General features: G+C 41.9%; 5 protein-coding genes and 1 non-coding gene across 6 annotated transcripts in view; 5 read left to right on the top strand and 1 right to left on the bottom strand.

Moving 5' to 3' along the window:
* Positions 1–17,006: 17,006 nt before the first annotated feature.
* On the top strand, positions 17,007–22,272 carry LOC120935672 (MAM domain-containing protein 2-like). Its single transcript, XM_040347725.1, has 6 exons — positions 17,007–17,164; positions 17,275–17,531; positions 17,699–17,783; positions 18,213–18,257; positions 20,259–20,297; positions 22,178–22,272. The coding sequence occupies exons 1-6, from the start codon at positions 17,092–17,094 to the stop codon at positions 22,270–22,272; spliced, it is 594 nt and encodes a 197-aa protein (XP_040203659.1). The 5' UTR covers positions 17,007–17,091.
* A 1,316-nt stretch (positions 22,273–23,588) lies between these two features.
* Positions 23,589–28,685, top strand: LOC120935671 (MAM and LDL-receptor class A domain-containing protein 1-like). Its single transcript, XM_040347724.1, has 6 exons — positions 23,589–23,775; positions 23,886–24,142; positions 24,310–24,394; positions 24,833–24,877; positions 26,674–26,712; positions 28,591–28,685. The coding sequence occupies exons 1-6, from the start codon at positions 23,610–23,612 to the stop codon at positions 28,683–28,685; spliced, it is 687 nt and encodes a 228-aa protein (XP_040203658.1). The 5' UTR covers positions 23,589–23,609.
* An 8,173-nt stretch (positions 28,686–36,858) lies between these two features.
* On the top strand, positions 36,859–42,187 carry LOC120935670 (MAM and LDL-receptor class A domain-containing protein 1-like). Its single transcript, XM_040347723.1, has 6 exons — positions 36,859–37,016; positions 37,127–37,383; positions 37,551–37,635; positions 38,057–38,101; positions 39,879–39,917; positions 42,183–42,187. The coding sequence occupies exons 1-6, from the start codon at positions 36,944–36,946 to the stop codon at positions 42,185–42,187; spliced, it is 504 nt and encodes a 167-aa protein (XP_040203657.1). The 5' UTR covers positions 36,859–36,943.
* A 27,020-nt stretch (positions 42,188–69,207) lies between these two features.
* On the top strand, positions 69,208–70,558 carry LOC120935344 (MAM domain-containing protein 2-like). Its single transcript, XM_040347462.1, has 3 exons — positions 69,208–69,345; positions 69,456–69,712; positions 69,880–70,558. Exons 1-3 carry the CDS (start codon positions 69,273–69,275, stop codon positions 69,973–69,975), a joined length of 426 nt encoding a protein of 141 aa, XP_040203396.1. The 5' UTR covers positions 69,208–69,272; the 3' UTR covers positions 69,976–70,558.
* Positions 70,559–83,915: 13,357 nt separating this feature from the next.
* Positions 83,916–130,159, bottom strand: part of LOC120936840 (probable cation-transporting ATPase 13A4) — a 299,354-nt gene continuing 253,110 nt past the window's right edge. Inside the window, exons 17-30 of the mRNA XM_040349544.1 lie at positions 122,635–122,752; positions 119,398–119,522; positions 117,961–118,130; positions 115,611–115,736; positions 114,670–114,749; positions 109,880–109,922; positions 108,245–108,354; positions 96,154–96,250; positions 93,896–93,968; positions 93,640–93,814; positions 87,997–88,166; positions 87,491–87,579; positions 85,824–85,904; positions 83,916–84,201 (exon numbers count right to left, since the gene is read on the bottom strand). Of these exons, the coding sequence (XP_040205478.1) occupies positions 83,947–84,201; positions 85,824–85,904; positions 87,491–87,579; positions 87,997–88,166; positions 93,640–93,814; positions 93,896–93,968; positions 96,154–96,250; positions 108,245–108,354; positions 109,880–109,922; positions 114,670–114,749; positions 115,611–115,736; positions 117,961–118,130; positions 119,398–119,522; positions 122,635–122,752 (1,712 nt within the window). The 3' untranslated portion in view covers positions 83,916–83,946. The remainder of the gene's footprint in view (positions 84,202–85,823; positions 85,905–87,490; positions 87,580–87,996; positions 88,167–93,639; positions 93,815–93,895; positions 93,969–96,153; positions 96,251–108,244; positions 108,355–109,879; positions 109,923–114,669; positions 114,750–115,610; positions 115,737–117,960; positions 118,131–119,397; positions 119,523–122,634; positions 122,753–130,159) is intronic.
* Positions 95,931–96,057, top strand: LOC120938445. The gene has a single exon (XR_005749061.1). It is a non-coding gene; the product is annotated as a U6atac minor spliceosomal RNA (small nuclear RNA).

Genomic DNA, 130,159 nt, shown 5'->3' with positions numbered 1-130,159 from the left:
AGCATACTGCTGCAACCTCTCATGGGCTAGTACAGAGGTATTAATAAAGAGACCAAACAACAATTTGACACAACATTTTTTTATTTAGCTTTGGTAAAATTGGCCACGGTGTCATCCATAAAATGTGGGGGTGGGGTTACAAAAAATTCTCAATAAATAAATTAAATTACAAAAGGCCATCTTGGCTAAACTTAAAACTTTAAAATCAAATTAATTGCTGTCCATCCAGCAAAAGCTGGACGACTACTCCCCACCGGCCGAGGCCAACCGCGAAGCTGTTGGCCGAGGCCCCCCCACCACCGTGGCTGATTCGACCATGTTCTGGATACCCATATTAAAAATGTCCAGGCCTATGCCTGACAGATGAATCTGGTCTTCCCGAAACAACCCGGGCAAAAAACCCTCTAACTCGAAATGGCGAAAGGAAGAGCCACCAATTGAAGGCATAAAACCATGGATTGTCCTATTAAGGCGTCTACGGATCCTATCTATGTAAAAAAGGGTGCCATGCGGCGACCATAACAGCCTGGGAACCATCTCGGAATATGCTAACACAGTCCCCGGGAACATTAGGGCTATGGAATGGAGATCCCTTTTCATCGCACATAACAAGTCCCATGTGTTAAACTTACCCAAGTCATTCGCCCCTGCGTGGATAACTATCACTTGGGGTTGGGGCCAGATAGAGGACAAATAAACTAGGTGGTCTTTCACATTGCGCCACCGCATACCTCTAACACCTGACCATAAAATTTGAAATAAATCGGGATCCAGTCCCAAGTTTGCAGAGTATGATCTGGATCCGGAGTGCTTGTAAGCCCAGAAGAACACGTAGGAGTGACCTATGACCCAAGCGATTTTCCTGGACAAATCTGAAAAGAAAATCATAGAGTTAGAAGACTGGGACGGACATATAACTTATATCTATTGCTGCCCCACCTTCCCACCTTCTTAACCCTACTCTCCGAAAAACCTAGGGAATCAGCTGTGGTGGCCGCCCCAATTCTGAAAGAATGGGAAGAAAAATGATACCCAGCTAAGTTCAAACGCTTCAAACAGGAGGCCAGCACAGCTGAAAACTGATACCTTGTTAACGATGACAAGTCTTCGTGGATGAAAAAGGAATCAATACCAAATGGTCTGACCGAAAGATAATTGCGAACATGAAACACAGGACAAATAGCCTCATTAGGAGATCTAGATAGGGAAAACCACTGACCAACCTGAGAGGACTTGGACCTGGACAAAAAAAGACGAATCGAACCGTCGTCAAACTGGACATGAGAAAAACGGAGAAATGAAAAAGAGTTTCTGTTTGCTGCTGTGAACTCGCCTAACCTGAGGGCTCCAAAGAATGCGATAGAAAAAGCGGCCTTGAAAAGAAAAGACTCGAAACTAGATGAGCAGACATCTTGGAGAATCCCCAGAAGGTCGATCAAAAGGGGAATAGATATGGGACGCCTATTATCCGTTGAGGGCCTAGACCTCTTAAGGCCTTTCAGAACTTGGGTGACCTGAAAGAAAGAAGTAAGAGGAGGAAGGCCTGCAAACTTAAGGAAAAACGAAACTCCCGCCAATATTTTACCTATGGAAGCCGGAGAAAGATTAGCTTGAATGAGAAAGGACAAAAAAGACAAAGCCACGTAAGAAGATACAGATAATGGATCCAAACCCAATGGTTGACAGAACGAGCACCATTTGTGCCATGAAAGCCTATAATCCCTCCAGGTGTTTTCTGCTACTGAAGCCTTGAGATTCCGGAATATTATTCCCAAATTAAGCCCCAGAGGAAGTCTGGGCAAGGGGTGCCACGTTGATCCGCTGATGGCGCCAACTCTCGGAATCTCTTGAACTGTGAACGAGATAAAGAATTTGCTATGTTATTTTCTTTACCTGCAATATGCTCAGCTCTCAACCATATGTTACAGTTCATACAATGTAGTACAAGGAAACGTAATAACTTCAGAACGGGATCAGACTTAGAGGACAGAGTATTGATGGCAAAAAAGACACCTTTATTATCTGTATGAACTAAAATTCTACGATTCCTAAAGATGTCTTCCCAAACAACCACCGACACTATCACTGGAAAAAGTTCTAACAAAACTAGATTTTGAAGTATATCCTTCTGGAGCCAATCAGGGTGCCAGGACTGGGCGCACCAGCGCCCATTCAAGAAAGCCCCGAACCCAGAAGAGCCAGCTGCATCAGTGAAGAACTCCATCTGTGAACTATTAATAAAGTCTATTTGCCAGGCCGAGGAGCCATTGAACTCACTTAAAAAAGCATCCCATATTTTTAGATCATCCTTGATGCTTTTTGAAATCCGGAAATGAGCGTAAGGGTTCACCATACCCTTTATGGCTAAAGAGAACCTGCGCGAAAAAACCCTCGCCATAGGGATGACTCTGGCCGCAAAAGCAAAAAGCCCCAGCAAAGACTGTGCCTCCTTTAAGCACACCTTCTTTCTTACAAGAAAGGTTGCAATCATTGACTTCATCTTTTGTATCTTCTGCTGTGGCAACCTGAATTCCATTCGTTCAGAGTCAACAGTAATACCCAAAAATTCGATAACCGTAGTGGGAAAAACTGTCTTCTCATGTGCCAATGGCACTCCAAAGTCATGACAAACGTCAAAGAAAACCTGTAAAGATTCCATACACACTGATGACCCCCGGGGACCTAAAAACAAGAAGTCATCTAGATAATGTAGGATGAGGCCCTGAGGGATAATGACCGACATGACCCAGTGTAAAAAGGAGGAAAAGGCCTCGAAATAAAAGCATGACAGTGAAAACCTCATTGGCATACATTTGTCGAAATAATATTGATTCAAAAATTGAAACCCCAATGAATTGAAACCTTGTGGGTGCACGGGAAGAAGGCGGAAAGCCGACTTAATATCGGTCTTCGCTAGCACAGCCCCTTGTCCTGCCTGTCTCAAAAGACACAGAGCCTCATCAAATGAGGCGTAGCAGACCGGGGCCTCCACAGAGGCAACTTCGTCATTGAGTGACGAATGCGGAGGATAAGATAGGTGGTGGATCAGTCTGAACGCCCCTTCCTCTTTTTTGGGTACAATGCCTAACGGGGACAACCGAAAATTAGAGAATGGCGGGTCATTAAAGGGACCAGCAACCCTACCCTCAGACAATTCTTTGAAAAAAATTTCAATTACTATGTTAGAGTGCATGGATACGGATACTAAATTCTTTACTGGTACACACCCTGGGCCCTTAAAGGATGGCACTAAGAAACCATTCGCAAAACCTTCAGTTAGAAGAGCCGCCATCCTGAGGTCTGGATAGCGCTCGAGCCAGGGGCGCATTTTTGCCAGGCTCACCGGAGTCGGGGCCTTTCCCATGTGTGTCCTTTTGTCCTGTATGAGAGGAACTTGCGGCAGCTTTACGAAAACATCTGCTCGCCGCGTGAGTACCACCACAATAAGAACACTCATGTCTGTATCTACAATTTAATAAGAATTTACATTGACCCTCATTAAATGCAAAGCATACACCCTTCCGAACCGGACTCTGAGCATTAGGCGAGGGACGAGGGGTGAACTGGGGCCTTGGTGGCAGCATAAGGTTCAACCATAAACCCACGTCTTTAGCCCCCCAGTGCAACGAGGGGTGAACAGCCAATTTTTGACGAAAATTCTCGTCATAGGAGAACCAAAGTGGCAAAAGGCCTCCGCAATGATATCCAGGTGTTGGAATAAACCTGAACACTTCCCAGGGAAGCGCTCGCCCATAACTGCTGCATAAATACAGAATGCCTGCAGCCAGTTTTGGAAGGTCTTGGGTACCGCTCTCCTTCTATCCTCCTCCGTTCTTTCGCTGGACTGTCTGTCAGACTTAGCCAAGAATTCCTTGGAAGACGGCAATAATGATAACATGTCCAGATATTCACCCCTCCAAATTTTTTCTTTGACTGATTTTGACAGATGAAAACCCAGCGGTGATAAACTGCAAGGGAGGGGTTCCTTAAAGGATGACTCGCTGACCATAGCAGCAGAAGCTCTGAGGGGTAACGTATTATGTATAGAGGGACATCTCACATTTGATTTGACAGTAGCATCTTTATCCAGCAGAGAGGGATTACCAGCCTCATGCCACACCACACCAATCTCCTCCATGTCAAGAACATTATCACTATTTCCAGCACCAGCCTCCTGTGCACTCTGACTTGCTGTGCATGTCTGAGTACTCAGACTCTCACCTGGTTGTAAATACATATTGACATTTTGTGAAACAAAATCCGCACCATGACTATGTGCCCCCTTGAACTGCTGCACAATGACAGATAAAGACTCAATCAGACTGGAAAATGTAGACAACTGGTTAACATTTCTGTACACAACTTCAGGTAAAACATGCTCACCCAAGTCCCCAGGAGGGGGGGAAGAGGCAGCGCTGCTCCCTTGCTGGCAAGAAGCACTTCTTGTTGCTGCTCCCTCAGCTTGAGGAGCTAAATTGTTGGTTTTAAATTTCTTCTTTCTCCCAGGCTGTTTCCTGGGGGCGCCCTCGTTCGTTGCTGGTACTGCAGCTGGGCTGGGAACGGACGAGGCAGAGCCACCCTCCTCTGACAGGCATCGCCTCAACCACTCCTCCCCTCCCCTGCTCTCAGCCTTCTCAAGGAGTCTGCATAGAAGCTCCTCACGGCTGTCCGGAATCCCGCGCTTCATCCTGAGAGTGAGAGGGAGAGGCGGGCGTCGCTGCTCGTCAGGAGACGTGACTGAGCGAATCGCCTCAGCCGCTCCCCTATATAGGCTCGCTCAGCGCGGGCAATGCCTCACGCGAACGGACCTATCAGGGAAGGGGGCTGCCGCAACTCACCAATCAGATGCTGTTACTACCCCCGGAGCGCGGCAGCCCACTTCTCCCTCTGCGCTATCCCATGCAGGTTCAGCATACTGCTGTAACCTCTCAATATAACAATATAAAAAGAAAAAAAAAATGAAAAATAATGTAAACATATTCTGTATGAGACATGTTTATACGGTTGCCTGGCATTTAATTCAGGAATTGTTTTATAAAATGTTGGGCTTTACTTGAATATAATATTATTTAAATTTTGTTTCTGCATGAGTTCAAAAAAGCATTCATAATGTCCATAATTAAAATAATGTATGATTTTCTCTCCTGCATGTTGTCAATTTTGTTTAGAAAAATAATTGTCATTAATTAATGATTGTTATTGTCATTAACTAATAACTATAATTTGAATACATAGAATGGTCACTGGTAGACACTTTTGTATGTGTAGCTAATGTGAACTGATGGAATAAATCACAAAAATACTATATGTAGTGATCTCATAAACGTGTCCAATAAATGTAGTGATACAGATGTATAGTGTCCAGTAGTCCGGTTAGACCAGCAGACCAAAATCTCCCCCATGCGCCGAATGGATTTGACGCATGCATGAAAGCATTTTCCTTCCTGGTTTGCGGACGTGGCGGCGTCAACGTCACCGCCACGTCACCGCGCTGTCTGTCCGCGGGGATTTTGGTTTGATAGTGTCCAACCATCAGACCAAAATCTCCGAGCGGACATGTCCGATGAAAACGGTCCGCGGACCGTTTTCATCGGACATGTTCGCTCGTCTGTACAAGGCCTAAGGGTCTTCAGCTGTTCCTTTGATCTGTGTTTGACCACTAACCCTTTTGGTCAGCAAACACCTTTTGATGTGTAACCTTGAATGCCTGTATGCAACACAGATATACCATGCCATACACATAACACACTATTTTAAATGCCTACACATCTATATTAATATTACAACACTATACTTTTGATGATCTACAATATTATTCATATTGAAACATATTTATTTTTCACAAACAATTCCTGTTAGCAACATCACAGTAACATAATATTAACGTAATATTTACATAACAATAACACTATTCTTACCATTCCAATTTAAAGTGCATGTATAGACAATTGTATTAATTTATTTTAATTGCATTTAATCTAATTTATTTAATTGTTTTGGATAGAATAGACAATGGTTAAGACCGCTGGCAGGTTATTTTTAGATGCCTGTGTCTCATTGGGAAGACTCCTCTGATCTCCTGTCCTGGATAAGAAGGCAATCTTAAAAGGGGAATTCTCATTACAGACCCTCACCTTTTGCTCTGGTGACAACTGTAAAATTAATTTGGTGACAATGTTGACTATGGTCACAATGACAAATAGAGGGGTGATTCATCCTAACAGGGACACAGAGATAAAGAAAAAAAAAACGGACACAAATTCCAACCCTTCCCCAATCTATCCAAAACTAGAAAAAGTTTTAGATTTACAAACACTTTTTTTTTTGTGTACAGACACTCCATATATTACTGATTCTCTCATGTTAAGACTGGCAACAGACACTCATTTACCAAGCACCCAACTTTTTCTTTGCAGTCCACTATTACTGATATTCATTCATTCTATCAAGGTACAATACATGTTGTTTTCAGCTATGCTTGTTAATTATCAATATGCCTGAATCATATGGAATAATCATGTTTTTATTTATAAATACCTTTTTTTTTCTTTAAGCGATCACATGACCTCTTTTCTCAGCTGCATAAGATGCTTTGAGAGGTGGGGTGGAGACTGCAGAGGGATGTGTCAACAGGACACTGAGAAAGAGCAGTACACTGATGTTCTGAGTGAGATGTTAGCTGTGCATTGGGGGCAGTTCAGCACAAGTCTGCCCATTGGAGTACAGGCAGACTGTGCTCCTGAGTACAATGCAAAAAGAAAACGAACCACGTTGCAGGGAATGTGCTTCAATGCCCAGTGTGATCAGTTTGAAATTGGAAAGCAAGGGACTTTGAGGATCACCATGTATTTCTTACAAATGAAGCGATGCAAAGAGAGCTGGATACTTTTAAATATAATACATGGTATCACAGACATACTGTATATCGGGATTTGAAATATTGGAGTAACACACTTTATTTACATCTATCAGAGCTAAATAAACCATTTAAATGCTTATACTGTATGTAAATATTTATAATCCTGTTCAGTTTGTTTTGTTATTCGCATACCTCTGCACAATGTACTGCTAAGGCCGTGTACACACCAGCAAACATGTACGATGAAACCGCTCCGCCGGACCGTTTTCACCGTACATGTCTGCCCGGGGCTTTCTGTACGATGGCTGTACTAACCATCGTATAGAAAGCCGCGCGTAAACAATACGCGGGGCGTGTCCTCGATGACACGGTGTCGCCGCGACAATGACGCAGCGACGTGGGCGGGCCTACCAGTTAATTGCTTCCACGCATGCCTCAAAGTCATTCGACGCATGCGAGGGATGGCGGGTGCTTGGACATGTACGGTAGGTCTGTACAGACGACCGAACATGTCCGCATGGGCAGGATTCCAGTGGACTGTTTTAAAACAAGTCCAGGAATATTTGTCCGCTGGGAAAAGGCCCGGCGGGCAAATGTTTGCTGGAATCCTGCGCGCTCGGGCCTACACACGACCGAACATGTCTGCTGAAACTGGCCCGCAGACCAGTTTCAGCAGACATGTTTGGTCGTCTGTACGGGGTCTAAGGCCTCGTACTCACGACCAAACATGTCTGCTGAAACTGGTCCGCGGACCAGTTTCAGCGGACATGTTCGTTCGTGTGTAGGCAGTAACGTACAGAATTCCAGCAAACAATCGTCGGCCAGACCGTTTTCCAACGAACAACTGTTTCCTGGTCTTGCTTTAAAACAGTCTGCTGGAATCGTGTCCGTCAGACATGTTCGGTCGTCTGTACACAAAAGCAGCGTACAAAAACCCCGCGCATGCTCAGTCCAAATGAGGAGACGGGAGCGCTCGTTCAGGTAAAACTCGCGTTTCTTTGGGATATGGCACATTCGTCATTAGAAACCTTTTATTCTAGCAAGAGAACAATGTCTTAAAAAGGCGCACTAAACCACATTTTAAAGCCTCGTTTTCTTAATTCTTCTCTTGCTAGAATAACCCCGTTCTCTTGCTGATGCAATTTCAATAGAGTTGTCCCATACTGAAATGTCACATTTCTTGCTTGTGATGTAATCCTTTAATAATGTTTTCTATGCCAGACGTGTGTTTTGGTTGGTGGTCCTCCATAATTTAGAGTAGTCATTTTTGTAAAGGAATGTTCATTTTTTAATTTTTTTTTTTTGTTTCTAGTTATGTCACCATTTAAACTATTTTTTTTTTACATGTTTTTTAATTTTTTTTTTTTTTTTTTGGTGTTTCATTAGAGAATATTAAACCATGTTGGCACACCAAATGTACCCACCCCCCAAGGAGTGTGTCCTTTGTAAATTACCCATTGTATATTTATTAAAGGTTTGCTGCCTAATAATCCCCACAGTATATCAAACAATAGACATGTTTTCAAATGAAAGCAAAAGGCCTTTTATTCAGGCAAATGTCATCACAAAAAATAAAAAGAACGGCAGCACTAGAATAGATAGCAAACTATATGCAAACTTGCATTTCCAACATGGTGAAGGATAAACTTCCAAGCCTCAGGAGCCAAACACAAAAATATGAAGCAGCAGCACACAAACAAAGGAACCCAAACTGTGGTAGTACAAACAAGATGTCCTTTATGTGGAAGGAAATGGAAGGCAGAAAATCAACGTTTCCTCCTCTTTCCAGCCTTCCCTCCAGGCAGCCTTCCAGCGGATCGAACACGGGGTCTTGCAGGTGGGGTTGATGTGGCAGCAGGAGGATGGTGTTCCGCAAGCCGGGCCGGGTCACATAGCCCAGTGTCTGGGGTCAGCAGGCCCCTCTGCATCCACCAAAGGACCTGGTTCATCAGGGCCTTTGCCAGTCTTCTCTGGTCCTCCTCCCCTTCATTTAAATCATGGGCCAATGAGGCACTGAAGGCCTCTGTGGGGTTGAGGGGGGCCCTCATGATGGCGCTTGCCTCCTGGATCATGCGGAGGCTTGCCTCCTCCACAGGCCTCAACTGCCTCCTTCGGCCTGATGGCCTCACCTGGGGGGGAGAAGACTGGCTGGTGGTGGTTCTCCTGGCCGGGTGGACCTGCTGCAGGCCACTGGGCCCAGCCTCCTCCTGGCTGCCACTGACCCCGGCCTCCTCCTGGCTGCCACTGACCCCGGCCTCCTCCTGGCTGACACTGACCCCGGCCTCCTCCTGGCTGCCACTGACCCCGGCCTCCTCCTGGCTGACAGACACCTGAGGATCTGCCACCTCCTGGCTGATCTCTTCTTCCTGTGTGGAAAAAAAAAGAATTTTTTTACAATTTCGCTAAATAAAACCACACTCATTTTCATGTTTTTCGTTCAGTATTTTCTGTTCATTATTACTTGAATACACTCTACTTCTGACCCCTGCAGTTGTCATCCCTGACACCTATTTGTCTGTACACCTTTTTGTTTGCTTTTTTCCAGCTTGGTTTTTTTTTTACAATATCTAATCATTAATCCACCAAGAATTATTTACGCCATAAATATAGAGGAAACTACTATACCTCCTCATCGAAGGGTGGCAGATCTGCATCTCTGTCAGCCAGGCCCTCTTCCTCCGACTCTGCAGGGCTGTGGTCATCTGGGGAAGGTCCGCTGGAAGGTAGCATGGAGGAAAGGTTGGAAGAAAGACTGGACATCGTTTTCCTGCCTTCCATTTCGTCCCGCAAAAAAGCCATCTGTTTATAATACCACAGTTTGGGTTCCTTTGCTTGTCTTGCTGCTGCTCCAGATTTTTTGATTTTATTAGCTTTGTATGCTCTCCTGTATGTGCTTCTGAGGTTGGCAAGTTTATCCTTCACCATGTTGGCAGTGCATCCTGGCACCCAAGTTTGCATATAATTTGCTAGCTCTTCTAGTGCTGCCGCTCGTACCTCTTTATTGCAATATAACGAGTGTTTTGAATTCCACAGGATGGGCGTGTCCTGGTATTTTTGAAGTAAGGCCTCTATAGATTCCTTGCTTTGTAGGAGGTCCATTGCAATTTTAGCAAAATTATATTTCTTTTTGAGTCTAGATTACAAAAACATAAACCACAGAAACATAAATATTCCAAAGGATCAGCGTTGACCTTGATCTAATATGTGTCTTCAAATTTATTACCTATATCTAATTCCAAACACAGTCTCTCTTGTTTAAACAATGATTGGCAGCTCGGCCGCATTGCTTGTACCAAACATTGATTTGCTAGATGCAGAGCCATTGTTCACATTGCAGTAAATATTTTTAATATATTAAATTAAACAATGCTTACAAATGACAGTTTTCATCTAGGCACTCTTTCATGTGTAAATCTCATGCCCCTGACAATGGATGACATAAAAGACACTTCCTAATGACCTCTGTACAACCAACACTTGAACAATACTTTGCCTGATCTGAATACACCATTCAAAAACTTGTCAATGAGGTACAGCATTGTTCACATCTCTATTTTGTGAGGTGTCCAAAAGCATTTGGATACCAAAATAACATTGTGGTACCCCATAGACAGAATAGCTTAAAAAGGGTGCAACCAACAGCCCAAACCCCCATCCCATGTGTCTACATTTTCAAGGCCTCTGCTGATCACATTTTTAATTTCCTTACCTTCCTGTCTCTCGCTCCTCGTTTCTCACGCTCGCCTAATTACCGCGTAAGATGCGTAATCACGGCGTAAACCTTTTAAACACTCCGCGTATTTATGAAACCCCGCCCTCGTCACCTTTGCGAGGCCCCTAATCAATGAGTTTAGGAAATATGGCGTTAACTGTGTATGTTCTGGATGCGCTCGAAGATTCTCCGCGTAACGGACGTAAACACGTTGTTTGCATTCTCTACACTCCGCGTATGTATTAAACGCCGCCCTCTTCTCCGCCCATGGCGTAAGAATTCATCTTTTCCACGCCCATAATCTCTGTGGGAAAGGAAAGATGGCGATGTCACACGAGCGGGCACGATGCTCTCATGCCACAAGTGAAGGGACAGAGGCAGGGACGTCCCGATCAAGGAAAAGAAGATATAAAGCCACTAATATGCGGTTCCAGGAAATGGTGGAGTTAGTTTACATCATGCGAAAAAAGGACTATGATGGTGAATTAGGGCCATACAAGACCCCTAACCGCCGAAAGGCACATATTATGGACAAGGTGGCGAGGAGAATGCAGAGGATGTTTGGGATCACCAGGTCCAAGGAACAGCTGAGGAAACGCTGGTCAGACTTAAAATTGAGGGAGCCACATCAGATGAAGAAAATACTTAAAATTCTGCGTAAAAGTAAGTAAATATATATTGGGGTTGGGGGGGGGGGGGGTGGTGATTGTCTGCAATAATGTGTTGCCATGTATATTTCACCATCTGCCTCCTTGGCCAGCTTGTAATTTTAAAGACATGTTGTTATTTATTTTTTAGAACATAACTAACTACATATTTACAAACAGTGTTCTTAGTAAACAACGTAACATCACATAGTTTATCAGAAAGCCTCGGTTATTCCAGGAACAACACACCTGGACATGGCTCACTGGCCAAAAACTTTGTTTGTAAACATTGTGTAAAAGCTAGTTCTAGAAAAAAAAAGTATGAGAATGGGAAAGGCAAACAGGATTCATTCTAAAAATAGTGGTAAGAAAGCAGATGTTTTCACATCTGCAATGCAGAGCACCTGTGTCTCCCCAAATCAAAAATGGGTTTTGGTAGGGTCTCCCAGAAATACAGTTTAGGGGGGACATCCATGTGTGTCACTTTGCTAAAAAGGGGCAGGATCAGAGCTTGCCATATAGAAGTAATAGCAAAATGTAGGTTTGGTGAAAGATAAAAGTAACTAAATGAAAGCATCTTCTAAGCAATGTGTGCGATTTATGCTCTCCAATATCTGTGTGCTGATGAGTCTACATTTTTTTGGGTTTATTTCAGGGGAAAGAAGTCGCCAGCATTTGGAGGAGGCAGAGAGGGCCAGACAAGGCCAAAATCTGCCATCTCAACATGTGGAGGAGGAGGAGGATGTGGAAGGAGAAGAGGATGTGGAAGGAGAGGAGAATGTGGAAGGAGAGGAGGATGTGGAAGGAGAGGAGGATGTGGAAGGAGAGGAGGATGTGGAAGGAGAGGAGGAAGGAAGAAAGGAGGAAGGAAGAGAGGAGGAAGAAGTAATTTTGGACTTAGAAGTCATAGCAGATGAAGGGCAAGTGGCGGAAGAACAATTTGGCGAATTGAAAGAAGGTGGATTGATGGATGAAGGAGGAGTCCAAGATGATGGGGAAGTGGTGGAAGAAGGAGGAGTGATTGAAGATGATGGGGAGGTGGTGGAAGAAGGAGGAGTGATAGAAGATGTCGAAGAGGTGGAAAGGAGAAGCCCATCAGGTCAGTGTCACCCTAGCTTGATTGAAAAAAACATATGTAGATAGGCCTCATAGAAAAATAATATTGTAAATGCCTTTTTTTTTTTTTTGTTTTAGGGGAGGAGGATGGTGTGCCAATATTTTCACGTGCAAGTGCTGCTATAATTATTCAGCAGGTAATGGAGTGCAGCACTGAAATGCACAATATGCGTGAAAGGATGTTTCTCATGGAACAGAATGTAACAAATGTCCTTTTGGAATGCAGCACGGAAATGGACAATATGCGGCAAAGAATGATGGTGATCGAATCTAATTTTAAGAACATTATTGACATGATGGGCCGTGTCAAAGACTGAAACACCCCCCGCCCATCCCCCGCCCCCACAAACATTTTTACAGTTTGAATAATGAATACGCCAAAATTTGAAGATACACACACAGTGTGCCAACATGTGCTATCTGCCATCACAGAATATCTAATGTCTGTGCTTTGTGGGTCCAACCCCCTCCTCCATCCTCAAGTAGTTGAGAGGAAGGGTTTGCTCCCACAAAACACAGACATTGATCACCCATGATGTCAGATAGCACATGTGGCCATTTGTCTGTTGAACCAATGACATTTGGCGAGTTTGCACTGAATGTGTGTATCTTCCAATTTTGGCGTGTTCCAGTGTGAAAGCACACCATGACTGACTGCTGTTGTGAGTTTTTATATATTTGGAATTTGATTTTGTTACTTTTTGACCATGTTGAACATTTTGGGATACTATAAAGTTTAGACCATAAAGAATAAACAACGCCAAAAATTTTTAAAAATATATATATAGAATTATAAATCTCTCTAATCACTGAATTTAGTGAAGTAGAGATTTGACTCCAAATTCTCACCTAAAAATTTTCTTTTAGAAAAAAACACCAAAAAAAAAAAAAAAGGTTAAAAAATTATTGTTTTTTGTGCCTAAAAAATATGGGCCCAAAAAAATTTAAGGCGGTAAACACCCCACCAAATATAATCTATATATATATATATATGTAAACAATAAATCTAACTATATTTGAGGAAAAAAAAAGTGAACTTGTTAATAAATGTATAATCTGCAAAATATTTTTGGTTGAATTACCTGAAAAAAAAAAAAATAATTTTAAAAAATTTTGACGACTCCTAAGTACAAAAGCAGGGAGTAATGAAAAAAATATAAAATTATTTTTGGGGTCATGAACAAGCAAAAATTAAAAAAAATTGACCTCAACATTTACAAATGGAGTTGCTTCTTATTTCTAGACTCAATACCCTGTTTGTAGATGAGTGAATACTGTGCAAAATGTGGTTAGTTACTAAAAGTGGAGAAATCAATTATGCATTACAATTGAAGAAGTTAGTTAGAGAACCAGGAAGACAGAAAAAGAGAAAAAGCATTAATGACAAACAACTGTATAAAGTCCAATGGTCTAATTATTTATTATTTTTTAGAATATTCCTTTCTTTGGGGGCCGAATTAGAAAGAAATATGATCTGGCATAGCAATGGCCCCCCGACCCATGAAGTACTCAACATATTTGTCGCGTACCTCACGAGCTGATTGGGGGGCCAAGCCAGCGCGACCAGTGTCCAGCCCGGGAAGGGGATCTGAGGGTAGTCTTGCCTCAGAACCGATGTCGGGTAGGTACGTCTGGGAGTGCCTGCGTAAAAAGTTGTGCAAAATGCAGCAGGCAAATACAACGGTGTCCAATTTATATTCCGCCAGATGTATCGATGTCCTGAACAGGCGGAACCGGTTGGTGAGTATCCCAAAGGCATTCTCGACTACCCTCCGAGCCCTGGCCAACCGAAAATTAAACACACTCCTCTCTGAGGTGAGGGTCCTCTGGGGAAAAGGCCGCATGAGGTGAGGACCAAGCCCGAAAGCCTCGTCCGCTAGGAACACAAACGGAAGTCCTTCCACATTATCTTCATCTGGTGGCAATGCCAGACCACCAGCTTGGAGACGATCATAGAAATCAGTCCGTGCGAACACTCCCCCATCAGACATCCGGCCATTCTTCCCCACGTCCACATATAGAAACTCATACTGTGCCGACACCACCGCCATCAACACAATACTATGATAACCCTTGTAATTATAATAGTACGACCCCGAGCGGGGTGGGGGCACAATGCGGACGTGTTTCCCATCTATTGCTCCACCGCAGTTTGGAAAATCACACCGCTGGGCAAATTGGGAAGCCACAGACTGCCATTCCTGTGGTGTGGAGGGTAGCTGTGGTGACAAACAAAATTAGAGATTTAGTACTTTGTAACAAATACATCCTACAAGCATCCTTGTGACAGTTCACAGTATTAAAATTGCATTAGAAAAATGTGCATGGAGAATTTGGGAAATGAAATATATAGGGCCACTTCATTAAGAGACTCCACAGCCCTCTGATGGGGACAATAAAAGTTTGAAGGGGGGGGGGCACAAAAACCAAAAAGTCCTGTTAGAAAAATTGGCAAGGTGGGTTTGTCCCTAGGATAGCATGCTGGACAGGTTAATATTGGGTAATGGACAAATATGCAGGTAGGCCAAGAATAAAACATGTAAAGCTGATATCAACATGCATAGGGAGAAAAGGTAACGTTAGTTAACCCCCCTGACGGTAAACCCGAGCGCGACTCGGGGTTGGTTTTACATGTTAGGATCGGCAAACCCGAGTCGCGCTCGGGCTGGACGGGCTTACCTTTCGCTGGATCCACAGGCTTGGTTTACTCACCTTGTCCCTGGATCCAGCGATGCCACCCGCTGTGTGAGCGAGCGGGACCTCCTCGCTCGATTCACAGTCCCCGTGTGACGCCGATCTCCGTTCCCTGCGACGTTACGACGCACGGGGGCGAAGAACGGCGCCAAATTCAAAAAAGTAAACAAACACATTACATACAGTATACTGTAATCTTATAGATTACAGTACTGTATGTAAAAAATACACACACCCCTTGTCCCTAGTGGTCTGCCCAGTGTCCTGCATGTACTTTTATATAATAAAAAATGTCATTTCTGCCTGCAAACTGTAGATTGTCCAAAAGTGTCCCTTTATGTCAAAAATGGTTTTAGATCAGCTAGAAAACAGCGATAATAAATTATAATCACTTGCAGAATTGTGCGATAGCGATTTGCGGGGAAATTCGTCATAAAAAAAATAAAATAATGACAGCGACAATTCTGCAACTGCAAATTTCAGTGATTTTGAGTTGATTACATTATTAAATAATTTTTATTATAATTATATTATTATTTGTTATAATTATTTATAATTATTTATTATATTATAATTTATAATTTTGTTTTAAAAAAAAAAAATCATACCCGGGATGCCTACAAGACTCTTGCTTGGTCAGATTTAAGTGAGTTATTTCTAAAAATTACAGGCCTACAGTATAAAACACCAATTTCCTTGCAAAATAAATGTACCGCTTTTGGTACGTAATTCCAGACAGAATCATACCGCCAGGGAGGTTAAACACACAGCATATCTGGGAAATTAAAAATAAAGTTAGTTGGACACATTATTAGAGCCAGGAAACTTACCTTAATATACTCCTCATGCATAACTTTGATGATGGCAGCACACGTGTCCGGTATGATGACCCCAAGCGCCTGCGGAGAGATGCCTGTCGAGAACTTGAGGTCCTGCAGGCTCCTCCCAGTCGCCAGGTACCGCAACGTGGCAATAAGCCTCTGCTCGGCCGTGATGGCTTGGCGCATCACAGTGTCCTGCCTCGTGATATAGGGGGACAGAAGATCCAGCAGACGGTTGAATACAGGGTCCGTCATGCGGAGAAAATTCCTAAAGTCATTAGGATTATTCTCCTGGAGTTCCCTAAGCAGAGGCATATGTGAGAACTGGTCACGCTGGCGCAACCAATTCTTGGTCCAGAAACGCCTCCGCCCCCTGTTTCTGGCCAAAGTACTGGACAAATGAACATATCCAGCAGCCATCCCATAAACAGCACCAACTCGCGAAAATTGACGCTGCTGCTCCATCATGGCTTCAAACCGGCCGGCTGGTCAGTCAAGAACACACTGAAACAGAAAGCACTCGCAAATCCAGCACTACCTGCGACAAACGCGTGACAAACAGATACGAGCGCACAGGATGCAACTGCTAAAGCAGAAACAACCTGCTTGCCTATAGCCGAATGACAACTACGTTACCGCAAGCACACGCACTGAACCCGTGAATACACGCTGTCAAAGCCTGGAGACCGAGAAGCGCGAATCAGCTCTAACCAAACCTTCACTAACACGAGCAAACACGTAACTAGCAAAAGAGGAACAGAGGGCGGCGCCATTAACTTTGGTCTTCCCCTTTATAGTGACGTCGTACGTAGTTTACGTGCACGCGTTCCGGTACGACGGGAATTTGGTCCGCTGGTGTGTACACGCCAGCGGAACAAAACACAAATCAGCCTTGTACGCCGGAAACTGTCGGGCAGACAGTTTCCAGCGCACAGATCCGGTCGTGAGTACAAGGCCTCAGAGGGAAACAAAACGTTCTCAGTTACAGCTATGAAATATAGAATTGTGACCTCCGTATCCCAGCCTACTGACAATAATGGGTCAGCAGCCGACTCGGTCACCTCTATAAATATTCCTACAGTAATCATGTTCAAGTTCAGCTTTAACGCTTGCACATGCATTATACAGTATGCACAATATAACTCATAAATGTTATCTGTGTTTCCTAAAACAGATGTATGCCATATAGATTGTTCTTTTGATGTGAACTTGTGTAACTGGAAACAATCAACGAGTGATAACATGGACTGGATACACTGGAATGGCTCAACCCCTTCCGATTTTACTGGACCATCATTTGACCACACAACAGGATGTAAGTCATTTATTTACTTACTTTCTCTGTTTGTAATAGTTTATATAACTCCCAAAATAATGGTTCATAACAGAAAAGGTACTTCAGCATTAATATTTTAATTTAAACAGATGGCTACTATCTATACATTAATGGACAGGATTCAGAAGAGGGAGACTTTGCAAGATTGGAGAGTCCTGCAAATTGTTTCACTGGAACTCATTGCTTACAGTTTTGGTATCACATGTATGGAGCAGCAAAATACATGATGCTGAGGGTGTCAGTACTAAGAGATTATGGTTTGGAAGATGTCTTCACTATAGAAGGAGATCATGGGGACATGTGGTATTTAGAGAAGATTTTCCTGCCTGAAAGTGATATTATCCAGGTATGCAATGTATTTCTTTTGCCAAATGAATTGTTATTAAATCTATTACAAATAGTTTGATCTCTTTTTGTATGTTATTGTGCTTTTTAGTCATTGTGCTCTTTGCACTGGCATATTATAAACCCAGTTCTGGCTATTAGCTATAACCTCATGAATTTTGTCAACAGATTTTCATTGATGGTGTCAGAGGTGAAGATTTCCGCAGTGATGTTGCTATAGATGATATTTCTTTTTACCCAGGATATTGTACTGGTAAGCTGTGATCCATTCATGACAGACTATTTGCTTGGTTATTTCCTAGTCTTAAAATAATATCTAATAAAGTCTGAGAATTTCAGTTTAATATGATTAAATGACTGCCACAAAGGAAGATTGGGGCTTGTAGTTTATTTTTTCATTCACAGATCTCTGTGAATGAATAATGTGGCTGTGCGAGTGGAGCACCATACAGCTGCATTGATTTCAAAAGTGACAGTGGCTGCGAGGATAAAAAAAACATCTGCACACTGTCAGGAGTGGGATGGTTTGGGGGGAGGGTTTGTCAGCTTGCAACCATGTGACATGATACAACCTAAATATGGGTGTAACATGGTTGGAGCTAGGCTTTAAACATTTCTTTAGGATGTCTGGCTTGTGTATTCTAAGACTGCATTGATAAAAAATGAACTTTTGTCTTTTTAGCAGCAACAACTACCACCACCACCACTGTAACTACAAAACCGACAGGTAAATAGTTTGAGTAGTTTTATTAGTCCATATCTGGCAATACACTAGTAGAATTGTGTTAGACGAATTTCATTTTGGGAATGTTCATTTGAATTAGTAATTGTTATTGGGGCAAATTGACATCCACAGTGGAAAGAAAATTCGAAGGAGCAGGATGGAATTTCTTTCTTGAATAAATTAATTTGTAAGAGTGACTGTGGTCCAGCATATCATCAAACGTACTGATGAGAATTTTCATGCAAATTTTCATACGAATGATTTTCATGCAAATATTCATACGAATGATTTGAAAATCGACTAATGTATGGCCAGCTTTACACACCAAATAAAATCATCACTGCACAGCTTTTTGTTTACAATGAGAACATGGAATAACATAAATATTTTTCAACAAGCTTTTTTTCAACAAGCTGTTCCACCCTCAATGGTTAAGAAATGTAAATGATGAATCTAAATTTGTATGAGCCAGACTGGGTCTGGATTTGTATGAACCAGTTCAGAACAGACCTTTCTACGTGCAATGACTTCAGATGTAGGCTTATGTAGCATATGAATGACTCTGTATAAAGCTAAAATTGACAGAAAAGTAAAGTTTGTGAAATATTTAAACGTTTAATTCTGACAAACATTCAGATTGCTTTACATTTTCCTTATACAGCTGGCCTATTAGGGACATTTTCCACTTTCTGTGAAATCTACCCAGCCTAGCTTGGCCAATAAGCGATGTGCTAATAAACTATCTGGCTAAATATCTATGTCTGCTAAAATGTGTTAGCTGGTGTACTTGTAACCCACCTTCTGGGCATTACTATGGTATTTGGATGTGGGTCAAAACATCTAGGAAATTCTGCTCATTCCCATGGAGAATTCTGAGCAGGGAATCTATGCCTTCTGCATTTGGTTAGGGCTGTACACTCTGGTGATTACAGATGGTAGCTGAGTAACTCGAGATGGCACATCTTATGCTACTGAGACCTGAAGGGTTTTTCTGACCCTTTTTTGGATATGGTGTCTTAGATGTGTTAGATATACACTCCCCTGTATACTTACCTGAGTGCTATCTTGATCCAGTGCTGTGCCCATTTGCAGCAGCTCTCTTATTTCTCTCTGCTCACAGAGCAGCAGTAAAAGCCGTAAAAGCAGTAAAAGCTGTTCCACCCTCAATGGTTAAGAAATGTAAATGATTAATCTAAATTTGTATGAGCCAGACTGGGTCTGGATTTGTATGAACCAGTTCAGAACAGACCTTTCTACGTGCAATGACTTTAGATGTAGGCATATGTAGCATATGAATGACTCGGTATAAAGCTAAAATTGACAGAAAAGTAAAGTTTGTGAAATATTTAAACGTGAGCAGAGAACAGGGGTTGGGGTTGGGCTGTGTATGTCAATAGATACACACAGCACAGCTGGGTCCCCCCACATAGCAAGCAGCTTGCTATAGAGTTTATATGGATGCACACCAATAATAGGAGGAGCCAAGAGTACTGGTGGGGTACCCCAGAAAAGGGGGTTCAGGGTTGCTCTGTGCAAGACCATTGCACAGAGCAGGTAAGTAGAGCATGTTTGCTATTTTAGAAAAAAAAGCCTTTACAACTGCTTTAGCTGCTTTGAGTATTCAGGAATCACTTAAAGGTGCATATAGTAGGACATAGCCAGACAAATAGAGGTAGAGAGCTCCAGAAGATTGGAGAGGCTCTGGAGAGGTCCTGAAGGTGAGCATTGGAGGAACAAAAACAAGAGAGTTAGAGAGCAGTCTAAACTGGGTAAGCCCATGTGCTAATACATAAGCTGGCTGCTTAATCTGCTCTGTGAAATGTTCTTGCTAGTGAACCTGTCATCAATATATCTGGGCCACATCGCTTTTTCTTGTGGACAAATCTGTGCAGACAGTTTTACTTTTTTCATTTGGATAAGGTGTGCTCTGTGATCATAAAATATGCGATTTGTTAAATTTGTAGTTATAAATAGTTATTAGACAATTTGTCTTTGTATCTGTAGGTTCTACTGTGTCATCAACTAAAACCACATCATCACCAGGTAAATATATTGCTCATTTTAAAGAGTTGAGTATTATTTATAATAAATCTATTTATTTTGTTATTATACATTGTAAGACCTTGATAATAAATTGGAAGTCATGCATACTTACATGACAGTTTGACATAAATAAAAGTCATGCAAATCTGACTTACACTTAAAATGTATAATTTGAATTATAGATTGCAGCCCTTACACAGAACAGTTTTAGATTTACAATAGTACTAGTTATTTGTATGACTGCTGTGCAGGGTGCACATTTTCATATACTAAAATGTATCGGTGATACAGTGAGTGTAAGTCCACCCAGCTATCATACTGTAAATACATTTATTAAATGCATTGAACATTAACATACACATATACAGTAAGTGCACACAGGTTGTAAATGTGCATAATTTTTCTTATAATTTTACTAGATTTTATTTTTCTCTATACAACATTTGAATTTGAAAATATTTTGTTATCTATAATAATAGTACTAACAATATAACAATATAAAAAGAAAAAAAAAATGAAAAATAATGTAATCATATTCTGTATGAGACATGTTTATACGGTTGCCTGGCATTTAATTCAGGAATTGTTTTATAAAATGTTGGGCTTTACTTGAATGTAATATTATTTAAATTTTGTTTCTGCATGAGTTCAAAAAAGCATTCATAATGTCCATAATTAAAATAATGTATGATTTTCTCTCCTGCATGTTGTCAATTTTGTTTAGAAAAATAATTGTCATTAATTAATGATTGTTATTGTCATTAACTAATAACTATAATTTGAATACATAGAATGGTCACTGGTAGACACTTTTGTATGTGTAGCTAATGTGAACTGATGGAATAAATCACATAAATACTATATGTAGTGATCTCATAAACGTGTCCAATAAATGTAGTGATACAGATGTATAGTGTCCAGTAGTCCAGTTAGACCAGCAGACCAAAATCTCCCCCAATGCGCCGAATGGATTTGACGCATGCATGAAAGCATTTTCCTTCCTGGTTTGCGGACGTGGCGGCGTCAACGTCACCGCCACGTCACCGCGCTGTCTGTCCGCGGGGATTTTGGTTTGATGGTGTGTACAACCATCAGACCAAAATCTCCGAGCGGACATGTCCGATGAAAACGGTCCGCGGACCGTTTTCATCGGACATGTTCGCTCATCTGTACAAGGCCTAAGGGTCTTTAGCTGTTCCTTTGATCTGTGTTTGACCACTAACCCTTTTGGTCAGCAAACACCTTTTGATGTGTAACCTTGAATGCCTGTATGTAACACAGATATACCATGCCATACACATAACACACTATTTTAAATGCCTACACATCTATATTAATATTACAACACTATACTTTTGATGATCTACAATATTATTCATATTGAAACATATTTATTTTTCACAAACAATTCCTGTTAGCAACATCACAGTAACATTATTTACATAACAATAACACTATTCTTACCATTCCAATTTAAAGTGCATGTATAGACAATTGTATTAATTTATTTTAATTGCGTTTAATCTAATTTATTTAATTGTTTTGGATAGAATAGACAATGGTTAAGACCGCTGGCAGGTTATTTTTTGATGCCTGTGGCTCATTGGGAAGACTCCTCTGATCTCCTGTCCTGGATAAGAAGGCAATCTTAAAAGGGGAATTCTCATTACAGACCCTCACCTTTTGCTCTGGTGACAACTGTAAAATTAATTTGGTGACAATGTTGACTATGGTCACAATGACAAATAGAGGGGTGATTCATCCTAACAGGGACACAGAGATAAAGAAAAAAAAACGGACACAAATTCCAACCCTTCCCCAATCTATCCAAAACTAGAAAAAGTTTTAGATTTACAAACACTTTTTTTTTTTGTGTACAGACACTCCATATATTACTGATTTTCTCATGTTAAGACTGGCAACAGACACTCATTTACCAAGCACCCAACTTTTTCTTGCAGTCCACTATTACTGATATTCATTCATTCTATCAAGGTACAATACATGTTGTTTTCAGCTATGCTTGTTAATTATCAATATGCCTGAATCATATGGCATAATCATGTTTTTATTTATAAATACCTTTTTTTTTCTTTAAGCGATCACATGACCTCTTTTCTCAGCTGCATAAGATGCTTTGAGAGGTGGGGTGGAGACTGCAGAGGGATGTGTCAACAGGACACTGAGAAAGAGCAGTACACTGATGTTCTGAGTGAGATGTTAGCTGTGCATTGGGGGCAGTTCAGCACAAGTCTGCCCATTGGAGTACAGGCAGACTGTGCTCCTGAGTACAATGCAAAAAGAAAACTAACCACGTTGCAGGGAATGTGCTTCCATGCCCAGTGTGATCAGTTTGAAATTGGAAAGCAAGGGACTTTGAGGATCACCATGTATTTCTTACAAATGAAGCGATGCAAAGAGAGCTGGATACTTTTAAATATAATACATGGTATCACAGACATACTGTATATCGGGATTTGAAATATTGGAGTAACACACTTTATTTACATCTATCAGAGCTAAATAAACCATTTAAATGCTTATACTGTATGTAAATATTTATAATCCTGTTCAGTTTGTTTTGTTATTCGCATACCTCTGCACAATGTACTGCTAAGGCCGTGTACACACCAGCAAACATGTACGATGAAACTGCTCCGACGGACCGTTTTCACCGTACATGTCTGCCCGGGGCTTTCTGTACGATGGCTGTACTAACCATCGTATAGAAAGCCGCGCGTAAACAATACGCGGGGCGTGTCCGCGGTGTCGCCGCGGCGATGACGCGGTGTCGCCGCGACAATGACGCGGCGACGTGGGCGGGCCTGCCAGTTAATTGCTTCCACGCATGCCTCAAAGTCATTCGACGCATGCGAGGGATGGCGGGTGCTCGGACATGTACGGTAGGTCTGTACAGACGACCGAACATGTCCGAGCGGGCAGGATTCCAGTGGACTGTTTTAAAACAAGTCCAGGAATATTTGTCCGCTGGGAAAAGGCCCGGCGGGCAAATGTTTGCTGGAATCCTGCACGCTCGGGCCTACACACGACCAAACATGTCTGATGAAACTGGCCCGCAGACCAGTTTCAGCAGACATGTTTGGTCGTCTGTACGGGGCCTAAGAGGGAAACAAAACGTTCTCAGTTACAGCTATGAAATATAGAAGTGTGACCTCCGTATCCCAGCCTACTGACAATAATGGGTCAGCAGCCGACTCGGTCACCTCTATAAATATTCCTACAGTAAACATGTTCAAGTTCAGCTTTAACGCTTGCACATGCATTATACAATATGCACAATATAACTCATAAATGTTATCTGTGTTTCCTAAAACAGATGTATGCCATATAGATTGTTCTTTTGATGTGAACTTGTGTAACTGGAAACAATCAACGAGTGATAACATGGACTGGATACACTGGAATGGCTCAACCCCTTCCGATTTTACTGGACCATCATTTGACCACACAACAGGATGTAAGTCATTTATTTACTTACTTTCTCTGTTTGTAATAGTTTATATAACTCCCAAAATAATGATTCATAACAGAAAAGGTACTTCAGCATTAATATTTTAATTTAAACAGATGGCTACTATCTATACATTAATGGACAGGATTCAGAAGAGGGAGACTTTGCAAGATTGGAGAGTCCTGCAAATTGTTTCACTGGAACTCATTGCTTACAGTTTTGGTATCACATGTATGGAGCAGCAAAATACATGATGCTGAGGGTGTCAGTACTAAGAGATTATGGTTTGGAAGATGTCTTCACTATAGAAGGAGATCATGGGGACATGTGGTATTTAGAGAAGATTTTCCTGCCTGAAAGTGATATTATCCAGGTATGCAATGTATTTCTTTTGCCAAATGAATTGTTATTAAATCTATTACAAATAGTTTGATCTCTTTTTGTATGTTATTGTGCTTTTTAGTCATTGTGCTCTTTGCACTGGCATATTATAAACCCAGTTCTGGCTATTAGCTATAACCTCATGAATTTTGTCAACAGATTTTCATTGATGGTGTCAGAGGTGAAGATTTCCGCAGTGATGTTGCTATAGATGATATTTCTTTTTACCCAGGATATTGTACTGGTAAGCTGTGATCCATTCATGACAGACTATTTGCTTGGTTATTTCCTAGTCTTAAAATAATATCTAATAAAGTCTGAGAATTTCAGTTTAATATGATTAAATGACTGCCACAAAGGAAGATGGGGCTTGTAGTTTATTTATTAATTCACAGATCTCTGTGAATGAATAATGTGACTGTGCGAGTGGAGCACCATACAGCTGCATCGATTTCAAAAGTGACAGTGGCTGCGAGGATAAAAAAAAAAACATCTGCACACTGTCAGGAGTGGGGTGGTTTGGAGGGGGGGGGGGGGGGGGGTCAGCTTGCAACCATGCGACACGATACAACCTAAATATGGGTGTAACATGGTTGGAGCTAGGCTTTAAACATTTCTTTAGGATGTCTGGCTTGTGTATTCTAAGACTGCATTGATAAAAAATGAACTTTTGTCTTTTTAGCAGCAACAACTACCACCACCACCACTGTAACTACAAAACCGACAGGTAAATAGTTTGAGTAGTTTTATTAGTCCATATCTGGCAATACACTAGTAGAATTGTGTTAGAAGAATTTCATTTTGGGAATGTTCATTTGAATTAGTAATTGTTATTGGGGCAAATTGACATCCACAGTGGAAAGAAAATTCGAAGGAGCAGGATGGAATTTCTTTCTTGAATAAATTAATTTCTAAGAGTGACTGTGGTCCAGCATATCATCAAACGTACTGATGAGAATTTTCATGCAAATTTTCATACGAATGATTTTCATGCAAATATTCATACGAATGATTTGAAAATCGACTAATGTATGGCCAGCTTTACACACCAAATAAAATCATCACTGCACAGCTTTTTGTTTACAATGAGAACATGGAATAACATAAATATTTTTCAACAAGCTTATTTTCAACAAGCTGTTCCACCCTCAATGGTTAAGAAATGTAAATGATGAATCTAAATTTGTATGAGCCAGAGTGGGTCTGGGTTTGTATGAACCAGTTCAGAACAGACCTTTCTACGTGCAATGACTTTAGATGTAGGCATATGTAGCATATGAATGACTCTGTATAAAGCTAAAATTTACAGAAAAGTAAAGTTTGTGAAATATTTAAACGTTTAATTCTGACAAACATTCAGATTGCTTTACATTTTCCTTATACAGCTGGCCTATTAGGGACATTTTCCACGTTCTGTGAAATCTACCCAGCCTAGCTTGGCCAATAAGCGATGTGCTAATAAACTATCTGGCTAAATATCTATGTCTGCTAAAATGTGTTAGCTGGTGTACTTGTAACCCACCTTCTGGGCATTACTATGGTATTTGGATGTGGGTCAAAACATCTAGGAAATTCTGCTCATTCCCATGGAGAATTCTGAGCAGGGAATCTATGCCTTCTGCATTTGGTTAGGGCTGTACACTCTGGTGATTACAGATGGTAGCTGAGTATCTCGAGATGACACATCTTATGCTACTGAGACCTGAAGGGTTTTTCTGACCTTTTTTTGGATATGGTGTCTTAGATGTGTTAGATATACACTCCTCTGTATACTTACCTGAGTGCTATCTTGATCCAGTGCTGTGCCCATTTGCAGCAGCTCTCTTATTTCTCTCTGCTCACAGAGCAGCAGTAAAAGCCATTGGCTTCTGTGAGCAGAGAACAGGGGTTGGGGTTGGGCTGTGTATGTCAATAGACACACACAGCACAGCTGGGTCCCCCCCCCCATAGCAAGCAGCTTGCTATAGAGTTTATATGGATGCACACCAATAATAGGAGGAGCCAAGAGTACTGGTGGGGTACCCCAGAAAAGAGGGTTCAGGGTTGCTCTGTGCAAGACCATTGCACAGAGCAGGTAAGTAGAGCATGTTTGCTATTTTAGAAAAAAAAGCCTTTACAACTGCTTTAGCTGCTTTGAGTATTCAGGAATCACTTAAAGGTGCATATAGTAGGACATAGCCAGACAAATAGAGGTAGAGAGCTCCAGAAGATTGGAGAGGCTCTGGAGAGGTCCTGAAGGTGAGCATTGGAGGAACAAAAACAAGAGAGTTAGAGAGCAGTCTAAACTGGGTAAGCCCATGTGCTAATACATAAGCTGGCTGCTTAATCTGCTCTGTGAAATGTTCTTGCTAGTGAACATGTCATCAATATATCTGGGCCACATAGCTCTTTCCTGTGGACAAATCTGTGCAGACAGTTTTACTTTTGCATTTGGATAAGGTGTGCTCTGTGATCATAAAATATGCGGTTTGTTAAATTTGTAGTTATAAATAGTTATTAGACAATTTGTCTTTGTATCTGTAGGTTCTACTGTGTCATCAACTAAAACCACATCATCACCAGGTAAATATATTGCTCATTTTAAAGAGTTGAGTATTATTTATAATAAATCTATTTATTTTGTTATTATACATTGTAAGACCTTGATAATAAATTGGAAGTCATGGATACTTACATGACAGTTTGACATAAATAAAAGTCATGCAAATCTGACTTACACTTAAAATGTATAATTTTAATTATAGATTGCAGCCCTTACACAGAACAGTTTTAGATTTACAATAGTACTAGTTATTTGTATGACTGCTGTGCAGGGTGCACATTTTCATATACTAAAATGTATCGGTGATACAGTGAGTGTAAGTCCACCCAGCTATCATACTGTAAATACATTTATTAAATGCATTGAACATTAACATACACATATACAGTAAGTGCACACAGGTTGTAAATGTGCATAACTTTTCTTATAATTTTACTAGATTTTATTTTTCTCTATACAACATTTGAATTTGAAAATATTTTGTTATCTATAATAATAGTAATAACAATATAACAATATAAAAAGAAAAAAAAATGAAAAATAATGTAAACATATTCTGTATGAGACATGTTTATACGGTTGCCTGGCATTTAATTCAGGAATTGTTTTATAAAATGTTGGGCTTTACTTGAATATAATATTATTTAAATTTTGTTTCTGCATGAGTTCAAAAAAGCATTCATAATGTCCATAATTAAAATAATGTATGATTTTCTCTCCTGCATGTTGTCAATTTTGTTTAGAAAAATAATTGTCATTAATTAATGATTGTTATTGTCATTAACTAATAACTATAATTTGAATACATAGAATTGTCACTGGTAGACACTTTTGTATGTGTAGCTAATGTGAACTGATGGAATAAATCACATAAATACTATATGTAGTGATCTCATAAACGTGTCCAATAAATGTAGTGATACAGATGTATAGTGTCCAGTAGTCCGGTTAGACCAGCAGACCAAAATCTCCCCCATGCGCCAAATGGATTTGACGCATGCATGAAAGCATTTTCCTTCCTGGTTTGCGGACGTGGCGGCGTCAACGTCACCGCCACGTCACCGCGCTGTCTGTCCGCGGGGATTTTGGTTTGATGGTGTGTACAACCATCAGACCAAAATCTCCGAGCGGACATGTCCGATGAAAACGGTCCGCGGACCGTTTTCATCGGACATGTTCGCTCATCTGTACAAGGCCTAAGGGTCTTCAGCTGTTCCTTTGATCTGTGTTTGACCACTAACCCTTTTGGTCAGCAAACACCTTTTGATGTGTAACCTTGAATGCCTGTATGTAACACAGATATACCATGCCATACACATAACACACTATTTTAAATGCCTACACATCTATATTAATATTACAACACTATACTTTTGATGATCTACAATATTATTCATATTGAAACATATTTATTTTTCACAAACAATTCCTGTTAGCAACATCACAGTAACATTATTTACATAACAATAACACTATTCTTACCATTCCAATTTTAAGTGCATGTATAGACAATTGTATTAATTTATTTTAATTGCATTTAATCTAATTTATTTAATTGTTTTGGATAGAATAGACAATGGTTAAGACCGCTGGCAGGTTATTTTTTGATGCCTGTGTCTCATTGGGAAGACTCCTCTGATCTCCTGTCCTGGATTAGAAGGCAATCTTAAAAGGGGAATTCTCATTACAGACCCTCACCTTTTGCTCTGGTGACAACTGTAAAATTAATTTGGTGACAATGTTGACTATGGTCACAATGACAAATAGAGGGGTGATTCATCCTAACAGGGACACAGAGATAAAGAAAAAAAAACGGACACAAATTCCAACCCTTCCCCAATCTATCCAAAACTAGAAAAAGTTTTAGATTTACAAACACTTTTTTTTTTTGTGTACAGACACTCCATATATTACTGATTCTCTCATGTTAAGACTGGCAACAGACACTCATTTACCAAGCACCCAACTTTTTCTTGCAGTCCACTATTACTGATATTCATTCATTCTATCAAGATACAATACATGTTGTTTTCAGCTATGCTTGTTAATTATCAATATGCCTGAATCATATGGCATAATCATGTTTTTATTTATAAATACCTTTTTTTTTCTTTAAGCGATCACATGACCTCTTTTCTCAGCTGCATAAGATGCTTTGAGAGGTGAGGTGGAGACTGCAGAGGGATGTGTCAACAGGACACTGAGAAAGAGCAGTACACTGATGTTCTGAGTGAGATGTTAGCTGTGCATTGGGGGCAGTTCAGCACAAGTCTGCCCATTGGAGTACAGGCAGACTGTGCTCCTGAGTACAATGCAAAAAGAAAACTAACCACGTTGCAGGGAATGTGCTTCCATGCCCAGTGTGATCAGTTTGAAATTGGAAAGCAAGGGACTTTGAGGATCACCATGTATTTCTTACAAATGAAGCGATGCAAAGAGAGCTGGATACTTTTAAATATAATACATGGTATCACAGACATACTGTATATCGGGATTTGAAATATTGGAGTAACACACTTTATTTACATCTATCAGAGCTAAATAAACCATTTAAATGCTTATACTGTATGTAAATATTTATAATCCTGTTCAGTTTGTTTTGTTATTCACATACCTCTGCACAATGTACTGCTAAGGCCGTGTACACACCAGCAAACATGTACGATGAAACCGCTCCGCCGGACCGTTTTCACCGTACATGTCTGCCCGGGGCTTTCTGTACGATGGCTGTACTAACCATCGTATAGAAAGCCGCGCGTAAACAATACACGGGGCGTGTTCGCGGTGTCGCCGCGTCGATGACGCGGTGTCGCCGCGACAATGACGCGGCGACGTGGGCGGGCCTGCCAGTTAATTGCTTCCACGCATGCCTCAAAGTCATTCGACGCATGCGAGGGATGGCGGGTGCTCGGACATGTACGGTAGGTCTGTACAGACGACCGAACATGTCCGAGCGGGCAGGATTCCAGCGGACTGTTTTAAAACAAGTCCAGGAATATTTGTCCGCTGGGAAAAGGCCCGGCGGGCAAATGTTTGCTGGAATCCTGCACGCTCGGGCCTACACACGACCGAACATGTCTGCTGAAACTGGCCCGCAGACCAGTTTCAGCAGACATGTTTGGTCGTCTGTACGGGGCCTAAGAGGGAAACAAAACGTTCTCAGTTACAGCTATGAAATATAGAAGTGTGACCTCCGTATCCCAGCCTACTGACAATAATGGGTCAGCAGCCGACTCAGTCACCTCTATAAATATTCCTACAGTAAACATGTTCAAGTTCAGCTTTAACGCTTGCACATGCATTATACAATATGCACAATATAACTCATAAATGTTATCTGTGTTTCCTAAAACAGATGTATGCCATATAGATTGTTCTTTTGATGTGAACTTGTGTAACTGGAAACAATCAACGAGTGATAACATGGACTGGATACACTGGAATGGCTCAACCCCTTCCGATTTTACTGGACCATCATTTGACCACACAACAGGATGTAAGTCATTTATTTACTTACTTTCTCTGTTTGTAATAGTTTTTTATAACTCCCAAAATAATGGTTCATAACAGAAAAGGTACTTCAGCATTAATATTTTAATTTAAACAGATGGCTACTATTTATACATTAATGGACAGGATTCAGAAGAGGGAGACTTTGCAAGATTGGAGAGTCCTGCAAATTGTTTCACTGGAACTCATTGCTTACAGTTTTGGTATCACATGTATGGAGCAGCAAAATACATGATGCTGAGGGTGTCAGTACTAAGAGATTATGGTTTGGAAGATGTCTTCACTATAGAAGGAGATCATGGGGACATGTGGTATTTAGAGAAGATTTTCCTGCCTGAAAGTGATATTATCCAGGTATGCAATGTATTTCTTTTGCCAAATGAATTGTTATTAAATCTATTACAAATAGTTTGATCTCTTTTTGTATGTTATTGTGCTTTTTAGTCATTGTGCTCTTTGCACTGGCATATTATAAACCCAGTTCTGGCTATTAACTATAACCTCATGAATTTTGTCAACAGATTTTCATTGATGGTGTCAGAGGTGAAGATTTCCGCAGTGATGTTGCTATAGATTATATTTCTTTTTACCCAGGATATTGTACTGGTAAGCTGTGATCCATTCATGACAGACTATTTGCTTGGTTATTTCCTAGTCTTAAAATAATATCTAATAAAGTCTGAGAATTTCAGTTTAATATGATTAAATGACTGCCACAAAGGAAGATGGGGCTTGTAGTTTATTTATTCATTCACAGATCTCTGTGAATGAATAATGTGGCTGTGCGAGTGGAGCACCATACAGCTGCATCGATTTCAAAAGTGACAGTGGCTGAGAGGATAAAAAAAAACATCTGCACACTGTCAGGAGTGGGATGGTTTGGGGGGGGGGGGGTCAGCTTGCAACCATGTGACATGATACAACCTAAATATGGGTGTAACATGGTTGGAGCTAGGCTTTAAACATTTCTTTAGGATGTCTGGCTTGTGTATTCTAAGACTGCATTGATAAAAAATTAACTTTTGTCTTTTTAGCAGCAACAACTACCACCACCACCACCACTGTAACTACAAAACCGACAGGTAAATAGTTTGAGTAGTTTTATTAGTCCATATCTGGCAATACACTAGTATAATTGTTAGAAGAATTTCATTTTGGGAATGTTCATTTGAATTAGTAATTGTTATTGGGGCAAATTGACATCCACAGTGGAAAGAACATTCGAAGGAGCAGGATGGAATTTCTTTCTTGAATAAATTAATTTGTAAGAGTGACTGTGGTCCAGCATATCATCAAACGTACTGATGAGAATTTTCATGCAAATTTTCATACGAATGATTTTCATGCAAATATTCATACGAATGATTTGAAAATCGACTAATGTATGGCCAGCTTTACACACCAAATAAAATCATCACTGCACAGCTTTTTGTTTACAATGAGAACATGGAATAACATAAATATTTTTCAACAAGCTTATTTTCAACAAGCTGTTCCACCCTTAATGGTTAAGAAATGTAAATGATGAATCTAAATTTGTATGAGCCAGACTGGGTCTGGATTTGTATGAACCAGTTCAGAACAGACCTTTCTACGTGCAATGACTTTAGATGTAGGCATATGTAGCATATGAATGACTCTGTATAAAGCTAAAATTGACAGAAAAGTAAAGTTTGTGAAATATTTAAACGTTTAATTCTGACAAACATTCAGATTGCTTTACATTTTCCTTATATAGCTGGCCTATTAGGGACATTTTCCACTTTCTGTGAAATCTACCCAGCCTAGCTTGGCCAATAAGCGATGTGCTAATAATCTATCTGGCTAAATATCTATGTCTGCTAAAATGTGTTAGCTGGTGTACTTGTAACCCACCTTCTGGGCATTACTATGGTATTTGGATGTGGGTCAAAACATCTAGGAAATTCTGCTCATTCCCATGGAGAATTCTGAGCAGGGAATCTATGCCTTCTGCATTTGGTTAGGGCTGTACACTCTGGTGATTACAGATGGTAGCTGAGTAACTCGAGATGGCACATCTTAGGCCCCATACACACGATAGAATTTATCCGCGAATACGGTCCAGCGGACCGTTTCCGCGGATAAATCCTCTCGTGGATTTCGGCGGATTTTCATGCGATGGTGTGTACTCACCATCGCATTGAAATCCACGCCGAAATCCTCTTGCGATGACGTGTCGCGCCGTCGCCGCGATTATGACGCGGCGACGCTGTCATATAAGGAATTCCACGCATGCGTCAAATCATTACGACGCATGCGGGGGATCCCTTCGGACGGATGGATTCGGTGAGTCTGTACAGACCAGCGGATCCATCCGTTGGGATGGATTCCAGCAGATGGATTTGTTCTGCATGTCAGCGAATATCCGATCTGCTGGAATCCATCCCAGGGGAGATATATCCGCGGATAAAGATCCGCTGGCGTGTACACACCATAGGATCTATCCGCTGAAACCCATTTGCTGGGATTTATCTGCGGATGGATTCTATGGTGTGTATGGGGCCTTATGCTACTGAGACCTGAAAGGTTTTTCTGACCCTTTTTTGGATATGGTGTCTTAGATGTGTTAGATATACACTCCCCTGTATACTTACCTGAGTGCTATCTTGATCCAGTGCTGTGCCCATTTGCAGCAGCTCTCTTATTTCTCTCTGCTCACAGAGCAGCAGTAAAAGCCATTGGCTTCTGTGAGCAGAGAACAGGGGTTGGGGTTGGGCTGTGTATGTCAATAGACACACACAGCACAGCTGGGTCCCCCCCCCCCATAGCAAGCAGCTTGCTATAGAGTTTATATGGATGCACACCAATAATAGGAGGAGCCAAGAGTACTGGTGGGGTACCCCAGAAAAGGGGGTTCAGGGTTGCTCTGTGCAAGACAGGTAAGTAGAGCATGTTTGCTATTTTAGAAAAAAAAGCCTTTACAACTGCTTTAGCTGCTTTGAGTATTCAGGAATCACTTAAAGGTGCATATAGTAGGACATAGCCAGACAAATAGAGGTAGAGAGCTCCAGAAGATTGGAGAGGCTCTGGAGAGGTCCTGAAGGTGAGCATTGGAGGAACAAAAACAAGAGAGTTAGAGAGCAGTCTAAACTGGGTAAGCCCATGTGCTAATACATAAGCTGGCTGCTTAATCTGCTCTGTGAAATGTTCTTGCTAGTGAACATGTCATCAATATATCTGGGCCACATAGCTCTTTCCTGTGGACAAATCTGTGCAGACAGTTTTACTTTTGCATTTGGATAAGGTGTGCTCTGTGATCATAAAATATGCGGTTTGTTAAATTTGTAGTTATAAATAGTTATTAGACAATTTGTCTTTGTATCTGTAGGTTCTACTGTGTCATCAACTAAAACCACATCATCACCAGGTAAATATATTGCTCATTTTAAAGAGTTGAGTATTATTTATAATAAATCTATTTATGTTGTTATTATACATTGTAAGACCTTGATAATAAATTGGAAGTCATGCATACTTACATGACAGTTTGACATAAATAAAAGTCATGCAAATCTGACTTACACTTAAAATTTATAATTTTAATTATAGATTGCAGCCCTTACACAGAACAGTTTTAGATTTACAATAGTACTAGTTATTTGTATGACTGCTGTGCAGGGTGCACATTTTCATATACTAAAATGTATAGGTGATACAGTGAGTGTAAGTCCACCCAGCTATCATACTGTAAATACATTTATTAAATGCATTGAACATTAACATACACATATACAGTAAGTGCACACAGGTTGTAAATGTGCATAACTTTTCATATAATTTTACTAGATTTTATTTTTCTCTATACAACATTTGAATTTGAAAATATTTTGTTATCTATAATAATAGTAATAACAATATAAGATATTAAAAAGAAAAAAAAATGAAAAATAATGTAAACATATTCTGTATGAGACATGTTTATACGGTTGCCTGGCATTTAATTCAGGAATTGTTTTATAAAATGTTGGGCTTTACTTGAATATAATATTATTTAAATGTTGTTTCTGCATGAGTTCAAAAAAGCATTCATAATGTCCATAATTAAAATAATGTATGATTTTCTCTCCTGCATGTAGTCAATTTTGTTTAGAAAAATAATTGTCATTAATTAATTATTGTTATTGTCATTAACTAATAACTATAATTTGAATACATAGAATGGTCACTGGTAGACACTTTTGTATGTGTAGCTAATGTGAACTGATGGAATAAATCACATAAATACTATATGTAGTGATCTCATAAACGTGTCCATTAAATGTAGTGATACAGATGTATAGTGTCCAGTAGTCCGGTTAGACCAGCAGACCAAAATCTCCCCCATGCGCCGAATGGATTTGACGCATGCATGAAAGCATTTTCCTTCCTGGTTTGCGGACGTGGCGGCGTTAACGTCACCGCCACGTCACCGCGCTGTCTCCGAGCGGATATGTCCGATGAAAACGGTCCGCGGACCGTTTTCATCGGACATGTTCGCTCGTCTGTACAAGGCCTAAGGGTCTTCAGCTGTTCCTTTGATCTGTGTTTGACCACTAACCCTTTTGGTCAGCAAACACCTTTTGATGTGTAACCTTGAATGCCTGTATGTAACACAGATATACCATGCCATACACATAACACACTATTTTAAATGCCTACACATCTATATTAATATTACAACACTATACTTTTGATGATCTACAATATTATTCATATTGAAACATATTTATTTTTCACAAACAATTCCTGTTAGCAACATCACAGTAACATTATTTACATAACAATAACACTATTCTTACCATTCCAATTTAAAGTGCATGTATAGACAATTGTATTAATTTATTTTAATTGCATTTAATCTAATTTATTTAATTGTTTTGGATAGAATAGACAATGGTTAAGACTGCTGGCAGGTTATTTTTTGATGCCTGTGTCTCATTGGGAAGACTCCTCTGATCTCCTGTCCTGGATAAGAAGGCAATCTTAAAAGGGGAATTCTCATTACAGACCCTCACCTTTTGCTCTGGTGACAACTGTAAAATTAATTTGGTGACAATGTTGACTATGGTCACAATGACAAATAGAGGGGTGATTCATCCTAACAGGGACACAGAGATAAAGAAAAAAAAACGGACACAAATTCCAACCCTTCCCCAATCTATCCAAAACTAGAAAAAGTTTTAGATTTACAAACACTTTTTTTTTTTGTGTACAGACACTCCATATATTACTGATTCTCTCATGTTAAGACTGGCAACAGACACTCATTTACCAAGCACCCAACTTTTTCTTTGCAGTCCACTATTACTGATATTTATTCATTCTATCAAGGTACAATACATGTTGTTTTCAGCTATGCTTGTTAATTATCAATATGCCTGAATCATATGGCATAATCATGTTTTTATTTATAAATACCTTTTTTTTTCTTTAAGCGATCACATGACCTCTTTTCTCAGCTGCATAAGATGCTTTGAGAGGTGGGGTGGAGACTGCAGAGGGATGTGTCAACAGGACACTGAGAAAGAGCAGTACACTGATGTTCTGAGTGAGATGTTAGCTGTGCATTGGGGGCAGTTCAGCACAAGTCTGCCCATTGGAGTACAGGCAGACTGTGCTCCTGAGTACAATGCAAAAAGAAAACTAACCACGTTGCAGGGAATGTGCTTCCATGCCCAGTGTGATCAGTTTGAAATTGGAAAGCAAGGGACTTTGAGGATCACCATGTATTTCTTACAAATGAAGAGATGCAAAGAGAGCTGGATACTTTTAAATATAATACATGGTATCACAGACATACTGTATATCGGGATTTGAAATATTGGAGTAACACACTTTATTTACATCTATCAGAGCTAAATAAACCATTTAAATGCTTATACTGTATGTAAATATTTATAATCCTGTTCAGTTTGTTTTGTTATTCGCATACCTCTGCACAATGTACTGCTAAGGCCGTGTACACACCAGCAAACATGTACGATGAAACCGCTCCGCCGGACTGTTTTCACCGTACATGTCTGCCCGGGGCTTTCTGTACGATGGCTGTACTAACCATCGTATAGAAAGCCGCGCGTAAACAATACGCGGGGCGTGTCCACGGTGTCGCCGCGTCGATGACGCGGTGTCGCCGCAACAATGACGCGGCGACGTGGGCGGGCCTGCCAGTTAATTGCTTCCACGCATGCCTCAAAGTCATTCGACGCATGCGAGGGATAGCGGGCGCTCGGACATGTACGGTAGGTCTGTACAGACGACCGAACATGTCCGAGCGGGCAGGATTCCAGCGGACTGTTTTAAAACAAGTCCAGGAATATTTGTCCGCTGGGAAAAGGCCCGGCGGGCAAATGTTTGCTGGAATCCTGCACGCTCGGGCCTACACACGACCGAACATGTCTGCTGAAACTGGCCCGCAGACCAGTTTCAGCAGACATGTTTGGTCGTCTGTACGGGGCGGAAGAGGGAAAAAAAACGTTCTCAGTTACAGCTATGAAATATAGAAGTGTGACCTCCGTATCCCAGCCTACTGACAATAATGGGTCAGCAGCCGACTCGGTCACCTCTATAAATATTCCTACAGTAAACATGTTCAAGTTCAGCTTTAACGCTTGCACATGCATTATACATTATGCACAATATAACTCATAAATGTTATCTGTGTTTCCTAAAACAGATGTATGCCATATAGATTGTTCTTTTGATGTGAACTTGTGTAACTGGAAACAATCAACGAGTGATAACATGGACTGGATACACTGGAATGGCTCAACCCCTTCCGATTTTACTGGACCATCATTTGACCACACAACAGGATGTAAGTCATTTATTTACTTACTTTCTCTGTTTGTAATAGTTTATATAACTCCCAAAATAATGGTTCATAACAGAAAAAGTACTTCAGCATTAATATTTTAATTTAAACAGATGGCTACTATCTATACATTAATGGACAGGATTCAGAAGAGGGAGACTTTGCAAGATTGGAGAGTCCTGCAAATTGTTTCACTGGAACTCATTGCTTACAGTTTTGGTATCACATGTATGGAGCAGCAAAATACATGATGCTGAGGGTGTCAGTACTAAGAGATTATGGTTTGGAAGATGTCTTCACTATAGAAGGAGATCATGGGGACATGTGGTATTTAGAGAAGATTTTCCTGCCTGAAAGTGATATTATCCAGGTATGCAATGTATTTCTTTTGCCAAATGAATTGTTATTAAATCTATTACAAATAGTTTGATCTCTTTTTGTATGTTATTGTGCTTTTTAGTCATTGTGCTCTTTGCACTGGCATATTATAAACCCAGTTCTGGCTATTAGCTATAACCTCATGAATTTTGTCAACAGATTTTCATTGATGGTGTCAGAGGTGAAGATTTCCGCAGTGATGTTGCTATAGATGATATTTCTTTTTACCCAGGATATTGTACTGGTAAGCTGTGATCCATTCATGACAGACTATTTGCTTGGTTATTTCCTAGTCTTAAAATAATATCTAATAAAGTCTGAGAATTTCAGTTTAATATGATTAAATGACTGCCACAAAGGAAGATGGGGCTTGTAGTTTATTTATTCATTCACAGATCTCTGTGAATGAATAATGTGGCTGTGCGAGTGGAGCGCCATACAGCTGCATCGATTTCAAAAGTGACAGTGGCTGCGAGGATAAAAAAACATCTGCACACTGTCAGGAGTGGGATGGTTTGGGGGGGGTCAGCTTGCAACCATGTGACATGATACAACCTAAATATGGGTGTAACATGGTTGGAGCTAGGCGTTAAACATTTCTTTAGGATTCCTGGCTTGTGTATTCTAAGACTGCATTGATAAAAAATTAACTTTTGTCTTTTTAGCAGCAACAACTACCACCACCACCACTGTAACTACAAAACTGACAGGTAAATAGTTTGAGTAGTTTTATTAGTCCATATCTGGCAATACACTAGTAGAATTGTGTTAGAAGATCTTCATTTTGGGAATGTTCATTTGAATTAGTAATTGTTATTGGGGCAAATTGACATCCACAGTGGAAAGAAAATTCGAAGGAGCAGGATGGAATTTCTTTCTTGAATAAATTAATTTGTAAGAGTGACTGTGGTCCAGCATATCATCAAACGTACTGATGAGAATTTTCATGCAAATTTTCATACGAATGATTTTCATGCAAATATTCATACGAATGATTTGAAAATCGACTAATGTATGGCCAGCTTTACACACCAAATACAATCATCACTGCACAGCTATTTGTTTACAATGAGAATATGGAATAACATAAATATTTTTCAACAAGCTTATTTTCAACAAGCTGTTCCACCCTCAATGGTTAAGCAATGTAAATGATGAATCTAAATTTGTATGAGCCAGACTGGGTCTGAATTTGTCTGAACCAGTTTAGAACAGACCTTTCTACGTGCAATGACTTTAGATGTAGGCTTATGTAGCATATGAATGACTCTGTATGAAGCTAAAATTGACAGAAAAGTAAAGTTTGTGAAATATTTAAACGTTTAATTCTGCAAACATTCAGATTGCTTTACATTTTCCTTATACAGCTGGCCTATTAGGGACATTTTCCACTTTCTGTGGCCTAGCTTGGCCAATAAGCGATGTGCTAATAAACTATCTAGCTAAATATCTATGTCTGCTAAAGTGTTAGCTGTTGTACTTGTAACCCACCTCCTGGGCATTACTATGGTATTTGGATGTGGGTCAAAACATCTAGGAAATTCTGCTCATTTCCATGGAGATTTGTGAGCAGAGAATCTATGCCTTCTGCATTTCGTTAGGACTGTACACCCTGGTGATTACAGACGGTAGATGAGTAACTCGAGATGACACATCTTATGCTACTGAGACCTGAAGGGTTTTTCTGACCCGTTTTTGGATATGGTGTCTTAGATGTGTTAGATATACACCCCCCTGTATACTTACCTGAGTGCTATCTTGATCCAGTGCTGTGCCCATTTGCAGCAGCTCTCTTATTTCTCTCTGCTCACAGAGCAGCAGTGAAAGCCATTGGCTTCTGTGAGCAGAGAACAGGGGTTGGGGCTGGGCTGTGTATGTAAATAGACACACACAGCACAGCTGGGTATCCCCCATAGCAAGCAGCTTGCTATAGAGTTTATATGGATGCTCCCAAATAATAGGAGGAGCCAAGAGTACTGGTGGGGTACCCCAGAAAAGGGGGTTCAGGGTTGCTCTGTGCATGACCATTGCACAGAGCAGGTAAGTAGAGCATGTTTGCTATTTTAGAAAAAAAAGCCTTTACAACTGCTTTACCTGCTTTGAGTATTCAGAAATCGCTTAACGGTGCATATAGAAGGACATAGCCAGACAGATTGAGGTAGAGAGCTTCAGAGGATTGGAGAGGCTCTGGAGAGGTCCTGAAAGTGAGCATTGGAGGAACAAACAAGAGAGTTAGAGAGCAGTCTAAACTGGGTAAGCCCATGTGCTAATACATAAGCTGGCTGCTTAATCTGCTCTGTGAAATGTTCTTGCTAGTGAACCTGTCATCAATATATCTGGGCCACATAGCTCTTTCCTGTGGACAAATCTGTGCAGTCAGTTTTACTTTTGTATTTGGATAAGGTGTGCTCTGTGATCATAAAATATGCGGTTTGTTAAATTTGTAGTTATAAATAGTTATTAGACAATTTGTCTTTGTATCTGTAGGTTCTACTGTGTCATCAACTAAAACCACATTATCACCAGGTAAATATATTGCTCATTTTAAAAAGTTGGGTATTATTTATAATAAATCTATTTATTTTATTATTATACATTGTACGACCTTGATAATAAATTGAAAGTCATGCATACTTACATGACAGTTTGACATAATAAAAGTCATGCAAATCTGACTTACACTTAAAAAGTATAATTTTAATTATAGATTGCAGCCCTTACACAGAACAGTTTTAGATTTACAATAGTACTAGTTATTTGTATGACTGCTGTGCAGTGTGCACATTTTCATATACTAAAATGTATAGGTGATACAGTGAGTGTAAGTCCACCCAGCTATCATACTGTAAATACATTTATTAAATGCATTGAACATTAACATACACATATACAGTAAGTGCACACAGGTTGTAAATGTGCATAACTTTTCTTATAATTTTACTAGATTTTACTTTTCTCTATACAACTGTAGCGCTACCCCCTCAGGAGCCGCTGGTTGATTTGAGATCAGCGTATTAAGTTACCTCTTATTGTTGTCTAGGGGTGATGGTAGTGAGTAGAGCAGTAAACGAATGTCCAATCAGCAAAATAGGTTTTCTGAATGCTTTATTTCTCGGCCCAACCCGACCAACATCAACATGAGGTAGGATAAGAAAGGTTGATGAAGTAAAAGAACCTTGCAGTATCAGGCCTGGATAGAAGAAGAGCAATCCTGCTCTCAGTAGTAGTACACACACAGTTCGTCGCCACTCCAGCCGAAGCGGGTGAAGTGCCCCCAGACAGACTCCTGCCACAAGCCTGGCAGCCGAAGTGTCACTTAAGGTTGCTGGGGAGAACAAGTCACAGCCACTGACTTGGCTCTGATTTTAGATAAGATGCCAGACGAGGTCTCTGCCACAGGCTCAATACTGACAATGGTGAACAGCAGAGCAAATCCCCCCAGTCTTTCTCTTTGGGGCCACCGACTGACAGTGCCAAGGTTATCTGTCAGTCTTCGGTTACCCAGATCCCCGATGGTTCGTTCAAGCCTCTCGGATAACCTGCCTCCCGGTTCTCCTAGAGCCGATCCCCCACCGCACAGCACGTAGCTTGGGATCTCTTCAGTGGAGTTGGGGACCCAGTAAGTCACTGGGGCCCCTGGTAGCATCAGTTGCTCCAGGCCATGAGGGCCCAGAGTCAGGAACTCCGCGTTGCGCGTGACCCCAGGCCAGATAGGCCATAGTGGTGGGGCCCGCGATGTGCGCACACCCTAAAGGTGCGTGCCGCACCTGGAACCAGGAACCCGCGAAGAACCAAGAACAACGGTCTCCGCCACAGAAATACTCTCCCCCAGCATGCCCCGTGAGGGAAAACTCCTCTAATTGGCTGCTGAGGAAAAACAGCTCCACCTGGACCTCTCTGGCGCCACCTGCCGCCCAGGGATGGTACGGCATCCCTAGAACGTAGTCTAGCACACAGAACAATCCAGATTTGGCGACAGCCAAATTTGACATAATTCAGAATGAGAGCAAATTATGTCTCTCATTCCCCCACTAATTTAGCGTAGTGCCCTTACTAAAAATAAAAGGGGCGCTACATAACATGATTAGAATTTGAAAATATTTTGTTATCTATAATAATAGTAATAACAATATAACAATATAAAAAGAAAAAAAAATGAAAAATATTGTAAACATATTCTGTATGAGACATGTTTATACGGTTGCCTGGCATTTAATTCAGGAATAGTTTTATAAAATGTTGGGCTTTACTTGAATATAATGTATAGCGCCTAATAAATAAGGTACACATAACCTTTCTAAAGGCAGGGACCTAAGAAGTCCGCCCTAGTGACTTTACTGTTATGTCAGGTTTATTTTAATTTTGTTTCTGCATGAGTTCAAAAAAGCATTCATAATGTCCATATTTATAATAATGTATGATTTTCTCTCCTGCATGTTGTCAATTTTTTTTAGAAAAATAATTGTCATTAGTTAATTATTGTTATTGTCATTAACTAATAACTATAATTTGAATACATAGAATGGTCACTGGTAGACACTTTTGTATGTGTAGCTAATGTGAACTGACGGAATAAATCACAGAAATACTATACTTTTGATGATCTACAATATTATTCATATTGAAACATATTTATTTGTCACAAACAATTCCTGTTAGCAACATCACAGTAACATTATTTAGATAACAATAACACTATTCTTACCATTCCAATTTAAAGTGCATGTATAGACATTTGTATTAATTTATTTTAATTACATTTAATCTAATTTATTTAATTGTTTTTGATAGAATAGACAAGGGTTAAGACCCCTGGCAGTTTATTTTTTGATGCCTGTTTCTCATTAGGAAGACTCCTCTGATCTCCTGCCCTGGATAAGAAGGCAATCTTAAAAGGGGAATTCTCATTACAGACCCTCCCCTTTTGCTCTGGTAACAACTGTAAAATTAATTTGGTGACAATGTTGACTATGGTCACCCTGACAAATAGAGGGGTGATTGATCCTAACAGGGACACAGAGATAAAAAAAAAAACCTGACACAAATTCCAACCCTTCCCCAATCTATCCAAAACTAGAAAAAGTTTTAGATTTACAAACACTTTATTTTTGTGTACAGACACTCCATATATTACTGAGTCTCTCATGTTAAGACTGACAACTGACACTCATTTACCAAGCACCCAACTTTTTCTTTGCAGTCCACTATTACTGATATTATTCATTCTATCAAGATACAATACATGTTGTTTTCAGCTATGCTTGTTAATTATCAATATGCCTGAATCATATGGCAGAATCATGTTTTTATTTATAAATACCTTTTTTTTCTTTAAGCGATCACATGACCTCTTTTCTCAGCTGCATAAGATGCTTTGAGAGGTGGGGTGGAGACTGCAGGGGGATGTGTCAACAGGACACTGAGAAAGAGCAGTACACTGATGTTCTGTGTGAGATGTCAGCTGTGCATTGCGGGCAGTTCAGCACAAGTCTGCCCATTGGAGTACAGGCAGACTGTGCTCCTGGGTACAATGCAAAAAGAAAACGAACCACGTTGCAGTGAATGTGCTTCCATGCCTAGTGTGATCAGTTTGAAATTAGAAAGCAAGGGACTGGCAGGATCACCATGTATTTCATACAAATGAAGCGATGCAAAGAGAGCTGGATACTTTTAAATATAATACATGGTATCACAGACATACTGTATATCAGGATTTGAAATATTGGAGCAACACACTTTATTTGCATCTATCCGAGCTAAATAAACCATTTAAATACTTATAGCCGGATTCTCGTAGTGCGGCACATCTTTTTGCCGGCGTGGCACATCTCATATGCGCTACGCCGACGTAACATAGAGAGGCAAGACCAGTATTCACAAAGCACTTGCTCCGTAAGTTGCGGCGGCGTAGTGTAAATTGGCCGGCGTAAGCCCGCCTAATTCAAAGTAGCAAGGAAGTGGGCGTGATGTATGAAAAAGAAGCGTGACCCCATGTAAATGAAGGGCCAAACGAACGGCGCATGCGTGCGCATTCTCAGAATCACGTTGCATATACTCCCTAAGATAAGACGGCTCATTGCCTACGACGTGAACGTAACCTACGCCCAGCCCCATTCACGTACGACTTACGTAAACGGCGTAAAATACGACAGCTGTTCCGACGTCCATACCCTAACATGACTTACACCTGCTATTGTGTGGAATAACTTTACGCCAGACGTACGCCTTACGTAAACGGCATAGATTACTGCGACGAGCGTAAGTACGTTCGTGAATCGGCGTATTTACATATTTAAATTAGATGTATATTCAGGGGAAATTGGCGCTGCTAAGTTGGTACTGTAGTAGGTATTCAATGTACTCTGATTAGGTAAATGTAAGAACTATATATGGTGTCGGGTCCCTTCCTGTGACAGGCTCATGAAGGGAGCTTCCACTGGTGTTTGGGTACCCCTTTTATTAGTTTGCAGTATCTGACCACATGTGTCCCAATTGCAATCACCACGTGTGTCCTCTAAATATCAATGTATTGGTTAAGCAAAAAATAAACAAGAAAAAGGAAAAAAAAAAAGAAGAATGGAAGTGCTTTGCTTCCTATATTCCTATATATAAAGCAACAAAAAGTGTGTCACATTCAATTTGTCCACTAGGTGTCACTCCTGTGCCTAGTTAATGAATAATTATCCGACAGGTGTATCAAGTTAGTTTCCTATTGGTTTCCTATTGGTGTGAAGTGTTTCTAAGGAGAAAGATTTTCTTTTATATATATATTACCAGATCCCTGGTATTGAAATCAAAAATGTGTATCAGAAAACCATAAAAGAAATTATTAATTACATGGGCTAGTATCAAAAATTAGACATTAGTGAGTCGTGCTCTAAAGTGGCCCCACAAACCAAACTAAATGCTAATAGAAATCCAGAATGTTGCTATAGCGTAAATAAAAATAATGTTAAGAGCAGTACAGTCCTCAATCAATATATGGCAGTATATTCAATGCCCTCCAGAAGGTAAATATATTTTCATTAATCCCTTGCAGCCGTTTCTGCCATCTGATCAATCAAGCGTGGTTCACGTTCCCCCCTGCTGCGTCCCCACTCACCGGATAGATGTCCCCTCTGGGGGGTGTAGAGCCTTACTGAATAAGCTTCAGTGTGCTACCTGGTGGTGAATGGTGTCCTCTCCACGTCTGTACAATCTGGTAGTAGATGGTATCCTTCCAATACACCGTATCCTTATCTCAGTGGGTGATGGACGTGTAGAAAAACAAAAAGAGGGATCCACATAGGGTAGTATTGTAGGTACTTGTTAAAATATTTATTTGCAAAATTCGTACCATGTACAATGTAAAATATTCTCCACAATGGTTAATAAAAAACCAGGAGAAAATAATAAAAAATAATAAAAAATAAAAACCGTTATGCTGCTAAAAGTAAGCACCAAGTATTGTCCAGTCATCCGCCTCAGTGTACACTTCCCGGGCATGTATTAGTAAAATAGTCCCAAAAATAGAGCGCAGCACGTGTGGCTTGTTTGCGCTCCACGACTTGTAGATCCCTTCCCGGAAGTGCCTGCGGCGTGACGTGCGTGTGACGTGATTGCGGCTGGGTCACCTGACGCGTTTCGTCGAATAGGACGTTTTCAAAGGCGATACCCGCCCTTCACCTCACACTAGCATTTATATGGTAAACGGCAGCCAAGTCCCTCCCTTTAGGGAGTGACTATGCTCCTTAGGACGAATCAGATTGCAGGCATGAATGCCAAATTTGTTTAAGGGATTTAACAAGATATGTGGTGGGCGCACTCTGTTCACTATGAGGACGCCCAGCATCAATATGTTTAACCCATTGGGAATGTTTTCTTCGGGAGCCGATTTCATAAGGAAGCAAAATGGCTTTAGAACACACTTTTGATATAATATATATTTATGTCTATCAGGACAGGTGCTTGGATGCCGATTGCTTAACACATAATAATAATATATAAAAACTATATGTTCATTGTAGACAATGTATTTGCACTATAAAGGAGTGCCTTTGTGATAACCTTGCTGTAACACTATACCACACAGAAAATTATGTGTTCATATGTCCCCATGGGGGCAGTGTATCCACCCTGGTCCCCCTTTGTGTACTGCTTAAATGGACCCTAAATAATTTATTTTTAGATGAGCAGTACTACTTAAGGTCAAATGTCAATATATGAATGGGTGTGTGCCCAGTGACAAAATAAAAACAAAAACTGGATATTTAGAAAGGCAATCAAGCATAATACATGCTCGATGTTAGTATTCTGGGTCTCAATTGAAATGTATTTGTTAGTGCATGTTGTGCCTCAGAAAGAAGAAGGAATAGAAGATTAATTAATTTGATCTGTAGATCTCCAATGTTTGATATGCAAAAAAATGGGTGAATCTTTATACTTTGTCTATGAACTATTATTTTCTGTTTTACTTATATCACAACCAGTTTATGCCCAGTTTTCAAGCTACCCAATGTATTCTATGTATAGGCAGTTTACCACTGGGGATCACCTGGTGTGCGGAAAAGTAAGAGGACAATCCTAATATATGTGTGAAACAAGAGTTTCCCTTGCATACTGTAATTAAATTCAGTGTCCAAGTATCTTAAAGGACACATTTATGCTATCATTGTATCCCAGATGCATAAATGTTGGTGCTCAAAAATTGTTGAAGGAACTCCTTAAGTTGTAAGGTAGGGGGAAATTAGGTAGAAGCTTACTACTTAGGCGCTGTATCTAGTTTGGTGGATTGTTATGTACATATCTCCAATTTGTGAGTTCTTATCAGGAGTTTTACAGTAACTGCCAGGATCCTTACTGTGGTTGACGTCCTGTGACATTTTTGTCCACCCTCTGTGGTTTGCAGCCTAAGCTGGGACTCCACGGAGAAACAGTAACATATGTCAATAGAAACTACTGATTGCATTGTAGTCTATTTTTAATTGAGGTGGGGCTTTAATAGTTGGATATATAACAATTGAGATCGATGTCAAGGTTCATTCCCCTCGGTGCCAGCGATCCCAATCTGTATATCCATTCAGTTTCATTCTGAGAGATTTTTATTTTTCTGTTTCCCCCTCTCCAGTGGTCTTGTATTGTATCTATACCGTAAAATATCATTTGAGATGGATCACTAAAGTGCTTGGATAAGCTGTGGTATGGGAACCCTTTACGAATATTTCTTATATGTTCCCTAATCCGGATTTTTAGAGGTCTAGTAGTCCGTCCCACATACTGCAATTGACAGGGGCACTCTACAACATATGTGACGTGCTTGCTGTTACAAGTGATCAGTTTCTTAATTTGGAATTCTTTGTGGTAGGTGTTTGATGAAAAAGTAAGGCGTCTTCAGATTTGTTTTTTGCTCTTCTTACAAGGGAGGCACCTCTGGTATCTGTAAAATCCTTTAATTCAGGACACAGTTCCATGTTTTTTGGTGGATTCACCACGTTATGTACCAGTTGGTTCCTCAATGTTGGTGCCTTGCGATAAATGAAATGAGGTTTGTTTGGCAAAATTTTCGCCAATGTTCTGTCCTCCTTTAGAATGGGCTAGTATTTTTTCATGATTTTTTCCAGTTGGCGATGTTGGTTACTGTACCCTGTGTAAACTTTGGGGGGCTTTAAGCTCCGCGAGACAAGTGCGTAAAACCGTGTCAGTAAAGCAAAGGGTCTTTATTGGTGACCAAACAAAACAAAATAAAGCTTTTCTTCAGCATCCAAAACGTCACAACAAAAGTCCTGCTTGTTTCCAGCATAAATTAGGAAAAAGTCTTTCTTCAGAAAAACAACCAAAGGAAAGGCACATACGTTTTTAGTAAGAAGTCCTCCAGACCTTCCCTGCAGACGCAGCTTCACTTCCAAACTACTCAAAGGTCCTTTCTGAGCAGCTAGCAGACTTCCATCTTGTCCTCACAGGTGCACTCTCCCAACTCACTCACTCCCTCCAGCATCACTTCCTGCTTTAATGGGTGGTTGTCTGTGAGATTTTAACCCCTTGTGCGCTGGCTTCCAGGGTTTAGGAGTGGAGGCTCCATCCCACCCAAATAACACTTTGGAGCCTCCAAAATTCCAGGCCCCAAACTACTTTATTAAGATAGAGAAGACTGCGAGCCAGTCCTCTCTGAATTAGCGCCTGCCTGGAACTTTTCACCCACTTTTGGGTGACCCCCTGAACCTTCTACCTCTATTTAAATGGACCATAGTCCAAACAGTGGTGCCGTATAGCACCCGTCCAGGACCCACCCCCGGTGTCCTGTACATATCCCCCCCCTCTGCCTCAACGCGGAGGTTTTGGAGGCAACAGTAGACACCATACAATGGACTCGGGAGAGGGCATCGGCATTCTGATGCTGTCTCCCGGGTCTGTGCTCTACCATGAAATTGAACTCCTGGAGAGAAAGGAACCACCTTGTTACCCTGGCATTGGTGTGTTTATTCTGTCTCATCCAGGTAAGCGGAGCATGGTCTGACACCAAGCGGAACTTTCTGCCCAGGAGGAAATATCGCAGGGAGTCTAGAGCCCACTTGATGGCCAGACACTCCCGCTCCACCACCGCATAGTTTCTTTCAGCTGCCGTCAGCTTCCTACTAAGAAAGACCACAGGGTGCTCCTCCCCATTGATTTCCTGAGACAGGACCGCTCCCAACCCTTCGCTTGAAGCATCTGTCTGTACTACAAAATCGTTTGTAAAATCTGGAGCTACAAGCACCGGATCTTGGCACAAAGCTGTCTTAAGCTTTTGAAAAGCCGTCTCGGCCTCGGCGTTCCACTTTATCATCACTGACTTTCTGCCTCTGGTCAGGTCGGTCAGTGGTGCAGCAACAGTGGCAAAGTTGGGGACAAACCTCCTATAATAGCCAACTATGCCCAAAAACGCTCTGACCTGCTTCTTGGTTAGGGGACGGGGCCAGTCCTGTATGGCCTCCACCTTACTCATTTGGGGCTTCACCAGCCCTCTACCCACAATATACCCTAGGTATTTTACTTCCTCCATCCCAATGGCACACTTCTCGGGGTTGATGGTGAACCCTGCTCTTCTTAAGGAGTCTACGACTGCCTGAACCCGGGGAAGGTGGGACTCCCAATCAGTGCTGAAGATGACTATGTCATCTAGGTAGACAGAAGCGTACCGTTGGTGTGGATGCAGAGTTTTGTCCATGGCCCTTTGGAACGTGGCCGGAGCTGAGTGTAGACCAAATGGCATCCTCTTATATTGGAAGTGGCCTTCTGGGGTAGAGAAGGCTGTCTTCTCCCTGGCTTCCTTAGTCAGGGGAATCTGCCAGTACCCTTTTGTGAGGTCTAGCGTGGTAATGTACCTGGCAGGCCCCAACCTTTCAATTAGCTCATCTACTCGTGGCATGGGATATGCGTCGAATTTGGAGACTTCATTAAGCTTTCTGAAGTCGTTGCAGAAGCGGAGGGTGCCGTTGGGCTTGGGTACCAACACAATTGGACTTGACCATTCGCTCTGCGACTCTTCAATGACTCCAAGCTTGAACATTCTTTTAACCTCTTCGGACACTGCCACCCTATGAGCTTCTGGGATACGGTAAGGCTTTAACCTGACTTTTACATTGGGCTCGGTCACAATGTCATGCTCGATGACGTTGGTGCGACCGGGCAACTCTGAAAACATATCTCTATTTTTTTGTAGAAACTCTTTTGTTTGCTGGGTTTGAGGTCTAGTCAGGGTAGCAGCAACCTGCACCAAGTCGATCCCTGCATGGTCCCCTGACTGTACCCCTACTACCGCGCACACTTGTTCTCTGTCTCTCCAGGGTTTCAACAAATTGATGTGGTAGATCTGGTAGGGTTTTCTTTTCCCCGGCTGGTGTACCTTGTAATCTACGTCACTGACTTTCTCTACTACCTCAAATGGGCCCTGCCATTTGGCCAAGAATTTGCTCTCTACCGTGGGTATTAGAACAGCCACCCGGTCTCCTACTTGGAACTGTCTAATTTTAGCCGACCTGTTATATACTCTCCTTTGGGCATCCGGGGCCTTCGACCATACACTAACTCAAATGGCGAAAAACCTGTGGATGCTTGCGGGACCTCCCGGATAGCAAATAACAGGGCAGGGAGTAACATATCCCAATCCTTCCCATCTTTCTGGACTACTCTTTTCAACATGGATTTTAGGGTTTTATTAAATCTTTCGACTAGGCCATCGGTCTGTGGGTGGTAGACAGACGTCCGCAACTGCTTAATTTGAAACAATTTGCACAAGTCCGCCATCACCTTTGACATTAAAGGGGTACCCTGGTCTGTCAGGATCTCTTTGGGGAACCCAGTTCGTGGCGATGGCCTTAGAGGAGATTTTCCTCAAAGGGACAGCTTCGGGATACCTAGTTGCGTAATCTAGGATGACCAATATGTATTGGTGGCCCCGTGCCGACTTTACCAGGGGTCCCACCAGATCCATAGCGATCCGTTCAAACGGGACTTCGATAATCGGCAAGGGCACCAGAGGGTTTCTATAGTGTGGCACTGGGGCGGTTAACTGGCAAATGGGACAAGACGCACAGTATCTTTTAACCTCGGCCTTCAACCCTGGCCAGTAAAACCGGTTGTTTATCCTGGCCTCTGTTTTCTCCGCCCCCAGGTGTCCTCCCAGTGCATCGTTGTGGGCTAGATCGAGGAGCATCCGCCTATACGGTTGGGGAACCAGCAACTGCTCTATAGTTTCCCCTCGGCTCTCAGCCACTCGATACAGTAAGTCCCCCTTCAACGCAAAGTGAGGGAACCTCTGGTCTGCGTCTGGCATTTGTGGGACCCCATCAACAACAGAAACCTGCTCTCGAGTATTGACCAAGGCAGGGTCCCGTAATTGGGCGGTACCAAATGCACCCCTGGACACATCTAGATCTGGATGTACTGGCCTTGAGGATGTTTCCCCTTCATCCTCCTCAACCGGGGAGAGCTCCTCATCATCCTCCCCCAGCATAACTTGTAATGGGAAGACCTCCCCCCCCTCAGAGATCAACCCGGGTTTAAGACCTGGGTCAGGGGCATTATCCTCCACATTAGCATTCCCTGCGACTTCATTACCAATGGTAGGTATTTCTATATCAGAGGGGTGTATTTTTAGCTCCGGACCCCTCGGACCCTGTCCCTTCCAGGCCCAGTGCCCCCAGTTCCCCTGGTGGTGCCATTTGCACCTCGTTCCATAGTTCCAGAAATAGTGGACAGTCCCGCCCCACTATGATGTCATGAATTAAACTGTTTACCACCCCGACCTCCTGTGTAACTGAGGCATGGCCATAAGAGACAGTCACCGGAACCAAGGGGTACTCCTTGGTATCCCCATGAATGCATACCACCCGAAGAGTTTTAGTCACTGGTCTAAGCCTCCCAAGTACCCTGGCATGTACTAATGTTACCATGCTACCGGAGTCCAGTAGGGCCCTGGCAGGAAGGTGGTTCACCCACACTTCACACTCAAACTGTCCTGCAGCCAGGTCAAGATGAGTGGTACACACACTTCGCACATAGAAGGAGCTTCTCCGACCAGTTCCGCACTCCATAGGCTCCTCTTGCAGTGGGCATTGTGCCCGGGTATGCCCCCAGGACCGACATCGCCAACATTGTATGTCTCTCATCTTTGGTACAGGAACCGACCTCCGTGGTTCTAGGGCAGATGGTGTAAACCTGCGGACGCCAACATCTGGCAAGGCTTCTCTCCTCAGGTTGGTGGCTGGTCTGGGTGTCCTTGGCGTGGGTTCTCGATGCTTGGCAGGCCCAATCAGGTCCTCCACCACGGTATACCGTTCAACCAGCTCGATCAGCTGGTCAGCATTGGTAGGGTTTCCGTGGCTTACCCAGTGCTGTAGGTCATCTGGCAGGGACCGTAGGTACCAGTCCATCACCACTCGTTCCACCATTTGTGGGCCTGACAATTTTTCTGGCTGCAGCCATTTTTTGACTAACTGGATTAGTTCATGCATCTGGGACCTGGGTGGTTGGTCCGATTTGTACCACCAGCGATGCACCCTCTGAGCCCGGACAGCTGTGGTCACTCCCAGGCGGGCCAGGATTTCAGCTTTTAGACGTTCATAGTCTTTGATGTGCTCAGCTGGGAGGTCAAAATAGGCCTTTTGCGGGTCACCAGTGAGAAAGGGCGATATAATGCCGGCCCATTGGTCCCGGGGCCACGCTTCTCTCTCTGCTATCCTTTCAAAGGTGGTAAGAAAGGCTTCCACGTCATCGCTGGGTGTTAGTTTCTGCAAGAAATGGCTGGCTCTAACAGACACTGGGTTGCTAACGGCAACGGCCGATTGCTCTTGTCCCTGAGCCAGCCGCTGTACTGCCTCCTGCAAGGCAGTCACCTGCTCTTGAGTGGACTCCTGCTGGGCTGTAAACTGGGCGGCTAGCAGCCGTGTGTTTTCCTGCTGCTGAGCCATCGCTTCCTCATGGCGACGGTTGGCGTCTGCTGACGCTTGCTACTGGGCCACGGTGGCTTGCTGCTGGGTCACGGTGGCTTGTGCCAAAGCCCTAGTGATGACCTCTTCCATGTCGTTGCGTGCTGTTTGTAATGTCTGGGCTGGCTTCACCCAAGACATGCCATAGGTACACTGTCTCTTTAAATGTCAGTTTTTAAACGTTTTTTTTTGCGCCTGCAAATGCACTTTGCCCGCATTCTCCACTAATTGTAAACTTTGGGGGGCTTTAAGCTCCGCGAGACAAGTGCGTAAAACCGTGTCAGTAAAGCAAAGGGTCTTTATTGGTGACCAAACAAAACAAAATAAAGCTTTTCTTCAGCATCCAAAACGTCACAACAAAAGTCCTGCTTGTTTCCAGCATAAATTAGGAAAACGTCTTTCTTCAGAAAAACAACCAAAGGAAAGGCACATACGTTTTTAGTAAGAAGTCCTCCAGACCTTCCCTGCAGACGCAGCTTCACTTCCAAACTACTCAAACTACTTTCTGAGCAGCTAGCAGACTTCCATCTTGTCCTCACAGGTGCACTCTCCCAACTCACTTACTCCCTCCAGCATCACTTCCTGCTTTAATGGGTGGTTGTCTGTGAGATTTTAACCCCTTGTGCGCTGGCTTCCAGGGTTTAGGAGTGGAATTTTGGAGGCTCCAAAGTGTTATTTGGGTGGGATGGAGCCTCCAAAATTCCAGGCCCCAAACTACTTTATTAAGATAGAGAAGACTGCGAGCCAGTCCTCTCTGAATTAGCGCCTGCCTGGAACTTTTCACCCACTTTTGGGTGACCCCCTGAACCTTCTACCTCTATTTAAATGGACCATAGTCCAAACAGTGGTGCCGTATAGCACCCGTCCAGGACCCACCCCCGGTGTCCTGTACACCTGTTATGAAGGCCAAGTCATAAGAGTTCCTTTTGGATATTGGGTTCGGATTTAGTAATGTTGCTCTATCCAAGTTCCGTATATTTCCTTTCAATTTCAACAGTTGTGATAGGTGATATCCTTTTTCTTCGAACCTTTTGAGCAAAACATCTGCTTGTTTATCATAATCTTCAACTCTATGGCAGTTCCTTCTTATTCTAAGGAGTTGCCCCTTCGGGATATTAGATATCCACTTTGGGTGGTGACAGCTAGATGTAGGTATGTACCCATTCCTGTCTACGTTTTGGTACATAATGCTCCCTCATTCTTGAAAATCTCCAAGTCCAAATACTCTATGGTTTCTCTGTGCCATTTACCCGTAAATCTGATGCCGAATCGGTTCTGGTTGAGTTGTTGCATAAAGGATTCTAGTGTCTCTGGTGTTCCTTCCCATATAATGATGATATCATCTATGTAACGCCTGTACAATTTCATTTGTGTAATACGATGATTGTAAATGTACTGTTCTTCCCACATGTCCATGAATATATTTGCCGCGCTGGGGGCATATCGAGCCCCCATGGCTACTCCCCTTGTTTGCACGTAATATTCTTTGTTGTACCAGAAATGGTTGTTCTGCATCGCTAGTTGGAGTCCTTCTAGAATATAAGAGATTTGTTCCTGTCTCATGTCAGATTTTTCATGTAAATCTTTTTCTACACCCTTTAGGCCATCCACTTGATTTATACTTGTATACAACGATTCTACATCTATAGTAGCAAGTAGAAGGTTTCCTGTGTTATTGGTGTTTTGAAGTTCTTTAATCAGTTGGGTGCTATCTTTAAGGTGGGACTTCCCCTGGGACACTAGAGGTTTTAGGAACTGATCAAGGTATTCCCCTAATCTTGAAAAGACTGAGTTTATGCCGCTGATAATAGGCCTACCAGGCTTGTCAACTTGTCGTTTGTGAATTTTGGGGACCGGGTACATCACAGGTGTTTTTGTGGCTTCAGTCACCAGGTACCCAGCTTCCTTTTTAGTCAGAATATTCATATCTCGGCCCTTCTTGACATATGTCCTGAGTAGTTTATCATACTGAGTTTTTGGATTACCTTTGAGTTTCTTATATGTTCCTTCCACCTTCAGTAGATTTTCCATTTCCTTTTCATAATCTTTAATGTTTAAAATAACGAGCCCCCCCCCCTTGTCGGCTGGTCTAAAAACCACTCCCTTTTTCTTGGAGATTTCTTTAATAGTTTTCCATGTGTTCCGTGTATGTTTTTTACCTTTGTTAGTGATCTGTTTGATGTCTTGTTCCACCATTTTTTTAAAGGCCATCACACATTGATTTCCTTTTGTTTGTGGGTTATAGACCGAGTGGTTTTTAAGTTTTGTTTGTTTGTAAGTAGATTCTTCATGTTGCGTTTCATTAGGATTGAGGGCAAAGTGTTTCTTCAAATACATTTTCCTGAGAAATTTTTGGAGGTCTATGTACGTGTTGAAGTGGTCCATGTTTTTCTCCGGGGCATATTTGAGTCCCAAATCAAGTACCTTAAGTTCCTCCTCAGAGAAAGTGGCGTCACTTAAATTGTAAATGCCTTGGCCTAGTATTCTCTCTGCCTTTTTCTTCTTGCCCCCTCTCTTCCCTCTTGGCCTTCGTTTCTTTCTGTGTTCCAGTCTTCCGTAGTTGTATTTCTCTCCCATTCCTGCATTCTTCCTTGCCTCCCTTGGGGATCTTGGGTGTGTTGGCGTGGCTGGTATCCGGCTGCTTCCTGTCCTCTCTGGATATCTCGTGGGGTACCGTACTCCCCAGTTTGTCCTCGTTGTTTCCACGCGTGTCCTTTCCAGTTGGGATTCTTGTAAGAGAGTCTGGTTTGCCAGCGACCCGGTGGTCTGTCTTGGAAATTGGCCCTCTGAAAACCCCTATTGTCCCTTTGGTTGGTTCTATAGCGTGTTCCTGCATTCAGTCTGCCTTCTTGTTCTCTTTCATAGGGACTTCTATGTCGTCTAGGAGTATTGTTTCGTTGGTAATTGGGATTTCTGGAATATCTTGGTGTGGTATGTCCCGATTCCCTATATGGAATTCTTTGTTCTCATATTGTGTCTAATATGATGGTTAGGTGGATTTGGGGACCGTTGTTCCCTTTCTGGAGGTGTTTGAAATCTTAGTCTAGGACGACTGAATTCTTCCTCGTTATTTAGTTCATCGCTATCAGTTTCAGAGCTTTCTTCTGTGTATAATTCATCTATGTCTATAAGTTGTTCATCTTCAGTTTGCCACTTAATCAGTAACGTCCCGTTTGAATTTTTTCTGTTTCTTGGTTTGAATTTCTATATCATATTTTTTGATGGACTCTTGTAACTGTAATTCTTTTTCCTTATAATCAGGTTTTCCCACAAAGGGTAGTAGTGAGTTTTTTAGTTCCACTATATGAGCTTCTATCCCCTTCAATTTGAACTGTCTTCTTTTAATGATGACTTGTAGGAGGTCTCCTTCATTTTTGTTAAAAAACTGGTACCATTTTTCAGTAAGGGCCGGTTCGGTCAGGTGGTCATTTGGGTGAATGTCCCACCTTAATCTTCTTGGGGTGATTTTTTCTCGGACATAAGTTTCCAGGGTAGCTATGTCCCACCACACTCTTAGTTGTTTCTCTAGTGTATGCTTGAGCTGTCTAAACAGCCCACCCATATCTTGCTTAGTGGTGACTTGTTCCTGGTTGAAAATCCCACCTACGTCTATGTTCCTGTTGTTCATGTACCTGAAAATGTCCATGTCTGCAGAATAGGTACACACTAATGTGTGTGATGGAAAAAAAAATTGTGGTATATCCGCGCTAGGACTAAATGATTAAGCTGCTGCCCCCCTGCTTGTACCCTCCAATGAGGGTCAGTGAACTTAAAGCGGTTCTCCACCCTAAAGTGGAGTCCCGCTGATCGGAACCCTCCCCCCCCTCCGGTGTCACATTTGACACCTTTCAGGGGGGAGGGGGGTGCAGATACCTGTCTAAAGACAGGTATTTGCACCCACTTCCGGCCACACGCTACGGGCAAAAGACGGGTTTTTCTGACTTCCCGTCTGTCGCCCGTTGTGTGCTGGGAACACTCGGCTCCCAGCACACAGCGTGTGAGCCAATCGGCGGGCACAGCGCGACTCGCGCATGCGCCGTAGGGAACCGGGCAGTGAAGCCGCAGCGCTTCACTTCCTGGTTCCCTCAGCGTGGATGGCGGGGGGAGCAGCAGAGAGACGAGCGATCGCTCGTGCTCTGCTGCGATCAGCGCTGGACTCCAGGACAGGTAAGTATCCTAATATTAAAAGTCAGCAGCTGCAGTATTTGTAGCTGCTGGCTTTTAATATTTTTTCCCCATGGCACATCCGCTTTAAATTAGATGTATATTCAGGGGAAATTGGCGCTGCTAAGTTGGGATCTGGTAATATATATATAAAAGAAAATCTTTCTCCTTAGAAACACTTCACACCAATAGGAAACTAACTTGATACACCTGTCGGATAATTATTCATTAACTAGGCACAGGAGTGACACCTAGTGGACAAATTGAATGTGACACACTTTTTGTTGCTTTATATATAGGAATATAGGAAGCAAAGCACTTCTATTCTTCTCTTTTTTTCCCTTTTTCTTGTTTATTTTTTGCTTAACCAATACATTGATATTTAGAGGACACACGGGGTGTAACACTCCTGTTATGTTAGTTAATTGATTGAATTGGATCTCAGCTGCGGGGGTTTCTCAGAAACAAACCACTACCACACTCTTTTATATGGTCAAAGAGTTTAGGGTTAAATTCATCACAACCTCAATTTAGAGAAGCAAGATAATCAAGGAGCCTTTAAGTTCATAGCGTAGCATATACATATGAAACCAATAGAATGAATCTTCTATTAAATACAGACTGAACTTCCTTAGTATATGTTTAAATGGATAGATTGGTTAAAGACATGGACCGGTGCATGAATATGGTAACAGTCTCTGATATGTGATAATATAATGAGGCAGCTGTAAATACAATGCGGTTCTCAATGCATGAATATAGGAGTCATATCAAGCAGCATTAGGGTTAATAAGCAAGAGTCCTAAAGGTGAGTGCTATAGCAAGTCAGGTTAGTACTGTTATGATCATGCACTGAATACTTGTGGTTCTGTAGTAAGTTTTAGCTAGGAATGGATGTCCTAGGAAGACTGTAGTTTGAAGGTAGTGAGAGGAGCCTGGCTGAGAAGATGTCCTGGAGCATGGAGCAGTCCCTGGAGAGCTGAAGGCGGATGGGAGGTGAAGGAGTTGTTTCCTCAGAAGGAGGCAGAGGTCCGGGTGCAGCAAGTCCAGGCGTGATGGCTGTGAGTCCGAGGTGACGGCAGGGGTCCAACAAAATAACGGAACACCCTGCCGTCCGTGTTGCCAGTTTAAATAGCCTGCACAGCGCGGGAATGAAGCCGACACGCTGGACGCACTTCCGCATTCCAGCATGGAACGCAAGCAGGGCGCATCGGAAGTGACGTCGACCAAATCGAGAGAGGAGCGCAGCTGTGGGGTTTAAGCAAGGCTGCGCTCGTCTCGCAGAGAATAACGCCAGTGGCGTTACATACTCCCCTCCTCAAGGGGGCTACACCAGTGCCCCTATTAGGAGATGGACGGTTAGGATACCTGTGATGAAATTGCCTGATCAGGCGAGGAGCATGTAGGTGTGAAGAGTCTTCCCAAGAGTCTTCAAGTTGAGTGTAGCCTTTCCATTGTATTAAATATTGAATTACAGAACCTCTCTTTCTAGAATCTAGAATTTTTCCAATTTCGTACTCGGTTTCGCCCATGACTTCAACCGGAGGAGGGGGCCGTGAGATTCTGTTGGGGAATGGGTTAGGTATGAATGGTTTAACCACTTGACAACTGGGCACTTAAACACCCTTAATAACCAGACCAATTTTCAGCTTTTGGTGCTCTCACGTTTTGAATGACAATAACTCAGTCATACAACACTGTAACCAAATGAAATTTTTGTCCTTTTTTTCCCACAAATAGAGCTTTCTTTTGGTGGTATTTGATCACCTCTGCGTTTTTTTTTTTTTCGCTATTAATGAAAAAAGAACGAAAATTTTGTAAAAAAATGCATTTTTCTTCATTTCTATCATATCATTTTGTAAAAAATGAATTTTTCCTCATACATTTGGCCTAAAATGCATACTGCTACATATTTTTGGTAAAAAAAAAAAAAAAATGTGGATATTATTTAGTCTGGGTGAAAGTTATAGGGTCTACAAGCTATGGTACCAATTTCTGAAAATTGAACAATTTGATCACACCTGAAGTACTGACAGCTTCTCTCATTTCTTGAGACCCTAACAAGCCAATAAAGTACAAATACCCCCCAAATGACCCCTTTTTGGAAAGTAGACATTCCAAGGTAGTTAGTAAGAGTCATAGTTAGTTTTTTGAAGTTGTCATTTGTTCCCACAATTCTTTTTTTCATACCAATATTGTCATTATAACAGGTTATTTCTCTCACATGGCATGTATATTCCACAAATGGCACCCCAAAATATATTCTGCTGCTCCTCCTGAGTATGGCAATACCACATGTGTGAGACTTTTACACAGCGTGGCCACATACAGAGGCCCAACACCGAAGTAGCAACTTCAAGCATTCTAGGAGCATAAATTACACATCTAATCTCTCAACCACCTATTACACTTTTGAAGGCCCCGGAGCACCAGGACAATGGAAACGCCCACAAAGTGACCCCATTTTGGAAAACTAACACCCCAACGTATAATCTATGAGGCATAATGAGTCTTTTGAACAGTTCATTTTTTTCCAGATGTTTTTGGAAAATGTGGAAAAAAATAAAAACGCATTTTTTTTTACAGAAAGTTGTCCATTTATAGGATATTTCCAACACATAGCATGTACATAGAAAAAATTACACCCCAAAATATATTCTGCTGCTCCTCCTGAGTATGGCGATACCACATGTGTGAGACTTTTACACAGCGTGGCCACATACAGAGGCCAAACACCGAAGTAGCAACTTCAAGCATTCTAGGAGCATAAATTACACATCTAATCTCTCAACCACCTATTACATTTTTGAAGGCCCTGGAGCACCAGGACAATGGAAACGCCCACAAAGTGACCCCATTTTGGAAAGCTAACACCCCAACGTATAATCTATGAGGCATAATGAGTCTTTTGAACAGTTCATTTTTTTCCAGATGTTTTTGGAAAATGTGGAAAAAAATAAAAACGCATTTTTTTTTACAGAAAGTTGTCCATTTATAGGATATTTCCAACACATAGCATGTACATAGAAAAAATTACACCCCAAAATATATTCTGCTGCTCCTCCTGAGTATGGCGATACCACATGTGTGAGACTTTTACACAGCGTGGCCACATACAGAGGCCCAACACCAAAGTAGCAACTTCAAGCATTCTAGGAGCATAAATTACACATCTAATCTCTCAACCACCTATTACACTTTTGAAGGCCCTGGAGCACCAGGACAATGGAAACGCCCACAAAGTGACCCCATTTTGGAAAGCTAACACCCCAACGTATAATCTATGAGGCATAATGAGTCTTTTGAACAGTTCATTTTTTTCCAGATGTTTTTGGAAAATGTGGAAAAAAATAAAAACGCATTTTTTTTTACAGAAAGTTGTCCATTTATAGGATATTTCCAACACATAGCATGTACATAGAAAAAATTACACCCCAAAATATATTCTGCTGCTCCTCCTGAGTATGGCGATACCACATGTGTGAGACTTTTACACAGCGTGGCCACATACAGAGGCCCAACATCCAAGAAGCACCATCAGGTGTTCTAGGGACATAAATTACACATCCAGTTTCCTTACAATCTATCACATTTTTGAAGGGCCTTCATATTTCTAACACAGCATGTACATACCAAGAATTACACCCTAAAATACATTCTGCTGAGTAATGGGTAAAAAAAAAGAAGATTACCTGTGGTTTTAGTAGTGCAATTGTCCACAGAAGGAGAGCCCCGATCCAGGCAGCAGGCAGGGACGTGGTCACTGGTCAGCGACAGTGAATGGAATTGTCCAGGCAGCAGGCAGCAGGCAGGAATATTGTCCATAGTCAGTACAGTGCCAGCAGTGGCAAAATATTTGTCCTGGTAGGAACATGGTCCAAGTAGCGGGCCATGGGTAGGGGAATGGGGACAGGGGTAGAGGCTTCTCCCACCCAAATCTCTTTGAAGCCTCCGGGCAACCAGACCCTAATCCGGGAATGAGAAAACTAAAAAATTAGTTTTTTCATCCAGAAAAACAATTCTGGAGCCCCTCACATATGTGAGACCCCTGTGTTCCCACTAGTTTAGCAGGGTAAAAGATCAATCCAAGGGGCAGGCAAAAAACGTGGTCAAACAGTCCAGGGTCAGTTCCAGAGCAGGCAGAGGTAGGTACAGTTTAGGGTTAGGCAAAAGAGTGGTCGTATAACAAGCCAGGGTCAGTTCCAGAGAAGGCAGAGGTATGTTTAGGGTTAGGCAAAAGAGTGGTCGTATAACAGGCCATGGTCGGTTCCGGAGAAGGCAGAAGTATGTTTAGGGTTAGGCAAAAGAGTGGTCGTATAACAGGCCATGGTCGGTTCCAGAGAAGGCAGAGGTATGAGTGCAGTGGCATAAGGGGTGTGGGGGGGGGAATTAGAATTGCGTTTACCATACGTCCCTAATAATGAAGAAACGTATGGTAACAGCGGAAACATGTTCCAATACAGAGGCCTGGTTGGGAAGGACAATCGGGACAGTAATACGTGGTGTCTTTTCGAATTCCTCTTCTGGCGCACACCCGGCACCTCTTCTGATTTCTGTTGCCTGTTTCACGGGAGGGGGTTTGCTCAGGAAAGTGACGCTCATGCAGTCTGCTCACAGAATCAGAGCGAATATTTTCCGGTGGGTTTTCAGGGTACAAAAGGGCGGTGATGACTTCTTCTTGATAGTCCAGATATGATACGGGGTTCTCGGATGATTTTTTGTAAATTACATAGGAATTGTAGAAGGCCAAACTAAAAAAATAAATGGACACTTTCTTATACCAGTGGCGGGATTTTCTTGTGGGCAGGTAGGGTTCTAACATCTGGTCATTGAAGTCCACTCCCCCCATGAACAAATTATAGTCATAGATGCATTTTGGTTTTTGGATTGGGCTGGTTCTTTTGGGGACTTCCACGTGGGTGTCATTGTGGATTGATGAGAGCATGTGGACGTTCCGTTTGTCCCTCCACCTGACAGCCAATATCTCCTGGTTCCTCAATGCTGCAGACTCCCCTCGTCTGAGCTTTTGATCCACCAGTTTTTGCGGGAAGCCTTTCCTGTTGGGTCTTATTGTGCCACATGCTGGGGTATTCTGAAGGTAAAGACAGCGAAACAGGGGCAAGCTGGTGTAGAAATTATCCACATAAAGGTGGTATCCCTTTCCAAAGAGTGGATACATCAGATCCCAGACCACTTTTCCGCTGACTCCCATATACTCTGGACATTCAGGGGGATGCAGTTGGGAGTCCTTCCCTTCATACACCATGAATGAGTAGAGGTACCCTGTGGCTCTGTCGCAAAGCTTGTACATTTTGACCCCATATCGGGCCCTTTTGCTGGGGATGAACTGCTTGATGCCCAGCCTGCCTGAGAATTTGACAAGGGACTCGTCCACAGATATGTTCTGGTCAGGGGTATATAATTGGGGAAATTGTTGAGCGAAAAAATTTAAAAGTGGCAGAATTTTATATAGCTTGTCAAAAGCAGGGTCATTTCGGGGAGGGCACTGGGCGTTGTCGTTAAAGTGGAGGAACCGCATAATTATTAAATATCGGGATCTTGGCATAAGGGAGGAGAAGAGTGGCATGTGGTGAATGGGTTTGGTGGACCAGTAGGAGTACAATTGTTTTTTTTTTTAAAGTGCCATAGTAAAGGTTAGGCCTAAGAACATTTTAAATTCGTCCACGGTTAGTTCTCTCCACTCAAAGGGCGGGCATATCTGGAACCAGGGTTACTTCTTACGTACTGTTGTGCGTAGAGATTGCACTGGGCCACAATGAAGGATAGGAAATCTTCGGTGAAAACTAAATTAAAAAAATTAATCATAGAAAAGTTTTCTGTGTTCACCTGGACACCTGGCTGGGCAGTGAAGGGGGGGATATTTGCTGCTCCGGAATTAGGGGGAAGCCACAGGGGGTTTTGAAGGCCATAGGGAAGGCTGGCATGGCCCCTATCCCTTTGGGGCTGAGATGACACCCTACTGGTGCCTGGGCTTTGTTGCAGTGGCACATCGCTTGAGGTGGACGGCACAGCTCTTGAGGTGGATGGCACAGCTCTTGAGGTGGACGGCACAGCTCTTGAGGTGGACGGCACAGCTCTTGGGGTGGACGGCACATCGCTTGGGGTGGACGGCACAGCGCTTGGGGTGGACGGCACAGCGCTTGGGGTGGACGGCACAGCGCTTGGGGTGGACGGCACATCGCTTGAGGTGGACGGCACATCGCTTGAGGTGGACGGCCCTGCGCGTCTGGGAGTAGGCCGCTTCTCCACGCCAGCACTCCTTTTTTTCCTGGGCACATGTTCTTCTTCAGATTCTGAATCGGACCCACTGTCTATAACGGGTTCATAGGCCGAATCAGAATCGGACAGAGACTCCTCGCTGCTCTCATCGCTCATGGCAAGTAGAAGATGTACGGCCTGCTCGCCGGTAAAGAATTTTTTTGCCATACTGGTGGCTGGTGAGGCTGTACTGCAGAGTACTGTGGTGGCACTGGTGGACACAGGTGGGCACAGGCGGCACTTATGTGCACTGTAGTGGCACGGGTGTGGCTCTGGTGGGCACAGGCGGCACTGGTGGGCACAGGCGGCACAGGTGGCTCTGGTGGGCACAGGTGGCTCTGGTGTGCACCGATTAGCACCGATTAGCACCGATTAGCAGCACTGGTGGACACAGGCAGCACTGGTGGGCACAGGCAGCACTGGAGGGCACAGGCGGCACTGGTGGGCACAGGTGGCCGTGGTGGCACAGGCGGCACTGGTGGCACAGGCGGCACTGGTGGGCGCAGGCGGCACTGGCGGGCGCAGGCGGCACTGGTGGGCGCAGGCGGCACTGGTGGGCACAGGCGGCACTGGTACGGCACTGCTGTGGCAATATTATAGGACTGGTGCGGCTCTGGTGACTGGTGCGGCTCTGGTGACACTGGTGCGGCTCTGGTGACACTGATGCGGCACAGATGTGGCACTATGGGCACTATAAACTCACAGTTTATCTCCTCTTCTCTCCCGCTGATACTGTGTGAGGAGAGGAGAGGAGGTAAACTTTCCCTGACCTCCTTTGTTTACATTGTGATCGCGCCGTCATTGGACGGCGCGATCACATGGTAAATGACCGTTGTTGCTGGTCATTTACCTAGATCTGTGTAGCGCCGGGTCTCATAGACCCGGCGCGCACAAAATTTTCTGTGTGCGCGCCCGAGGCGGCGCGCATTGCTGCTTCTTCGGGGCGCCGTTTCAGAACGGCGACCCCCAGTTAAGCAACCACCTTGCCGCCGTTTCCAGACGGCGGCTGGTGGGGAAGTGGTTAATAAGGGACACATGGAATGAAGGATGTATTTTCCAATCAGAAGGTAACTGTAATCTTACTGCGTTGGAGTTATTCACATGAGAAATGGGGTAAGGTCCTGTGAATTGTCGTCCAAGTTTTTTTCGAGGGTATGTTTAAAACGTAAGTTTCTGGTGGAAAGCCACACTAAATCACCCACCTTGTAAACCGGAGGTATTGATCTGTGACCATCATAATTACGTTTTTGTCGTAACTGGGCAGCTTCCAAATTAGAACGTAAAATTGGAAGTATCTTCTTCAAATTAGCAAGATAATGTTCTACTGCAGGAACGTTGCTTGAGAGGGAAGAGGATGGCATGCTATTTGGGTGAAAGCCGTAGTTCGCATAAAATGGTGAGAATTGGGATGAAGAGCTGGTAGAGTTATTATATGCGAATTCCGCGTGGGGAAGCAGTTGAAACCAATCATCTTGGAGATGGGTACAATAGCAACGAAAATACTGTTCCAAGATCTGATTAATGCGTTCCGTCTGTCCGTTTGTCTGCGGATGGTAAGCAGTAGACATACGGTGATCAATCCTTAAGGTATTACATAGAGCCTTCCAGAATTTGGAGATGAACTGGGATCCTCGATCCGAGATAATCTGAGAGGGTAGCCCATGAAGTTTGAGAATATTGTTAATGAAGGCAGTTGCTGTCTCAAGAGAGGTTGGTAGATTTTTTAAAGGAATAAAATGTGCCATTTTTGTAAGTAGATCTACGGTGACCATAATGGTGTTGGCACCATTTGATCTAGGAAGATCAAAAGGAGGTTTTCTTGAGAGTTTGTTAGTGGCACAAATCTCGCAGGAATTGACATAATCATGGACCATTTTAGCTAAATGGGGCCACCAGTAATGTCTTTTCACAAGATGAATCGTTTTAGTAATTCCCGGGTGGCCAGCTAATGGGGAATCATGTAGTTGTTTGAGTAATGTCAACTGTAATTGTGGAGGAACATACAATTTACCTTTGTAGGTGTATAGTCCATCTGACTCCTTTAGGATTCCTTTAGGTAGATTTGATGTATCCTCGCACATAGACTGGGAGAGTAACTGTTTGAAGGAGGTAGTTACTCCAATGAAGCGGTTTGAGGGTATGATGGAGTGTGGTGGAATTTCAGTGGTCTCATCTTCATACATGCGAGATAGGGAATCAGCCTTTAAGTTTTGTGAACCAGGCCTATAAGAAATATAGAAGTCAAATCTGTCAAAAAATAGACTCCACCTCACCTGTCGGGCGGACAGAGTCTTGCAAGCCTTTAAATGTTGCAGATTACGATGGTCTGTCAGTATGGTGATTGGGTATGTAAATCCCTCTAGAAGATGTCTCCAATTGGCTAAGGCATCTTTAATTGTGAGCAGTTCTTTTTCTCCAATTGGGTAGTTCTTTTCTGCAGAGGTTAGAGTTCTAGAATAAAAAGCCACTGGGTGTAGGGGATCAGACAAAGTTGGTTGTTGGGAAAGTACAGCACCCAAAGCGAAGTGAGAGGCATCTACTTCCAAAGTGAAATGGAATTGGGGGTTTGGTAGTTCAAGAATAGGAGCCGTAGTATAAGAAAGTTTCAGTGAATCAAAAGATCTTTGTGCTTCATCTGGCCAACTGAAAGGTGTGTTTTTGCTAGTTAAAGCATTTAAAGGTTTGACAATCTCTGAGAAATTCTTGATAAACTTCCTGTAGTAATTAGAAAATCCAAGGAAGTGATTTGATACCCGAGAAAGGAAATGGATGTCTGACTGAAAACACACTTTTCAAGCTTGACATATAAACAATGAGTTCTGAGTCTACCCAAAACCCATCTTACATGTTTAGTGTGTTCTTCGAAAGTGTCAGAAAAAATCAAAATGTCATCCAGATAGATTACAACACAAATGTCTAATACATCACGGAAAATGTTGTTGATGAAACGTTGGAAAGTTGCAGGTGCATTACATAACCCAAAAGGCATTACCAAATACTCAAAAAGTCCATAGCGAGTCTTGAATGCGGTTTTCCACTCATCCCCTGGACGAATCCTGATTAAATTGTATGCACCTCTGAGATCTAGTTTTGTAAAGATCTTGGAGGTTTGCAACCGTTCTATTAATTCCGGAATAAGAGGCAGGGGATAACGATTTTTTACCGTGATGTTGTTCACTGATCGATAATCTATTATAGGTCTGAGGGAACCATCTTTGTTTTTTACGAAAAACATGGCGGCACTTGTCGGGGAAGTGGAGGGTCTAATGAAACCCTTTTTTAGGTTATCGTCGAGATAGTCCTTAAGATGGACCAGTTCTGGCTGAGATAATGGGTAAATTCTAGCAGTTGGAAGAGGCTTATCTGGGATAAGGTCAATGGGACAGTCATATATTCTATGAGGTGGAAGTATCTCTGCATTAGTTTTGCTGAAAACATCGGAAAAATCATGTAAATAGGTTGGAAGACCGTCACAGTTCACACTAGCTAAAAGTATGTTATGGATGGGATAGCAAGTTTCTTTACAAAATGTAGAATCAAGAGTAATTGCAGTATCGGACCAATGGATAATTGGGTGGTGAAGATGTAACCATGGTAGGCCTAACACTATTGGAAATAAAGGTGATGGAATGACATCAAAAACCAAGGTCTCAGTATGGGCATTACCACAAGTAACCAGCAGGGGTACAGTTTGAGATTGGACTGGGCCAAAAGAGGAAGTAGAGCCATCAATGAAAGTGACAGACAAAGGGGTTTGCTTTACCACACAAGGGATTTTATTTAAATTAACAAAACGTAAATCAATAAAGTTGCCACAGGCACCAGTGTCGACCATTGCATCAATGGTTGTCCTATCTTGGTCCCACTGTAAGGTAAGGGTGAGATATATATAGTTATTAGTGGTAGGTCCAGATGTAATACTAGTTACATTGAATTTACTAATGTTAAAGTTATTACCTTCAGACCTATTCTTTAGGATTGGGCAAGAAGAAACAATGTGGTCAGGGGCGGAACAATAAAGACAGAGATTCTGTGCTCTTCTTCTTTGTTTCTCAGCTGGAGATAATGGGCCTTTAATTGTACAAACTTCCATAGGAACTTCCTTTGGGGGGATCTGGACCTCCTAAAAGGTGTAGGTTTATAGGAAAAGGCACGTTCAGCCTTCCTTTCTCTGAGTCGGCGATCAATAGAGAGAGAGAGATGCATAAGATCCTCTAAGGAAGCAGGAATTTCAACACGGGCAAGTTCATCTTTTATAGACTCTGTCAGAGTAGTAGGTCCGGGGGCGTAACTCAAACATAAGACGACAAGAACTAATAAATTGGCAGAATTTTTTTCTGTCACCTGAAAAAGGTTCCGGAGGGCAGACCTTGGGTTCAGGTCGCTCCCTAGCTTGAGGAAAATTTTGATTACGGAGAACCTCATTCTCTAAACGGAGATCAGTCAAATTAGTGGTGAGAGTGTCCACACGCTGTGATAGTCCCACTAAGTGGTTTGCAAGCTCCGCTGGATCCATTAATTTTTTAAGAAGGTTCTGCTATTATGTAACACTCCTGCTATGTTAGTTAATTGATTGAATTGGATCTCAGCTGCGGAGGTTTCTCAGAAACAAACCACTACCACACTCTTTTATATGGTCAAAGAGTTTAGGGTTAAATTCATCACAACCTCAATTTAGAGAAGCAAGATAATCAAGGAGCCTTTAAGTTCATAGCGTAGCATATACATATGAAACCAATAGAATGAATCTTCTATTAAATACAGACTGAACTTCCTTAGTATATGTTTAAATGGATAGATTGGTTAAAGACATGGACCGGTGCATGAATATGGTAACAGTCTCTGATATGTGATAATATAATTAGGCAGCTGTAAATACAATGCGGTTCTCAATGCATGAATATAGGAGTCATATCAAGCAGCATTAGGGTTAATAAGCAAGAGTCCTATAGGTGAGTGCTATAGCAAGTCAGGTTAGTACTGTTATGATCATGCACTGAATACTTGCGGTTCTGAAGTAAGTTTTAGCTAGGAATGGATGTCCTAGGAAGACTGTAGTTTGAAGGTAGTGAGAGGAGCCTGGCTGAGAAGATGTCCTGGAGCATGGAGCAGTCCCTGGAGAGCTGAAGGCGGATGGGAGGTGAAGGAGTTGTTTCCTCAGAAGGAGGCAGAGGTCCGGGTGCAGCAAGTCCAGGCGTGATGGCTGTGAGTCCGAGGTGACGGCAGGGGTCCAACAAAATAGCGGAACACCCTGCCGTCCGTGTTGCCAGTTTAAATAGCCCGCACAGCGCGAGAATGAAGCCGACACGCTGGACGCACTTCCGCGTTCCAGTGTGGAACGCAAGCAGGGCGCATCAGAAGTGTCGTCGACCAATTCGAGAGAGGAGCGCAGCTGTGGGGTTTAAGCAAGGCTGCGCTCGTCTCGCAGAGAATAATGCCAGTGGTGTTACACGGGGTGATTGCAATTCTAAGGCCCCGTACACACGACCAAACATGTATGCTGAAACTGGTCCGCGGACCAGTTTCAGCATACATGTTCGGTCGTGTGTAGGTGCGAGCGGGCCGAATTCCAGCAAACATTTGCCCGCCAGGCCTTTTCCCAGCAGACAAATATTCCTGGAAGTGTTTTAAAACCGTCCGCTGGAATCCTGCCCGCTCGGACATGTACGGTCATCAGTACAGACCTACCGTACATGTCCGAGCGCCCTCCGTCCCTCGCATGCGTCGAATGACTTCGACGCATGCGTGGAAGCCTTTAAATGGCAGGCCCGCCCACGTCGCCGCATCATCGCCGCGTCATCGTCGCGGCGATGACGCGGACACGCCCCGCGTATTGTTTACGCGCGGACTTCTGTACGATGGTTAGTATTGCCATCGTACAGAAGCCCTCTGGCAGACATGTACGGTGAAAACGGTCCGACGGACCGGTTTCATCGTACATGTTTGCTCGTTAGTACCCGGCCTCAGGGACACATGCGGTCAGATACTGCAAACTAATAAAAGGGGTACCCAAACACCAGTGGAAGCTCCCTTCATGAGCATGTCACAGGAAGGGACCTGACACTATATATAGTTCTTACATTTACCTAATCAGAGTACATTGAATACCTACTACAGTACCAACTTAGCAGCGCCAATTTCCCCTGAATATACATCTAATTTAAGTTCACTGACCCTCATTGGAGGGTACAAGCAGGGGGGCAGAAGCTTAATCATTTAGTCCTAGCGCGGATATACCACAACAGTATTTACATATTTGACGTGTAAATCAATGAAAGCTCCCCTTGCGGCCAGCATAAATATGCGCCCAAGATACAGCGGCGTAGGAGACTTACGTCGGTCGGATGAGACCAAAATTCAGGCGTGTCTTCTATTAAGAATTAGGCGCAGAGATACGACAGGGCATCCGTGCACTTACGCAGCGTATCAGAAGATACGTCGGCGTATGTGTCTGTGAATCTGGGCCTACTGTATGTACATTTTTATAATCCTGTTCAGTTCTTTTTGTTATTCGCATACCTCTGCACAATGTACAGCTAAGAGGGAAACAAAACGTTCTCAGTTACAGCTATGAAATATAGAAGTGTGACCTCCGTATCCCAGCCTACTGACAATAATGGATCAGCAGCCGACTCGGTCACCTCTATGCATATTACTCCAGTAAACATGTTCACTGTGTCAGGCTGAATTGGCTCTAGAATACAGTGGTGTGTGTTTGGTTGAATAGCTGTCCCTTCCTCTATCATTATGGCTGGTGCTGTATAGGGGATTGCCTTACGCTGATACAAAGATACATTAATATACTTACCAATTTATGAAAAGCATAGCTTATGATATCTGCCACAAGTTCAGCTTTAACGCTTGCACATGCATTATACAATATGCACAATATAACTCATAAATGTTATCTGTGTTTCCTAAAACAGATGTATGCCATATAGATTGTTCTTTTGATGTGAACTTGTGTAACTGGAAGCAATCAACGAGTGATAACATGGACTGGATACACTGGAATGGCTCAACCCCTTCTTATTTTACTGGACCATCCTTTGACCACACAACAGGATGTAAGTCATTTATTTACTTACTTTCTCTGTTTTTATTAGTTTATATAACTCCCAAAATAATGGTTCATAACAGAAAAGGTACTTCAGCATTAATATTTTAATTTAAACAGATGGCTACTATCTATACATTAATGGACAGGATTCAGAAGAGGGAGACTTTGCAAGATTGGAGAGTCCTGCAAATTGTTTCACTGGAACTCATTGCTTACAGTTTTGGTATCACATGTATGGAGCAGCAAAATACATGATGCTGAGGGTGTCAGTACTAAGAGATGATGGTTTGGAAACTGTCATCACTATAGAAGGAGATCATGGGGACATGTGGTATTTAGAGAAGATTTTCCTGCCTGAAAGTGATATTATCCAGGTATGCAATGTATTTCTTTTGCCAAATGAATTTTTAATAAATCTATTACAAATAGTTTGATCTCTTTTTGTGTGTTATTGTGCTTTTTAGTCATTGTGCTCTTTGCACTGGCATATTATAAACCCAGTTCTGGGTATTAGCTATAACCTCATGAATTTTCTCAACAGATTTTCATTGATGGTGTCAGAGGTGAAGATTTCCGCAGTGATGTTGCTATAGATGATATTTCTTTTTACCCAGGATACTGTTCTGGTAAGCTGTGATCCATTCATGACAGACTATTTGCTTGGCTATTTCCTAGTCTTAAAATAATATCTAATAAAGGCTGAGCATTTCAGTTTAATATGATTAAATAATTGCCACAAAGGCAGATGGGGCTTGTAGTTCATTTATTCATTCACAGATCTAAAGATGGTGGAATACAGGAGGAAAGTGATAAGATCAAAGGTAAAATAAATCTGGCATACAATGACAATACAAATGACAGTGGTGCACCTGTAAAAAGCACCAGCGAAAACATCAACATGAAGGCTGTCAATGAAGCATCAGGGGCTCAGGTTAATCTTGCTTTTGAGAGTGATGAATACCTAAATGAAGCTGATGAAATTACAGTATTTTTATATAAATTAAGTCAAACTTTCTATTTTTGATTCTGTACCATGCACTATATGCTAGTAAATTGCACCCCATCCTTTGATCTAATTGTCAGATTTCCAAAACATGCTACATTATATATTTTTTTACACTATGTCATGTATAAATTATAATATATTCCATGCATTAGAAATTATATTGTTTGTAAAGATGTAACACGTTGGCTGTCATTTGAACCTGCTCAATAAAATGATTATTGTCATGAATATGCATCAAGTCTGTCTGCTTACCTGATCTCCATGTGTTCATTAGAGGCTGACCCTGTTCTGGTTTCCCTTTTTATCACTTCCTCTTCCTGTATGGCTCCACCCTAGTCCATCCCAGGAAGCCTATATTAACCGTTACTCTACAGGTCTGCAGTGCTGTTCAACAGTGTTCCTATGCTTAGTTCCTGTCTGCAGTGTAGTTTGCTAGTTCCTGTTTGCAGAGTGCTACGATCATCTTTCCGTGTACCGTTTTGGCTTGTCCCCGAATTCCTTGTCTGCCTGTGCCCCTGACTATTTGCATTTCCCACGGTTATCCTTGTCTGCCTGTTGCCCTGACCTCGGCCTGTCCATCACCACTGTTTGTCCTGCTGGCTGCTTCCCCTTTCTCCCTGCGGAGTGTGACTTAAGGAATCCCGGGAACGCGACCTGGACCCAGTTGCGGCCAAGACCATCCTTACCATCAAAGGCTCTGGTGAATACAAAACTGGGTCTTAGACTCCGCGCCCTGGGTGATCTTGGGTTACGCTTCCTCCCTGCCAGCAATAGTCGGCTATAGGGTTCACTTCCCTGTGGTGCATCCCTGACCCCTACGGGGTGCACTTGTCACCTGGCCACAGGTGACCTGACAATTATTATGCATTTAAATGGTAGTAAGCATAATTGTATTACACCACAGAAAAGTTGATAGAATGGCTTTGAAACAAGATAAAGTAGTTATAGAAGGTACAATAAAGATATAGGAGACACAAATCAATAATATCCTACAAACTAAATGGTATGCAGCAGAAATATACATATATATATATATATATATATATATATATATATATATATATATATATATATATATATATATATATATATATATATATATGTATATATATATATATATATATATATGTATATATATATATATATATATATATATATATATATATCCATAATTATAATCTTTATTGAAGTTTTGACGTTTTGTATCAGTATTAACACAAACACAAACTTTCACATAGCCTTCAATCATGTGTCTCTCTATTTCTGAATAAATCCACCACAATCTACATTATCAAAGAAAGGCCCATATATATATTTACAGTCTACAAGAAGGGGAAGAACATCTCCACAAACCCAACCCTCAGCCACTCAGGGAATACAAAAAACAGATAATTCTCTCTCCTCTCTTTCCCATCACCTCCACCCTTGCCTCCATGCCCCAAATAACTAATTTTCAGTGTAACCCACTTCCAAAAACTCCCTCATCTTCGAGGATGCAAATAAAGATTTCCATGAGGACCATTCTGTGAATTTTTTTTCGCTATTGTCATTTATCATTACACTAACTTCTTCCATCCATATTGTATTTCCTCTATCCACTCTACTATTCCTGGGGGGTCAGGAGATCTCCAAAATCTTGGTATTACAGCCCTTACAGTTAAGAAACAAAAGTGTAGGAGTCCCGCCTTGATACCCCTAGCTGAACCTGGAAGGAATGACAGCAATGCTACCTGTGGCATATAAGCAGCTTCTCTATTCATTATAAATTTCTATACATCAAATATAGTTATTATTATTATATAGGATTCATATAACGCCAACAGTTTGCTCAGTGCTTAACAAAATTAAGACAGACATTACAGTTACAGTACAATTTGGTACAAGAGGAATCAAAGGACCCTGCTCGTTAGAGAGTACAATCTAGGAGGGAGGGTTAATTGATACAAAAGGTAATAATTGTGAGGAATGAGCTAAGAAAGTAATTTCCCAGGAGTGTTTGACACTAGGGATGGGCCGAACGGACCCCTGTTGGGGTCGAACCCGAACGTTTGAACACAGCAAAAGTTTGGACCCAAAAAAAAAAAACCATTAAAATCAATGGGACCCGAACATCAAATATCAAAAGTGCCCATTTTGAAGGCTTAAATGCAAGTAATTGGGCACACAATGGTTATAGGGGTCTGGGTTCTGCCCTGGGGGACATGTATAAAATAAAAGTTTGTGAAAAACGTCATTTTTAAATGAGCAGTGATTTTTTGATTTTTAAAGGGAAAGCCTAAAAATGAAAAATTCATTTTTAATATAGTGCCCGGGGGTCCCCTTAGTCTAACTGTAAAGTGGCATATCTGTACCATGTCTAGAATCTGCTGCAGCAATAATTGAATTTACAAAGCCCAAAAAAAATGTAATTTCTTTATCGTACACCACGGGACACAGAGCCTTCAATCATTACATAATGGGTTGTATGGTCACCAGAGGTGATTGGACACTGGCACAACCAAAGACAGTTCCCCTCCATATAACCCCTCCCATCAGGGAAGTACCTTCGTTTTTTCGTCAGTGTCTAAGGTGTTGGACGCGAGGAAAATGTGCTGAAGAAAACTCTGCCTAAGAAGCCCTATGAGGGTAGAGAGCTACACTGTGGGTCCATCCAAGATGCTTAATTATATTACGCCAAAACTGGATGGTATCCGAACCTCATGGACGAGTTGTCACCTGTAATGTCTCTCTCCGGAGGACTGGGCTCTGGGGTCCAGCACTTTCGCACTATACGCTAAAAGTCCTGGTAAGAGTCTTTTACAAGTCCCAGGGAAGAGGTCTCCTTTAAGGGCACGTAAGATCTCCATGTGGTTGGCTGAGCACTCCCCAAGGATAAGACACCCACTCTGGCATGAAACTGTGTGTTATTAGTTGCATACTTATATGTAGATTGCTAAACTACCACAGTAGTATATGCATTTGTTGGTACCTTGGCTTTGCTTAGCAATATGTCTTCCCAAAGAAGAGGCTCTGGGAGAAGCAAAAAAGCATCGCCGCCAGAGACAGGAGGCTCTAGCCGTGCCTGCTCGGTACCCTCATCTCCTGTAATACCTGAAGTATTTATACAGGATGAGCCATTACCTTTATCAGGAGTTGCAGCCTCTCCTGTTGTGCCTGTGCCTGCATATGTCACTGAAGACACTTTGGCACCCCTAAGGAATTTAGAAGGGAGAATCGCTGCGTTAATCGCAAAGTCCTCAGAAAAGGACAAAAAGCGAAGCAGATCTCCTTCTGTTGTATTAGATCTTCTTACAGAAAGATCTGAGGAGGATAAGGCCCCATCAAGGAATGAGGACTCGGAGGGATCAGGTGCATCTCAGGTGCTAAAATTGCAGGTGCCATATTATACTGAAGCAGTGCGCTCCACATTCAGATTACCCTCTAAGGAGTCAACAGGGGCGGACTGACAACTCATGGGGCCCCCAGGCAATAGAAGATTATGGGGCCCCCGGGCTTACAGATGGCCACCACGCCAGGAGGCAGTGCAGAGGCAGGGCAGCTAAAATCTCAGGATTTTCACATCAAAAGCATGTCGGTTTCAGACATATCAGGGACAGATGTAAAAAAAAACCCCACAGATTTGAACATACTGTCCTTGGTTTTATTGAGCCTGGCAACCCTGATGGGGCCCCCTAGTGGCATGGGGCCCTCGGGCAGTGCCACTAGAGCCCCAATGGTCAGTTCGCCCCTGGGAGTCAACTGAATCACCTTTCTCCTCTCTGGACTCATTAAAATCCCCACAGGCTGCTTGTGCCTTTCCGATTTATCCTTTATTGGAGAATCTGAATTACGCAGACTGAAAAAAACCAGACAAGCATTTTTCTCCTCCTAGGGAGTTTGAAGAGCTTTATCCTATGGAGGAGAAGTTTACCAATAAGTGGAGTTTGCCTTCCGTGGATGCAGCGATTTCTTCTGTAAACAAAAGCCTAACTTGTCCGGTGGACAATGCAAAGGTATTTAAAGATCCTTCTGAAAAAAGGTTGGAATCTTTACTAAAATAATCCTTCCTCCTGGCAGGCGCAGTAACCCAACATGCTGTGGCAGGGGTGGGTATGTGTCAGGTCTTAAAGAACCAGGTGAAACAGGGGATGAAAGATTTGACTGCTGAGCAGATCAAATTTTGGGAGAATATGCCTAGGGCCTTATGTTTTACAGTGGATGCCATTAGAGATTCTATCCAACAGGCATCCTGCCTAACGCTGCAGCTGGTGCTAATGCGCAAAATTCTTTGGCTAAAGCATTGGTCAGCAGAAGCTCCATGCAAAAAGATTTTGGGCAGCTTCCCCTTCCATGGTGAACACCTCTTTGGGGAAGATTTGGAGAAATATATCCAAAAGATATCGAGCAGTAAAACTACCCTTTTACCAGAGAAGAAGAAAAACAAGTGTCCTTGTTTTAAGCATTCCCCCCCGGCTCCTGGTAGATCTAGCTCCAGCAGTGGTGACGGCATTTTCAGCCAGCCACAAAAGCTAAGGAAGACCAGAAAAACAAGAAGCAGTGGGGTTCAAAAGCTAACAAGCAAAACCCCAAAGCCTCTTCATGAAGAGGCGCCCTAGCTCGCTTGCTCGTTCGAGTGGGGGGATGACTTCGGAAGTTTTCAGCGGCATGGCAGACAGAAATCCAGGACAAGTGGGTAGTATCCACAGTATCCCTAGGATACAAACTGGAATTTCGAGAAATCCCATCTTCTTAATTCCGAAGCTCAAAACTCTCCAAGGATCCACTAAAAAGAGTGTCCTTTTTCAAAGGATTGGATCACTTGCTGTCCCAAGGGGTGATCACAGAAGTACCCCTGAAGGAGCAAAGTCCAGGTGTTTGTTCAAACCTCTTTGTGATTCCAAAACCAAATGGAGACGTCAGACCCATCCTGGACCTAAGATCTCTAAATCCGTTTCTGAACATTCGCCATTATCGAATGGAAACTATTCAATGAGTGGTCGCCTCCCTACAAGGCAGAGAATTCATGGCGTCAATAGACATCAAGGACACATATTTACATGTGCCTGTCCATCCTGCGCACCAAAGATTTTTAAGGTTCGTGGTAGAACATCGCCACTTCCAGTTTGTGGCTCTGACATTTGGGGTGGCTACCGCCCCCGGGTATTTACAAAGGTACTAGCCCCTCTGTTGGCAAATCTGAGGGTACAGGGCATAGCAGTAATGGCCTATCAAGACAATCTACTTGTGATAGATCAGTCAGTGGCAGCATTAGATCACACTGTGCTTACCACAATAAAATACCTGGAACAGTTAGGATGGATTGTAAATCTACAAAAATCCTCTCTACAAGCCAAAAAAGGGTAGAGTATTTGGGCATGATTATAGACACAGCCCAAGGCAGGTATCCCTGCCAGAACCAAAGATCAAGTCGCTAAGGGACCTGATCCAAAAGGTCAAGGCAAAGAAAAAGCCATCTATTCGCTTTTGCATGAGGCTACTAGGGAAGATGGTGGCCTCCTTTGAGGCTATCCCTTTTGCCCAGTTTCACTCGAGACTACTTCAAGGCAGTATCTTAGCCACCTTGGAAGAGGAAGATCAAAGATCTGGATCTACCCATGCGCCTGTGTCCACAAGTGCGCCAAAGCTTCAGTTGGTGGTTAAAAACCAAGAACTTGCGTAAAGGAAGATTCTTTCTTCCAGTCACCTGGAAGGTGGTGTCTACGGATGCCAGCCTAAAGGGCCGAAGAGCGGTGTTAGAAGAAGCTTCAGCCCAGGGAACCCAGGCCAAGACGAAGGGAACCTGCCCATCAACATACTGGAGTTGCGGGCAGTATACTTAGCCCTGAGAACCTGGACACACAGGTTACAGGGCCACCCGGTGCAGATTCAATCCGACAATGCTACTGCAGTAGCTTACATCAATCACCAGGGAGGCACCCGGTATCAGGGCACCCAAAAAGAGGTGAATCGGATTTTGGCATGGGTAGAAGAACATGTTCCTTGTCTCTCTGCAATCTTCATTCCAGGTGTAGAAAACTGGCAGGCGGACTATTTGAGTCGCCAGCAACTACTACCAGGAGAGTGGTCTCTCCACCCCAAGGCCATATGCCAGAGATGGGGGACCCCAGATGTAGACCTGCTAGGTTCCAGGTTCAACAGGAAGTTGGACAACTTTGTGTCCAGGACGAGAGATCCTCTGGTCTACGGATCAGATGCTCTAATAATTCCGTGGAATCAGTTTTCACTGATCTATGCGTTTCCACCGATCACTCTCTTACAAAGGCTAATTTTCAGGATCAAGAAGGAAAGAATTCCTGTAATCTTAGTGGCCCCAAATTGGCCCAGAAGATCCTGGTACGCCGAAATCATAAAGATGGCGGTAGGAAAACCTTTGAAGCCTCCGCTTCATCACGACCTGCTGTCACAAGGTCCAGTGTTCCACCCTTCCTTACAAGAGCTAAATTTGATGGCTTGGCTGCTGAGACCCATATTCTGAGGAAACGAGGGATCTTGGGTCCAGGGCTTTCTACACTTACTAATGCCAGAAAGCCAGCCTCCAGGCTTATCTACTATAGAGTCTGGAAAGCATATGTTTCATGGTGTGAAACTAACAAATGGAATCCTCAAAGATATGACATAAGTAGTATTCTTGCCTTTTGCCAGCTAGGAGTGGATATGAAATTAAACCTTAGTACCATTAAGGGTCAAATATCGGCTCTATCAGTCTTTTTTCAAAGACCGCTGGCAACTCATTCCCTAGTTTGGGCTTTCATTCAGGGGTTACTTCAGATTAATCCGCCAGTCAAGTCTCCCTTGTGCCCATGGGATCTGAATTTAGTATTGTCAGTGTTGCAGAAGCAACCTTTTGAACCTATTCGCCATATTCCGCTGATTCTTTTAAGCAGGAAATTGGCCTTTTTGTTTGCTATCTCTTCGGCTAGAAGAGTATCTGAATTAGCAGCTCTTTCTTGTAAAAAGCCTTATTTAATTTGTCACAAGGATAAGATTGTTCTACTAACCCATCCAACCTTTTTACCAAAGGTGGTGTCGACATTTCATTTGAATCAAGATATTATTTTGCCTTCCCTTTTTCCGAATCCGCAGACAGTGGAGAAAAAGTTATTGCACTCTCTAGATGTAGTGAAAGCAGTAAAGGCGTATCTGCAGGCAACCGCTCAGATACAAAAAAACTGATGTTTTATTTATTTTGCCAGATGGTCCCAAGAAGGGGCAAGCAACATCCAAATCCACCATTGCGCGGTGGATTCAACAAGTAATTATTCAAGCTTATGGTTTAAGGAACAAGATTCCTCCTTCTTCTGTTAAGGCGCACTCGACCAGAGCTATGAGTGCTTCATGGACAGTGCATCATCAGGCTTAGATGGCTCAGATCTGTAAAGCTGCAACTTGGTCTTCAGTTCATACATTCACCAAATTCTATCAAATAGATGTAAGAGGACATGAGGATTCTGCCTTTGGGCGTAGTGTACTGCAGGCAGCAGTCTAGGGCTTCTTGTCCATTAATGGCCGGCTCGGATCTGGGTCTCCCCCCCTTCATATTGAGCATTGCTCTGGGACATCCCATTATGTAATGATTTAAGGCTCTGTGTCCTGTGGTGTACAATAAAGAAAATAGGATTTTTTTTATATCAGCTTACCTGTAAAATCCTTTTATTGGAGTACACCATGGGACACAGAGGCCACCCCTTCTTATGGGAACCTTATTGCTTGCTACAAAACTAAGGTACTTCCCTGATGGGAGGGGTTATATGGAGGGGAACTATCTTTGATTGGTTGTGCCAGTGTCCAATCACCTCTGGCGACCATACAACCTATTATGTAATGATTTAAGGCTCTGTGTCCCGTGGTGTACTCCAAGAAAAGGATTTTACAGGTAAGCTGTATTCTTTTCTTGCAAATTGCCTTTATTTTGCTCAGCAACAGCTGGGGAACTGTTGTGTATGATGAGACCACAATGTAGTGCACTGGGAACAAGATTAGAGATTTTTTGGATACATTCTGGTGTCACTTTGACTAAAATTGGTCTTTGGGTGTTGGTGGTGTCTTCCCACTGTAACCCTATAGAGATAATCTTGGTGAAAGCAATAATTTACCTTGGTGTAAAAAATTGCAATGATATGCACCTGTCAGACAGGTACTGAAAAGTTGGTCTTTGACCACCACGTCCACCTTTGCCTGTGGACACATTTGTTGCTGGGCCCCCTTACAATGCCAAGGGAACATCTGCCTCTCCTTGTTGTCCTCCCAGACCTTATTGGGATGGAGGGGGTGGTGCTTATAAGCAAATGTAAAGGAGAAGTTGAAATCTGTACGTAGATGCACTTTAACAATGTAAAGAGGTGTTTGGTGCCCTTTAATTTGAGTACTCACACTACACAGACACACTCCACGGATACAATATAATATACTGCAATATAATGCACCAAATGTACAGTGACACACAGAACTATATGGCGTTAAACTGGCAGTAACACATGCAAAATTATATGGTGTTTAACTGGCAGTAACGCACGCAAAACAATATGGTGTTTAACTGGCAGTAACGCACTCAAAAGTAAATGGCGTTTAACAGGCAGTAACGTAATCAAATAGACAGTGTTCCACTACACTGACGCTATCTGAATTGTCCCTACTCTAGCTATACACTAATGTCAAGATTACTGACACGGCCTCACTACGGCGGCAATAATACCTATGACAAAATGTGTGTGCTTTATTAAAATGTTATCTGTGGCTTTGGTGTTAATAAAATAATAAACTATATCAAAGTATACCATGTGATCCAAAACCCTTACAATATATCCACAAAGTGACACTTTGATTTACTAAAACCGGAGTGTAAAATCAGGTGCAGCTCTGCATAGAAACCAATCAGCTTCCAGTACTTTTTTTTGTCAAAGCTTAATTGAACAAGCTGAAGTTAGAAGCTGATTGGCTATCATGCACAGCTACATCAGATTTTGCACTCTCCAGGTTTAGTAAACCAACCCCAGTGATTTGGTCATAAAGTGCATCCACAGTGAAACCAGTATCAGCATATTCTTCCTATGCCATTTACTATTCACTGTATTCCCACATGCTTTGTTTGTTAGAACACCCTACTATGTGAATTGCAGTTCACCCACAGTGGCCAGACTCTTTCCTAAGGGTGGCTTTACACTGCCTCACTATGCTTTGGCCTCCGCAGGGATTCATCACAGTGTACACATGGTTTTTGTGAGGGTTAGCTACACATTACCAAAGACTTCTATTACCAATTGACCCATAAATAAACATCAATCAACAATGAGGCTTTTATGGATATCAGGATCAGAAATAATTATGAAAATACGCCATAGTGTTTTCCATAAATTCAGTTCTTTATTAAAATTCTCTTTAACCACTTACCCCCCGGACCATATTGCTGCCCAAAGACCAGAGTACTTTTTGCGATTAGGGACTGCGTCGCTTTAACAGACAATTGCGCGGTCGTGCGACGTGGCTCCCAAACAAAATTGGCGTCCTTTTTTTCCCACAAATAGAGCTTTCTTTTGGTGGTATTTGATCACCTGTGCGTTTTTTATTTTTTGCGCTATAAACAAAAATAGAACGACAATTTTGAAAAAAATGAATATTTTTTACTTTTTGCTGTAATAAATATCCCCCAAAAATATATAAAAAAATTTTTTTTTCCTCAGTTTAGGCCGATACGTATTCTTCTACATATTTTTCGTAAAAAAAAATCGCAATAAGCATTTATTGATTGGTTTGCGCAAAAGTTATAGCGTTTACAAAATAGGGGGTATTTTTATGGCATTTTTATTAATATTTTTTTTTACTAGTAATGGCGGCGATCAGCGATTTTTTTTTCGGTATTGCGACATTATGGCGGACACTTCGGACATTTTTGACACGTTTTTGGGACCATTGGCATTTTTATAGCGATCAGTGCTATAAAAATGCATTAGATTACTATAAAAATGCCACTGGCAGTGAAGGGGTTAACACTAGGGGGCGGGGAAGGGGTTAAGTATGCCTGGGTGTGTTCTTACTGTGGGGGGGGGTGGCCTCACTAGGGGAAACACTGATCTTCTGTTCATACATTGTATGAACAGAAAATCAGCATTTCCCCTGCTGACAGGAACGAGAGCTGTGTGTTTACACACACAGCTCCCGTTCCCCGCTCTGTACCGAGCGATCGCGTGTGCCCGGCGGCGATCGCGCCCGCCGGGCACACGCACGGGAGTCGGGGGCGAGCGGGGGGCGCGCGCCTCCGGCGGCGCGCGTGCGCCCCTAGTGGCGGCTTAAAGGCAGGACGTCATAATACGTGCTCTCGCCTAGGAGAGCCACCTTGTGGACGTATTATGACGGTGCGGCGACGGCAAGTGGTTAAAACACTCACATGACACTGCACTCTCCCCTGTTACAAACAGTTATGACATGTACAGAAGAAACCCAAAATCATGAATACTTTTAGGTTTTCAACTTTGCAACCCAGTATTAGGTGGACAAGAGTCCCATGAACTGATATAACTGGTAGCCTCATACTTTAGGAAACCAGAGCTGTAGGTCCCTGGCAAAAAAAATGCTTAAGCATTACCCCCTTTCAAGTATAGCCTGCAGCAAAAAATTAAATAAAAATAAGAGTAGGTCTAGCACGAGAAGTGTACACAGGGCAATCCGGGAAGCCAGGGGTTAACATTTTTAGTTAATCTATCCTTGGGTCATTGGTCGGCCAGCGGGGTGGGAGTGTCTGCATGATCAGTCCGGGTTGTACGGGGTGGCGGATATCCGTGGGGGGGTGTGGGGGGCAGACATGAGGAGGAGAAGATTTCCCGCCCACCGTATATCGGTTTGGTTTGTCGTATGTACGTTTTTTTCAGGCCAGTGCGGTTGGGGTTTTTGGAGGCATTTCGAAATAACCTGCTGTGATAATGTTATTAGGGACCCATCTAAGGTATGGAGTCCCTGGTGGAATGCCAGTTATGGTGGATTAATTACAATGGTGGTATATGCAGAATGTGGTTCGTCCCCGAGCCGGTGTGATGTGGCTGGGGACCGTGGAAGCAGTATGCAGATACTAAGGGATAATTTGATATTTGGAGCCTCCAAGGATCGACAACATTAATTTGATGTTTATTGTAGTATTTTGCTTTCCTTTATTAAAGCAGTTGTAAAGGCAATTTGTTTATATTTTTAAAATAACAAACGTGTTATACTTACCTCCACTGTGCAGCTCGTTTTGCACAGAGTGACCCCAAACCTGGTCTTCTGGGGTCCCTCGGTGGCTGTCTCGGCTCCTCCCCGCAAGAACTAACCACCTTCATGCAAACTCTCTCGCATGGGATGCATTAAGGTGAAAAAAACATGAACCTTTAGTGTCCCTTTAAGGAGTGTCTGTTATATTTCTTATTGTTTAATAAAGGGGTCAAAATGGTTTTTGGTAGGTTTAGTTGGGGTAAGAGGGGTGGTGTTGGGCACTGGTAAGTAATACAAAAGTATAGGATTACATCTGGGGTACTGTTATCATGCTCACAGTTATCTGCATCCCCTAAAATGGACAAAGTTGTTTACAATTATCATGGTTTAAAAATACACTAAAATAATTAAAAAAAATACAACACAACAAAATACAGGACATTCATATTTAATGATTAAAAAATATATAATATATTAAGCTACCTAATATAAGCAATACACAAAATATATTAAATATAGGCTGAAATGCTGATACAAAAAAAGAAAAGCAGCAAGACAAATGTGTTAGCAGTGACATAAATGAAGATTCAGATTTAATTCCTGACAAATATAAAATACATTTACATAAAATGAATCTAAATTTGCAGATTACAAACATATACTCGACAAAAGTGAAGAATACCTGTGATATTTACATATCTAGACTTGGAAGCGTCATAACTGAACTAAAATGGAAACGAATGAGATGTAGCACAAATGTGAAAACTCTGCATGTCCCCGAGTAATAGGAATTATGAACAAGGAAGTCTTTTCAGCACAATCACAAAATGAAAAGTTTCTGCGCATAATATTTTAGACCCAAATTTAGACATTCCTACCCAACTTTTTTGTAAATAACTTGCTGCGCTAACCGTGATGTTATGTAAACAGAATAAATATACAAAATGTGAAATGTGAAATCTCACTTTTATTGGTATGATTAGTCTGTTTATATATCATCACAATTAGCGTGGCAAGTTTTTTATTTATTTTGCCGCACAGTTTATCTGCCTGTCAGCGCAATTTATTTTTCGTTTGTTGTTTTATTTTTTACTTTTTTTTTATATTTACTTTTGTTCAGATGTCTTCACGCCAATCACATGATGCACTGAGACATCTTCTTCTTTGGATCTTCTCAGGGATGGGCAATCCACAATGATAGAGATAGAAGGTCTGTTTTAATAAACAGCTCTCTGAATCATTTATCTATAAGTGGTGGGCACAGTGGTGATGCCCCCGCTAGAGACCACGATGCAGTGCCAAGGTGAGTAATTTAACCTGAAAGACTGAGACCTCGTACACACGACCGGTTTCCTCGGCAGAATCCATCAAGAAACTTGGTGGGAGATTTTTTTTGCCGAGGAAACCGGTCGTGTGTACATTTTTTTGCGAGGAAACTGTCGAGGAACTCGTTGAGCCAAGAAGAGAGCATGTTCTCTTTTTCCTCGACGGGAATGGAGAAAATTGGCTCGACGAGTTCCTCGACAAGCCTAACAAGAACTCGACAAGGAAAACAATGTGTTTCGCCCGCCGAGTTCCTCGGTCGTGTGTACGAGGCCTGAGGATATTAAGTTGTGGAATCAAATTACTAAGGGGATATCATTGGAGAGAAGATGAGTTTGCAACCAGAGAAGCTTCTTTATTTAAAAATCCTTGGGGGGTTATTTTGAAAAACAAAATTGCTTAGAGTTGGGCTTTAAAAATGAGGTGGTTTAGAAAAGGTGAACCTTTTGATCACCATCAGAATTTCTGCACAGTTCAGCAAACACAAACCCTGTTTTGATATCTTAATTACAAAATGCTAGGAAGCAAAACAATGTGGACCCATTTTTAAATGTGCATTTGAAATAAGTTGTTAGAATTAAGCCGGCCATACACGGTTCGAAATTTCGAAAGAATTTTCTTTCGAAAATTGCATCAAATAATTTTCGTACGAATTTCGCAACGTTGGTTGGCTGCAGAAACAGCCAATTTTCAGGCGGCAATCAAATTTGAGGAATAAGACACGTTGGAAATTTTTTGAAAAACAAAAGATTTTCGAATCAATGATGGGAGAATCGTGCGAGAAAAAAAAATGTGCATGTGCAAGAAAAGAAAATTCCCGGAGAAAAAAGAATATTACCAGCCACAAAAATTATTTTCTGTAGCAACATGAAGATTTGGTCGGCCGAATTTAGAAAATCAATGGTGGCATCATCGGATCACAAAAAAACAAACTTTCTGATTTTGAAAAGAAAATTTGTTCGAAATTCGACTGTGTATGGCCTGCTTTAGACTGAAAGAAAAAAAATAACATTCACATGAGACTAGATGTCACTGGATATTAGTCAGTAAACACCACAACAAAAAAAGTCTTGGGATTTGAAAAGTCTTTAATTTCCGCACTCACATGGCTGTTACAATTGTATGTTCTGAAATCACTTCTTTCCCATGTGGTGAGTTGCTGTAATTGGGCTTACTGTAAACGATATCAGTGCTCTTTACGGGAACAGTCTGAATTGCATAGTCTGTCCTGTTATTTGGAGGCCACTCAGAATCTTTCTGCAGTTTCCTCTGTAGTTTCCTATACTGACTTTTTGATTTGTAGTTGAATATTCTCTTAAACCAGAGCCACAGTTTTCGGTTTTCAATGAACAATTCCTAAAGCAAAATCCAGAGAAATTAAATCAAATCTAAATGGTTTACACTTTACTTCCCGCCAACACTGCCATAACATTTCATTTTAAATATTTCAATCCAAAGAACAAGTGAGCTACTAATAGTCATCATCACATTCTGCAACACTGAGGCTTAATTTACACTTGTGGTTAAAGGGCGATAAGAATAGATGGTTGAGCTGTATTTTTACCGCCTTCAAAACTGACTACCCCTCCAAGCTGTAATGGCAGCTGTAAAGGGATATACACATGCAGCGACAAGAATAGTCCCTGGCAATGCTTGTGTATATGAGCCCTCAGTCAGTTGGAGAGCAGCAATAGTGTGCTTCCTTGTCGACCAGCGCATGACGATATACAATGACACAATGGAATGGCTGGCCAAATGGGCGTACCCTTTAAATCGCAGCATAGTGGGCGCGCGCCGCATACTCCGTGAGCATGCCCGCGGGTCCCGCAGACTCGATGTCCGCCAGGGACCGCGATTGTGTCACAGAGCGGCAGAATGGGGAGATTGTAAACAAGGCATTTCCCTATTCTGCCTAGCAACATGACAGGGATCTACTGCTCCCTGTCATCGGGAGCATTGATCTCTATCATGTTCTAGTGAAACAATCCCCCTACAGTTTGAATCACTCCCTAGGACACACTTAACCTCTTGATCGCCCCCTAGTGTTTAACCCCTTCCCTGCCAGTGACACTTACACAGTAATCAGTGCATTTTTATAGCACTGATAGCTGTATAAATGACAATGGTCCCAAAAGTCTACAGGAGTTTGTGCAGAGGAGGAGTAACAGTCTGCAGGAGTTGTGCAGAGGAGACGTGTAAAGTCAGAGTCTGTCAAGGTTTGGGTCCATCTCTCTTCTAAGTGCTCTATTCAGAATATGCAAAGCGCAACTGCTATAGCAATTCTTCAAGTTAATCAGCAAAGTCACAAGGACCATTTCCAGTTTAAAGTGCAACTGCTGTAACATGGAAAATTGTATTTGTTCTATGGTCATCCCATATCCCTTCACCAACCAAGTTATATCCCCCAAATAAACAACAAAAACAAAACCACGCTGTTCATTGTCTACTGGAGAGTGATGTATGGAAGCCTGGCAGCAGGGTGGATATGCTTGGATGTTAGTAACTAGTGGCAATACACAGCTACATTAGGAAAAGAGCTTAGTGCGCATTATGTGATATCAGCATGGTGTTTATTTTATAACCATTGTGTCCAAGGCTGCCAGAGGAGAACCACCTGGGCATAGCGGCATTTACTTGAGGCCATCATCATTTTGTAGTAGCATTGATTCTAGACTAGGTCTATAGTTTTGAAAATCATAAAGGGGCTAGAAAATATCCAATGTATAGCTACACAAAGTCTTGTTACTAAAAGGATATGCGTAGCGACAAGTCTCTTGAGGTGAGAAAGGTTGTCAATTTCTAAATTCAATCATTTCAATAATGCTAATTATGGGGATGGGGGGATAGTACTGTTGGAGATATCGGACACGATTTGGATTTGTTGTGACTTTTGACTGTATGTCAAGACACTGCATACTTTTCTTAGTACCGTTTACTATAGTCATTCATAACTGTAAGAAATTAATGTGTTAAGTTACCTCTCCAATGTACGACATGATAAATAAAACAACCATCATGATAAAGATGTTCACTCTCCAGTAATACGGGGTACACACCAGCTGAGAACAAAGACAGAACCAATAATAATAATTTATTAATTGAGGAAATATATAAAACATTCTGTCAGTCGCTTTTGTAACATACACATGTTAGAACACAGAAGCAAGCATGTGTCACGTAATATTGCATTGCTAGTTTTATGTGATGTTACATGATGTTACTTTTGGTTTTAATGTTTGTGGACTTTGCAACATAGGGAAAATACTGTATAGATAGATAGACATATAAATAGAGATACAGGTTGGTAATGATTAAATCAATTTGTTGTTGGAAAGTATTATATAGAAAACATCCAAAAACAACCCAAAACATCCAGCACCTACTTCTGAGGTGGAACTACAGCAATAAAAAAATGTTCCCTGCAGAATGGTTTCATGGTTTATCTGAACAGTTAAACAAAGTGCTTTACAAAATGAAGGGAGACATTACAATACAATTTAAGACAAGAGGGTTTGGAGAGCACTGCTCATGAAAGCTTATAATCCTAGGGGGGGGGGGGTGAAGTGATACAAAAGGTAGATGTGTGGGAATGAGCTGACTGAGAAAATATAGACTTGCCTGTACTGAAGAGGATCTCCTAAAGGCTGACATTGTAAGAGATAGCAGTACAGATTGGAATAGGGAGTTCCAGAGGATGGGAGAGGCTCTGAAGAAGTCTTAAATATGAGCAAGAGAGGTCTTGGGAGGATTGAAGAGGATGGTTTGGTTCTTGAGATGAGGTTGTTAATATAGCTGGGGACAGAGTTTTAGATGGCCTTGTAAGTTGTTGTCAATATTTAAAATTGTATTTGTTAAGAAATCAGAAACCCATGGAGGTATTGGAAAAGAGGAATGTTAGATACTGAGGGAGTTGGTGAGAGCAGAGCCGATCCTAGGGTCACAGGCGCCTGGGTGCAGAAATATTTCTGGCGCCCCCACGTGGGCATGGCCATTTTACTAACCCCTCCCCTTTACATATGTTTCTATGGCAATGACTGAACCACAGAGATGCTCCCCCACAAAGTCTTCATTAACCTGGGATCCTTACATGATCTCTTAACAATAGACAACATACAGGAAGAGAAGCACATCAGCACTCAGCAGTCACTGAAAACTAGAACCCTTGTGTCAGGAAGAGGAGCGACCCCTCCCCCGAGCACTGCCAGACTGGATGGGCTGCCCTATGCACACACATCAGTTCTGGACGGACACACACCTATGCTCAGAACACTAGTTCTGGACAGACACAAACAAGGAGAGAAGGAGGGAGGGGAGAACTCTGGCACTTCGGCACCCCCACCTCTGCAGACGCCTGGGTGTAAAGCACCCTATGCACCCTGGATCGGCCCTGGGCAAGAGTAAGAAGATAGTGAAATTGGCAAGGATTTGAAGAGTGACTTGATGCAGGGCTTAAAAGGAGAAGTTTTAAATATATATATATATATATATATATATATATATATATATATATATATATATATAATATACTCATCAATTACCTAAGGTTAATCAAATAATATAGCTAAAATAAGTCCTCATAGTTACGCAGACTTTATGCTGGGCAGTCTTTTACAATAATTAAGACAATTGTTACAAAATACTATACCTCCAGAACAGTGTACATATCTTCAATGTCAGCAAACAACACAAACACCCAAACTGTCACTTGCACAATCAGCAAACAGGTAAGTAGATCTAAAAATAAAAATATTAATGCATTATAATAAATATTATTGATAGTGTTCAATCACTGTGCTGTGACATAGATAGATAGATAGATAGATAGATAGATAGATAGATAGATAGATAGATAGATAGATAGATAGATAGACAGTCAATAAGTTAGCCAAACGTCCAATTGCAGCAGCATTTTTATAGTTTTGCAGCTATTAGTCCCACTAGATAGAACACCAACTACTCTTGGCTAACACAAAGTGCAGAGCCAAAGCATCATCAGAGATTGTGTTTTGTGATTGGCATTGGGGGGGACACAAATTCTGCACTGCATTCTATCATACACGCAGCAATGATGTCAGCAGGAGCGTAGAGTTAAAGGGTATAAACATACATTGAATTATATTTTATATATTCAGACATGAAATTGCAACTCACAGTTAGTATATAAACGCTGTCTGAATGGCCGTCCTTTGGAGAAGACAAACTCTAGAATAATAAGGTTGAATCCGGTTATAGGGGACATTGTTGTGGCGATGAAGTTCTCTGCATACCGATGTTCTTTTATGGTAACATTTTCCATGCTATTGTTTAATGGTAGACAGGCACTGCCAATTGGAAATAAAGAAAAGTCAAACTGTGCCAAGTTTACTCAAATATATACTGTATGGGCCAGATTCAGAAAGACTGGCGTATTTTTAGGCGGGTGTAGCGCATCTCATATACGCTACGCCGCCGTAACTTAGAGAGGCGAGTACCGTATTCAGAAAGAACTTGCGCCCTAAGCTACGGCGGCGTATGAGCCATGACCCCATGTAAATGAGGGGCCGAACGAACGGTGCATGCGCTTGCATGCTCAGAATCACGTCGCAAATACTCCCTAAGATATGTCGGCTCAATGCTTTGACGACGTGAATGTAACCTACGCCCATCCCCATTCACGTACGACTTACGCAAATGACGTAAAATACGACGCTGTTCAGACGTTTCCGACGTCCATACCTTAACATGACTTACCCCTGCTTTATGAGGGGTAAACTTACACCGGACATACGCCTTAGGTAAACGGCGTAGCTAAATCCGACGGGTGCAAGTACGTTTCTGAATCAGCGTATCTTGCTCATTTGCAAATTCGACGCGTATATCAACAGAAGCGCCCCTAGTGGCCAGCGTAAATATGCACCTAAGATACGACGGCGTAGGAGACTTACGTCGGTCATATTAAGCCAAAATTTAAGCCCCATACACACTATCAGTTTTCCTGATGGTTTTCTCTTCAGGTTTACCAAAACCATCTAATATGAGGTCAAACCTTAAGCGTTTCAATTTGAATGTTGAATGCAATCAGGCAGGTCCTTGTACTACATGGTTTTGGTAAACCTGAAGAGAAAACCAGCAGGAAAACTGATAGTGTGTATGGGGCTTCAGGCGTAACTTGTTTTAAGTATACCGCGCATAGATACGACGGCGCATCTTTTAACTTACGCGGCGTATCAATAGATACGCCGGCGTAAAACGTTCCTGAATCTGGCCCCTATATATTTATTTATTTTACATTTGCTACAGGAACAAAAGGAAAACGTGGTGTTCACGTGAATTTTTTTTTTTTTTTAAAAGTAGATAAGAGAAAAATATATTGAAGTGAATCATTTCTTCCACCTTGCAGAAAATTCATTCTACTTCTACTTCATCTGGTTCTTCTTATGTTTTTTAAAGTTTGCCAGTCAGAGCACTTCCCGATTTTAACTGATTTGACTGTTTACTGAAATCTCAGTTTAAGTCTATTGAAGTGAAGACAGTTCTCAAATGTATGAGTCTCTTGGAAAAAAAAAAAAAACCTTTATTGACATTTATGATTGATGATCAATGTCTATAGGAACATTAGATGCATACAAGAAGCTAATATACTAGAGTTTTTTGAGCACATACTTGGTTCTTCAGTGCACAGGCTGTAGAGTTATAGCTGCTCCTGAGTAAACTTGGACACCTACTGTAAGGAGGTTTGGGAGTACTTTCACACGTGTTTCCTACCTTTGAAAATGCGATTGCTTAAAGATGCTTCTCTAAGCTTTGCTTTGGCTCTTACTGCTCCTCTGTTTCCTACATCACTACATTAATTGCCAGTTATAAAAACTTCAAGCTCACTATCTTTACAAGATAGATTTGTATGACATCAGTTTATGCAATTATAAAAATGATAATTACTAAGAAAAGTTGAGCTTGAGCTTGGGTAGTTATCAGGGGATGGGGCCTTTTGTCCCTTAGGACTATTTTGTAGCCTACCAGATGCTAGGGCTATTTTGAAACCCACCAGATGGTAACCACTGTTTCTTGTCTAAGTTGTAAAACTGCTGCATTTATAAAAGCATATACAGGTTATTATCATTTAAAAGTAAAACACTGGTAGTAAACTGGGATTCAAAGATATACAGACTCACTTGGATTATTTTATTTGAATTTAAATTAAAGTGTATGTATGAACACAGTAAAAACACAACATATTTAGTAAATCTGATCAATGTATGCACATTTCCCCATGCTTTGTCTGTTTAAAAATGACAAACCATGACACAAAAATACCCCTTGATCCTACAATAAATTCGGAAACTTTTTCATCAGCTCTACCAAATATATTTCTGTGTAATATAATATCCCTCTATGTTATGAAGATGATGAGAAGATGATGAGGTGTTCAAATCAGGAGCATACAGCTTAAAATAAGATAATCTATAATGAGTGCCTTAATGAGAGGGCACACCTGGGCACTGCCCAGGGGCCCCAGCTGCATGGGGGCCCCCCTGCACTTTCCCCAAAGCAGCAGGTCCTTGAGCCCACGCTGCCCCAAAATTGGGGGCCCCATAATGGCACTGAGAGCGATGGGGGGGATATCTGGGGTGTAGAGGGGTCAGAGTGCTGGAGAGGCAACAATCTAGCAGATATATTATATGCACAGGACAGCTTTGTTACTTTATGTATGTAGTATGTTGCCACTGTTTCTTTGCTGTACAGAATGATTGTTCATGTAGTTAATGCGGAGCTCCACCCAAAAGGTGCCTCCTACCGACTTGATGTCTGTTTACTTGCACTCTCTCCATTGTAGGGGCCCTAGAGCATTACTTTGCCCAGGGGCCCGTGATGCTATTAAGACAGCCCTGGTAGCAGGGACGCCAGGTAGAAATAATGTTTTAAAAAAAGAAAACAAATGCAGCCACTATATTTATGGACTGGCAAGCTGCAATATATTACATTTTAGTTTTTTTTAGGTTAAGATGCACAATAAGAATGACATGAGAAGCAACAAACTGGAGGCAATTTAAGGTATCCAAACACAAAACAAAAAAAAAAGTATATATTTCAGCTTGTAAGTAACAGGCTTCAAGTCTAAAGATGACAATGCTCACTCACCATTCACTATCATAATGACAGAAACAAGATAGAACCACAGAACCCTGCCCATTTCCCATTGTTATTAACATTGAAGGGTATGGTTATGTAGTCCTCAGAGAAAGCTAAGAATAGTGTTAATACAGTTAACACATTCAGATAGCACAGAAAGTAATCAACTCACACAATTTCTGGCAAGATTAACAGGTATTTTTGAACTTAATAAACAGTTATAACAAAACACTTTCAATGGTATTATTTAACAAACATAAATTGACCATATAATAGAAGTTCATTGTTAGGATTTACATGTACTGTAAGAAAACAGGGTACATTGGCTGAACCTCCGTCAATGTACAGTTTCATTATCATTTAGGGAGACTGCACTCAAACTGTTTACCCGTTGGTACTATACTCCCCAGCGCATACACCAGATCTTTCCCCAGGCCTCCCCAAATTGTTTTCGGGGATGTCCTACGTTGGGCACTTTTTTCCAAATTTTTTGGGGCTGTGAGAAGATCTCATCAGTTTGGAAAAGTGTCTTCGATCTTATAGACAAATTGGCGGGTAGTCACATTGATTTGTCATATAGACATTGTTTGCTTTTTGAAAAGATCCCTGACACTCCTAGACCTTTAAGACGCCTGATATATACACTCTGCACGGCGGTTCTCTGGGCTGTGGCGTTTAATTGGAAATCCCCTGCGGTCCCCTTCCCTCAGGTTCTCTCTAGGATGGACCAGATCATGCTTTCAGAATACATTTTTCATAAATTACATGATTCAGTACCAATTTATGATGCTAAGTGGAATCCATGGTGGTTATTACGTATCCAATCCTAAAATTGGAATTATTTGCTTAATTTTAAAGAGACAATGCTAAGCTTATTTTCTATGATCCTCTTTTTTTTTTTTGTTTCTCTTGCTAGATCATTCTGAGCCTCTACATCTTCTTTCTTTCCTTTATTTTCTCCTCTCTTATTTACTCCTTTGGACTCTCATACCTCTAAATCTATATTTGCATTACGGTTCTTGTCTTGAATACAAGATTTATTGAACACTTTCTATTTTGCAGTCCATGTCCGTTGCTATGGAATGTGATAGATTTAATAACTGTTCGTTCTACCTGTCTCAGACCTTGCACGGTCAATTCGAGACTATTTGTTGTGTATGCCCTATATGATTTTTGTTCATGTTTGTATATTGTCATATTCAAAATACACTGTACTCCATTGTTTTTTACTATTACTTTAATAAAACTTTGAAAGTAGTAAAAATAGAAAACAGGGTACTAAAAAGTGTGTAATAAATTACACATTTGGTCAGGGTGGGTAGAAATCCGTGCAGTGTTACATAAACTCCTATAAACTCATCAGGTTGCAGCTAAAACACTGATAATTAATTGCATCACACCCCTAAATATAATTAAAAAAACAAAAATAGTGTAACATAACATAAAAATACATATATGCACAGTGTATTAGTGCATAACTACCTCAACTGTTAAAAATATGTTTTGTCCCAATACAACTAATGCCGCATGCACACGATCGGAATTTCCGATGAAAAAAGTCAGATAGAACATTTTTTTTGTCCCTGTCCCTATGTACAACTCCGATGGAGAAAAAACCCATGCATGCTCAGAATCAAGTCGACGCATGCTCGGAAGCATTGAACTTAATTTTTCTCGGCTCGTCGTAGTGTTTTACGTCACCGCGTTTTGGACGGTCAGAATTTGGTCTGACAGTGTGTATGCAAGACAGCTTGAACGAAATTCCGATGAAAAATTCCATCGGATTTTAGGCCATCGAAAATTCCAATCGTGTGTACGGGGCATAAGAATCGTTTATCCAAATATACCTTCCAAAACTTGTGTGCAACTGTGATCAATTCAAAATCTGCTATGAATGTGCAATCCCACAGTGACAACAGTGTACTCCACCATGTGATATTACAATATGCTCTCCATTTTTGACCTCTCATCAAATAAGGTCAAATAGTGCACACACAAAACATGTTTGTTGTTACTATTACTGTGAACTAGCCCCAATTTATATACCTTCAGACCTCAGATCAGCCCCAAAGCTTGTACCTTCAAACCTCCTATAAACCCCAAATAATGTACTTTGAGGCCTCAAATAAGCCCCAAAGCATGCATCTTCAAAGCTCATACAGTATATGCCCATCTAATGCTTCTTCAGATCGCAAATTAGCCCTTATTCCTACACCTTTAGACCTCAGATCAACACCAATGTCTACACCTTCATACCTCTGTTTGGTCCAAATGAATGCACCCAAATTCTTCACCTTCAGACCTCATATCTACCAAAACTTTGCACTTCCAGAAATGCAGGGACTCCAAATACCTGCTGCATAGTAAAGGGGAGTGTGGATGGGCCTCTTTCACACACTAACATCCTCACATTAATGATATCAGGGCGTTGAAAGGTTGTGGGCTGACGATCAACTATGCCCAGGTTTCAGTGAAAAAGACATGATGCGCTCACCTTGGTGCACGTGGCATGGTTTGACGATTCCTGCTTTAGCCTACTGTTGGATTTGAATAAAGCTCCATGTGAGGGAGTATAATATTGGCAACATTAGTTTAAAAAAAAATATTTGCACTGTCCTTAAACTGCATTTTTTAAATGGTGGCTAAGCAATGGTTAGATCTACAAACCATGTGGTAATCATTTACCTGAAGACATCTGTTTCATTGTACCATGGCTGTTGCAGAAGTAGGACGAAAGCAGTTGTCTGTACAATCACAGTGAAGATAAAGTGCATAGCAATGGACAATAATAATGGAGGAGAAAGAAGCTGTCCTGGAGGTCTGTATGGAGTGAGCTTTGGTGCTGGACCATTCAAGCTTACTAAATATGAGGATAAGAATGTTGTGTCATACAGTGTATTATTGAAGTCAGCAATAAAATACTAAAATAACAGATACTTACAAGTTAAGGCAACTGTAATATTGATTGCCAAATCTTGTAATAGGTATTGATATTTTCCAAGAAGGGTTTGTTTCTAAGACAAAATAATTTTGTGTAAGGCAAAACAAATAATTTCATAACCTGCAAAATATTTATACAGAGCTGCATTTTTAGCAGTGAGTCTACAATTTATAATATATCCAAAGTTACTTCTTTTTTGTTTTCAATGGAGCAGAATTTAAAAACCTTGGATTAAAACCATTATTTGCTGTCTGTGTCCCCACTGGGGAGATATGCTCTCTCTGTTGGTCCTGAGAACCACTTCCACTGGGATAGAAAAATATGGCAAAATGTTACAGTTGTTTTTTTCATTAGGAGGTAAAGGTAAAAAAGGGTAATGCCGCTTACATGCGATCGAACATTCCGACATCAAAACCATTGATTTTTTCCGACGGATGTTCGCTCAAACTTGTCTTGCATACACACGGTCACACACATGTTGTCGGAAATTGCGAACGTCCAGAACGCAGTGACGTACAACACTATGACAAGCCAAAAAAAAATATTTTTAATCATTCTGAACATGCGTTGAATTGATTCAGAGCATGTGTTGAATTTTTGTGCGTTGAATTGTGCTGTTGTGAAATTTGAGAACCAGCTCTCAAATTTATGTTGTCGGAAATTCCAACAGCAAATGTCCGATGGAGCATACACACAGTCAAAATTCCGACAACAAGCTCACATCGAACATTTGTTGTGTGTACGCAGCATTACAGTTATTCTAGTGACAACTACCCACGACAGGGGTGCCCAACCTTTTGAAGGCTGAGGGCCACTTAAGCGACTTAGTAACCAGTCACGGGCCACAATGAGCGGAGTGGGCAGATGACAGGTCTGTGTCCACTCTGCATATGCAAAGCAGACACAGGCACAGCCCAATCTACTTTATGGACCCTCTGATCCAATCAGATGGAAGGGGACGGATCCACTTCTGTTTTTTTAGCAAATCGGATTCAAGGTAGGCAGGGTGTAAATGGACAAAAAGTCTTACATCTTCCGCTCCATAGAGGTGAATAGAGGGCCCAATTGGGTTGGACCGTTCGTGTAAAAGGGGCCTAAGGCTGCTTTTACACTAAATGTCTGCGGTCTACCCACACCGTGGGTGAGGCGCAGTGTTCCTGTGGTTTTCCCACCAGTTAGCTGCATTTTGCCATAGACGTCTATCATATCCTGCAGGTGTGGTGCACTTTCTGAAAAGCCACTTGCTTCCTCTACTGCCGGCTTCATTCACAACACTGATGCTCTGAGCTGGCAGGTCGGCAACCTGCAATCTGGGCTTGCCAACCAGCCATCCCAGAACAGAAGGTCGCGGGCCACATCAGAGGGCTCCGTGGGCCACATGTGGCCCCGGGCCACTGGTTGGGCACCCCTGACCTACGACAAGGCTTCTCCTCTCTTTGGAGAAATTCCCACCTACTTCCTGTTTGATCTACAGGACAGGAGACAAACAAATTATTAAATCTCCACAATGTGGCACAGACAGCAAACAAATCAGAGGGGGATTTTATCTATTCTATACTCTATTCAAAAGTAGAAATAAGCAAATGCATTAAAAGCATATGTGAACAACCGATGATTAAATCCTTTGGCTAAAATCTACCCTGCACTCACAGCACCTGTGCAGAGAAATATGATGGAGCCACCTCATTAACATCTCGGACTTAGGAGATAGCTCCAGAAAACATTTTGAAAGTTATTTACATTGCAATGAGCCATTTCGGATTGGGAGTCAGTTTTTGGATTCTATTATCAAAATATAAAGTACTCTTAATACCTCTGTAAGAGAAATCTAGAGCTGGAGCCCATGGTAAGAAAAGGCCAATTCCTTCTCTTTAGTAAGGTAATAATAATCAGAAAAGTACTTTTTTATCAATATATTTAGCCTATCTGGAACATATAGTAATAACACTTAAATACAGTGGGACAATGTTATACAAATAATTACAACGTAATTAAAGAGAATCTAAAAATCAATTGTAAAAAAAATAATAATACAGTGTTGTATGAAAGGAGAGAAGGTTAGCACTCTCCTTGACAAGGATGGAAGAGGTCCCAGTGGCCTTTACAGCACATATACGATTAAGGCATTGCCACTTACTTTGTGTCATCTCTAACCATGTTCTAACCATCTAACCAAAAAAATAATAATCCAGCAAGCAATCACTTCAAAACATCTTCACAGTAACAGTAAGGAAAAGTTTAAATTAAGGCAACCTTACCCAGAATAGATATGCTTCGCAAGTTAGACTAACAAAGATGAACATGGTCATGAATTTAAAGATAGAGAACGTTGTAACCAAAGTATTCCTTCCTTCCCTGTGTAAGAAAAGAACATTGTCTTATTACATTGTTGTACACAGTATTGTACGTATTTTAAGCAAGTACAATGTTTTCTCAAACTAAAAGTAGAGGTGTTATTAATAAATAACAACATGGACCATTTATTCCATTTGGTTCTACTAATAGCAATTGACAATCTGGCTCTGAAGTTATCTTAGATGTATGAATATTTATTTTATATCTATATTCTTTTATTCTATCTATATTCTATATTTGTTAGTAAGATATTTTTATTTTAAGTAAGACATTTTACTAATGGAACATGCATCAATGTGATTTAAAAGAACCACAAAAATCAAAAGATCTAAGTGCTAAAAATGAATTTTACATACAGAAGGTTAATTATAGTATTTACTTACACACAACATTGATGTGCCAAGAACTTACTCTCATAACTCTGCAGTTAGGTAATAAAAACATTGTCCAGGTGTGGCAACATTTGTGGCATTAAAGCATTCTTGTATTATTATTGTAAAAAGTTGTTTTGGTGACAGTCTCTTAAAAAGGGATTTTTTTTTTACAACGTACGTGCAAACATTAGAAGAAAATATAATATTTTTTTAATATATAGGTTGATCTATCATCACACAAATTCAGCACTTTCACACACCCACTCTGCACAAGAGGGTGCAAGTAAGTTAAAGGGGTTGTAAAGGATGTATATATATATTTTTTAAAATAATAAACAATAACAATACCTCTACTATGCAGCTTGTTTTGCACAGAGTGGCCTCAAACCTGGTCTTCTGGGGTCCCTCGGCAGCTGTCTCGGCTCCCCCCCAGAAGAACTAACCCCCTTCATGGGAGCTCTCTTCCATGGGGGTTAGTTCATGCGGGCACGCTCCCGTGATACAGCCGGCGGCCATAGCCGCTCACTGTATCACTTGGCCCCGCCCCCCGCATCATTGGATGTGATTGACAGCAGCGTGAGCCAATGGCTGCTCTGCTATCAATCCATCCACTCTAGCCAATCAATGGCCAGACTGAGTGGAGAAAAGGACGTCGGGGGGGCGAGCGCAGCAGGTGAACGGGCGCAGGTAAGTAAAACGGGGGGCTGGGAGGGCCGTAACTGTCAGATGTTTTTTCCCCTTGATGCATAGGATGCATTAAGGTGACAAAACATTAACCTTTACAACCCCTTTAACCTGCCTGGCGGTATTCCCGAGTCTGACTCGGGGTTAGATTTTCATGCTGCGAGCGGTAACCCCGAGTCAGACTCGGGCTCGCCTCGCTGGATCCACAGGGAGTGTTTACTTACCTTGTCCCTGGATCCAGCGATGCCACCGCGCTGTGTGAGCGAGCGGGACCTCGCTCGATTCACACAGTGTCCTCCTGTGCCGCCAATCTCCGTTCCCTGCGACGTTACGACGCACGGGAGCGGAGAACGGCGCCAAATTCAAAAACGTAAACAAACACATTACATACAGTATACTGTAATCTTATAGATTACAGTACTGTATGTAAAAAATACACCCCCCCCCCCCTTGTCCCTAGTGGTCTGCCCAGTGCCCTACATGTTCTTTTATATAATAAAAACGTTTATTTCTGCCTGCAAACTGTAGATTGTCCATAGCAACCAAAAGTGTCCCTTTATGTCAAAAATAGTTTTAGAGCAGCTAAAAAACAGTGATAATAAATTATAATCACTTGCAGAATTGTGCGATAGCGATTTGTGGGGAAATTCGTCATAAAAAAAAATTAATAATGACAGCGACAATTCTGCAACTGAGCAAATTTCAGTGATTTTGATTTGATTACATTATTGAATAATTTTTATTATAATTATATTATTATTTGTTATAATTATTTATAATTATTTATTATATTATAATTTATAATTTTGTTTTTAAAAAAATGTCATACCCGGGAAGCCTATTAGAATCTTGTTTGGTCAGATTTAAGTGAGTTATTTCTAAAAATTACAGGCCTACAATATAAAACGACAAATTTCCTTGCAAATAATGGTACTGCTTTCAGCACCTTTTTTCTGAAAGAATCATACCGCCAGGGAGGTTAATGGACTCTTTTTAATTTGAAAATTGCCAATACAGAAGGTAGAATCATTTCACTTCCAGAATGCATAACAGTGAATTTGAATAGATATACTGTATACAAGATAGATAAGATACCAACATACATTTTGCAAATCATTCACCCAAGCCGCAGACAGTCCAGCTGTAAAATTGTTGTCTAGAACAAGAGCTAACAGCTGTGGCAATGTTCTACAATGATAACTAAAAGCCAATATTCTGTTTAAAAAGTAAGGGGCAAATCCACAAAGCAGATGCGCCGACTTAACTCGAGATTTCTAATTTTACTCCGCGCGTATCTTTGCGCCCGATCCTCAAAACGAAAAATCCGTTTTTTCCGTCCTACTTAAAATAATTACTCCGGCGCATCCTCTGACGCAAATTACGCTAGTCACAACGCTTTATTTGATAGGCAAAGATGCAAATGAGGGAGATAGGGCGATCCTCAAAATTAAGTGTGTGCGCCGTAGATTACGCCCTGTGCGCCGTAGATAACGCCCTGTACGCACCTGTTAGTTTTCTGGAGCAAAATTAGACTTTATAAAAGCAGCCCTAATTTTACACCAGCCCTGTAAAGGTCTGCTGAAGCAACACCATTTAGGAAGAGCTGCCAACACTTCTTTGCTTGACTTCATTGTGACTGCCAAAATGCCCGGGCCATCAATGATTATAACGGCACTCGCAACTTTACAAGCGCAGAGAAGGAGGAGGGCACAGAGGAGGAGGAGGAGGGCACAGGAGAGGGTATACCGCCCACGCCAAGATCTCTTTGGCATGACTGCGTCTGAGGTCATTGGCAACTTCAGATTTAACCAGGAAGCCATCCTGGACTTAACCAGGATCCTGCAGGATGATCTGAACACCCCAACCCAACGATCCCATGCCCTGCCAGCTCACATTAAAGTTATGGCCACCCTGCATTTTCTGGCCACTGGGTCTTTTCAGAGAACATGTGGAGGTCTGGCTGGGATGGTACAGTCCTCGATGAGCAGGTGTGTGCACCAGGTTGTCCCTGCAATACTGAGACGCATGGGCAGTCAATTTGAAAAGCCCACCCAGGAGGACCAGCGAATGAAGAGCATGGCCGACTTCTATCAGATTGCCCGATTCCCACGGACCATCGGGGCCATTGACTGTACCCATGTGGCACTACAGCCCCCCCATGATACAGAGCACCTGTTCAGGAATCGCAAAAACTGGCATTCCATCAATGTGCAGGTAATCGTAGATGCCCAGGGCCTCATCTGGCATGTCTGTGCCAAATTTCCAGGTTCGTGCCATGACAGCTACATCTTTAGGCAGACCAACATATCACGTGAATTGGAGCAGAACGTGTATGGAGACAGCTGGCTGGTTGGTGAGTGACATGTGTGTCAGGTATGACTGTCCCCCCCATGATGCAGACATCACATGGGGCACATGCATGACTAATATCCTCCTGTCTTTTCCCTTCCAGGTGACTCTGGATATGCCCTGGGACCTCACATGATGACCCCATTCAGGAACCCCCAAACCCCAGGAGAGCAACGCTACAACAAGGCTCATATTCGCACCCGGGCAGTAGTGGAGCGTACTTTTGGGCTGCTGAAGTCCCGCTTCAGATGCCTGGACAAGACTGGGGGTACACTGCTGTATTCCCCAGACTTTGTGTGCCAAATAATAGGGGCTTGTTGCATTCTTCATAACTTTGCAATGAGAAGGGGACTGGAGATTAACTTACGTGCTGACCTGACCCCCCACCCAGGCAATCCCCCCCTAGCCCACTCTACCCGGTCTACTGAGGGCACAGTAGCCAGGAGACGCCTCGCAGAAGGCATCTTTTCTCAGTAAATGGCCAGAAATCATGTCACAATGATATTATTTGTTTTCACTGCAAACGCACATGAATTATGTGACAATGATATTATTTGTTTTCACTGCAAACGCACATGAATTATGTGACAATGATATTATTTGTTTTCACTGCAAACGCACATGAATTATGTGACAATGAGAATGTTGCTTTGCACAGTAAACGCACATGTTTAATGACACATTGAGAATGTTTTTGTCTCTGGAAACGCACATGATTTATGTCACAATGAGAATGCATGAATGCACACCACTGTGGTCCCTAGCACAGACACATCACATGCACATCGAATTGGATTAGATCCAAGTACCCCCCCCCCTTTGGTACTTGGGAGCAGTAACGCCCCGCCACGGCTCCAATTATGTCACTGTGCATTCATACACCATTCAGGAACCTAGGATGACTTCTCCCTGGTCCTGGGGATCCCTTCTCCACCAAAACTGAGGGTGACACCCTTATTTTGTCAGGAATGCCACCCCCCCACATTCACACATCATTCACACACATAAACCAAATCATAAGTACAGTATAATAAACAAAATTTTAAAACCAAAAAAAAAAAAAAAAAAAAAAAAGTACCCCTGGTATTTAAGTCCGGCGGCGAGTGCTCCGTCTAGGCTGCCCACGGGCAGGGGCACGGGCACGGCCACGGGCACGGCCACGGGCACCTGGAGGATCTTCACGGGGGGGAGCAGGGGAGGGAGTATCTTCATTGGGGGGGGAGCAGGGGAGGGAGTATCTTCATTGGGGGGGGGAGCAGGGGAGGGAGAGGCCTCCCCTGGTGTCTGACCTCCGGCTGGCCTGCCCTCCAAGGCCACTGCTATCCTGGTCAGGCAGTCAGTGATGGCAGCCGTATTGGCCTGGCCAGCCCGTGTGTTGTCCTGCACAGCCCGGGTGTTGTCCTGCACAGCCCGGGTGAGGGCAGTCACCTCCTGGCCCACGCCTGTTGTGGCGGTATGCAGGGACCACAAACAGGTGATGACACCCAATGAATTGGTGGCCACATCACTGAGTGACTCCCTCATTACATCCAGGCTGTGCTCCATCTTGGCCATAGTTTTTTGATGTCACCCAGACTGCGGGTCTGCTGGGCATTGTCCCTCAGCAGACTGGCCGGCATATGCTCAGACCCCACCCTGGTCTCCTGGGTCGCCATCCTGCCTGCCCCTGAGGCCTGTGGCCAGGTAGGAGGGGATAGAGTGACCCTTGTGGGTTGCGGCATGTTGTGGGAGGAGTGGGAGGGGCTACCCCTGAAGGTGGCCTGACTGGTGCCAGCCTCTGGGGGAGCCTCTGGGGTAGCCTCTGGGGGATCCTCTGGGGTAGCCTCAAGGGGAGCCTCTGGGGTAGCCTCAAGGGGAGCCTCAAGGCTAGCCTCAAGGGTATCGTCAAATGTCATCAGATCTGTGGCAATAATGATTTCCCGGCCAATCTGGAGATCTTCTTCCTCCTCCCCCTCATCCTCCTCCCCCTCATCCTCCTCCCCCTCAGCCTCCTCATGAGGGGAGGTTTGGCCACTCCCCTCCCCTGGGGACTCCTCAGCAGCCTCCTGTCTTTGGGGTGGTGCAGCAGCCTGGCCTGATGGCCCAGCAATCTCCTGGTCATCTGTGGAAGACACCAAACAATCACAGGTTTGAGGATCCACACACTTGGCACATGTTCCCTTCCCCCACCCACACATGCTAATCACCAAATAAAAAAACAAAAACCTTACCTGGCCTCACAGGAACATCAGACTGATAACCAGGCAGGCCCACCACCTGCTCTGGCTCGAAACACCGGGCCACTGCCCATTCCTCCTCAGTCAGCCGGATGGGGCATGGTCCCCCTCCTCCAGTGCCCCTCCTATGCGCAGTGAGCTTGGCCACCTTATTGCGGACCACGCTCCTCAGATCATTGATCTTTTTCTTAATGCCAGCGGGGGTCCTCGTCTCCCCTCCCCCGCCGCATTTATGTGATCTGTTATTTTGGCATAGATCCTCTTCCTTTGGGCCGGGGAGGTGTTCCGGCTATCAGGCCCATGTAAATATCTTCCATATTGGATGATATACCTGGCAAGGATTTGCTTTTCAACATGGGAAAAATTCAGCTTCCTGCGTTTGGGAGCCATCACAAACACCACACAGCAACAAGAAATCTCACAGGACAAACACACAAAAATACACACCAAACAAATACACAAAAATACACACAGACGCAGACAGCTACTACAAAGTCAAATACAAACACACAAAAACCAAACACAAAATCCAAGCAGAAAAAAACCAAACAACAAAATTAGCAGAAACAATCAAACAAAAATTAGACTTATCACAAACAAACAACAACTACTATCTACTACTCCTCCAACACTTCTCTATCACACACAACTTACCAACAAACACTGACAAACTAAGAGCAGAAGCAAATTGCTCATGGAAGGGAACACAGGGAAATACTTTTGCAAATGAAGTGTGTTTGACTGGAGCTAGTTAAGCACAGGGCGATCCTCAAACTAAGTACACTTGGCCTTTTACCTATCTCACTGATTGCGCCAAGCAAAGTTCTGCACATGCGCAGTGAGCAGCAGATTCCTGCGTGCATGCGCAGTACGGCCGGACCTTCATTTGCATGGGGTCACGGCTCATTACAATGAAGCACGCCCACTTCCTTCCCACTTGCCATAACCCCGCCTTACGCCTCCGAATTTAGGTTACGGCAGGCGCAATTTTGTGCGCAAATGCGCTGTGGATACGGCAATTACGACACCAACTTAGGTCGCCGTAACTTAAATGACATAAGTTTGAAAAAACTTATTTTGCGCCGCTGGCTGAGGATTTGGCCCTTAATGCTCATATAAACAGGTAGGCCTGTGTTCACTTAAAACTCCCAATCATATTACATCATGGTTAATTGCACATGATTGGATGATTGCAGTACTCACAGCTATACTATATTCACCAAACTCAGTAAAGTCATATTGCAACATGAACAGCCACTATTCTTTTAGTGAATCAACCTCCTTGTTTCTTCAAAACACAACCAAGAGAATTCATGAAATGATGTTGTAAACACCCTTTCGAATTCTGTCAGGGAACAGCAGCAAAAGTGATGATGCTTGAACTCTATTAATGCACCTGTCATACATTCTGTCTGAATCCGCACTGTGGAAGGAGGGTTCACACTAGACACTCCTTCCTTAGTACACTCCCTCCCTGGCCATCACACTCATCACACTGACAGGTGCTTGGCTGAGGAGATTTGTACTTGGGTGGGTGGAGCCTGATAGGGAACTTAGAGTCTAGTTCCGTTTCTGGCTCATTTTACAATTGTTTTTACTTTTGAAACGGGCAGGTCCATTATTCACTCCAATAGCGGCTTTGGAATCGGCTCAATTGACAGCTGTTGTGAGCTGTCAATAAAATGTAGAGCTGTCAAATACATGTATTTTTATGCTTCATTCAAGCTTTTTATGTAAGTGCAATCTTTAATTAAAATTCCTGATGGTTTAATTGATTTACACTATGGAGAGCATTTTTTTACTTCTGGGTATACGTGGTTGACCTATGCTGATGAGCATTGGAGAGATCGAGACTTATTGGCTCCTGATGCATATCCTGGTTACAACATTCAAGTACCTTCCTGCGAGCGGACATTTCCCATATTTCCAGGATAAAGGCCCTGGCTGGGTTGATAGCCGCAAGCGCACTATGCTTGCCCTCTGGTAAGCATGCACTCTGTGTGGTGGAGGTGCACACGTTTGTTGTGGTGTCATTTGTGATATTTTCACTTATTTCAACTATCAAGGTTTACTATAACTGCATATTGGACTGGTTATGCTCAATATTTTGATGGTTTATGTTTCATATATTTTCAAGTGTCTTTTTTTATTTTATTATTTCACTTATATATATTTATTAGCGCAACTCCTTTTTTTATATAATTTGCCCACCCAGTGACTAGTCATTTCCCAAATATGGGCATTGCCCTGTATACATTTAGCTTTCATCCATGGAATCTGCAACATACAGTTTCCTAGCACATGGAACTGCACAATCTGTGTACTGGCATACCTCTGAATGCCAGCTCACAGTTGGTCTTAATTCCCTAGTTTCCTAATCTGAGAGCTGGCAATAGTTATTAAAGAAGTTGTAGCTGCCAAAGCAACAGGTTCTTACAGTGGCAGTAGTAATAGCTAATTGGATTGTATTTTGCTAATGTTACCGCCACTGGTGCAAATGCTTGTCTGAATTAGGAACAGCTAATTTTTTAAGTGGACTGCTGACGTAAAATTGTTGTTAGGACTGTTTTGAATTCCCCTGTACAGGTTTTATTTACTAAAGGAATATAGAGTCTATTTATTTTTCTATGAGAATAAGGCTGATTTACTAAAGAAGTTGAAGTATTCACACAATAAATTGGCTACATATTCACTTCAGTTATCCAGTTATGTAAAAAGCAAATTCTCATTTACTTATTTTATGTGCAGATGATTATGTATTTAACCTCTTCTGGACCGCCTTCTGCACATTTACTGCTGCAAGGCGGCCCAGCTGCGTGAAGCGATGTACTTGTATGTCGCTCCATGCAGTAGCTTCTGTGGGGCGCACCGATTGGACAGAGGGAGAGCCAATCTGCGATGTCCGACAACCACCCGGAATCACTCCCCAGAGAGGCGATCTGCCTATGTAAACAAGGCAGATCCCCATTCTGTCAGGGGAGAACATGGAGATCTTGTGTTCCTACTAAGCAGGAACACGGATCTCTGTGTTTCCCCAGTCAGACCATCCCCACACAGTTAGCAAGCACCCCCTAGGGACACACTTAACCCTTTGATCACCGCTGGTGTTAAGCTCTTCCCTGCATTGTCATTTATACAGTGACAGTGCATTTTTTTTAGCACTGATCACTGTATTGGTGTCACTGGTCCCCAAAAAGTGTCTCTTAGTGTCAGATTTGTCCACTTCAATGTCGCAGTCCCTAAAAAATCGCTGAGCATCGTCATTACTAGTAAAAAATATAAAAAGTCCCTACATCTATCCCATAGTTTGTAGATGCTATAACTTTTGTGCAAACCGATCAATATACATTTATTGGGATTTTCTTTTACCAAAAATATGTAGCAGAATACATATTGGTTGAAATTTATGAAGAAATTCGATTTTTTTCTATTTCATTATTGTATATGTATTATAGCAGAATTTTTTAAATTTTTTTTTTAGTTTATAGCGCAAAAAAATAAAAAGGCAGATGTGATCAAATACTAACAAAAGAAAGCTCTATTTCTGGATAGATGGCCATCAATTGTATTTGTGTAATAGTGGCGGACAATTGCACAATTGTCAGTTAAAGTTAGTCAGTGCCGTATTGCAAAATATGGCCTGATCATGAAGGTGGTAAATCATTCCGGGGCTGAAGTGGTTAAGTGAACAGGAATTTGCTTTTCACAGGATTGGATAATTGAAGTGAACATTTATGCGCCTGATTATGTAAAAATGTAAAACTCTTTTAGTAAATCATCTGAAATGTTTTCTAAACTTATGAAGTTTAGAAGTTCACTTCTTTTTTTTTTTTCCAAAATCTTTTATTCATTTTTTTTATACAAAACAGTACAATTAATACAACATAAAATCAATATACAGACTAACATATATGGTCTCCAAATGTACCCTTTCCAATGAAAATTGAAAATATATTAAAGGCTCTATCTTCTTCTACCGATATTATGTACTACTCCTGGATTTCTCCATCCTTCCGCCCCAGTGCCTATCCCTCCATTTCCACTCTTCAAGGGAGATACCCAGGGATAGGACCCCACTACCTATACCTACAGTAAGTGGATGGGGGGAGGACGTATATAAAAAGAATAAAAAAGGGAGATATGAGAGCGAGAGAAAGAGAGGGTAGGAGGGAGATATGGAGAGAGAAAGAGAGAGAGAGAAAAAAAAAAAAAAAAAAAAAAAAAAAAAAAAAAAAACACCACGTCCTACTAGAATATAGTGAAAAGTATCGGGGTTATTCCCCTTATTGTGTATTTACATAAGTGTAGAAAACCACAAAGAAGTTGAATAAAAAAAAAAAAAAAAAAAAAAAAAAACACACTGAATCCAACTAGGATATAGTGAGAGGTATAGGGGTTAACCCCCTTATTGTATATTTACATGAGTGTGCAAAAAAAAAAGAAGGAAGAAGAATAACTCTAAGTCTCTCTAAAATACAGTGGAAAATATAGGGGTTAATTCCCCTAATTGTGTATTTACTTAAGTATAATAAAAAAAAAAAAGGAAAGACACTACATCCTACTAGAATGTAGTGAGTATTGTGTATTTACATAAGTGTACAACACCAGACAGGAGTTGTAATTAAAAAAAAAAAAAAAAAAAAAAAAAAGAAAAGGACACTAAGTCCTACTAGAATATAGTGAAAGGTATCGGGGTAATTCCCCTTATTGTGTATTTACATAAGTGTACAAAACCACAAAGAAGTTAAAAAAAAAAAAAAAAAAAAAAAAAAAAAAAAAAAAAAAAAAAAAAAATTATATAAAAAGAAGAGAGACACTACGTCCCTCTAAAATATCGTGAAAAATCTAGGGGCTAATTCCCCTTATTGTGTATTTACTTAAATATACAAAGAGCTAAAAAGAGTTGTAAAAAGAAGAAGGAAAAAAAAAAACAGAGGAAAAACCACAAAAAAGAAAAGAAGGACTCTAAGTCCGTCTAGAATATAGTGAAGGGTGTAGGGGTTGATTCCCTTATTGTGTATTCACATTAAGTGTCAAAGGTAGGAGGGCAGAGGAAAAAAAAAAAAAAAAAAAACGAGACGCGAGGGAAGGAGGGGGCCCCATAATGGTTCCCCCCCACGGTCTCTCTATTCCCCTCCACTCTCTCCCCCCCCACAACCCCCCTCCCTCCCCCTAGCCCTAAAATCCCTCCATCCCTTCCAAGTCCTTTCATATCTTGGCCCAGACTCTACCTGAAAGGACCATAACTCCTCCATCACTTGCATTTTATCAATTTCTTGGAGCCATTCCCCTATCGAGGGTACTCTTTTTTCCCTCCAGTTCCTAGGTATTAGTGCCTTGGCTCCGTTCAGTAGGAACGGGACCAGGGAGCCTCTGTATTTTTTCCTGGACATACTTGTAGTGTGGAACAAACATTCCCATGGGTCATATCTTATCTCATATCCACTGATTTTTTTAATCAGACCTAGTATCTCCCGCCAATATACCTGGATGAGGGGGCATTGCCACCATATGTGGGCATGAGTTCCCTCCATCCCACACTCCCTCCAGCATAGGGGGGACGCCTCACTGTTAATTCTGTGCAGTTTAGTTGGTACATAGTACCATTTAGTAAGTAACTTATAGTTGGTTTCTTTTACTTTTGCATCCATCGTTGTGGCCTGCACGTATTCTAGCACCTGCCTCTTCTTCTTATTGGATATAGTTTGATTAAGTTCTATTTCCCAGCTTTCTATCATTTTCAGTTTTCCTACCTCTATCTTGGTTGTTAACATCTTGTAGAGACTTGATATTCCCCTTTTCCCAGGTTCCTCTTGGGTCATAAGTTTTTCCCATTGATTTAGTTCATTCGTAGTTCGCAGGGGCTTCGACAAAGTGCCGACAAAATGTTGGACTTGTCTGTGTCTCCACCTATCTCCTGGGTACTGACCGTATTTCTCTTGAAGTTCCCCCACCGGGCGCACTTCATTTCCTTTTATTATATCCTTTAATCTTGGAGTATCTGAAGTTGCCCACTTCCGGAATAATCCCCCCTCCTTGCCAGGAGGAAAGAAATCCGTACCTGTAAGCGGCAACAGCGGGCTATTATAGGGCAATTTATTTTTCTTATAGACCTTATCCCATATTCTAAAGTTCACTTCAATCAAATTATAGCAAAAATCCTGTTTTTTTTTTTGTATATTATTTCTCCTGCAAGTAATTGCATATTTAAAATGAACACAGCCAGCATTCACTTTGTAAAGCAAACTTTATCTACTGCTTTAGGACATATTGCTTTTTATGTGAAAAGTCATTTATAATTGACATTAAAACATTAATTCAGTTTCTTCTAGCCAAAACGTATGCAGATTGTAAACAAGCGAAAAACTTACTTTATGAGCATTGGTACACATTGAATATTTGGAATTTTGGAAGTGAAAGGTGAAGCAACAGATGCTTCTAATTCTGACAACGAAATTCCAGCATGGGATATTTTAAGTGCCTGTAGAGAATGGATAAAGGGTAAATTATTACATTAGTGAAAAATAGAAGAAACACTGGAGTACTACACAACTGTTTGTAATGATTTTATTGGTTCTTTAAGTCACAACTAGTTTCTCCTCACTTTACTTAAAGCTGAAGTTTAGTATATACTTTTTGGTGACAGTACCATACACATTAGTTATGTATAAAATGTATGTATTCCATTCCTCCAGGGCCGATCCGCCCTATAGGCTCACTATGCAAGCCGCTTAGGGCCCCGCAAAGCTGTGGAGGGCCCCCCAAATTACTAAAGGCCCCGCCTGGTGAGAAGTCATTTTCGGTGTCACTCCGACGGAGACTCTTTACTACGTGATTAGCCTTGTCCAATTACGGCTGATCACGATGTAAACAGGAAAATCCGGTACTCGGCTTTTCCTCACTCGCGTCTGTCAGACGCGAGTAGAGGAGAGCCGATCGGCAGCTCCTCTGACAGGGGGGGTTTGTGCTGAACGGTTATCAGCACAGCCCCCACAGGGATGCCCACACTGGACCACCAGGGATGCCCACCACAGGTATGCCACCCTAGACCACCAGGGATGAAAATTTACAAATAATGGATGCCAATCAGTGCCCACAATGGGCATCACTGATTGGCATCCATTAGTACAACACATACATTGGTGCCACCTATCAGTGCCCATCTATGCCTATCCATGCCACCTATCAGTGCCCATCCATGCCGCCTATCAGTGCCCATTGATGCCGCCTATTAGTCCCCATGCCTGCTGCCTATCAGTGCCGCATATTAGTGACCATCATCAGTGCCCATCAATGCCACCACATCAGTGCCCATCAGTTCCGCCTTATCAGTGCCCGTCAGTGCAGTACCATCAGTGCCCACCCGTGAAGGAGAAAACATACTTATTTACAATGTTTTATAACTGAAACAAAAAAATACTTATTTTTTTTCAAAATTTTCATTCATTTTTTAATTTTTTTTGCAGAAAATAAAAATCCCAGATGATCAAATACCACCAAAAGAAAGCTCTATTTGTGGGAACAAAATGACAAAAATTTAGTTTGGGTACAGTGTAGCATGACCGCACAATTGTCATTCAAATTGCAACAGCGCTAAAAGCTGAAAAGTGGTCTGGGCGGGAAGGTGTATAAGTGCCCTGTATGGAAGTGGTTAATAATACAAGTTCTGAAAATGGCAGACAGGGAACATTGAGGCAAGCAAGTGACACAACTTCTCTCTGTAGCAATGACTGCAGTGAGCTCTAACAACACCACAAGACAGCTACTCAGGATAGTATCTGGCGGCTGTGAGGACATTTTTAGCAGAACAGCAGCCTTGCAGGTAACAGAAAATGTCTGTAAAATACATTCATTAATTATTGTATATATATTATTGTATATATATATATATATATACACTGTATATATATAAAACTAGGTTTGCATTTGTATTGCAAGATACTGGCACAGTTTTAAGTGGGTATATATATGTATTCACAATATTAGCAAATATACTGCATGCTTACCCCACAATCATTTGCTCCATCTCCACACATTCCAACAAAGTAACTGAAATAATGACAGTAAAATATATTTTATTGACAAAGTAATTCTTGCTAGTATTTACTATTATATGGGATCCTGAAGGCTTATTTAATAGGGCAGTGCAAAGATCAATGATGATACACAACATCCAGTAACCCTTAACAACAAATACATTTTAGGCCTCGTACACACCATCGGACATGTCCGATGAAAACGGTCTGCGGACCGTTTTCATCGGACATGTCCGCTCGGAGATTTCGGTCTGATGCCTGTACACACCATCAAACCGAAATCCCCACGGACAGACAGCGCGGTGACGTTGACGCCGCCACGTCACCAAACCAGGAAGTAAAATACTTCCACGCATGCAACGAATCCATTCGACGCATGCGGGAGATATCTGTCCACTGGTTAGGTGTACTAACCAGCGGACATGTCCGCCGGACAGCTTTCCAGCGGACATGTTTCTTAGCATGCTAAGAAACATTTGTCCGCTGGGAATCTGTCCGCTAGCCTGTACACACGATCGGATCTGTCCCCTGAAACTGGTCCCCGGACCAGTTTCAGCGGACATGTCCGGTCGTGTGTACGAGGCCTTAAATGACTAGAACATTATCACTGGTTGCAGTGCATTGATTGGTTTGCATAACTCAGTTTTCATCAACCTGCTGGAAACCCCAATTCACTTACAGAATGGGAAAGAAGTACTTCAGTCCCCTTAGCAGCTCACAACCAGTGAAAAGATCCCTATTAATCCATTGGGTCCACAGATATTTGCCAAAGATAAAAGAAGGGGCAATAGACATCTTTAACCACTTTAACACCTGGTACTTTGCCCCCTTCGTGCCCAGGACAATTTTTAGCTTTCAGCGCTGTCGCACTTTGAATGACAATTGCGTGGCCATGCAACACTGTACCCATATGAATTTTTTATCATTTTCTTCCCACAAATAGAGCTTGGTCCTTAACCCCTCTGGTGGTATTCCCGAGTCTGTCTCTGGGTGGTAACCCTGAGCCAGACTCAGGATCGCCTCGCTGCAGCCACAGGCAGGGTTTACTTACCTTGTCCCTTGATCCTGGGATGCCTCCGCGCTGTGTGATCGAGCTGTGTCTCCTCACTCGATTCACACAGTGCCAAATTCCAAAAAGTAAATAAACACAATACATACAGTATACTGTAATCTTATAGATTACAGTACTGTATGTAAAAAATACACACACCCCTTGTCCCTAGTGGTCTGCCCAGTGCCCTACATGTACTTTTATATAATAAAAACTATTCTTTCTACCTGCAAACTGGAGATTGTCCATAGCAACCAAAAGTGTCCCTTTATATCAAAAATGGTTTTAGAGCAGCTAGAAAACAGCGATAATAAATTATAATCACTTGCAGAATTGTGCGATAGCGATTTGTGGGGAAATTCGTCATCAAAAAATCAAAGTAATGACAGCGACAATTCTGCAACTGAGCAAATTTCAGTGATTTTGTGTTGAATTCAGCTGCTCATCAAAAGACCAAGAGCCAGATTCACAGAAGAAGTACGCCGGCGTATCTACTGATACACTGGCGTACTTTCAAATTTGCTGCGTCGTATCTTTAGATTAAATCCTCAAACCAAGATACGACGGCTTCTGGCTTCGATCCGACAGGCGTACGTACGCCTCCGGAATGTAGGTGCAATACTTCGGCGCCCGCTGGGTGGAGTTTGCGTCATTTTCCGCGTCGGGTATGCTAATTAGCTTTTTCCGCCGATCCAAGAAGGTACGCGCGGCCGTCGCATTCTCTTACGTCGTCGCTAGTCGGCTTTTCCCGGCGTATATTTAAAGCTGCTATTATGTGGCGTGTAGATAGACTTGCCATGTTAAAGTATGGCCGTCGTTCCCACGTCAAATTTTAAATTTTTTTTTTTTGCGTAAGTCGTCCGTGAATAGGAAAGGACGTAACTCACGTCGAAGTTCAAAAAATTACGTCGGTGCGACGTCATTTCGCGCAAAGCACAGCGGGAAATTTCAAATCAAGTCGAACGCGCCTAATTTAAATGATCCATGCCCCCTACCCAGATCATTTGAATTAGGCGGGCTTGCGCCAGAGGGATTTACGCTACGCCGCCGCAACTTTACAGGCAAGTGCTTTGTGAATCAAGCACTTGCCCGTAAAACTTGCGGCGGCGTAACGTTACGCCGCCGCAGATCTACCTGAATCTGGCCCCAAATCTTTAGGGCTTCACATTACTAAATTATCTTAGTTATTTTTTGAAATAATGCATTTTTGATTAAAGGGGTTGTAAAGGTTCGTCTTTTATTTTCTAAACAGGTTCCTTTAAGCAAGTGCATTGTTGGTTCACTTACCTTTTCCTTCCATTTCCCTTAAAAATGTTTTTTTTCTTTGTTTGAATTTATCACTTCCTGTTTCTCCTCAGTAAGCTTCCACCATCATCTGAGCGGTGGAAAGTCATTTAGAACAACTTACTGAACACCTTACTGAGGAGGAACAGGAAGTGAGAAATTCAGACAAAGAAAACAAAGAAAAAAAACATTTAGAAGGGAAATCGAAGGAAAAGGTAAGTGACAATGCACTAGCTTAACCTCCTGAGGCCCGCGCTATAGCCGAATGACGGCTACAGCGTGGACCTGAAAATCCAAGTGGAAGTCAATTAACGTCCGCCCCTTTGCTCGTTCCCCGCGCGCGCTCGCGAGCGCGCCTCGGGGAAACTCTGTGCTGGCCGTGTCCCTTGGACACAGCCAATCACAGATCGCCGTGAACGGCCAATCGGAGTGGCCGTTCGTTAGGCGATCTGTGTGGCCAATGAGAGATGATCTCATATGTAAACATATGAGATCATTTCTCATTGCCGACTCTCACAGACAGCGTGCTGTCAGGGAGAGAGGAGACCGATCTGTGTCTCTTGTACATAGGGACACAGATCGGTCACCTCTGCCAGTCACCCCCCTTCCCCCACAGTTAGAACACTAAGCAGTATACACATTTAACCCCATTCCTCACCTCCTAGTGTTAACCCCTTCAATGCCAGTCACATTTATACAGTAATTAGTGCATATTTATAGCACTGATCGCAGTATAAATGTGAATGGAGCCAAAAATGTGTCAAAAGTGTCCGATGTACCGCCATGTCACCGTCCCAATAAAAATCGCAGATCGCTGCCATTACTAGTAAAAAAATAAATAATAAAAAATAATAATTCTGTCCCCTATTTTGTAGGCGCTATAATTTTTCGCAAACCAGTCATTTATTGCGATTTTTTTTTTTACCAAAAATATGTAGAAGAATACTTATCGGCCTAGACTGAAAAAAATGTTTTTTTTTTTTTAAAAAATTGGGATATTTATTATAGCAACAAGTAAAAAATATTGTATTTTTTTCAAAATTGTCGTTCTTTTTTGTTTATAGCGCAAAAAATAAAAACCGCAGAGGTGATCAAATACCACCAAAAGAAAGCTCTACTTGTGGGGAAAAAAGGACGTCAATTTTGTTTGGGGGCCACATCGCACGACCGCGCAATTGTCAGTTAAAGCGACGCAGTGCCGGAAGCTGAAATTTCACCTGGGCAGGAGGGGGGTATATGTGCCCAGTAAGCAAGTGGTTAAAGGAACCTATTACAACCCCTTTAAATAATGTGTAAGTGTATGACATACAAAATTGTTACTTTAAAAATAGTTGCTGTTTATTTTATCATATGTGTTGGTTAACCTGGAAATAATTATCTAAAGTCAGATTTATACTATCTATAACCAGTTCAGCTATCCTGAGCTGGACCCTTCCTACTCGAGTTGACTCTATCTCCCTGTAACATTAATACGAGACCACATAACCACACAAGGCAAACTCTCAACACATTTAACTAGTTGGTGCTAGGCAGGGCAGCCATCAGGAATTATTGGGCCCCTTACACAGCTTCAGGCATGGGCCCCCTGGAGCAGAGAACCGGGGGGGGGGGGGGGTGCCGCCTGAAATTGTGAAGCGGGGGAGGGGGCTGCCAGGACTTGAGAAGCGGGGGGGGGGGGGCCTTTACAAAAAAAAGGGACCTTTGGGCCCTTTAATAATAATAATAAAAAAAGAAACCTTATAATCACTTGCAGAATTGTGCGATAGCGATTTGTGGGGAAATTCGTCATAAAAAAATAAAAGTAATGACAGCGACAATTCTGCAACTGAGCAAATTTCAGTGATTTTGAGTTGATTACATTATTGAATAATTTTTATTATATTATTATTTGTTATAATTATTTATAATTATTTATTATATTATAATTTATTATTTTGTTTTAAAAAAAAATTCATACCCGGGATGCCTACTAGACTCTTGTTTGGTCAGATTTAAGTGATTTATTCCTAATAATTACAGGCCTACAGTATAAAACGCCAAATTTCCTTGCAAATAATGGTACCGCTTTCAGCACCTTTTTTCTGAAATAATCATACCGCCAGGGAGGTTAATAAAAAAAATATATAAATAAAAGGGGAGTTGCCACCTGGGGCCCTTTTTTTTTTTAAAGGGGGTTGCCATCCAGGCCCCTGGGGACCTCCGGGCCCCTTACAGGTGTACTGCCTGTACCCCCCTGATGGCGGCCCTGGTGCTAGGTTTATAGACCTAGTCAGGAACAACATTTGTGTATGGCTGTATATACTGTTCTCAGCCGAGCTGTCCTTGGTAATGGCCTGCGTTGGCTATCCAGAAAACCAAAAAATATATATCTATTATACAACGTATGTATTCCATTATTTTAAGGTCCCAAAGGGGTTGTACTTACTCTAATTTTTGAAGTTCTTCAATAAGGTTGGACTTTTGTTTTGGCATCATTCTGGCAAAAATGGTTCCATTCAGTAATATCTTTAAAACATTAAAATATGTACAATACACTATTATGGTGGGCTATATGTAACCATTTATAAAGTTTGTATGAATAAGGAGGTAAGAAAATTGAGTTGTATTATGTTTTTTGACTCTTAAGACCTGTACACACGGGCCAGAATCTCATCAGGAAAAAAACGTTGTTTTTTCCTGGCGAGATTCTTGGCAAGAATCTCTTGCCGCCCAAGTGTATACACACTCCATTTAAAAGAACTGCCGTTCTTTTGAATGGCAAGAACGTGGTGACGTCATCGCGTACGTGCTCGTCATATTCGATGCCATCGCCGCCATCTTGCTGCACCCTACCTATGCCTAGGAAGCTACCGTGCATGTGTCAAAGTCATTTCGAGCATGTGCAGGTTTCCACGGCGACAGGTAAGTATACACATTCGGGTTTCTCGGCAGGAAAATACTGCAGAGAATCACAACGAGAAAATAGAGAGCAGGATCTCTATTTTTCTCGTCAAAATTTTGGGCCGTTTTCTTGAGAAACCTGAAAGCCTCGTACACACGCCCGGTGTACTCGGCAAGAAAGCTCTGCCAGCAGTTTTCTTGCCGAGTAAACCATGCGTGTGTACGAGGCTTTAGTAATAATAATCAGATATGAAATACTGTAAGATGATTGGTGTCACCACCAGGAAAATGACAGCAATTGCTTTCCGGTGTTCCTTTCATCTCCTTTTATTCATAGCACCTCCCCTTTACCCATCCCAGTTGCACTAATTCTCTTTTTCTTTTGAAACATCATACTAGACATTGCTTTTCAGGTGGGGCATTCTGTGTTTGCTACAACCATATGAAGAAGATATGTATATAGAAGACTGCGGGCAACATACTTACTTTTGGCAGCAAGTGGTAAAAATATTGACTTATAACCTGGTAGGACCTTCCAGATAACACAAAATGAAAATTTCCATGAGCAGTGGGGTTATTAATCCATCCACCATCAAGGTTTATTTTTGACTCCTAAAACATATATTTATGTTAGTAAAGATGATATGTTTATCACTGTCTTATAGTAACAAATGTTTTATGTTTTTACATTTAAACTGAACTACAGCCTAATTAAAAAACAGGATTATGCAATGCAATGGGAAAGTATCAAACGCATTATGTGTAAACAGCAACATTTTTACTTAGTCCAGAAACCTGTATATATAAAAACAATTTTAGGATTTGGATATTTGATGCAAAAAAAAGTCCAAGGTTCAGTAAACTAATTGTAATTTGGCTAGATAGTATACTATTCTTTTTCTAAATCACCACTTCCATGTCTATATTTACCGCCATCACATTATGGTGTTTACAGCATACACTGCTCAGACAAGGAAAGACTTGTATGCCTTTATGGCAGGGGTATTAAATTGGCGGCCCTCCAGCTGTTGCAAAAATACCCATCATGCCTCTGTCTGTGGGAGCCATGCTTGTAGCTGTTAGCCTTGCAATGGAGGGCCACCAGTTCCAGAACCCTGCTCTATGGCATCATGACAACTGATTATTTTCATGATCACGTTTACCCATCGAAGAAATACTGAAGATGATGAAAGGCCATTCATAGAAATAAAAAAATTCCAATGTCTTCTTAGGATCTTGTCATTTGCGTATTACAGTACATTTTGATTTGTTTATGTAAAGTGAACATTTTGGAAGCCAACAGATTTTAGCCAAATACCATTAAATTGGTTTTGTCACTTTGTCAGCAGGTATACTGTGTGCCTCCTCTAGAGCAGTGGTTCTCAACCTGTCTAGTGCCGTGACCCCTTGATAAAATTTCCCAAGTTGTGGGGACCCCTAACGGAAAAATTATTTTCCTATAGTGGTTTGTCGGCACCCAAGGTAAGATAAGTAATTTGCGCCCCTAACCCACAGACATTTAGCGAGTCCCTTCCACTCGTACAATATTAAAACCCCTTATAGTACATTTTAGGATGTATTCAAGTGAAAAAGTGCAGCGCAAAAATGAAACTAATACATATATATATGTATTAGTTAAATTTTTGCGCTGCACTTTTTCACTTGAATACTGTTTTGGGAAATTTCTATGAATTTATCCTCAGTGCTGGCTTGCATACTTTAGTTTGTATCTATATTTGTTTTATCCCAGCGCTGAATTTTTCACTTTATTCATTTTAGGATGTACCACTCTTTCTCTTTGTTCTCCTTTCTTTCCCTTTTATCTCTCTCTATCCTAATTTCTTGTTTGTTATCCCCATCCCTCTCTAAACGTCTTTCTTGTTTTTTCCCTTATTCTTTCTCTCCCTTTTTCTATGTTCCTCCCCCTCTTTTCCTCTCCCGTCCATGTATTCTCTATTTTTATTCCTTCTCTTACTCCCTGGTGGGGAGTATGGGATCAGTGGCAATGCTGACGGGGAGTTGGGATCAGTGGCAGTGCTGGTGGGGAGTTGGGATCAGTGGCAGTGCTGGTGGGGAGTTGGGATCAGTGGCAGTGCTGGTGGGGAGTTGGGATCAGCCAACTTAGGTGCTCTTGATCATGGTCATTTGCTGATCTGAGAACTGTAGTGGGGACTTTTAAAGGCAACTCTAATCACAGGTAGTGTTACTCACTATGTCTCCAACTTTGTGCAGTGACACCTATGCTGAAATCAGCACTTCACATTCCTCATCAGTCAGCTGACCTCTAGTTCCTGCCTCCCAGCTATGCCGTGAACTCAACGGGCGGCTGTGAAGAGGCCGAGTGGGTGGCTGCAGGCTTTAGGAACAACCCAGGTTTTGGGGACCCCTGGCAAAATCCTCATTTGACCCCCAAGGGGGCCCTAACCCCCAGGTTGAGAACCACTGCTCTAGAGCAAAGGATGGCAAGATAATATTAGTTGGTAAAACTCCAGGACTTCCCTTAGTGTTTTTACTTTGCTTCTGGAGCCTGGGTTTCCATGTCTTAATAGCTATGCTTTGATAAACTGCCATCACTCTGTCCAATGGTTCCTCAGTAATACATAAGGGCACTCATTTATTTACAAACTTCGGGAGAGCATGTAGTAGATTAGCAAAGTCTTTTCTGTCTAATAACTGGTGTCATGTGGTGTCTGTATTTAGACAGTTTAAAACTAAATATAGCTGCACTTTAAGTAGCATTTGCATAGAATAGTATTTGATTAAAATATCTGTAATTGGAATGCTCTTTTAATAGTTGTATAATGTATTATTTATACTTTAAAAGCATATAACATACTTTTGATTTTGATGGGTTCCCATCAACTTGTTCCTCATCCATGGTATTCCAGGTAAGTGATGCAGGTAAATCTTTTTCAGGTTCACAGGCTTCTAGCAGGATGATGTCACTGTTGTCAGGTATCATCCCAGAATTTTTCCCAACTGTCACAGCTGTCTGAAGGTTATCACCTGTGTAAAAAAATATATAAAGGTAAAACACCATGTGTAAACATGTAGCAATAATTATGCAAACACAGTATATGTAATAGAGCATCATCTGAGGGACATTGTTGTAGTTTTGTTGGCATTAATGACACAAGTTAAATTTTACACTAAGCAGAAAAGAGCCAGCCGCTAGGTTAGAATCATTTCCATGATCACATTTGCATTAAACTGTACTAGCCCAATTTTCTCTAATCCAGTAAAGTACATTATAATTGCATGATAATTAAAAAAGAAAAAAAAAATTCACACGTAAAATATACATTTTGTAATGTGATTACAATCTTTAAGCACAACCTTTAAAGCAGTATTAAACCCAAAATCAAGCATTTATTATATTGTACCTTACCAATTTTTTGATGTGATGGCTGCATTACTTTCAAAACGGACAGGGGTGCTTACAATGGTCAGTTTTTATATATGTATGTTAAATATGTATCCCAAAAGGAACAACATTTTTGCTGTAACTGCTTATAAAGTGTGAGCTGGAGTTTGGCTTCAATTTATTAGTGTTTCGAAATCTGCTAATACATCTAACACTCCCTTCTCCATTACGAGCAAAGCTGCTGTCCAAAGGTACCCCTGTTGTTCCTTCATCCAGAGTACAGGAGGCTTTTTACTGGCCAGATCCCCCGATGAAAACAGAGGTAATAAAGCCTTAAAGGGGTTGTAAGGGTTAAACAAACATACCATATTTACCTCCACTGTGCTGTCTCCGCTCCTCCCCGCAAGAGTTAACCTCTTTCTGGGAAGCGCTCTCTCAAGGGGGCTAGCTTGTGAGCATGCTCCCATGTGATACAGTGGCGGCCATAGCCACCAAGAGTATCACTCGGACCCACCCCCTGGTGCGCCGTGTCATTGATTTGATTGACAGCAGTGGGAGCCAATGACTGTGCTGCTATCAATCTCCAATGAAGAGCCACCTAAAGCTGGGGGAAAGCATTGCGGGATCGCGCCCACAGAGTTTTGTGGCTCAGGTAAGTAAAACGGGGGGCTGGGGGGCCCGAGAGTGCAAGGTGTTTTTTCACCATTAATGCATAGGATGCATTTTTTGCTATAAAATTACTTAGAACCCCCAAACAAAAGGATCCTAAAGGATAAAATGGCGTTCATTGCAATACTTTTAAGCTGCTATATATTACATGTTTTTGATTTTGGGTTTAATACCACTTTAAGCATATTTTAGCATAATTAGACATCTTCTGAATTTAGTAAATGTGCTTAAAAAACATACCTGTAACCATAACTGTTCTTATGTTGGCTGCACTTAGTTCCTTTAATACAGAACTTGTCTCTGGCTTTAGACGATTTTCTAGGACCAGTAATCCAAGAAATATAAGGTTGGTCTCCACAACTTCCCTTTGAGAAAAAAATTGTAAATAAAAGTTTTAATTGAATCTTTTATAAAATGAGAATATACAATTATGCTTGCAAGAGAAAAAATGCTAGACTTAGATTTTAGATGAATAATGCTGTCTTTAAAGAAAGATTTAAAGGAAAACAAGTGTTTGCTGTACAAATGTTAGGCTATACAGTATATTACAAGTACATAGGCCATTTTGTTGTATGGATCCTGTTACAGGCAGTGAGTGATTTATGCTTTTTTAATTCTGCAGAGAGCTGTCAGGTTGCAGCCCGCCAAAGTGTTCCCATCTTCTGTGCCTAAGCTCAGGTTGTACACTTCTTCTGCTAGTGTAGTTGAAGATATTCAACTAGTCTGTGGCAGAAGGGTTAACAATACAAGTTATGAATATGTATGATCCCAGTCAATCACAGAGGAGCTTTTTTTCTGGTGGTTTAGGTGAGGTGGTGATACATTATTGGTTCAAAGATTGCTTTTTCCTGGCCTCCTGCATAGAGGATTTGTGTGTTGGAGTAGTTTCCCCTTCAGTCTTGGAAAAGCAAGTGTCCCCAAATTAGGAAAAGTTCTGGGGGGGGGGGGTTACAGAAAAAATGTCTACAAAGGGAAATGCATTGATAATTGATTGAACTGCATTGCTTAATTAAAGGACTACAGCAGTGGCGGCTGGTGCTCAATTTTTTTTTTTTGGGGGGGGGGGGCGCAAAACAAACAAACAACAAAATAAAATTGCAGCCTCACTGTGCCCATTAAATGCAGCCACTGTGCCCATTAAATGCAGCCACTGGGCCCATCAAATGCAGCCACTGTGCCATCAATTGTCACCACTGTGCCATGCATTAAACGCAGTCACTGTGCCATCAATTGTCACCACTGTGCCATGCCATCAAACACAGCCACTGTGCCCATAAATTGTCGCCACTGTGCCAATTGATGCCACTGTGCCAAATGTCGCCACTGTGCCAAATGTCGCCACTGTCACTGTGCCCATTGTCGCCACTGTGCCAATTGATGCCACTGCCACTGTGCCCATTGTCGCCACTGTGCCAACTGTCACCACTGTCACTGTGCCAATTGTCGCCGCTGTGCCCTGTAAAATGCCCCTCCCCCTTCCCGGCACTTACCTTTCTGGGGTCGGCCATCCTCCTTCCACGTCCCTTGATGTCTTCTCCCGCCCTCAATGACGCCCTCAATGACGCTTTAGCCAATCAGAACCAGAACCAGAACCGGTGACCTGATTGGCTGAGATGCCTGTCAGTCTTATCCAAGGACCGCACCCCCCGTACGTCCCTTAGATAAGTATCTGGAAGCCGAATACAGCCTGAGGGCTGTACTCGGAAAGCCTATCAGTGCCGCTGGCTCTGATAGGAACTTCCACACATGCAAACCAGCTGCTGTTATTCAGATGGCTGGCGCTCACCATCCGGCCGGTCATCAGAATAGTCGGCGGCAGCGGCAACAATACATAGATTCATGCAATGCATGAATCTATGTATTGTAATCAGTGGCGGTGCGAGAGCCAGAGGGGGTGGCGCTCCGGCGCCCTCTATGGATGCACCGCCACTGGACTACAGTGGCTTTTAAACACAGAGGCAATCAGATAATTGATTAATCAGTTGCCACACCATATTAATGCATGTAAAAATTTTGAAGCATTAAGAAGTACAATTAGATACAGAAAACATAAAGAGCATATATAATGTTCCCTACATTATAACCATAAGCAGATATCATCAAATAGCCACTTGAATGATCTATCCTTGAATCAACAATGTAACTAATTAGCTAAATTAATTAATTATGTCTCTTGCCTTGCATCATATATATATATATATATATATATATATATATATATATATATATATATATATATATATATATATATATATAAAATATGTGCTGTGTAACTTGGCCCTTTGTACAGTATCATCTAAAATACTTGACTGATCCTGCCTGGTACTGCCCTCCCCTCTGTAAACTGACCACGTTTATCATAGCTGCTGAGCCACTGATACCGTGGTCAGTTTACAAGCCTCCATCATCTGCTGTCTCTCCTCTCCCCCCACCCCCGCCTGTCAGCTTGTATGAGAACCCACCCCTCCCCTCCCACTGCTAAAATAACTTTTCATGCAATCCCTAGTGTTTGGTAATGTTATGTGCCCAGTGTATGTGTGTTATCAAAAAAATGCCATTCTATACCTTATTTCAGAGCACCAATTTATGTGTTCAGAACCAAGAAATCAATTTGGTAAAATTATTTCAGTATATGTAGTTCACCTGCAGGGACTGTGTTTAGAATATATGTAGAAATAAATGTATAATAATATACTGTTTATTAAGATACGTTAATCAAAAAGAAAAATTAGAAATGAGCACAATGATTTCAGCAAAATTGATTTTGTCACAATATTATTGATTTAATCAAATTTTACCATGCAAATTCCTTTGGTGAAGTTTATGGTAGGGCACCTATTCCATGTTACTTTACAAAGTGTTTCTTTGTGCTCTGTGTTTTTCAAAAACGCTAATGAAAAAGGTCAAATACAAATTTTAAAGCATCAATTCGCAAATACTTTTTGAGTATTTTAACTTTTTTATTTAACTCAGAATATGCCATCACAATTCAGTGACCCCTGTATAATCCTCCTAAACTCTCCTGTCACATCTAAAATCTGGGCCTTTCTAACCAAAAAAGTTTATAGATAGTGCTAAAACTTTCTCACCCTTTCTAATGCTTACACATACCTGTTTGTCAATAAAGCTTCACAGTCCCAAAAGTGACTAGCCCGTAAAGTCATTCTTTTTCTATAAATTCTGTTTAGGATGTGGCATATGTTAAAATAACATGCATCCACATGTGCACTACATGTGAGGATGCACTATTCCTTTTGATCCCATTGTACAGTAGTGATGAACGAATAGGAGTGGGTGGGCATGGGGCTTAGTGACAACCTCCTAAACTGCCATGAGATGTGGAAGCTAACTTTATCAGAATAGTTTGGTGTTTTACCATGACAGGAAGGTTTGGGAGGCAGATGCAGATTTTTTTAATATGCAATATTAAGACATGTTAGTTTTAAAAGATAACAATATTCTATAAATTGCTCTCACCTTTCTAGGTCGGAGGTATGTGGCAGTCCCTCCTTTTGTTGAGATCGATATGCCAGTCCTATTACGCGAAAGCCTTGCTTTGTGTAGAGATCAAGTTGCTTATAAAAATTGTCTGGAACTAGTTAACAAACAAAACATCTTTGTGATCATAAATGCCCAGAGAAAAGTAAAAATATTTAGCCAAAAAACGTACCTTCCTAATTATAAGCAGGTTAAGCCCCAATTTTGTTTCCTCAGTATTATTTCACAAGCATTACAAATAAAATACATACCATAAAAGCATCATTTTTAAGGGTCATGAAAAGTGGGAATTTTGTGTATACTTTTACAGTCTAAATTTAGAGCAGACTCCTCAAGCAATCTTTTACTACCTTTGTTAGCAACATAACTACCTTCTGTGTGCACCTCTTAGGCCCCGTACACACTACCGAACATGTCCGCTGAAACAGGTCCGCGGGCTCTTTTCAGCGGACAAGTTCGGTCGTGTGTAGGGCCTAGCGTACCATTTTCCAGCGTACATTTGTCCAGCAGACCGTTTCCCAGCAGACAAATATCTCTAGACTTGTTAAGAAACATGTCCGCTGGAAACCTGTCCGTCGTACATGTTCGCTGGTTAGTACACAAAAGCATCGTACAAAAAACCCGCGCATGCTCAGACAAAATGAGGGGACAGGAGCGCTCGTTCAGGTAAAACTCGCGTTTCTTTGGGATATGGCACATTCGTCATTTCAAAGATTTATTCTAGCAAGAGAACAATGAATAAAACGACCCAAGAAACGTCAGTTTAGTGCGTCGTTTTATTCATTGTTCTCTTGCTAGAATAAACCCGTTCTCTTGCTGATGCTATTTCAACTAAATTGTCCTATACTGAAATGTGATATTTGTTGCTTGTGATGTAATCTTTTGAAAATGTTTGCTAGCCCAGACGTGGCATTTTTTTTTGGTCCTCCACATGTATATATTAATATTATTTTTAGTTAATGTTCATCTTCTACTTTTTTTTTGGTGTTTCTAGTTATGTCACCATTTTTTTCTTTTTGGTACTTGTTCTATTTTTTTTTTGGTCAAGTAATTATTTGTTTTCTTATTTTTTGTTATTTAAATAGTTTACCATGTTGGCACACCAAATGTCCCCCCCCCAAGGAGTTAGTGTCCTTTGTAAATGACCCATTGTATTTGTTTTTAATGTTTGATGCCTAATCCCCACAGTATAACAAACAATAGACAAGGTTTGAAATTAAAGCAAAAAGCCATTTATTTTGGCAAATTCATAAAAAGAAAATAAACAGAACGGCAGCACTTGAACAGATAGCAAAATACACGCAGACTTGGATTTACAACATGATCAAGGATAAACTAGCAAACCTCAGGAGGCACCAAAAAAAAAAATCAGAAGCAGCAGCACATAACCAAAGGAACCCAAGCTGTGGTAGTCCAAACAAGTTGACTTTTGTGGGGAATCAAATGGAAGGCAGGGAATCACCGTCTCCTCTTCCTTGCAACCTTCCCTCCAGGCTGCCTTACAGCGGATCTTCCACAGACCCGTCCACGGCCCCTTGCAGGTGGGGATGATGTGGCAGCAGGAGGATGATGTTCAGCAACCCGGGCCGGGTCACATAGCCCAGTGTCTGTGGTCAGCAGGTCCCTCTCCATCCACCAAAGCACCTGATTAATAAGGCCCTTTGCCAGTCTCCTTTGGTCCTCCCCCCCCTTGGTTAAGATCATGAGCCACGGAGGCACTGTAGGCTTCTGTGGGGTTGAGGGGGGCCCTCATGATAGCACTGGCCTCCTGTATCATGCGGAGGTTCATGTCCTCCACTAGCCTCAAGTGCCTCCTTCGGCCTGGTGGCCTCATCTGGAGGGGAGGAACCTGGCTGGTGGTGCTTGTCCTGGGCCTGGGGACCTGCTGTACGCCACTGGGCCCGGCCTCCTCCTGGCTGCCACTGACCCCTTCCGCCTGGCTGACATTGACCGGAGGAGCTGCCACCTCCTGGCTGGTCTCTTCTTCCTGTGTCATAAAAAGGGACATGTTTTAATATTTAGCACAATAAAATCACACACATTTTCATGCTTGAGACTGTATTTTTTTGGGTTCATTTAACTTGAACAGACTCTCCTTCTGACCCCTGCAGTTGTCATCCCTGACACCTATTTGTCTACCCACGAATTGTGTTATTTTTTCCCAGCTTGGCTTTTATTTTACAATATCAAGTCAATAACCCAACAATAATTAGTAGCCCAGAAATATTTGGGAAACTACTATACCTCATCAGTGAAGAGTCGCAGATCTGCGTCTCTGTCAGCCAGGCCCTCTTCTTCAGACTCTGCAGGGCTGTGTGGATCTGGGGAAGTTCCGCTGAAAGGTAGCGTGGAAGGAAGGCTGGAAGGAAGACTGGACATCGATTCCCTGCCGTCCAATTGATCCCGCAAAAAAGCCATCTGTTTGAAATACCACAGCTTGGGCTCCTTTGGTTGTGTTGCTGCTGCTCCTGATTTTTTTTTTTGGTGAGCTTTGTAAGCTCTGCGATATGTGCCCCTGAGTTTGGCCAGTTTATCCTTGACCATGTTGGCAGTGCATTCTGGCACCCATGTTTGCATGTATGTTGCTAGCTGTTCAAGTGCTGCCGCTCAGAGGTCTTTGCGGTGGTAGTTAGCCTCCTTTGAATCCCACAGGATGGGCATTTCCCGAAATTTATCCAGCAAGCGCTGGATATTGTCCTGTGCCTGTAGTAGGTCCATTCCTTGGCGATTTTAAGTTTTATTAGTTTATTCTAGATTAACAAAAGACAAAGAAACAGAAAACACGTTTTAAAAAAGGCTCAGCGTTGACATCGTTCGAATATGTGGCCCAAAATTTAGGACCTATATATAAATACAAACACAGTGTCTCCTGTTGCTAAAATGCTGGCCAGCTCTGCCCCATTGGTTATACCAAACATTGATTTTATACATGCAGACCCTTTGGTTCCATTGCAGTAAATACGTGGAAACTATAACCATACACAATTATTATTAATGAGAGCATTCATCAAGGCACTATTTCATGTGTAGATATCCTGCCCCTCAGCATTGATGACATAAAAGACACTTCCTAATGACCTCTGTCCAACCAACACAGAACAATACTTGGCCTGATCTGAATACACCAATCAAACATTTAAATGAGGTAGAGCATTGTTCCCATCGATATTTTGTGATGTGTCCAAAAGCATTTGGATACCAAAATACCATTGTGGTACCCAAGAGACATAATAGCGTTAAAAAGGTGCAACCAACAGACCAAACCCCCATCCCATGGCTCTCCATTTTCTAGGCCTCTGCTGATCCCATGTTGTAATTTCTTACCTTCGTCTCTCTAGCTCCTCGATTAGCACGCTCGATTTATTTTGGCGTAACCTACGTAATCACGTTGTTTGCCTTTTATACACTCCGCGTATGTATGAAACGCCGCCCTCGTCACCTTTGCCATGCCCCTAATCGAATAGTCTCCGCGTAACCTACGTAAACACGTCGTTTTCATTCTCTACACTCCGCGTATGCCTGAATCGCCGCCCTCGTCTCCGCCCATGACGGAACATTTCCTCTTTTCCACGCCCATAATCACTGTGGGAAGGAAAAATGTCGATGTCACACGAGCGGGCACAAAGCTCTCAGGCCGCAAGTGAAGGGACAGAGGCAGGAATGTCCCGATCCAGGCCCAAACGATACAAAGCCACTAATATGGCTTTTGATGAAATGGTTGAGTTAGTTTACATAATGCGGAGGAAGGACTATGACGGGGAATATGGGCCATACAAGACCCCTAACCGCAGAAAGGCCCACATTATGGACAAGGTGGCGAGGAGAATGAAAGAGATGTTTGGTGTCACCAGGTCCAAAGAACAGCTACGGAAACGTTGGTCCGACTTGAAATTGCGGGAGCCACATCAGTTGAAGAAGATTCTGAAAATTCTGCGGAAAAGTAAGTCCTTATTTTTGGTGGGGGGGGGGGGCAATTGTCTTCAAGAATGTGTTGACATGTATATTTTGACATCTGCCTCCTTGGCCTGGTTGTACTTTTGAACACATGTTGAAATTGTAGTTGTTTAACGAAAATACCTACCTTTTGCAAATATCATTAATAGTAAACCGCGTAACATCACATCGTTTCTCAGAAATGCAAGGTTGTTCCAGGAACAACACACCTGGACATGGCTCTCTGGCAACAAACTTTGTTTGCTAACATTGTGTAAAAGCTAGTTCTGACAAATCAAATTTAGAGAATGTAAAAGGCAAACAGGATTCATTCTCAACAGTGATAATAAAGCAGATGTTTTCCCATCTGGAATGCAGAGCACCTGTGTCTCCACAATAAATGTTCAATTTTTTGTAGGGTCTCCGAGAAACAAAGTTTAGGGGGGGACATCCATGTGTGTCACTTCGCTAAAAAGGGGCAGGATCAGAGCTTGGCCTAGAAGTCAGCTCAAAATGTAGGTTTGGTGGGAGAAGACCAAAAAAGAAACTAAATGAAAGCCTCTTCTAAGCAATGTGTGCCATTTCTGCTGTCCAATATCTGTGTGCTGATGAGTATACCTTTTGTTTTGTGTTATTTAGGGGAAAGAAGACGACAGCATTTGGAGGAGGCAGAGAGGGCCAGACACGCCAGAAATCGTCCATCTCAGCATGTGGAGGAGGAGGAGGATGTGGAAGGAAGAGAGGAGGAAGGAAGAGAGGAGGAAGGAAGAGAGGAGGAAGAAGGCATTTTGGAATTTGAAGTTATGGAAGATGAAGGGGAAGTTGAGGAAGAAGAATTTGGCGATTTGGAGGAAGGTGGATTGATGGATGAAGAAGAAGCAGTTCTGGAAGATGAATGTGGAGTCGTTGAAGATGAGGGTGAAGTGGTTGAAGGAGGAGGAGTCGTGGAAGATGAGGGTGAAGTGGTGGAAGAAGGAGGAGTCGTGGAAGATGAGGGTGAAGTGGTGGAAGAAGGAGGAGTGATCGAAGATGGAGAAGTTGTGGAGGTGGAAATGAGCAGACCATCAGGTCAGTGTCACCCCAGCTTTATAGGTCGAACCAGATGTAGATAGGCCTGAAAAATGTTACATTTTTTTAGATTTTTTTTAATTTATTTTTTTAGGGGATGAAGATGGTGTTGCACATTTTTCACGTGCAAGTGCTGCAATAATTATCTAGCAGGTTATGGAGTGCAGCGCAGAGATGGACAATATGCGGCAAAGGATGATGGTCATGGAACAGAATATTAAAAATGTCATTTTGGAGTGCAGCACAGAGATGGACAATATGCGGCAAAGGATGATGGTCATAGAACAGAATTATAAAAATATAATTGACATGATGGGCCGTGTCAAAGACTGAAAACCCCCCCCGCCCCCGCCCATCCTCCGCCCCCCAACCCTTTGAAATTTTTGACTCAGCAATACACCAAAATTTGAAGATGCACACACAGTGTGCCAACATGTGCTATCTGCCATCACAGAATATCTATTGTCTGTGCTTTGTGGGTACAACCCCCTCCTCGATCCTCAAGTAGTTGAGAGGAAGGGTTTGCTCCCACAAAACACAGACATTGATCACCCATGATGTCAGATAGCACATGTGGCCATTTTTCTGTTGAACAAATGACATTTGGCGAATTAACACTGAATGTGTGCATCTTCAAATTTTGGCGTGTTCCAGTGTGAAAGCACACCATGACTGACTGCTGTTGTGAATACAGAGAAAAGTTTGAACTTTGGAAGTTCTATTGTGGTTGTACATTTTTACATTTTTACTTCTAAAAAAAAGTTGAGTAAATCAACAACCCAAAAAATAAAAAATATATATATATTTATATATATAAAAAAGCCCCTAAAAAAATATATATATATTGTACTTATATATATATAAAAAAAATACAAAAAACTAAAAAATTTCAGAAAACCAAAAAAAATATTTAAAAAATATATCTAATTATATATATAAAAAAACACGTAAAAAAAATAAAAAGTTTAATTATATATATATAGATATAAAAAAAATACATTATTTTTCAGAAAACCCAAAAATTTAAATATTTTTTTTTATTATATATATATATAAAAACACCAAAAAAAAAATCATTATATATATATATATATATATATATATATATATATATATATATATATATATATAAAAGAAAAAAAAACACATTTCTATATTTGATACCAACAAATGTATATAGATCTATATTCTTGATAATCACTGTAAAAAAAAAATGGCCAAAAAACAAAAAAAAATTGTTTATTAAAAATTCTAAAGCCATGTTTTCAGGATAAAAACCCTACTTTTTTGGGGGTTATGAACAAGGTGAAAATAAAAACATTGACATCAAAATATGAAAAATTAGTGGCTTCTTATTTCTATACTCAATACCCAGTTTGTAGATGAGTGAATAATGTGCAATTGTGGTTATTTACTAAAACTGGAGAACTAATTTTGACCCATGAAGTACTCAACATATTTGTCGCGTACCTCACGAGCAGATAGGGTGGCCAAGCCAGCGCGACCAGTGTCCAGCCCAGGAAGGGTATCTGAGGGTAGTCCTGCCTCAGCACCGATGTTGGGTAGGTACGCCTGGGAGTGCCTGCGTAGAAAGTTGTGCAAAATGCAGCAGGCAAAAACAATGGTGTTCAATTTATATTCCGCCAAGTGTATCGCTGTCAGGAACAGGCGAAACCGGTTGGAGAGTATCCCAAAGGCATTCTCGACTACCCTCCGAGCCCTGGCCAACCGAAAATTGAACACCCTCCTCTCTGAGGTGAGGGTCCTCTGGGGAAAAGGCTGCATGAGGTGAGGTCCAAGCCCGAAAGCTTCGTCCGCTAGAAACACAAACGGAAGTCCTTCAACATTGTCTTCATCCGATGGCAGTGCCAGACCACCAGCTTGGAGACGCCTGTAGAATTCTGTCCGCGCGAACACTCCCCCATCAGACAGCCGGCACCACCGCCATCAACACAATACTATGATCACCTTTGCAGTTAAAATAGTAGGACCCCGAGTGGGGTGGCGGCACTATACGGACGTGTTTCCCATCTATTGCTCCACCACAGTTCGGAAAATCACAACGCTGGGCAAATTGGGAAGCCACAGTCTGCCATTCCTGTGGCGTGGAGGGAAGCTGTGGGGACGAACAAATAAAGATATTTAGTAATTTGGAACATAAACATTGCAAACATAATCCTACAAGCATCCTTGTGCAACTTCACAGTATTCAAATTGCATTTAAAAATTGTGCAGGGATAATTTTGGGGCACAAATATATAGGCCCACTTAATTAAGAGACTCCACAGCCCTCTGATGGGGACAAAAACAGTTTTAGGGGGGGGGGGAGAACTGTCAAAAAAAGGTCACGATCTAAATAGGCTAGGTGGGTTTGTCCCTAGGATATGTGTAAGGGGGGGAACTAATGCACAAAAACCACTCTAACCCGAGGCACTAAAAACTAATAATATTATGTTGATAAAAAGCGATAAATATAAAGGCAGCAGCCACTACTAAAAGATGC

The sequence above is a fragment of the Rana temporaria genome, chromosome 4 (genome assembly GCF_905171775.1).
Source record: "Rana temporaria chromosome 4, aRanTem1.1, whole genome shotgun sequence".
NCBI classification, from domain to species: Eukaryota; Metazoa; Chordata; class Amphibia; order Anura; family Ranidae; genus Rana; species Rana temporaria.
This window is presented reverse-complemented; position numbering and strand designations above follow the sequence as displayed.

Coding starts and splice junctions, on each gene's coding strand:
- LOC120935672 (XM_040347725.1), top strand. CDS start 17,092: ATGGACTGGATACACTGGAATGGCTCAACCCCTTCCGATTTTACTGGA. Junction 17,532..17,698: donor CTGAAAGTGATATTATCCAG/GTATGCAATGTA, acceptor TTTTGTCAACAG/ATTTTCATTGATGGTGTCAG. Junction 18,258..20,258: donor TGTAACTACAAAACCGACAG/GTAAATAGTTTG, acceptor TTGTATCTGTAG/GTTCTACTGTGTCATCAACT.
- LOC120935671 (XM_040347724.1), top strand. CDS start 23,610: ATGTTATCTGTGTTTCCTAAAACAGATGTATGCCATATAGATTGTTCT. Junction 24,143..24,309: donor CTGAAAGTGATATTATCCAG/GTATGCAATGTA, acceptor TTTTGTCAACAG/ATTTTCATTGATGGTGTCAG. Junction 24,878..26,673: donor TGTAACTACAAAACCGACAG/GTAAATAGTTTG, acceptor TTGTATCTGTAG/GTTCTACTGTGTCATCAACT.
- LOC120935670 (XM_040347723.1), top strand. CDS start 36,944: ATGGACTGGATACACTGGAATGGCTCAACCCCTTCCGATTTTACTGGA. Junction 37,017..37,126: donor ATTTGACCACACAACAGGAT/GTAAGTCATTTA, acceptor TAATTTAAACAG/ATGGCTACTATCTATACATT. Junction 37,636..38,056: donor TTACCCAGGATATTGTACTG/GTAAGCTGTGAT, acceptor TTGTCTTTTTAG/CAGCAACAACTACCACCACC.
- LOC120935344 (XM_040347462.1), top strand. CDS start 69,273: ATGGACTGGATACACTGGAATGGCTCAACCCCTTCTTATTTTACTGGA. Junction 69,346..69,455: donor CTTTGACCACACAACAGGAT/GTAAGTCATTTA, acceptor TAATTTAAACAG/ATGGCTACTATCTATACATT. Junction 69,713..69,879: donor CTGAAAGTGATATTATCCAG/GTATGCAATGTA, acceptor TTTTCTCAACAG/ATTTTCATTGATGGTGTCAG.